Source organism: Trachurus trachurus (assembly GCF_905171665.1).
Source record: "Trachurus trachurus genome assembly, chromosome: 8".
NCBI classification, from domain to species: Eukaryota; Metazoa; Chordata; class Actinopteri; order Carangiformes; family Carangidae; genus Trachurus; species Trachurus trachurus.
The window spans coordinates 11,283,898-11,428,076 of record NC_139905.1 but is presented as its reverse complement, the minus strand read 5'-3'; the positions used below and the strand labels follow the sequence as shown (position 1 = coordinate 11,428,076).

The following is a 144,179-nucleotide window of genomic DNA, read 5'->3' as shown; positions in this document are numbered from 1 at the left end:
CATGGGGCATGTGAACGTCAGAGCGGCATACAGGACTGTTTAGGCTGTAAAAATGTCCTAAATGATGTCATTTTGAGTAAACATCGAGCAGTATGGAGGAATATTTCACTCTCATATACAGTAAGGATTTCGTTGGAAATTTCAGTCTTTGGTGAACTATTCCTTTAACTACGAACCCCCCTCCCGGGTCTCCAGATGCACTTTGAGGAATAAAAAACTATTTGTCAGTAATGACTGAATTTCATTTTTTGGTGAACTATTCCTTTTAATCGTGGACCGAAAATGAACAAAAGGAGAATTTGCTACTGTTCAAATCAGACAAAAATGCAATACTTGGAAGCTCCCAATTGAAAACACAGCCATGTCCAGAAAAGCAATTATCCTGAAGTTACTGTGACAGGCTCTCAGGACAGTGCACAACTCAGACGCTCATTTAATAAGCCTGAGCCTTATAACCAGACCACAGTTCTTTAGTCAGTTAGCCCAACTTTGCATGGCATTTGCATACTGTAGTATTTTTTTTTCCATGTGTGTTCAGCCTTAATGTATTGTTCACTTTTGTGTCATTATAATTAAATCAGAAGTTAGCTGCTGTTTTAATTATTTTTGCGATAGTGTGTGTGTGTGTGTGTTCAGCTTTGCAGGAGCTCTGATAACAGTTTTTGAGCAACTCCTTTGAGAAATGTCACCATGAAGCATGGTGACATTTTTGTTTCTACAGCAGAGCTTTTTGTGTGTAGTGTTACCAAGGACTTGTGACCATCATGGCTCTGCTTGCTGCTTACTGTGATAACACACAGGCAATGAGAGGAGCCCCTTTTTTTCCTCATAATCCACTGTGTAACTGTTTTGTTGTTAAATTACTCCAGAGACTGGACAAACACAGCATGGAATGGATACTTTGATTCAGGTCTCTCCCTGGGCCTGCCTATGAGGCTGCATATTGTTTAATAGGCTGGGCCCCTTATTAGTGGTTGTAATGACAAACATTTGTTGTCCAGTGGGAGGTAAAGGCCGTTCTCTAAATCTACCAGCCCCTGACCCTGCAGAAGTGCTTCACATTGTGATTAATGGCTTTGAAGTTCCCAATTTGATCGGGTTTGCCTGAAATCCTCCAACTCATTAAACTGCTTTATTAGTGATACTCTGTTTGCACAATATACCTTGATTAATTACAAGTGACAGACATTAAACACTGGCTAGTTCCCAGATGATTGGGTGAGTGTGAATGTTATGGATACATGAATGAACTACTGGACAGTTTGATAATAACCTATAGTTGGTGTGCAGAATAAACTTTTTTAATTAAATTTTTGTCCAAGGCTATAACATGAAGAATTGGTGTTTGATGTCACATACTGTAGGTCTACATTTCATAAAGGTATTAGATTTGCTTCCTCCGTATGTTTGTTCATTGTTTTGAATGGGATTTTGCATTTTGCATGTATTGCTGTGTTGCATTACAATTTTGTGTTTGCTCTGCAAACATTTACAGAGAACTTGTAGAGAGCTGGCAATATGCAGCATTCAGTTTTAAGTTCAAACCAGACTGAAATGACAGTAATAAATTCTGAGTTCATTGATTGTTCACAAAGAGATGATTCAAAGCTGACCTTTACTTGTTCTGATGGTCTGCATCCCTGATGAACCCTCGCTGATCTTTAGAAGTTTAAGTTGTTCAATAAGACACACTGTCTGGAGCCGAGTAGTCTGCACTTTCACTGCATTTGTTCAGCTGAGCCTTACACCATCAAAGACACATTATATAATGGAAGTAATGTAGCAATCTGCAGCTGTATGTTTTTTCCACATACTGTACAGAGGATGCATCTCAGTTTAAAGCGTTGCACCAAAAAGATTCACAGAGACAAATCTTTGTTAAATTGTTTGTCACTAAGATTTTTGTTGATACATAGAATTTGTGTTTGGGATGAGCTCTCTGGAAAAAGTTTACTTTTTGTTTTTGATCCGTCAGCCATGATATGTACAGAAGCTAAAGTCTCCTCTCTGAAGTCAGCCGTTGTTTGACAAACTTTCATCACCATTAGTCATATGCCTAAACTCTTTGTATAGCTAATATTGCACCGTGAACAAATTGCATTGTGTTTGTTGAGCTCTTAATGTTTTCTCCAACAGTAAACCCAAAATAAAAGTCAAATTTAACTTAAAGCCCCTACAAGGAACTTTCGGTTTGTGTTGATTTTGGCAGTCCCAGTGGACAAAAGCAGTAGCGTTTTGCTGGAATGCAGCGCGTGCAGTCTCCGATTTGAGTAGGCTACCGTAAAATCGTTTCGTCCGTGGTCCGACCCAACCGCTGCCTCCCGGTTTCACTATTTAGAAATAGCTTATCTTCACACCGATGGGCTCTTTTGCTGTTGCAGGTCACATAAACATCAGCAGAAACTAGAGACTTTTGCATATCCAGTTAAAAGTTCCTTGTAGGGGCTTAAAATCTAACTGGAGCCGTGCCACTTAGACTTCCTAAAGTGATGAGATGGTCCGGCCTGAGATGGTCAACAGGGTTTGCAGACTTTTAGACAGCTATAGATAGATAGATAGATAGATAGATAGATAGATAGATAGATAGATAGATAGATAGATAGATAGATAGATAGATAGATAGATAGATAGATAGATAGATAGATAGATAGAACTCAATTGACAAGTAAACATCATTTTAGGCTAATGTTGGCTGGATGTAGCAATGACAGCAATGGACTTGTAAATAGATCCTTAAACCAACATCTGCTTAACATAGTGATTTTAAACATACTGCAGCTTAAGAACTGGATATGTTGTTGTTTTTTAGTGCCCAGACACAAGGCCAGCCATATAAACATCTGACTGCCTGACTGTCTGACTGATCAAGTTACATCATAGGTCTGCCTATATGAAGTTACACCATTGGTTGGCCAGACAAAAGTTGTTTTTCCCAGTGGCTGATGTATTTTCAAAATTGCTGCAACTTTTCAAACTGCTTTAGAGACTTTTCTTTTTAAAAGAAAGAAAGTACCCAAGAACAAATAAAGTAACTTAGATGACAAACTATTTTTACTTCCTATAGAGAGTCACTGTCGGTGCCCTGTGGAGAGAGGCATACCTCACCCTGTGTGTCTACTCTGTTCAGAGAGCAGCAGCAGTTTGTTCACCCAGACAGGCTGTGCACTGTGTAACAAAGATATCCTGTTGCCTCTAACTTTTGTTCAAATTGATAGTTTAGCATGTTAATACAGTCGTCGTATTTCGTTGGTGTGCTTGGTGTTTTTCTCAGATAAAGCTGTGGTTGTAAAATCTAACCCTATTACAGCTGTGCAGAGCAGCAGCTTGGAAAATGAGATCTGGTTAACATTTCATCTTAATTGTCACTATTCTACTTTGCTCCCTGTCTGACACCAGAAAAGAAAAGCATGTAATAAATAAGCTCAGCTTTACTGTGAATTCAGCTCTCTTAAAATACTGTAGGAGGAGAGGTAGAGTCAGATAAAGGGCTGAAACTGGCTGACACTAGGTGGAATTCAAATTCGATGAGATGAGATCAGATGATATCAGTTATTCTCAGCGGCTTCTCAACAGATTCCAACTATTATTATGGAACTACCGCCTCGATTCCATATGCAGTGCAGCTATGGACTAGGTTTTGTATTGTATTGTTTTCATTAGATTTCCTCCAGACGAGTGTGAGCTCAGTGAACCCTTTAGGGTATGAAGTGGTCATCTGACTGGCTGAGTCCACAAAATATGGAAAACATTCATCTTTTTATAACAGCAACGAGAGTGCCCCTTGAGAAGTAAAAGGTTGTTTAATAGAACAACCAAGACACTGACAATTATTAAGTTGCCTGCAAACGTCAATGAAATTGTTACATTGATTAGTTTTCAGCGTTAGATGCTTTGCTAATTATCTGCTCCAGGGGTCGACGCACTTCAAAATATTGCACCCTTTAATTACCAGTGTTAATTTTCTGCACATATTCCTGTTGGGCCTTGCTCTTGATTGGCCAGACTACAGTATAACAGTCTAATTGTTGTCCTGCACCGACTCTTCCGATGTAGAAACTGCAGCACACGGGCTTCTCCCAGTGGAAATGCATACTGCAGAAGAGAATGGTGTATCTGGGTTTAATGGGGAGTCCTTGGCACTTTCAAATAAAGACATCCATGTTTGTGGCTTATTCCCCCATAATGATATAGCAGCATCCGGGGGGAACTAAAGTGTGAACCCTAGACCTACTGCTTCCACCGCACCAACAGAGATAAATCGTTCTGCAAGATAGCCAGCAGGCTCGTTCAGGGTCACTACAATATGCAGACCAGCTTTCAGCACAGTGTGGCTCATTAATGACTGGCAATGACTGTTCCCACTGTTGACCCTGACTACCTGTAGATAAGTGTTGCAGAAGGATGCTCATTTAGTTGTTTTTTTCCCCCTCCTCTTCTCTCACAGCATGGGTGATAGAGCTAATGTAAAACATGTAATCAAATTATTACAGAGGAGAACTGCTAGAATAGTAAAAAGCATATGCAACATTGACAAGGTGATTATTTTATTTCTATTCTCCCTCCAGGCATGCAGCTTGAAATCAATGCTGTTAGTTGATGATATTTTTTTGTGTTGTGTTGTTAAGTAACCCAGATCCAGCATCCTCCAATTGTTTTTTCACCTGACTGGCTGAAAAAAAAAACAACACCAAAAAAAACAGCATATTTAATAATGAAGCTGTGTGGCGTAGATTGTGTGAAGAGATTTCTAAGCCTGTTTAGTTCCAGTACTTGCTTCCTCTGTTTCCATGTCGGACATTATCCTCAGTAGATTATGTTAAGATAGTAATAACACAAATTCTCCCCGTTGTGAAGGAGCCCGAATCAAAGACTTCGCCAGGAGAGAACATCATGTGCATACCCATTAGTGGCTGCTCACACACCCCATTTTCTTTCACTTCCTGTGATGTTCGCTCGGATGGAGCTGGTCCTCACTGGTGCTGTTTTTTAAGCCTTTTGTAGTGCAAGAAATGCTCTTTATCTGAGAGAAGAGATGCACTGAAATACAGAAAGTGATAGATGAGGGTTAATAATGCAACTACTATTAATAGCAAGTATGCAGACCCCTATTTCTATTTAGTTAAAGACGTTAATTTGCTGGAATATGGAGAATAAAATACCATACAAACCAGCGATGATAATAAATTAAAGAGATAGATGTCAATGTTTAATTCAGACTTTCCTTTAAAAAAAAAAAATAAGTTGCCCATAAATTACAAAGTGGGATTGTGCAATTACAGCATCAAATCCAATGCTGAAGCATCTAGAACAAATTAGCTTTCAGCCATGTTCTCTTATTTAACCAGGAACAGGTCTCATTTACAGTATTGAGCAGATTGTCCACACCTGAGTTAATTTTCCCAGAGTGATTAAAATGTCACAGCCAAGTGCGTAATGCATCCTGACTCAATGTTTCAGCAAGAATTGCGTGAAAGACTGTAAATTACCCCAAAGAATTTAGTGTTGACAGCGAGTGAGAAGGCGGTAATCAATCAGGACAGTCACTCAAATGTCAGTTAATCAGTGTGTGTGTGTGTGTGGGAGAGCAAGATGTTCGCATTAAAGTGTATTTTGCACTCTTTTACTTTTCTACTTTTTGCACACTTAGAGATGCTCATGTTCCAGCAACATCAAGTGAGTACCCTCCGAGCGATTCCATTAGAATTACAATCATGTAGATTTTCTAATTGCAAGTAATTATTACAAGGCAAAAACTGAACAAGCTTTTAGTGAACGCACCCCAGAATCTGCTGCGGTAAAGACCCACACAACTTTATCTATTGGTTTCAGATGCTGTGCACAGTGCTGATAGTTTCTTGGGGGCACGAGAGAAAAAGAAAATTCCCTGAAAAGTCCATTTCTGACGGTTGGTTCAGACACCTGCCTCAGGTATCACACGCTCCTCTCCTGGCCCGGTTCCTGCTATCTCAGTAACGAACAGATACATAAATGAGGCTGCAGCTGTTTGAGCAAGCAAAAGGAAAATATGTGTTGAAAATGAGAAATCTCTGCTCATCACTTGCAGTCTTTTTGTCATACCGCTTTAAAAAGGCACATATGGCCATTAACAGTTAATGTGTATCCATTAAAATCAATTTTGTGATAACCAGACATATGAATGTGCATTGTTTGTATCCCTCCCGGTGTTCCTCATTAACATCACTTCAAGACGGCCAACTTGGAACTCATATTGGTCCAGGCTGCTCCCACTGACATGAAAGCATCCCGTATAAATGGCACTGATTTCAATAAAAATAAAGGCTGGCATGCTTTGATCATTGGATCGCACCTTGTCCTCCTCGGCCACAGGAACGGCTCATCAGACAATCCTTTGAATAGACAACTGACAACGACAGGTGAAACATCACACACCCGGCGCTCGGACCACATGGCTGCTCTGGCTATCAATTTAATGAGTCACTGAGCAAGATTAGAGTCATAGTTTAGGTGACGTGCAGCAGACGCTTCTGTTAATATTCTGTTTTCGTATAACCTTGCGTGATACAGATAATGAAGATGCAATTAATTCATCACATAATTGATAGCAACAGGTTCTCAAAAGCCTTTCAGGACTTATTGATCCATCAATGACAATTATTTTTGAATGAGTGCAGATTTTTTTTAAACTCCATTTTAAAGTGCCTTCAGGGCGTGACCGAGGTTCAAAGGAGTTGGGCTCAGCCTCTTCATTATTCAGAGGAGTAACATGCAACAATTGTTCATCTTGTTTTCCACATGGTTTTGTTCATTGTTTGCGATTTAATTGGCACTCTAGGTAATGATTATCCCACACAGGTCTTTGTACTTATAGCTAATATTAATAAATCTTTTTGATTCTGCATTCTGATTGGTAGTAAGGTGGTACTGTATGAAGTGGTAACCATGTGAGTAACCAAGTCTTCTTTGTGTTTTAACCCTTATGGACGTGTTTAGGAAAACTGGATACAACATTTAAAGATGGAACCACATTTATTCCTCTAAAAGTCGCTCACAAAGCACATACTTCATAAAAGCCTCTGCAGGCTTTCACACTCTTCACTGGTTTTTGGCCTGAAGGGAATTCTCACCAGAGTCCCAAAGTCAGTATTAGGGTTAGGAATCGGATAAAATAATTCAATCACTGGGCTCTCTAGACTTTCTGAATCTTTCCGGTAAAAGATTAACTTCTGAAAGTCAGTTCAGGGAGTTTGTGACACTGAAAATGTTATTTACTATATGACAGCTGCTCTTTTTTTCCAGTCATTGCATATGGGAAAATAGTTTATAGGACTGTGGATCATTTAAGTTACAATACCCCGTCTGGCCTCCGCAATAAAGTCACTTCAGGGCAGCTTGGTAAAGGCTCTTTAATGGGTGTCAGACCAGCTCCAGGTGTGATCCAGATGTAGGCTACCACCTTGTGAAAGTGTGTTATTTCCATTCCCAGGTTCAGATCCTGATCACAACAATAATAAATCAGTGTAAATAAGGTCTAATCTCTGCACAGACTGTGATGATGCGTCCAAACTTTAGCCTCTAACGACAACAGCAGAACAGATGACCAACGGATGAAAATAAATCAAAGCAGCAGAGCGTGTATTGTTGTTCTTTGTGTTATAACATTAATAAGCCCTCTTTGCACTTTGATAATAATTGATCCCAAAGATGCCACTGGCCTCTCGGCTTCAAATGCATCAGAGTTTTTACGCTTATATTTCCTCCTTGCCTAGCTCAGCCCCTTCAGTGTTGTATAGCTTCAGTGTAATGGTCATGTTATTTATCCAGGGCTGAGACTCCCTGGGAGTAAACAAACATAACAGCTGTAGAAATCAATAACTCAAGGTAAGTTAGCTCATGTTGCAACCTCTTGTGATGGACAGGCTCACTTGGAGTTGTGTGGTTGGTAGCCAACGAAAAACAACCTGCGTGAGGAGGAACATCTCGGTGTGAAATCTCTGTTTAATTTAACATCATTATTTTTCATCATACTTTGGTGTGTGAGTGTAAACATTCTGTCGACAGATCTGAGCTGTGTATACTTATATGGTCGACCCCAGACAGCTGTATTTTTTTTTTCTTTTCAATATTTTAAGCGCAGCCACATCTCTGACCTTTCACTGTATGTGTTCACATTGTCTGCGCAGTTTTGAACCAGCAACACACAGGATATTCTCCTCACCTACACAATCGTCATCTCCAAGGATGATGAAAATGTACAGAGTTGACAAGGCAGATAACGAAGACAGTTTCCTCAGCAAACACCCGAAGATCTGTTTTAGATTCTGCACCTCCTGGAAAAAGGCTGCAAGTTTTTTTAATGTGTAGCAAAAGCTGTTTGAAAAGGTGCTGTTCTCATAAAAGATTGATAGTTGCCTAGTGGCCCTGAGGCACCCAAGCCAACAACTCAGGATTCATAAATAAAGCTAAATGGATCAATATTTCCAGGACTTTAGAGGTAACCTATGGTTACCCCTACTTTGAGAGAGAAAGCTTGGAGAAAGGTTAGGTTTTAATCGAAGGCTTCCCACCATAATAATAAAGAAAGTGTGGCATTTAATCATCAGAGCTGTGTGGTAACAGCCGAGGTCCACGAACTGAGCCATATGCTGCGATACAGAGAAACTCAGACTCTACTGTATATCTTCCCTATTCATTGTACAATTTAGGAATTATTCACCCTCCAACCTGCAGAAAGCTGTAGCATCAGCAGCAGCGCTCTAACGCTCTGCTATTAGGGAACTTTTCACTCCTCACTCTTCTATTTAAAGGAAGCAGGAAACAAAGTATGGGTGTTCTAAGAATTGTGTAATTCATTGTCTCAGCAGTCAACAGCAGATGCCTCTTAATCAACTTTTATTGAACCAAAGTGTCAAAGCGGAATGACGCATTACACCGGGAAGGGAAAAAACTCACGACAAATATGACAAATGGAAACATTTGCCTGTAGTTTGTGAAGCCATCGTCTTGGCAGCATGATGATGATAATTATGATGCATGTTTGTGTTGTACAAGCTGTTCTGTCACCAATGAATCTCTTACAAATACATTTACATTGTGTTTATCCAAGCTGGTACTATTGTTTCAGTTATTTCATTATGGTTTGCCTTCTTAAGCTTTTGAAATGTTATAAAACTGTGTTTTTTAGGTAATTATTGTTTTTTGCTGATGTAACAGATCTGAGAGCTCATTCTCATGCTGAATATAACTTACTAGACCTATAATTCCTTAATGTTTGTAAATTTAATTTACAGTAATGACACATATAAGCCATGTTTCTGTGTTTTTTACTCCCCTCTTAATTATTGTGGTGCTGGTATGACCCTAAAAAATGTAATATAAAGTCCAACAATCCAATTTACATTACATTAGCAGCTATCTGATTGCATGTTGAGGCTGAGGTTTAATTGAATTCAGAGTATTTTGTAGAATATTACTGTATAGTAAAAGTTCCCACTCACTTCTACATTGCTATCCTCCATGAGGCACTAAAGTCATGAGGAAAAGCTACGGGACAGGGAAATAACAGCTCTTGCTGACTCATCCATCTGTCTTTTATTCTTTTGTTTCTCTCCCAAGGGGACTAATGCCACGAACACTAGACAGCCAGATCACATTAGAGAAGACTCCCAGCTACTTTGTCACCAGAGAGGCACCGAGACGCATCTCCAGCATGTCTCACGGGACCAAGCTGATTGTTGTGGTGCGCAACCCGGTCACAAGAGCCATCTCTGACTACACACAGACTCTTTCCAAGAAACCCGACATCCCCACGTTTGAAGAGCTGGCCTTTAAGAACAGAAGTTTTGGTGCTGTCGACACTTCCTGGAACGCCATTCGGATCGGGATGTACATTCTGCACCTGGAGAACTGGCTGCAGTACTTTCGCTTGTCACAGATGCACTTTGTGAGCGGCGAGCGGCTGATCACTGACCCGGCGGGCGAGATGGGCCGCGTGCAGGACTTTTTAGGCCTGAAACGAATAATCACGGACAAGCACTTCTACTTTAATCGAACCAAAGGCTTCCCCTGTCTGAAGAAGCCGGAGAGCAGCAGCCAGCCACGCTGCCTTGGCAAATCCAAGGGGAGGACTCACGTACAGATCGACCAGGAGGTCATAGAGCAACTGCGGGAGTTTTATAGGCCATTTAATATCAAATTCTATGAAACTGTGGGACAAGACTTTAAGTGGGATTGAGGGTGCCATACAGAAACAGTGCTGCTTTTAAGAATGGCTACCTCGAGAGACATGCTGAAATATTAATGAGGGTATCTTCAACAAAATGACAAGTTTATTGAAGTATGTATAAATTCATAAACTAAGAATATATTTAAAAAAGAAACATACAACTTAGGACATCAAAGTATAGTCATAAATGGTGTGACGACATGATGCAGTGTTCTGATAAGTGCCATTTCTTAAAAAAGATGAAGTATAGACAAAGCTGCTTTTTCTTTACTGCATACAGGAAGTGACAGATTAATTCATCAGTAAGCAGCCAGAATTAATCCATTAACCACAAACCACCAACTCCAGGCTGACATTTATGACACTGCTTGAATATTCATCACTCAACTTGCTTATTTATTCCTCATTTCAGCTCAAAATTAAACCACTGGTCTACAGTTGCAATGAGCTCCCGACATGATGTTGCAGCAAAATGTGAAATGAATAAATAAAATCATCCTGTCGGTTATTCTGCACTGATATCTGTTGACCAAAGCTCACAGGCAACAGTGGGAAATTTATCGAATAAATGTACTGTAACTGAAGAAGAAATAAAAAAATAACGACTCTATTGAGAGACACTGTAACAATGGTAAAAAATTAACCGTTTGTTAAACTCTACTTCAGCTTTTTCTGTGTTAGTGTTTTTTGTTTGTGATCATCGAAATAAATGGAAAAAGTATTAAATTCAAGGATTAAGTTGAGATATTTTCTGCTTTTCTTACTTTTGCAAATGTCTAGCATTTAGTAATGTTGTCTGAGAACAGAATACAATCAGATGCTCCCTGCTGTTATGAGTTTTGCATCACAAACACTTGCATCTGATCAAACCTGATGCCTGATGCTCTGTGTCATCCAAGGCCGTACACATACACATAGGTATACAGGTTTCATGTGTTAGAGAAATTCATATAAATCCGGACATTCACTAAATCTCACAGAATATACGACAAAGTTTGTATTGAACCTCTTGAAAGTGAAAATGTTCGTTATCAAATGCTGCCATGCATGTCATTGATCTCATTAACTTTTAAGATTCCTCTTTTAACGGATTTCTTCATGCTCTTCCTCTGAATGGGTCTCAGTACTAAGCAGAAAGATTAACCTCCTGAATTTGCGCCCTCAAGCCAGTCAGAGTTGTCATTAATAATTTCCTCTGAAAACCCCCAAAATCCTTCAGACAGAGGAGAACTGCAAAAAAAACAGATGCATGAATTGAAATAAAATTTTTAAAAAGAATACAAATCATGATGCCACAGGAATATGAACACAGATCACTGATGACCTTTTGGGTCCTGATGCAGTTTTAGATGTGTTTTTTTTGTTAGACGCTGCTTTGTGATTTGTATTTATTTATTTATTTATTGGCTAATCCATTTGTTTGCAGCATGAAAAATTCAATGACAGATTTAGTCTGGAGGCGGAGGAACAGTGTGAATGTCCCAACAATAATTAGACACATGCTCCGTGAATTCAACCAGGCACATTTAAAGGAACTGACAAACTTCATTTGAAGAGTGTCCATTAAAGCTGAAAGAAGGTTTAATGGGCCCTGAAATCTGTGCTTCACATGATGCTCTTGTTCAAATGTGTTGCAAACACAAATTTGCCAGTGAAGTGGTGTGCATAATTGTCATCTTTTCCAAGTAAACACGTCTTATCGGTTTTTGATCCTTCACGGTGATGAGGCAGTGCAAGTGAACACTTTATCCAGGGAATGCAGAGACAAATCCTGAACTTATTCATGTTATTAATTGTTCTGAAAGATTATTTGATGAGAATATGTGATCATATGCTAATTATGAAACTGTATACAGAATATAAAAGCTCTGTGACCTCTTCCATAGGCGTTTCCTTTTGCATTGTGTAATCCCCCTCTGCAGGGTTTTGAATTGTGCAGCCCCGTCTGGTCACACTTCCACTAATGTGCAAATGTGACAATGTGACCTTCCATATTAAGGAAATTAGATATTCACTTGCTTTCCACCGGTGCTCCTCCAGTACATGTCCAATGGCCAACAGCAGTATTTAAACTGTCATTTGTGATAGTCTGCATTAATTTTTGATTAACCTGCCAATGCCGTCTGCAGCTGCCCGCTACTTAGAGAGCCGTCAGCAGACATGCCAGTTTAGCAATAAGCTCAACTTTATCTCAGCTCAGTTAATTACAACTTTTCCCCCAGAATGCTTAGAGCCTGACGACACGGCACCGAGAGAAGCCTCCCACCACCGCTGTCACTCCGTAACATCCAATCAATGCTTTGATGTGTTATCCGTCCTGCATCTGACGACCTTCTGTGTACCTCCTGTTGAAGAACATTAGGGCAAATGTTTTATTTTGAGGCTCCTGACAGAACACGTTGAAAAGAAAATGGCAGCTTTCAAAGTTCTGCACATCTTTTTTCCTCGAATGCTCGTGCTCATTAATGTTTTATGCTTTGCAGTATCGAAGGTAACCTACATCTGCAGTGTGGCACATGCAGTTGTTGGAATGAAAAACACACTGTTCAATGATACATATAATGTAATTTACACGTTATTATGAAGGAACAAAGTATTCGTTGGGTAACTAAAAGCTGCCTGACTGACCATTCTAACCTTCAGAGTAAATACCAAAGAAGCGGTTGGAAATGTCATGAACTTTCAAAGACTCTGAGGTAAAATACACCTCAGCCTCTCATTAGTCAGACAGTAAACAATAAAATCTATTGACAAAAAAAAAATCCATTTATTTTCATTTTCATTGAATTAAAAGCAGCATTCAAATTTGCATTTTGCAGTCACCTCTAGTGGACTCCAGTGCTGTAGAGGTCTTTCATAACGCCTGCCTTGAAAAGCTATTGAAATTCTACGGAGGCGCCAACCCTGACGCTTCACACACTTTACAAGCTCGTGTCTGTAATCTCTGTATTGTGAGACATCTGAAAGAAAAACAGCTGCGAATGTGCTGTGTCCCAGAAAGCACAGTAGCTATAGACGATCAAATATATCAATAACAAACAAAAGAAAAAATCTCAAGAGCTCTAAAGGAAAAAGAAATCTTTTAATATTTATCTGCTTGGTTTATGTGTTGTACCAAGTTTGTTGCTATTTGTTTTCTGATGTCAATTGAAACTTCCAGATGTAATGAGGGCAGATCTCAAGCTTCTCTCTATATGCAGTTTCACCAGGGAGACTTTTTTCCCCATTTCCACAGTGTTAAAGTATTTACATCGAGACATCTCCTTGTCCCCCCCTAATGAGCCAAAGCCATGTAGGATAATGAGGATGTTCCTTTTCTCCAATGGACAATGAGAGGAGCAGACTTGTCCTTAGATGATTTGAAACTTGGCAGCCAGAAACCCCTCCAGAGGAAATCTCATTAAATACTAAAATGGCATGCGAGCTAACCTCTACCTGCATCAATGCACCTTTTGAATATGTCATTCGGGTTTTTCCAGGAACATGTTCTATCACTGGAACATGTTCTATCACCGGGTATCGCACCCCAAGCTGCTCCTCTAAATTAAAAGATGTACAAAAATGAAAATTGATTTATTCGTCTGTAGATGCATGTTGGTATTTTCTCGTGCTTATGTCTCTGCTGCACTGCTTTCATGCTTGATGTAATATACCTGATGATTTCTGTGCCATACTAATGAAAAGTTTCCCATTAAAGGAACTATGCATTCTCCTGGAAAAGAAAAAAAAGATCACAGCCACACACCTGCAGCTACTGTACTGTATGTGCGTGCACACACACCACTAACCAATGTGAAAACCTTTCCCCTCACCTCATTTCCTCTGGTCTGTTGAACATGTGCTGCTTGCCTTTCCTTCAGAAAGGTCAAGTGCAGAACAGGTCTCCAGGCACACAGTCAACTAATTAAGCAGTAGTGCTGGAAGATGCATACCAGCTCCTGGGATACCGCAGCAGTCGGTAGCCACCCTCAGGGGTAACAGACATATTGTTTCACATGCAAGCCAGGTAAGGATTTGCATTACGCATTGTTCTTGTGCAAATGGGCAATAAAAGAACTCTACATTGTGCTTAGAGAGAAGGTATGGTAAAATAAAAAAAAAAAGAAATAGAGGTAATAAAGGTACCCCAAGATCAAACCAAATTGTTAATATGTTCTTCTACATGTGCAATGCATCAAGATGTTTTTAGAATAGGCTATGTGTGTGTTTGTTTGTCAGATATCAAGTTGCGAAGGATGCTTTCTGAATCTCTGTTTTGTGTTTTTATTTGCATGTGTTTTCTTAAGTTGCGGTGCATTGAGCCACTGAAAGTATCTCATTAAAGCAAATGTTCCATGGTAAGAACTGAAATACCACTCACTGTTGAACAGGCTCAGGTCAAGGAAGGTGGCAGGTAGACTCGGTAGACTTTGTGGCTTCTCAGAGGTGAATTTTAGGTGAGTTAACAGCACTCTCAATTTCATATGCAAATCAAGCTAAATGACCCAACAACAAAACCAAACAACAAAATAAACCAAGGATAAATTAAACAGCATGACTTCACCATCTGATTATTTGGAAAGATCAATTAAAACCTAATGGGTTTTAGCCTGTGCTGTACCAAAACAAAGCGAGATGTCCTGAAGAGTAGCCTACCATTAACAGAGGGAAATCGGCCAACAATCTGAGACTCCTTCAGGATTACATTCACATTATTTAATGGCTTTTCTCAGAGTAAATAGCCCAAACCCAAATCCCCTGGAATACAAAATCCTACAAAAATACTTTTGCATCGAAAAAAAAAAAAAAAAAAAACCCTCCTCATGGTTTCTTCCGATGATGTCACCATGACATCATCTAGAAACCAGGAAATGCTGGACAGCTCCCCATACATCCATGTGGCCCCCTCTGAAACAGCAGCTCTGCAAGGTGGATCAGAACAAAAGAAAAGAAAATGGCGGAAGCTCCCAGTGTCTCAGTTCACTGCTTGTCTTATCTGCTTGTCAAATCTCGCGCGATTTGCATTGACACCCAGTTCACGGCTCCGCAAATCGTGCAAGATTCCGGCAGAGCAACACTGGGAGCTTCCGCTACAAACACTCTTAAAATATAGACTTATTTAATTTTTTTCTGAACAATTTCTCATGTTGGGGCTTCAATACAAGAGCTACATTACAGACGAGGACTATGGAGGTATTTGGATGTTTTTTGGTGTGTCTTTTTGGACGAAGAAAAGTGAGCTCCATTCGCTACCGTCATATGGACATGCAGTGCTGCATGGAGCCCCGCTGTAACTCCGAGAAGGCACGGAGGACTCTAAAACTTCTCCCAACCCTTACTGTGCGTTCACACCAAAAGCGACCGGAGCGACCAGCTGCCATTCATTTTCAATGTACACTGGCGACGAGGAGCGACGAGGAGCGACCGGCGGCGGGAGCGATGCGACGCGAGCGATGAAAGTTGGGAGAGATTGAACTTTATGCAAATGAGCAGCGGCGCGACCGCGGCGACAGCCAATAGCGGAATGGGATTCTCACAGCCGGAGAAATTGAGAGAGCCTGAATGGACACATCTGCAGCACAGCTTGAAAGTCCCGCCCCTTTGGTCGCTTGGTGCAAGGGCCTGCTAGAGCTGGCAAGCAACGCGATAGGAGCGGCCAGGGCGACTACAGGCGATTTAATCGCTTTCCATGTGAACGCACAGTAAGTCGACATGAGGGTGAGTAGATAATGAGTGAAATTTCAATTTTGAGTGAACTATCCCTTTAAACAGCTGCTAATGCTAACCTTGGCGGTAAATCTGCAAATTAACTAAATAATTGCTGCTAACAACATACAAACTTCTCTCTGCTGCAGCTGTATGATCGATTCACCTGCTGAACAACATTATATTGTAGAGCTGTTTTGTTGGGGAAAAACTAAAATGAAACTGTTAGAGGGATGATAACATACAAACTGCTGTGGTGGCTGCGGTTAAGCAAGTCATACAACTGCTCAGTGTTGGCTGAGGACTGCACTCTCCCCGCTGCCTTCCATTTAAATGTGGGATCACAGAGGAAGTCATTTCAGTGTAGGCTACAGGACGGCACCCAGGGGACCCCCCAGAGGAGAAGAGGGGGTACGTGGTGATAACAGACACCCTCTCCAGGACGCCTGATAAATGGAGTCAGTCTTGAGTCTGTAACTTAGATAATTAAGTCCTTATTCAACTGAGGGAATGTGCCCGGCAGTGTGTTCAGAGGAGCAGAACACAATAAGGAGCCCTGCCAAATGACCACCACTTACACAAACTTTCACACAAACCCCAGAGCCCGCTGGCCTCCACTATAAACAGCTCGCCATTACAGATCCCGAAGCTTTTAAAATCCCAGCAGGTGGTGAAAATGAATTGTACTACACTCTAAACAACACTGAGAGTTCACTTAGCTACTAATGGGTGAAAAAGGAAAAGTAAGCAAGTAATGTGAGTGCAATTACTGCTAGTCAGTGAGCTGCCAGCCACTGTCAGCTCCACATATGTCTTGTTTATTCCATACATTTTAATGACACAGGAGATGCACATCTCTAAAATGACACAACTAATGTCAGTTACTGTATTTTGACTTTCCACAAGATGCTGTCTTCACTTTATACTAATGGACTATGAAATAATATAAAGCAATATCTTATTGTATAATCCTGACCACTTAAGGTACGTGTGCAATGGCGGGTATGATAGAATTGCAAATGGTTCGCATAGATAGAGTCTTTAAGCCTGCATAGTCCATGGTATGTCTAAGAATGGTGCCTCTGTTTGCATTTTGATTGATACTGCACATCTGTGTTGCTTATTCAGATGTAATTATGAATGTAAGGTTGAGATTTATGCTGGCATCTCTAATGAAATGGAACCATAAAGCTGATTGTTTCCAGAGTGTGAATGAAAATGCCATCACTGCCGTATCCATGAATGTGGGACGTGCATTGCTGATATAATGCCTCATTGATCCTTAAAGAGTAGGTATTGTGAAAAAGAAGGGGGAAAAAATCATCAATAAATGTACGTCTCTGTAATTAAGGAACTAATGCCCTTACTGTGGAGAACATGAGACTACATTCAGAGCAAATGCAAAGCCACTGAGATTGCTTCTGTCTGCATGGGATAGATTCTCAGAGCGAAATTATCATAGATTGTAGCGCAGCCTGTCGCAATCACACTTGCCCTGGTTTAGTGTAATGTGACTTATCAAAGCGATTCCATAGTGTCATTACTTTCATGCTTTCAGAGAAAATGGGCTCATTCAGTCAGTATCAGTCCGACTCCATCTCTTATCTTACTGTCTTTGCTTTCAGCAGCCCTCAACCCCCAAATATTTGAAGATATCTGCCGCTCACTCCAGTCGATTTCTCTGCGCTGACTCCACTTACCCATATTTTTTACCACCTGGGTGTGCATGTCAGTAGATGAGTGTAGCACCTGCGAGGGTTAACAGCTCAACAGGATCAGAAACGAGGTTTGAAGGAGCAGTGGATTTATCAAAGCGTAGGCAATAATACACTATACAGATCAGAAGGTAAGTTAAATGTCTATAAAGAACAGTTAGTGGTTGAGAAAATATACATTTCCACCAGAATGCAGCCATTTACACAGTCATATCAACCATAAAAATATAACATTTCTTTGGGTGAAAAAATGTCATTCCATTAAATTGACTTAAAGTTATTTAGTTAAAAAAAAAAAAAAACCTTTTCAGTTAAGGAGCCTTTAAGGTTGCTGTTAACACTTGAGCTTGAATCTTTCCACTTTATGAGTATAGTCATTTTTTCAATCTGTCAAAAAGCTTTTTTTTTTGTTTGTTTGTTTTCTTTACCATAACCGGAAAACAAATAATGTGGCTACTTGCAGCAAATAACCCACTTACAGATTACACTTGATTCTATTACTGTTTTACTCTTTGTTACGTATTATTAGGTAAATGGTTGGATAATACAGTGGCTTAGGTAAAGATAGAGTACAACTATTAATATCATGGTTTTCAGTGTTTTTATATGTTTAAATGATTTTTAGTCACATGGGTCACATTCATAAAAGAGGATCTACCTGTACACAATAAAGTTGTCTATCATTTTGAACAAGGACATCTTTGTAATTCATTTTTGGAAAACACCTTCGTATCTGTCCATACAATAACACACTAAATCCATTAGTCACTCAGCTTAGCTTTTAGCCTAGCAGAAAGTTTTAAAACAGCTGGGCTAACAGCAACACTGTGAGTGTGAAATGTCATAATATTAATATATTATCTATTTTGAACTCCTATAGTCACATACTGTGAACTTAAAAAAAATACTGCAAGCTGAATTTGTATTTTACCTCTGACTGACCCTGGCTGACTGTTTCCCCCTATTTCCAGTAATTCTGCTAAGCTAAGCAAAAGCCACCAGTAGCTTCCTATCTAACAAACAGATAGGAGAGTGGTATCAAACCTATTATCTTTTGAGGAAGTGCAGTCCACAAAATGAACTATTCATGTAAGAAACAACACACTCAAACTGTGGAAGTTTAACTAGAAGAGACAAAATAGTAGGCTAGATAAAGGTTAGTTATATGACAGAGTGATTTCAGTAATAAATAGCCCCAAATTTAATAAAGAAAAGTTCAGAGGAGAAAATGAATCAATACTCAGCACAGAAGAGTTTTTAATTTAGATTTGAAAGTGGCTGAAATTGAAGTAGGGACTTGTTTAAGATCATCAGGAACTCTGTTATAATGTACTGTAGCCAAGAGAAGGAACTTGCAGTGTGATGCAACACTAAATGAAATTTTTCGCTGTCAACATGAAACTTCTTGGACGCTTGCGAAGACGCAGAGCTGGATTAATCCAGTTTCAGCAAAATCAAATGTCTTTTCTCTCAGAGGATTATTAGCACCCCAGAGTTAGAATAGGTGATCTGTCATCACAGACACTTGGCTCATTTTGGCATCTTTCAAAATAATGTGCTAGGAGGAGAGAGGAAAAGTGAAAAGGCCTGCTAATGCACCTTTAAAACAACAGTCTAGCAGCCTGTCATCCTCCAGATAAATTAGAGGAAAATCACCCACTGAACATTTACCACAGATTGTAGCAAGTATTCTTCTGCTGGAAGTACAGTAATTTACATCTGAACGACTTCTCACGCTGCTTCCACATCGGAGAGAGGGGATAAAAAAAGAAGAAGAAGAAGCACAAGATGTAACAAGACTCGTCTCCTCTGTCAGCCTGTAAAAATGGGAACAGCTTAATGGCTTGTGGTTGGCAGAGACACTCCAAAGTTATATGAAGGCAACAAAAGAATCAATCTGAAATGCATGACAAGTTGCACAACATGGCTTGAAAATGTAAGAGGATTATTAATGTTTACTGACATAACTGGGACTTACAGTCAGCTCCACTGGAATTGTCAGCCTTTGTGTCTCACAGCATCAAAGTTGTTTGACGACTGAATTATTAAAACAGGTCTATCAACAATATTCAGTCCCAACTAGTGCATTAAACACAGCGGCCCAATGCATACTAAGAGAGCATGTTACATGTATGGAGTTGGTGTGATTCGGCGATGACGTGACTCTGAGATCGGAGGTTAGAGTGTGTGACTGATGATTAATTCAAGGTTATATTCAGTTACAGTGAGTTGCAGACAGGGCCGTTGCTAGGAATTCTGGGCCCCCTTAAAGAATACTAAAGTGGGCCCCTACCCCCTAACTTTTCAATTTTTTTTTCTTAGACTTCGTATGTACTGTATGTATTATCATTTTTTATTTAGCCTACTTTGTTTTGATGCTAATGCAGCATTACTATGAGTATTAGTCAGGGTCTTATGCAGAATAAATCAGTCATACAAAGATTAGACTACTGGGGTTTTTTATGGGCCCCACTGGGCACTGGGCCCCTAGAATTATCATCACCTTTCTCCCCTATACAACGGCCCTGGTTGCAGAGGCCGTTTCCGAACTCCTCAGAGAGTAAACAGCCTTTGCCCTGCATTTTCCCAGGCGTCTGTGAAAGTGATTGTTACACTGCAGTGTCAAATTCCCACTGTCGAACGATGGCCTTTACTACGCAGTGTCAGGAACAAGAATGTGCGATTCCTGTGCGCTGCTAATTTTTTTTGTTTTGTGTTTTTTCTTCTTCCTGTTTCTCAATGTCATGCTGGTGCTTTGACACAGATCGAGATTGTTGCTTGACTTTTAAGTGAACGCCTTTTTCATTTAGACACGCCGACGCTTCCACGCTTCTTCAAGGTGCTGAGGCTGAAGGTTTCCAAATGTGTTTTTCTCTCACTCACAATAAATGACTTGTGAGCTGCATCCGCCAGCGAGGATACAAACAGAGGAACGTTCTGACGGCACTTTAAGAATTCAAGGACATCACAGGACTTTTTGCACGATTTAGGTCATTGAAGTACAAATCATATAATCATTATTACTGTCAGCTATTTTTCGACAATTTTACGAGTTGAGCCTAAAGGTTCGTGGTTTCGTCAAAGCCTTGTGTATCAATGCAGTAGTGCACATCTGGAGTTGGAATTCCAATTCAAGAATGAAGCAGCAATGGTTGAACACATTTTCAATATATGACAAATAAGAAGGAAACAGTAAGGTAGGAAATGTTGTGAATTTCACTGTGTGATTTTGACACCGTCTTGCATTATGTAGGTTGACCAGCCCAGGATCTATAGGATTTTCATCCATTTTTGATGAAGTTTTGTCCAGAGGGTCAAGCCAAGAAAACTCCCGGCTCCCGCTTTTCTGTTTTTTTTGGTTTGTTTGTTTGCTTGTTTCCTTTTACAGATTTTTTTTACAGATTTGAAAAAGCAAGAAATGCAATAGGCATGCTTTTTCTGGCCATTCTCTTTAAACTAAACTTGGTATCTCTACCCTTATTTAGTGCAGGAGTGTATTGTCAATTAAGAAAGTGTATGAAGTGTATGAACTGTATGTTGAAGTGTTCATTTAACCTTAGAGTGTAGGAAAGTGAATTAGCAATGACAGTGAACATGATAAAAGTGTAATTTTATGTATCAGGGGTTGTTCTTAATTGTTCAATATCACAGTGGTGGTTAAAGGGTTGTGATACTTACATGGTTTTAACAACAACATGCTCATTTCTATCACTTTAAACATTACATTTTAATTTTAGGCATTTGTCTAAGGGTCATGCCCACCGCCCTCAAGTGTAAAGCACAATAAGGTTCAGCGATCACCAAAATTACAAGTTATTAAGAACAGCAAAAGTTAAGTTCATTGCCCAAGCATAACTATGTTACAACAAATTGTTAATTATGGAAGTTGACACAAGAAATTAGATTCAAGCACAGCGATGAAGTAGAGATAAAAATGTTTTCTCCTTTACCCCAAGCGAAGAACGCATTAGTGCACATAACAGGGAATGATGTGGGTGAACAGATATGATTCATGGAGGCCAAGTAAAATACAGTGTTGCCCGAGCTGCTTGTTAAATGTTCTGAAAATGGATAGTGGCCTTTCAGAAATCCCAGGATGCTGTCATGCATTCTTGCACCGAGGAGAGTTGAGACCCTTTGCCAAAGACTCCCAAGACAAAACGATATGTCAGAACCGTGGCCCCTCATGGTTTATCATGTAAAGGTCACACATATTGCTGCATGCGGGGCCTGATGAGCATCCGAAGAGAGAGAGAGAGAGAGAGAGCCCGCATGAAGTCGACAGGAACTGCAGTGTAACACGGAGCCTCAGTTTATAGATTATTACAAAACACACTCAGTCCTCAGATACTTCAAACTCACGCTGCTCATTTTGAGAAAAAGCTGCTGTGTATGTCATTTTCCCATTTGGTGACCTTGAGTTGGCCCTTGCGAACTGAGCCGCAGATAACATGGTTTAAAACTCAGCATCATGAGCCGTTACAAACTGAAATGCTGACACTGTCATTCTGCAGCTCACGTAGAATGTGAAAAGGGCGACTTCAGAGGCATCCCACGAGACAAGGAGTTGCTTGAAAGGATAGCTTGGAGAAAAAAAAATACAAAAACTATACTTTACACATAGCTACGCGGAGGGCTACAATATCTGATCATGCTGACAGTTTGGGTGTGTGAGGCGTTCGCTGTCACCTCTACACAACAGAGGAAACAGCAGCTGGTTTGTGACATTCAAAGCACCCCCCAAAAAATGTCTGTATTTCTGGAAAGACATGAGGCATGATTATGGAAAGCTACCGAATGATGTTAACATGACTGTTAATGATGACACTGACATATTTCCAAACATCACAGCAACACTATGTGACAGCAGAGAGAGCAGTGTAGTAAAATCTAAATCTTAATCAATTAGCAAAAAAAAAAAAAAATTGAACAAAAAAACAAACATCTGAATGACAGGAACAAGGCAAATGTGCAAATTGCTTGTCTAACTCCATCAGCATCACCATGTTATATATAGTGCCACTGGGAATAAATGTATCACACATCCAGCGTGTACCAGACAGGGCAGACTGCAGGAACAAACATATGGTGGTGCATGAGGATGGACTCGTTGCATCTGGAACAGATGTGGAAAAAAACTGGAAACAGAAACCAAATGTTATTTTTATTATCACCTGCACAATGATATGGTTCCTGCATACGAGAGTGTGCAATACATCCCTCGTCTTATGGTAAGTATATTAGAGTATATTAGAGCATGATAATGCACTGCAGGGGTTATGAAATGTCACTGAATCAGCAATGTTTGAAATCAGGAGCCTTCAGCAGAACTGCCTTAAACTTCAAAGGGAATCAGCGCGGCACTGTAGTTTTTGATCATTGGAGACAATTGATCTTTAGTGTTCAAAGACTATTTATGCTCCAGGCTTCCCTAAGAAGCATTTCAAACAACCTGCCACGAAGTATGTGATTGTAATATCAATGCCAAGAACGAACGACGCAAATAACTCGAAACTGTACGGTACAGTATCTGCTGGGATTCGTCTATTTTCCTACAATTACTGAGCTCTTTCCTGTACAGTAAGCTGCCAGTCCCAGACAGCACCAAGATTAGGATCGGCTACATGAATGGCAGGTACAGTTAGTGCTGTAATGCTCTAAAGGTGACAGCTTTATTTGTATGTATAGGCTTACGGGCCTGCGACACAGATACTCATGCATTCAGAATAAAATGGGGCTTTAGGGGGGAGCTCACACTGATCCCTGCTTTAGGAGACCGGTGTTTGAGATCGACAAAACCAAGATTTGTGCAGTGATATAACGAGTTAGTGTAAAAATTAGAGCTGTAAATTGATGCCTCCTTTACCCACTGCCACACACTGTTTCTACTTGTTAAAATGGTTGTTTGTTTGCTGGAGAGAGAGAGAGAGAGAGAGAGTTTTGAGACATCTCTGAACAATCAGAGCAAGGCACCTCCATGCTGTACGTGGCACAGCCCTCGTTTCTCCACAGCTCTCAGCAACAGTGACAGCATCGTGTGTATTTACTTGAACAACAGAGAGAGGGTTCATCCTGTAAATAACTGTCACACCTAACTGTGTGTGTGAGTTATTCCACTGTAGAGTGTGAGAGAAGATTTCAAGGGAAGTATATTTATCTTAACTCTAAAACACTGTGTTGATGTACTGTTTGATTTTTATAGCATTTGCAGCAGTTTTACTCAGTGATATATTATAATCCCGGTAACATTATATTCACACGTGTATATTTTAAAGCAGCACACTTCTTATTCATATTTCATTCATATTTCCAGAGGAGAACAGTAGTTCCTACATAGAGGTCACAGAGGTCAGGTCAGCCAGGAGAGACCCTCCTTGTGTTCTGTTTGGCCCCGGGTTTCGATTTAGCTGGCCGGATCTGCAGAATCTTGTTTCCGCCTCATGTGCAGAGTGTGTGGCCAACCTGCAGACAGTTTTATCATTGCTGTTCAACATGTTCAGAGGGAGAAAAAGGAGGGTGGGGGGTGGGGAGGGGGTGGACAGCCTGGAGGAGTCTAACCAGACAGCCTGTGCACCAAACCCTCGCTCCAGTTGGTGTGAATGAAAATATCTCAAGTCGAATGCGGGTGTCTGAACCAAACCTGCTTCGACACTGGGTTGAATGATGTATAAAAACTGTAGACAATATGGTGTTGGATTTTGGATACCCGCACGCAGAGTAAAGCATGTATACGTCATGAACACAAAGACAGAGAAACACATAGGTTTTTAGAATAAATATGTTGAGGATGCAGATCAAGTGAAAATGGCGTTAATCTGAATATACTAATTGAATATTTATGTGTCACACACACATTGGCCTGGAGAAACAATCAGGAGGCTCTGGCAGCTCTCTCACTGTACACCAGTCACACACAAGCTGCTCATTTGCACCCGCTTCACACATCTGATTGCACAAGTGGTGTGACTTGCAGCAGGCATGATGCATTTATGTGTTAGGATTTTTTATTTTTTATTTTTTTTAACCAGTGTATCCTCACCAGAATCATTGGTACCCTTCCTGCAGGAGGATGAGGATGGGCTGCAGATGGTGAGGAATCCAGAGTGATGCTCGGAGGGCCACTTTGCAATGCGCGGTGTGGCCCCACTTGGGTCGAGGAGCACAGAAAGTGGCCGTGATACTGACTGATGCCTAGCCTCCAGCCTCCATACGGGGTGTGCTGTGTTGAATTTTTTTTTTTTTTAAGCTGTAACCAGTAGAGGAGTGAAATTATTTTTTTACTCTGACTGAACACCTGTTGATTCTACATAGAAAAAGGGAAAAAAAACACTGATTGGGAATATGAATGTGGAGGAAAAGCATCAGCCACCTACCATGACCTTGTGAAAAGAAACTGTGAGTTACAGGCAGCTTATCGTTAGTGGGAATTCAACATCCAAACTCAATTTTAATACAAGAAAGATAAGTCTAAAGTCTGGTTTTCCACCAGCAAAGAAGAAATCAGCAAGTATTGGTATTAATGATGTACAGTATAGTTCCTCATTGCAGCCAATATCCCTACTTTTCTAACAACGTTCATCCTTATTTGAATTTGCCGTTTCTGGAGGCTAATGGTCATGATTGAGCTTAATCGACCAGCAAAACGAGCAACACTGAAGCATTTTCTAGCTTCATCATTGCATCTTATTCAAGTGAGATTTTAAACTCTCCAATTAACCTCCCACTCATTCAGCCTTTTGCAAATTACTATAGAGCAAATGGGCCTTGGCACTGTTTTATCTTAATTAGTGGAGATATTCACTATACATATAAGCTGGAGCCAAATACTAAAGATAGAAGGTTGTGATAAAGCAATTTATGCAATAAGCAATTGTTGATAAGATACTACACTAAAATGCAGTAAAAACAACAAAAAACAAACCCTTTTTAATATTTAGAAAATACATGTACAACATATAGCTTATACACATGAGCATTTGTTAACAACTTCCAACTACTTCTAGGGGGACACTTGTTTGAAAGCTTAATTTATTACCAAATAGTTAACCACAGCTCTATTGATTGTATTCGGCCACTAATGTTATGAGACACTTTAAAATGGCAATTTCTGTTTATAACTGCACTTTAGTGTGATATAAATATTTAAATACTGCTTACGGTAAGCTTTTTTGTACATTTGGTTATTGCCACGTAGCCTATAGCATTGACAGCTGTTTACCCACCAGTCTAGGAGAACTTCTCAGCTGAATGAGATGCAGTGATGAAGCCAAAAAAGTTCAGTGCTTGTTTTGTTGCTTAATCAAGATGAGTCATGACCATTATCCGGCAGAAACTGCAAATTCAAATGAAGATTAATGTTACTAGAAAATTAGGCATAAAGCTTTGAAGCAAATGTTTATCATCAATGTTTCTTTGTCACCTGTCATTTGATATCAAAGCAGCAATATCATACAGAACAGACATGTTCCACTTTTCTTTTTTCTTTTTTTTTTATTTAGCACAAACAATATCATATAAATAAACAACATGAACAATCAACATTACTGGGATGTGCAAAGGGGAGGTATGAAACCCAAGAGGGCTTATATGAAAACCTCACCCAACATATTCAAAGATCAAATTTGGTACGGTTTAAAAACAAATAACATAGGAAAAATAATTGAACAATAATGAAAAATAAGTAGAAAAGTAAGAGATTAAACAGTAAAATATAAGGAAATAAGGAAAAAAAAAACATACATAAATGAATAATACAAAACAAAAATAATGAATAAGCTCATAAGGAAGGAGTAAGGAGTAAGAGAGAAAGAGAGAGAGAGAGACAAAAGAAAAACATGACAATAATTGTCTTATAAGATACTATGATATGATACATATACAGAATATGAAGATGTAAAAGATGTACAAAAGTATTTAGTGATAGTTTCATTTAAAGGAGCATTATCGCAAATACAGCAGTAATAGCATAAAATAAGCTGACATATGCAAAAGATGGGTCGGGGGGAGCCATAAGTAAATTTACAAAAAAAATCGCCAACAGTATAGTGTCCGTGGGGCAAATGCAGCATTTGTCTTTGTTATGATCCAAGCCGGCCCGGCGCTTGCTGCGTTAAAATGCACTCGGAACTCGCAAATCCAACCTCCGAACCGGACAAATATGCAACAGTAAGTAATGTAGCAGTGTTAGGGTGCTCACAGTCACTGAATCGCTGGTAGAACACTTTGTCTCCACGTCCCTGTGTCTTTCTTCAGCTGTCCTCTCAGCGTTATTAAGGAGGAGGACGTTGCAGAACTGTTGTTGTCGTTGTTGTGGTTGTGCGCGACGTAGAGCTGCCGCTTCCACTAGCGAGTTTTCTTTTTCCCGCAATTGCACGTTCATTCGGCCTGGTGAGGGAGGAGGAGGGGGGAGGGAGAAGGAGGGGGGGCGGGGGGGACTAAACGAGGCTGCTCTCTCTCTCTGACAGCTGCCCACTTGTTTATATCTGATAAGCTCCGCCTGGCTCCATCTAGTGGCCGAATTTTGCGATAATACTCCTTTAAGTTATGTTTTCTGTACAAATTAAGTCCTAAATAAATTATTAGTGAAACAAATCTAAAACTAAAGTCGACAGCATCAGCAACACAGCAGTGGCTAAGTTTTACCCAAATTACTTGATAAGTGGTCAAATGTAATCAGCACGAGTGTGTGAAAACAAAATGATGAAGCTGTGTTTAAGAATTCAAATATCTACAGTAGCTACGTGTAAATGAATCTCACTGAGTCACACATCACTTGTTCTCCTGTGTTTCACGGGGCTCGGGGTCACGAAAACATCACACACTGCAAGTCATGAGTCGTCATTGAAACCAGAGAAAGTGAAATAGTTTGACTGCTGCTTCACTCACACGTCTGCAGGCACTTAACACTAATCTGTGGTGGTGAAAATATTGCAGTCACACCGCTAATATCATTATTACAATTCTGATGAATGTTTTGCTTTGTTATCCACTTATAGCAATTATTACTGATTAACCTGCACAGTTGTAGGCAGTGTGAGTGGTTTGACAATACCTTGCTATCTGAAATTAAAGGGCTGCCTCAGAAACAAGACGCAAATATTTACTATTGTGTAATTTTGTTAATGCTTAGCAGGCAACAGAGTTGAACCCTGATTGTAATTTCTCCTTTTTAAGGATGGGAAGAGTGGGATAGGGAGGGGATGGAGTGGAGTGGAGTGGGGTGGGGTGGAGGGGGTTAGAGGCAATGAGAAAACGCTTCTTTGTTCTGAGGGACGTCTCGCTCTAGTGTTGCGTTAAAGAATAGCAACAGTCTGGTAAATAACATGTCAAAGTGACAACGTTTTGTTGGCAGGACGTGGAGCGGAGGCGGACGGGCCAATGCCCCCAGAAACACTGGAGCGCATCCTCACCTCCATCAGCTCTGTCGGGTTGAAGCTGAAAACAAAACACGGACGCATGAAACTGAGACAAACAACCAATCGAATATGAAGTATTTCAGGTAGACTTAGGTTCCCTGTTCATTGATTTCGCATCAAGAGCTCATGTCTCATTTTAATGGGATTAGAGCAGATTTCTTCAAATTGATGCATTCAAGAGCATGCGGCACCGCCATGCTTGTGCAGTTTATTGGTATAAAGCAACTTGTTTGATGTTCAAATCTGTCTCCAGTCAAACGCAGCAGGACTGACTAATTGCTGACTTGAGTGTTTGCATGATTGACTACAGCCCGCTCATTGCTGTAGCTGCTAATTGATAGATTCACCATCATTACCTATTAATGATGGTGATGATGAAATGTCATTTTTTTTGGGACATGAGGTCAACCCAACACATCAGCCAACTGTGCCATAAAAAAACGTGTGCAATTTCAAAGTAAAAGACTTATGAGAATATTTCAAATCACATCTGCTGTTCACTGCTGCTCCGTTCTGCTCATTACACCAGCTCTCACTGAACCATGAGAGACAAGCTTAGACAAAGACACAGCCTCCACATTTTAGACAATAATAAACCAGTGTATCAGTCGGCTGTAAAACTTTCCTGATGGTACAGCAACCTCGCTCTAGCTTGACCGAAAGAAAGATTTACAGCAGCTCCTAATTCACTGCGCAGTCTCATCCAAACTGGCTGCTGCTCTCCTTATTTATTATTGAGCATGATGTTGTGCATCACTTTAATAAACTCACAGCTCCATATTTGTGTTTTTTTCCTTCTGTTGCTTACTACAAACCACTCAGAGGGCAAATCACTGCCCACAAAAAAAAAAAAAAAAAATCAGTTCACATCTACTGGGCCAAAACAGTCTGCAGAAGAGCAGGTGTTTTACTTTGAAATGACATAAATACTCCTTAAGCTGTGTTTGCAGAATGGAGAGAAGATCAATAACAATCAAGACTCTGATTAGATGAACAGGCCTGTCTTGTTCAGATTGCCTTACATCAGAGGCCTGTGTGTTACCAGCGTTAGGCCAAATAAAAGCAGACATGTTTACTCTTAGTTAGTACTTACGGAGGATTTTCTCCACACTCACAGGGGATATTCTGTTTTGTTTTGTTTTTCACTGTTTGCTGAGTCGTCTTTGGTGTTGGAGTGTAGAGTTTTTTTTTTAATCTGTCACATACCAGGAGGAAATGTGTGGGTAAAACTGTAGATATCTCAAATGTTCTCCTGTCCTTTGTACAGCAGCAGGGGTGTGAGGATCTGTTCATCCATAGCTGCTGAGAGAAGGAATACTCTCTGACATCCGACGACTTAAAAGATGGTGGCAGATCATCCGAGAGCTGCAGATGAGAGACGAAAGGAGGGGGTGGGGGGTAGAGAGGGAGGATAGACAGACAGATAGAGAAAGAGCGGAGGTGAGAAGTTAATATCCCCCATATGATACATCCTGCATATCATCCAAGTGAAATAATAGCAGGCTCATCAATGCAAATATGCACAATTACTGCAAGTGTCGAACTACTTGATATTTTAAACATGTCACAGGGATTTTCAACATAAACCTGGGACTGTGGTTGAAGTCTGCGAGCAACCAGCCGCTGTCTTGTGAAGGGATCAGTCTAATAATCTTTGTAATATTAAAAACGCATTCATTATTCTGCGTGGCGAAGCAGGAGTCTGAAATGAGCTCACTTACAGAGCAACTGATTCCCAATTCAAATAAAAAAGAGGCCCCTGCAGTCTTTCCTAATGTATGAAAACAGTTTTGAAAACTGCTCAGTGATTCCAGTGTGTTTACCGTCCTGTCCGCATTAGCATTCCTGTGCACTCCTCCGAGCCGTGGGTTATTGAAATACCTGACGGAAGATCCTACAGCACATTGTGTTTTTAACAGATTTAAATAAATGAATAAAACGCTGCAATTAAACATAAACACCGGTTCAATTTCAGCCCCTGAGCTGTGAGAGCCATATTTCATGCTACACTTCTCCATTTGGCTCCTGTGTGAATGGATAATTGATAGCATGTGCGGCCATATTGTTCTCAGCAGCACGCGGTGACCTCCCCGCGTGCGTTGTTTCATCTCGCTAACCGCGTTTATTTTTCAAATGCATCCAGCTGTCGACTTAGATATTTACAGTATGGTGAAACATTAAAATCCATAATCAGAAGACAACATCTGATTAATTAAAAATGACACAAGCATCTGCTTTTCTAATAAATAATCCGTGCGGATACAAACCTGATTATGGAAGCCAACATGGCAGAAGCATTTGAAAGTGCTGTTATTTGTTCCTTTGTTGTGGTGATAATCATAAAAGAGTGAGCGCACACCTCTGTTTCAAATATATATTCCCTGCTTTCTTTGGGGAAACAATATAATAAGAGCAGTGGTGATTTATGACACAATAAACTACACTGAAAAGACTAAATAAGGGTTTCAAATCATGGTCTATGGAGTTAGATAGCTTGAGAACAGTCAGCAAGCATAATATGTTAAATTAACTTATTACCACTTTTGCATACACCAAGATCCCAAAAGACACCGTAAATCATTCCTAAAGCCTCTTCAGTTTTCCTTGATGATAATCGATTGTGTTAAATTCCCTCTTTTCTTCTTTATTAAAAGACCAGAGCACAGGTCTAACCTGACAGCAGACCAATCTCTGAAGCCTCCATATTATACCCTCCCCTGCCACTTCCTGCCACTAAATTAAGATTAATTACAGAACAGGCCAATATGCTGAAATGGGGAAATACAGTATATGCTCCCTGGAACAGGGCTCTATAGATGCTCTGTCACAGTTAGTAGAACAGCTTTTAGATTGCACTCACATATCTTTATGCTGAGCACAGCAGGTGTGGGGCTGAGCATCTTACTGTATTCTGTAGGCTTGATAATACCTGGCAGAGAGGTTTTAGGATTATGATGACAATGATTAAAGCCACTTTTATTACATGTCAGGAGCGGTTGAATTGCTTTTATCTCTACTAATCAGTGGTTGCACACAGCGAGACAATGCACCACATTCCTTGAGTGCGACATGATGTACGTCTCTAGTCCATCAGCCTCCATAAACTCCTGAGCTTTAAGAATTCTATTGTGTAAGTTTTGTAAATCAATATATCATTATTTGCTCTGAAAACATTTACCACTCATCAGTTACGTGAGCTTGTAGAAGAAGTACACTTTCCAACACGTTGCAAAAACAATTTCACAGCAGATGTCAAAGGACCTGAGCCTGTGGGACAGTCGAGATCTAAGCAAAGTCTTGTGAGTGATGTCACACACAACTTAAGGCTCCACTCATAGTTAAATGTAAACAGCTATGGCCACAATAAGAGCAAACTCCAAGAATCACAGTATATCCTTTTCTTCTCCTTAAAGCCCCTGTACAGACTTTTCATTTAGTGTTGATTTTGGCGGCCCCTGTGGACGAAAGCGGCGGTATGAAGACTGCATTTCCCACTGTCATAAAGACGTTTGTCTGGCCAGCGCGTGTAGATTTATTTTGGAAACGTCGGAAAGAAGACGGGACTTGCTTTTTTTTAGCAGCGTAATGTATCTATTCGTATCGTTTCGTCAGTGGTCCGACCCGACCATTCCTTCCAGAGGTATAGAATTAGACTCCTTAGAAATAGCGTATCTTCACACTGATGGGCTCATTTGCTGTTGTAGGTAACAGAGACACATCGGCAGAAACCAGAGACTTTTGCGTATCCAGTTAAAAGCTCTGTACAGGGGCTTTAACAGTGGTTGCAACCTGGGATGGACTGGGACAAAAAAATAAATCAATCAATCAACCTTGGCATTTTGGGCCCAGATCGGCCTGCCACTGTGCCACGCTACTGGTCTAGCACCAACTACAATTACACCATCCTCACATCCTTTATCATGCATACATTTTTTTATTGGTTAGTACCTACAGTATCCATCTCACCTGGCTCATTAGCTTTGCAGACTCCAGCGTCACCAGTTCAGCTTACCTAGTGATTGACTGACAGCTCATGACTGGATAAGTATTGTACAAAAAACAATGGGATGTGCCAATGGGCCGCTCAGCCAATGCGGGGCTGGCAGGACAACAACAAATTATACCTGTATATGAATCAGAATGTTGATCGTTACCAATTTAGGCCAGTTTACCTTTGGTTTTACCACCGTTGTACACAAGTTGAACCAGTCCTCCACCTTTATTCATTCAACTTGCTCTGGTGTCTCTATCCGCTCAGTAGTGCAGTGAAGCCAGGTAAATCCACACACTGTGTCTGCAGTGTTTAACCAGGTCTCTGCAAGACACATGGGGCCTCACTCACAATGTACAAGCTGGATCCACCTCCAGTTCATCACACTTGTTAGCCAGGGAGCTGACATTTCCTATGTGGATCAATGGTAGAAAGGGCTGATATCTCTGTCTTCTAGTCTTTAGCTTAGCCTGGGGTCTGCACCCACCGTACATCCTCTTCAGCTCCACCGAAAGGTTTAACTCCATATCTAGTACATTATAAAGTAAGACGATCCTCCCTTGCAACTCCACCATCACATGTCCCAATTTTCAATTACGGTAAAATGAGAATAATAAAATGGCAAAGGTGAAAGTAATAAAACTTGAAAGTTTTAGAGTAATGCATAAATATATTTTATTGGATAATTGGGTTATTATTTCTTTCAAAAGTTAGCCTGAACTGGACAGAATTCATTAGAAGTTCTCCTGTAATTGTATACCGTAGCACAACAGATGAAGAACAACAACACTAATTGTTCATCAAATTCAACAAAATATTTTGGATATTATTCCGTCAGTCTCTGTCATTCTGTTCATCATAGGCAATAAAATTGATAAATGTTGCCTATTCAAAGTAGGTAGAAAAAAGTAGGCCTATGTATATGCAATATGAAACTCAATGTTCTTTGATAGATATGACTAAATACATTAGCAACATGAGAAAAGTATTGAAACATTTTTTTTCAATTAATGGTTGGGGTTATTATTCCATTCAAATTACACATTGTGGATTTTATGTCATGTCAGAGTCAGAGTCAGAATCCTTTATTAATCCCAAAAGGGCAATTCATTTTCTCCAGTAAGCCCATAATAAATAGAGATATAATAAAAGACAACAACAATAAATACAGCAACTATCATGTCAGAGTATGTGAGAGGTAAGTATAGTACTTAATTGGGTGCAGTTAGTCCACTATTTCTGTGATCTTTGTCAGGGTTGTTCTGTCTGTGTTGCATTTGCTTCCCCCAAAGAAACATTAAAGCCCATGGAAGCAGAACTTCACTTCAAGATTTTGAGATAACTCTTGCAAATCTTGCATCACATTACAAAGAAGGATTTGCTGCATATGTTTGTGATTTTTTTTTTGAGTCGACTTTAGACATTTAGCTCTTTTACGCATTCTGTTTAATTCACACTGACACATCTAGAGAGTTATCTTGCTACTCTGCCACAAAGTTGTACTTTTTGTCCACAAGCAAAGTTTCATTGTTATCACCACAGAATCACATAGTACCAGCACTGAGACCTGCATACTTTAAGAGTGTGCTCTCATAGCTGCACACACACTCTCACCACCAGCTGCCAAATGCACATACTTCTTTAAAATTATAATACTGTATCAGCATCAAAGGCCCCTACACATAGAGGAAAAGTTAAGACCACCTCAATCATACAATCTCCTGCTGTGAAAATCACCAGAGGACAATTAATATCGAGAGAGCCAAGGAGCAGCAGGAGAGGGAGTAGCAACTATCAAGTTATGTAATGTAAGGACTTCATTGTTCAACAGACAGCCCTGTGTGTTGTCCTTCAAAGTCTGTGAAGTATCACGTCCTGAATTGTTTCCCATCCTCTCACCAAGGTTGGACGTGTGATGGCAGCTGGTGGCTGCAACATGTTTCTGATCTGTTTCACACATGCAGGAATCTGACACAATTTTAATGTATTCAGTTGTGAAGGCCCCACACACACTGGCAAAAAAAATCTGTCATTGAGAAATGAAATAAGTATTGTGTTCCTTTACAAAGCAGCGAATCCAAGATATTATAAATGGGATCAAACAGAGCACATCTGTGCTGTGCAGTTCATGCTCTAAAAAGTGATTTGGGAATTTTTTGAGGTAGTCGCAGTTGTAATGAATTATCTTTCACATGAACATAATACATAATATATACAATTCTGGTTGTTTTGATTTGGGTCCCAATATAACGTATTGGATTCCCCTTTGTCTTGACGAAGACAGATTTTTTGTTGTTGTTGTTTAATAACCACAAAGGGGACCATATCCTGATAGCTGAGATATTGTCCCCCCTCTATTAATTATGATATGAGTCATTTAATTACTTGGACAATAAAGAAGGGATCTGGACCACAATGGCTGCTGTCAACATCGTCAATTCAGTAACCCTAACCCTAATGTTCAAGCAGTAAGCTAAATGTCTCCATAGCACTGTAGTAGGTGGAGGTGTTTGTCACAATAACAATAATGGACATACTGTAGAAGGGACCAGGACCACAATGACTGCTCTCAACACGGCCACGTAACCGTAACCCTAGTCCCATATCACTAACCCTATCTCGTAACCCTAATTATCAAGTGGGGAGCCAAATGTGGTGGCTGGAAGTGTTACATTTATGCAGTAATATTACGCCATGGACATAGACAGGACCTGGAGTACAATGGTTGCTTTCAACATGGCCTTGTTGTAAAGGTGACTGATCAGGCTTTCCAACAACATAAAATACACCAATTGGTATTATTAAAGGGGACACTCACCATGCCGTTAACACTCCCAACTGTCTACCAACATCCCACTGCCTGTGAATTTAAATTTATATTCACATACATAATATTTATGATGTATATGAAAATGAATGAAATTTGAAATGAAAACTCTGCATCAAAGTATGAGTGAAACAAACCCTCGGTGGAAAATATCTTAATTTGGAAGTAAAACCAGTAGTTCAAGATTTCAATCTATATGACACACCTTTTTTAATTATATAATAATACCTATAACACCTATAGTGTCTATATCAGTGGGCCTAAGGTTAGAGTTCATGAAGTACTGTTGAGATCCTCAATAAACAAAAGTGAGCTGAAGAGAGAGCTCATTTAGAGGCATCTCAGAATGAATTTTAGGCAAAATTACATAAAGTAGGATAAGTGCTCTGCTGCTCCAGTTGCTCAAAGAAGCGCTTGAACAATTTACTGCCATCACTGAAATTTTAAAGACACTGACGGACGAGTTAGCAGTCAGAATAACAGCTATGACAAAGCACTTAGACCATGGAGGTCAGAGCCTCATTATCTCCCCCACAAGTATTCCTTTTTTATACATTCACTTATTTGAGAGGAACACATAGACCCGGTTACTTTAAAATAAAATTGTACCTGTAGCCGAGCATGCATCCTCTCAAGACAGAACAGCATCACCCACCTGCAGCAACCTATCAGCTGAGTCCATGATTTGCTGTGCTGAAATATGTTGAAACCATTCGTTCCTGCTCACTGGTGACCTCTGAATTTCAGATTATAGGAACTATTATAGGTAAGATTTACAACAGGTATTATAAATTAAGCATTGCTGTGAATCTCCTGGCAGATCATGGTGTTACTTGGCTTCTTCATTCACATCTCTCCCTACGACTGACGATAAATATTTTTCCCCCCTTCACCATCAATACTTCAAGGACTCAACAACAGGCACCGTCAATGTTACAAATGTGACCAATACTGATGGTGCGCACACTAATCAGCAACGACGACCCCACCCTGACCCCACTGCTCCAGCATTAATGGCAGATGTTGAGTAGAATTGGGAAGAATGGCTCCCTGTGTCAGCAGCAGATATAAGTATCAATCATCTGATAATAAACGATGCATTCGAGGGAAAGTGAAAGGGTGCTGCCTCTGTGTAAGACCTGATAACTCTCTCCAAACATATCTCGTCCTTCAGCAGAATGTTAGAGTGAACCTGTTTCAGAGACAAAAAAAAAAAATTGAAAAAGTGATTAAATTTCCTGCTTTTACCCACAGAGAGAAGTAACACTCAGAAAGATATAACATACGGCAAGGTCATTGCATTCACATTGCAAAGCGTGGCTCCTCGGGTTCGCTCGCTTGTTGTTGCTTTCCCTCCGAGGTCCCTAGGAAGAAATATGAAGTCTGAAACATGAAGGGGAAGGAGAGGGATTGGTCAGAGAACTATCAATAAGGTGGACTGTAATCTATTACAATGACGTTCCCAAGGATCAAAAGCAATGAGCTGCTGACTGTTTAATAAACTGCAAGCTTACACTGCAGTTTTGTCTTAACTATGATTCATTACTGTCACTGGATCTTCTATGAAAATAAAAGAGGCGTCTGAGGAGACTGCTGGATTCCAGCCACACCAAATTGCTGTAAATTGCCTCTGCATTACATGTAAAGACTTTTTTCTGGAGTTTCATTTTGGTCTGTTTTCCTTTCCCTCTTCCTTTTATTTTACCACCAATTAAAAATGCATGAAAATACGAGTTTTAAGATCCCCATGAGTTGCTGCTGGGTTTTCAAGTGTACATACTCAAGGCACAGTTTGATATTTTATTCATTAATGTGTTTCCTTACATCATAATTATGGAGGTGGACTAAAACAGTTTGCCTCAAAGTCAGAGCTGACATTTCTTCCTTCTCAGAGGAACTAACTGCCGCCTTCTCCAGCTCTTGAGGGCTTCATCCCTCCTCTAAATGAACTCTTTAGGACACTCTGGCTCTGTGGAGAAGATAAAAGCTGTCATATTGAGGTCAGAAATCTGTAGAATGAGAGGTAATACATTACTTATCACTGGGGATGAAAATTTCCCACATCTTAAATTAAAAAGAAAGAAAGAAAGAAAGAAAACTCCGATACGAAATTCTGTTTCATGTCATGCACTGAGAAGCTGAAAATGTTTGTTTTAAACAGAACCATGTATTACTTGATTATGCATTTTCATCTCAGATCTGTGTCTCAAAAATTTCTAGTTATTACAAAGGTGAAGTTAGTACAGTTTTTATTATTTATTTATTTTTTTGCATTTTTAAATCCCAGACTGAATTAAAAAGCAAAGGGCGTGCTTATCAGTGAAGTGAGGCTGTTTGGAAGGCCAGCCAGGGACTGGTGGGAATTGGAGGAGAAAGCCGGCTACACAACACACACACACAGCAGCAGCAGCAGCAGCAGCAGTGGGGCTTGGTTTGGGGTGCTGCGCTGGTTAAAGCCAACGCTTGGCTGACTCATTACAGCGCTGTGAGTACACTCATTAGTCAGTTTCTGTCTCTACTGAAAACAGCTTAAAAGTACCTTTTTTAAATAGTCACCAAAAATGTATTGTGTACTGAAGTGCTCATATCATTCATCAGAGTATAGAACGATCTATAATTCATTCTGCTGGCTTCATTGTTATTCTCATTGGTGAAGAGGAGAGTCTGGGGAATGTGATGGGGTCTCTTCTTACTGTTAATTAGAGTGGGAGGATGGTGAGGGTGGCTTCTTTTTTTTTTTAACTTGTCATGACCATGGCACAAGGCCATTAGGTGATACCTCTGAAATTAAATCTGCAGCTCATTTTTCATTTTTAAAAACTGTCTTTCACTGGAGATATGGTTCAGTGATTCAATGGTTAAAGAAAAGAAAAGGAGAAAAAAAAAGGCACCAAGGTAGCGGTCAGTGGTTCAACTCTTTAAGTTCCCACTGCTCCAACATGGATTCATCGTTGTGTTTATTTCAGGGGTTTCAAGGACACATGGAAATCTCATAACAGCATAAATGAGCACGTCACTGTGTCCATGCACCTGCACTTGTGCATATAACACAGTTACGTATTTCTCCATCAGCCACTATGCTCCTCTTCAAATCCATGGTGCAACAGGAAAATAATGATCAACACTCTTCAGGCTTCATTAAGGTACCAGCTCGCTCCCCTTCTGCACTCGGGGTCATGTTTATGATGTAAATAATGTGAGTGAAGACACAGCATCTACATTAAGAGCACGGATGATTCGAAGGAACTCACTGCTCATATTTAAAACGTATCACATATGCGCCCTCACAGGCAACAAACAACAGCTGAGCTCTTGACATGAGACATTAAAAATGTTCATTTCGCTTTTTTAAATGCATTAACTTCAGATAATGATAATGATAAAAAACAAAACATTTATGTGGCTCTTTAGTGCCTCAGCAGGCTCGGCCATCATCCGCTGTCGGATCCTGCTTTTCACTCTCTAAGAGGAGGAAACAGAAATAAAACCACATGATCAAGTGTTACTTTTAGAAATGTGACAGGTAATAAAGAATCCCAGACCAAGCTTAACAAACACATTAGGCCATTTCCCTGTAAGCCCAAGGACATATTAGTGCAGTTGGAGAATATTCATCCATAAATAAATAATGGTGAAACAGCTTATGGGGGCATCTGGCTTTATATTCGTATTAGCTGCTGCGCTCATGAAACCATGTATCATGACAAGGAGGATTCATGAGCGAACGAGTTTCTTTAAAATATGGCTCCTTCAAGTCTTTTGTTCCCGTAGAGCAGCATCACATAAAGAGTCAGGCGGCGTTTCTCCTCCTTTCACCCGTTAATCCCATAATTCAGTGCAAAAATGTAGATATACTGTACAGTAAAACAGACATTGGTCAGGGTATATGAAAACCTCACTGGAATATTCAAAGGGTTCAATCTGGTGTCAAATATACAGCTTGTGAACCTGTGAACCATGTTACACTCCACAGGCCAATGTGTGTGCGTGTGTGTGTGTGTGTGTGTTATACCTTAACAGTCACGGTCAGAGGTGGTTTAGTGAGTCCAGGACGCATATTGGCTTTTCCAGAGTGTGGCAGAGCTGGTGGGTCCATTATCCTCATTTACGGTCCACTGGGTCCATTTCCAGATTTGTGTTGCCTCCTTAATCCTGCAATGGAACTTGTTGCTTTCAAATGTGACAGTTTTATTCCATGATGCCATCCTCGCTCATGCAATGTTAAAATGCCAACTCCCTTCTCTGTCTCGACTTGTTCTGCTGCTCTTTGTCCAACCATGTGGAGTGCTGATGTCTCCATGTTCAACTGGTTTGTTATGATGTTTTCAATACTTCCAAATTGACTGTGCTGCTATTTGACATTGATACACACACACACATATATATATATATATATATATATATATGTGTGTATCAATATATATATATATATATATATATATATATATATGTGTGTATATATATATATGTATCCAGGATCACATACCTTATATACCACACATGACTATATAGGCGCAATTGGACATCCATGTGCACGGTTATTTATCTGTTTTACTTATGTCGTCCATTTCATCATTATTTTCATCATCATTATTGAACCCTTTCTTTTCTATTTTCATGTTATTGTCATTTTTTTGTCTAAGCACTTTGTTATTTGTGTTTTTATTGACTGCTCCACTACATGAGCCCTTTAAATTGCCCCCAAAAGACACTGAACTGAACTGAACTGAACTGAACTGGGCTGAATTGAATTTTCCAAAAAGCTCTGAACTGCAGAGTAGATTTTGTTATTGAGATCTCCTACATTTTTTCCCCTCTGTACCTGAATATCAAGGAAAACAAACAAGGACCCTGTTGTGAAGAAGCAGTTCACAACAATAATCTCCATATTTCGAGAATGTATATGCATGGGTACGGTACATGTATGCAAATGAAGCTTCACTGACGAGTTCAGCCATGTTTTATCCCACTTGGATTGGGAACATGGCCGCACATAGAAACACATGTCATCAGAGTAATTGTAAGCACTGTCAGTATAAGCTTGCTGAACAGTACAAAGGGCCATTACACCTGTCGAAAGCCAGTCATATGACATTATAGCAGAAGAATTCAACATCTAATCCACATTGTGCCTTTTCATACTGATCCACACTGTTGAAACATTGACATCCAACTATTATTTTGTTCTCTGCACCTTTGTCATTCTCATCATCATCTTTTCTGAATGCAACCTTGAAGGGCAATTTGAATGGCAGCAGACATCAGTCATACAAATAACAAGTCATAGGCAGTAGACAAAGAACATATAGGATATTATATCAGCACATCAGGTGACCAAGTAAGTGCACATTGTTCAACACATGGCAGCTGGTCAGCTTACAACAGTGGTAAATCTACTAAAACATTTTATAATAGCTTTCCTTCCCAGCAAAGCAGGTGCATAATTGGTAACTAAACAAATAGATATAAAAAATAAATCTATACACATAAATAGCAGCAACAACACTGCCTCTCCACAGCATTTATAGCCTGGATGGAGATAGGTAGCTAGTAGCTACTCATGAAAACATATCTATTTTTGGTGGCTTTAAAGGCACGGATAGGCGGAGGCCAGAGGGAGCATCTTGTACTCTTGGCTGAGAGGATGAGGGTCATTCATGCAGCTGTACTTCGCTTTCTTAAGCACCTGTTTATTAGAAAATGTCATACAGGCCACTGAATTTCACCCTAGCTATTTTGGTTTGGAAGCATTTTGTCAGCGTTTGTCAAGCATTAAAGACACTGTCATATTGATATTTATATATTCATGTTCTGATATGTGCTAATGATTAAATATTTATCATGCTATTGTTTCAGTGTTTGTATCAATTTGCAGCAAGAAGCTTCTTGGAGGAAGAATTCAAAATCACGTGGATCTGCATCAGTCACAAGAAATCTAGATTCAGTGTTAAGCATCTGACTCCCACCTTCCCTCAAGCCCCATCCCACACACACACACACACACTGAACTGGAGCATGGCCCTTCCTGACAAAAATATCAACTTAAAATCACCATTGTGACTCTGAGCAAATAATTTCTTTTTTCATAAATGTGTTATTTTCGTAAGAGAAGAGAAATCAGTGGACCACCGTAACCACATTGTGATTGGATGTCCACGTGTGTGCGCATCTATATTAAAATCAACTCCCCGTTCGGATGGCTCTGATCAAAATCAGGATGAGTGACGATTTCTCTCAGCGCTAATCTTGGCGTATTTGCTTTGTCTGAAAACACTAGATAGAGAAGGGAAGGAAATGACGGGAGGGAATAATAAAAAGTCAATAAAGAAAACAAAGAACCAAAAAGGACAAAAAAGATCCAGGCTCCCATTTTCTCTGAGATTTTACTCGTCTTGAGCCTTTGATGGGTCCCCAGGTGCAGAGATCTAAGTCTGCAGGTACTGAGTAGCATTCAGCAGCACTGATGACAGGAGGGTGCATGGCCTTCAGCCAAAGACCACACACTCATACTGCGCACATAGCGTAGTATACACACACACACACTTCTCAGAGGGATACACCACATCTGTATAGCTGCCCCACCTCCAACCCCACTCCACTGGTGCCGTGGATCACTGCTCATGTTGCCCAACACTGTTCCGCCTGGGAAAGATCTCAACTATCAATCTCCAAACTGTCAGCCACGGTGACCCCGCCGGACCCCCGCACCGGTCCTGCAGTAGAAATCAAACAGCCCGTCCCTCTCTGTAGTGAAAGTCTGCTGCTGTCTTGTCCTGCTTTGAACGTTATACCCTGTGAAGGTTGATTGAATGGTCTCGGATAACCAAAAAAAAAAAAAAAAAAAAGGAGCAATAGAAAACCAGGGCTAACAAACAGGCAGTGTGAAAGTGTGAAAGTGGATGTGAGATGACGCTCAGCAGCAGCTATAGCAGAAAGCAAGAAGCTAATTGGCTGCTACAAGGAGCAACATGACAAATTAATGCTGATAGTGTGGCAGTAGATTTTTACATCAGATTTGGGATTGGTACATAATTTCCCATTTGAAGTGGACATGAAAAAACAACTCAATCTCACAAGAGCATCAACAATTGCTCTGCAGCAGGAGGAGAGTCGTCTCGTCTGGAAAAGAATTTAACACGGACACGACCTGCCTTTCTTTTCTCTTTATAGATTTAAAATTACTTAGACTTTAAGAGGCAGCGTCATTGTTCACAGCTGCCATTATTCTTCTTTTATATGTGAGACCTCAGTAACTGCAAGGCCTGGACACTTTATAATCTGTTGTTACAGACAGGTTCATGTTGGTGACCTTTAGCTGTGCCAGCACACATGCATATTATGCTTAGGGTCTCACACCTCTCTGCTGGTACCTCTCTGTCTCTGTCTTCCCCCGGTTCTTCCCTTGAATTCCAACCTGCTTCTCTTGCCTTCTAAAATCAATTATTATTGATTTTTCTGCACTCTCCGGGGTGGAGTCAAAAGAGGGGACAAAGGAGATAAAACCACGGGCGAATTGCTAAAGTAACTCCACTGTACCGTAGGGGGACTGATATTATGGTGTGAAAGGAGTAAGATGCTGTTTTGACTCCATTTTAAAGCTCTGGAGGACACGAGTAAATGGCATCCTATGCTTACCGAGAAATTTCTGAAGGTCCATGATGGGGTGGAGTGTCTGTCCTCCTAGGTCACGGCAGAAACCAACCTGCTGATGCAAATCAAACGGACATTTAAAGAGAGTGGACCTGAACTACTCAGAGTGGAGTCTCGCATAGGCTATGAATTGTGGTTCTTATTCTATAGCTGCTGGTTATGCACCTACATCATTAACTCAAGTGTTAAGAGTGAACAGTAAAAGGCTGAAAGCTGTTGTTAATGGCCTCTAAGGTCATTTTTATTGCAATTCATCCTCGAGTAATAAAACGCCGAGATGAGTGATCAACTACTTGATCAGGAGAGTATTTATGACTTTCTGATTAACATTGGTGGAAAGTGAATAAGGGCATTTACTAAAGGACTTTAGTACAACTTTGAGGTACTCATATATTGAAGTATTTCCATTTTGTGCCACTCTGCACTTGTACTTCACTACATACAAGCAGGGAATGCAGAGATCTGACAAATTATAATACCTTTCTATACACAAAAACTTGTGAAACTACTTTAAATGTGACGTATACAGTAACCCTCTGAGGTCTAAGAGCGTTTTCTCAATTTCTACATCTACACATTTCCTGTGTTAACCTTTTAAAGGACATTTGCATATAATACAAAACTTGAGTGTTTCTTGTCACACAGAGTGGTCTCGACTCTTTGTTTTCTGGCACCTTTTTGTCATAGAGCTATAGAGCTCTGTGCAAATAGATCATCCGACCGCCCATGCTGAAAAATTGAAGGCTGGTTTTTGAAATGATGCAAATATCTTATAAAAAACATACATTTGCTGATGCAACAGAATTGTTTTGGTGCTTGAAATAGGCTTACCAACATATAACAGTACATAAATACTTTCATTTACAGCATTTATGTATCGTAAATGCTGTAACCACGTTTTAGAGATAATGAGTCATAATGAAGATTTTAACAACAGTATACTATATATTAAAGTATATTTCTTTTATATGATTAAAAGTGGCCTGACCTCAAGTGAGTTGGAGCATCAACAATAATGAATCGTGTAACATTATGTGCATGTGAGTATAAAGCTTCTTTTTTTAAATACTGGATTTCGAAGCAGAATGTCAAATCAAATCATTAACAGTTGTTGAATCGATAGTGACTCAAAGCTGTTGGAGACGGTCCAAAGAATCACTGTTGTTCCCGACCGCTTCAAAGAAATGCATCTCTCTAATTTGTTACAAGGTATCGACTGAAGATGAAAATGTCTCATAATCCAGTCACAGGAACATCATTTGTAAAAATCTGTTGCTCACTGATACACAAATAATTTGACACCTGATAAACAAGTCATTTTTAAAACCATGCGAAGTGGACTGAAAACTGAACTCAAGACACGCAGGCATCTCTACTGCACCTTGTGTTGTGAGACCAGGAAGAGACTGAAATAATAACCCTGCCCAGAAATTTAGAGCCGCTCATGTAATGCACAGCCTTGAGGTCTCGGATAATACACAGTCTCTGCAGCAGCGAGACAATAAGCAGCAGATTTGTGTGCTCATACTCTCGGTTTGCCCAACACCGACCGGCTCCAAACAGGATAAAAGAGGGATCTTGAGAGTATTACGGCAAAAATGCCTTCAAATATGTCTCATGCTGCTACAAGACGACTCGTGACAGCAGTGAGAATATTGATGCTTTTATGGAGACAGACTAGACTGGTGGATTGGTACGGATCTGAAAACTGAGCCCACTGTTGAGTGCCTAATACACATTATTGACACAAGGTGAGATCAACAGGCTTTTCTGACACTAATCAATCTGAGAACTCTGCAACTTTAATGGTTTTCTTCCACTGCTGCATCAGTGAGTCTCTGTACACCACTACTGCGTATCGCCTGGAGTCGTGCTGAGGCCGATGTGTTAGAGAAAAGCTCCCTCTAGTGTAGGAACAGGTACAACTCAACACTGCACAGATCAGTCAGAATTTTTAATCTGAGTTTTCATTTTGTACTTGCATGGGTAAACCAACAAAGTATATACACATTTGTCTTTTAAGAGAAATAATAATTAAAAAAAAACATTAAAAGTGCATATATGATAACAAAAGACAAATAAATTAACATAGAAGACATAAATGAAACTAAGAAAATAAAAATTACAAAAAACAGGCAAATGTTGGAACAGAGGCCATAATGTAAAATAACCTAAGCATTTAAAGAAAAAAAAAAGGCCAGTACAGACAATGCAAAATGTCAATAATAACCTCATGAATCTGGTACAACAAGGATCATACTAAAGAAAACTATTCACAAGAGATTGCAACATACTGTATTTTACAAATTGTTTTAAGAATGATACATTTAAAAAAAAATAGCATAAGTAAAATAATAAATGGTCAAAGTAGAGGTGTGCTACGGATCTAGCACTGTAGTGTTCATGTTAGCCAACAATAAAAAATAATAATACCATAAAAGAAGTCATGACATTCATTCATTACACAGCTCTTGAGATTCTGTATCATCCAGATACAAACTTGTTTTGCTTAAGGCTACTGAGAAGTTTCAGTATCATCATCCAGTTCGTAGTGTTTACATGTTACAAATGTCCTTGAAAGCCTCATTTACCTGCCTTTGAATAAAACTATTTCAGCTATTTAAAACTCAAACAATTGGAAGTATTGTGAGTCTTGTAATATTAAAACGACACCACTGTGTAGCTGCAGATCTACAGTATCTGAAGAATATGGCGTCAAATGTGTTCGGTGTGTTCAGGTTCAGTGGTTAATTACAACTTCAATTCAGTGGTAAAGTATTCACTCAAATACGTTGCATATAAAAATCATTAATTAATGGTCTGACCTTGTAAAAGTGGAACTTTTGTTTGTGACTCTAACCAACAACGAGTAAACAAAAACTACTGTGTCACAACAGTAACTCAATGCAGAATTCTCTAATCTTAATTAAGTTCTGCGGAGAAGCCTGTATGCATTTTAACAACTAGAGTGATTAATGTTTTACACCCACTTCACCAGTCAGGGAAAGAAAAAAAAGAAAAAAGAAAATGAGAAGTGCCGCTTTAAAGTTGCTGTTTGTTTACTGATAAACGGCTCTGAATAAAAAAATAATAAAAATCACATCATGATTGAAACGATTGATGTGGCATAAAAGCTACAAAAAGTGTTAACTAATTCATATTTGCATGTCATTATTCATTACATATTGTAATATAAAACTATAAATTCACTATTTTTCTTTATTGCATTTAGCTATATATCTATATATATATATTTATTTGAGTTGCCTTTATATTGGAGACTGACCACATCTTTGATGCAGCTAAGAACATTTTAACAGGGGTTCACAAACTGTTATCACTGAAGTGAGTTAATGGAAGGCCTTTTCACAACACATACATACTTACATGAGGCTATTTGAGTAACCACATAAAGATTATCGTATCCATAGTGTTGTCTCTGCTGGTGTACAACAGTAAATATTAAACATCTTGTCAAAAACAAAGAAGACATTAACCTACCAGACTGGTAGGAGCACCCAGAGAGCACAGATCAGCAGAAAGAAACTTTAAAATCATGAGAACAAATACTTTACATTAAATGGTTGAATGCTAAAAGTAATTATGGCATTAAAAAGATTTTCATATAGGCAAGATTTTCATGTTTAATCTTGTTTTGTTTTTAACCAGAGAAGATGAAATACTTACAATTTCTAAATATCAAAAATGGTGTGCAAATTAAGCGATGGAATATACCAGCCATGCTCTGCTTTCTACTGTACACGGCTGCAGACTGTTGCATAGTTAATGAATACATGCATTAGCGTTGTCATGCAATACTGCATTCCTTACTCATTCTTAATTTTGTACATAGACAGTACATTAACAAATAAGAAAAAAACTGCAGTGAGGAAAGAGGTGTAGAAATGTTTTCTGAATGGTTGTTGTCGTTTTTTGACATCTTCTTTCAACAAGTACGTATTTGGATTTATTGAGGAGGAAACTAATCGTATGGAGAACAGTACTGACTATTTGAGCTCTCAAAAGTCAGCTCTGTTGCATTTCTTTTATTTATTTATTTTTTGGTCATTCAAGGCTCAGCTTCCATTGTCTAATTGATGAACACTTAACAATGAGATGATTGTTGGGTTAGTGCTCTACCACTAGCATGTTGGTCAAGGCAAAATAAAATCCTGAACTTGTTTTTTTTTTTAATCCTTATTAATGGAAGCTACTGATTAATTAAAAGGTTTAATGTTTTTTTTAATCATTATATGATGGCAGGTCGCTACAATTAAAGAATGAAGGCTGTACAACACCAATAACTATCTTACCATCTACTCTTATATTCTGTAAAATTCAAAACAAATTATAAATATAGGCAATGTGGTGGTTATAATCAAATTTGTTATGGATGCTGCAGCTTTCAGATCTTAGTTCTGTACATGAGAAAGCCTCAAAAGGTTTGGTTGGATACGATCTCATATCAAATTATGTCCCGTATTTATATAAGCAATTTATAGTATTGTATTTGACTGATCCTTGTTTACGAGGCCCCAAAAGACTATATAAAAAAGTCAAAAGTGAAGGGGCATCACATTCTAATGCACTGGGTTCTGGCTACATGAATGGATTAAAAATCCACCGACAAACTGCAACTCTAGTGTAATGATACAATCCAGCTCTACAATACACACAAGCCACGACAATAATTACAGACTTTAAAACAGGCAAACGAGACGGTGAAAGCCAAAAATGACATAAAATTGTCCTGCTTTGACCCAAAGTGCCGCGCACAGGTTCCTGATAGATCACAAGTTTTAAGTAGAAAAGAGCAGCTACAGGAAAACCACCATTATTCAAACAATAAGTACGTTACTTCTATGGTCTATTGAGGTTTGAGCATAACAGTCACCGCACATTTTCTAATCCCTTAATTTAGAGAGACTGGCTGCTAATGAAGTGATGAGTTTAGAGCAGGTCACTTTTCCACAACTGCATATTATCACCTCGAGAACACCACACAGTGCACAGTGATAAAAAAATGTCCTGAGGATACTCAAGTGTAGCATTCAACTTGATACCCATCTGAATTTTGCACGCAGCCAAACCTGCTCAAACCTCACACAGGCCATTGAAATAACAGGCTTAAATCTTTAACTCTAGTGGTGTTTCCTCTGAAACCATCTGAGAACCAATGTAAACCTGGTAGATGCTACAGAGAAACAGTGGAGACAAATACTGTCATCTGTAATTCAACAATTATGTTACTGCTTAAAGTAAAAACTGCTCGCTAACCGTCGGCTTTTTAATGACAAATCCACATTCATTCATTGGAAACATACATTATTGCTGGTATCTAATGTATGAATATTGCAGCTGGGCTGATTCTGTAATGGTAAAGCCGTTTAAATTGAGACCAATCATGCATCATGACAGCTGAAGTGACACTAACCCGCCTCTGCTTCGATCATTACACTGCAAAACTAACAATGCCATGCAGCGCCTGACAGGTGAGAGAAATCTGCCTGCTCATCCAGATGTGGACGACTGCTCAGAGACGGTAGAAATGTCTCCGTATGATGAATTAAATGGCTCATTATCGATATTCTGCGTCTGCGCGATGAAGGAAAAAATGGCTAAATATTGTCCTCCCTGTTGAGGTACCACAGGTAAGAGCCAACAGGTTTCTAGGTCACTGAAGTCTGTGTGGTCACAGTTCTGAACGTCAGCATCTGAAAACATGTCTGTTTAAGAAACGTCAGTGCCAGAGGAGCAGTGGTCTGTTACAGCACCAGGTGTAGTGAAGGGGCGACTCCTTTAAATGACCCCTGAAACGTCGTCGAGATGAATGTACCCTTTTACCATTTCAAGTCTAAGGCCTGTTGACACTACTTTACGATATGTCTTTATAAGTCATGTACAGACGGCGTATTAAAAATGAGATAATTACATTAAGTTAGAGAGAGTGTGTGTATGACAGGGTAAAAGAAAACTACTTTATCTATACAAAGTGCAAACAACACAACATTCCTACTCAGTGATGCATACAGTAGTAGACTACTATGTTGCCAAAGGCAATTATTTGTTTCCATGTACAGCATTGGAAGGCGCTTTTTAAGATAATTTTCATCTTGCTCATGGAAAGAAAAACAAAAAGGGTTATATACTATATACTATATGTCAACATCTGTACAGACACATCTATATATATATATTTATATATACTTAGAATTTAAAGGGTTTCATTCCAAAACACCATCTCTTTGAGGAAAAAAAGTTGTCAGCTTCAATAAGAATTTTAATAAAATACATTTCTATCGAAAAAGAGACTAGTATTAAACAAAAATAAAGTTTTGTTTCAGTTTCCGTACCGATCCTGATTCTTCCTCATCCTCATCCTCATCCTTTTCTGTTTTGGTCCAGGGCCTCCAAACTATTCTTTTCATGTTTACAATTAAGACTCTTTTTGCTACTTCTGCTCCCAGATACCAGATACTCTCAAGACATGTATGTGACAAGTACACAAAATCTACTAAAGCCTTCTCCATAGCTTTAGACAAACAACACTCATGCTACCCATATTGATCAATGGCATGAGGTGTATGGAGAAGGTGTGTGTGTGTGACAAACAACTGTCACTTTGATCGGTTTAACTCAATCAATCAATCAATGAAAACCACTATGAATGCTTAGCCACAGCTATTTGGGAATGAAACTCTTTTGTATGTGTGCGTATGTGTGTGTGAGCAAATCATCTCCGTTTCAGTATTTGTCCAGAGACCATCGTTAATGCTGTGGTTCTGTGTTCTCACAGTTGTTGGGTTTCAAATGCATATAGAGCAGCCGTGAGGCCAAAGCATCAACAACCAGCTCATCCTCATCTCAAATCTGAAATCTCTGAATCAATATTAGTTTAAAATGTTACTCTGCAAGGCAAACGACGCATTGTTGATGCATAAGGGGTGAAAATGTTTCTTATCTCCCTTGTTTTTTTTATGTATAAGCTGCTGCATTTTAAATCAGTTTTTTTTTCTTTCAAAGATCTAACAAGTCTCTTGTCTGAATGAAAAGATAATTGGATCTCAAGACTCCAGTGGGGAATTCTGTCAGCTGTCTTACAGGCCTCAAGTACTCGCAATCAAACAGGCTGTGCTCTACAGCTGAATGCATATAGCATGCTTATGTTATGTACCCTCCATACCAGGCACAAGTTTGGCACCCAAATATGCAAATGAACTACAGTATTTTACTTATTTTATCCAATAAAGATGAATGAAAAACCTCAAAGCTGGCTGCTAATGTTCAAAACCCAAAGCCGCATACAGCTGTAGTGTACAAAACCATAACATTAACAGAAATGTCTCTTTACAAATACTCATGGTGCTCACCGAAACTTAGGCACAAAGAAAATAGCTGCAATATGTAAGTTCAATATAACTACTATGGATATATCATTGAGGCCTCTGTGTTGTACGTGCAGGAGATTGCATGCTTGACGACAGCTTTCGGGAAGATGCCATCCTTTCGAGAGGCTTCTTCCCGTTTGCGGGAGACTTGAGACTTACTTCAGAAGTGGAAGACTTGGACTTTCCTACGTTCAACAGAGTGCGGCTGAGAGAGCTGGGGGGCTTGGAAGACTCCTTTGTCTCTGACTTTTTCTCCTTGTCTCCTTGAGTCTCGTTAGACGTCTGCGAGGAGGAGGCGGCGTCTCCGGCGATCTCCTTGGCTTGTCCGTTTTGCTTGCATGTCCTCTCTGAGGCCTTTTTGGCAAGCAAGGTGCTTTTCCCTAAGTCAGCCGACCGGCGGCTTTCCCTTTGCCGGAGCGCGCTCTTGAAGAAGGACAACCCCTTTTCCTCGGATTTGCTGCCGCGCTGCAGGTCTCTGGTGGACACGCTGGGTGAGCGCAGGCTAGTGACGGAAGAGCTGCTGCTGGAGCTCCTCACCGATCTCCTTTCAAGCCGGTTAGTCTCCCCGCTCTTGGAGAGCGAGGAGCGGCCGACCAAGCTGCCTCGGAGACTGTCCACCAGGGGGCTTGTGTGCATAGAATCTCTGCTGTAGCTCCTTTCCACCAGACGTTTGCGAGTGCTCGTGGTGCCTTTCTCTGTGACACTGGAGCTCTTCTTTGAAGTTGGCGAGGGAGAAGCCGAGGACTGAGGCGTGGAGCGGACACAGGGCCTGTGTTGTGGCGTCGCCTCTAGAGGCTGAGCTGCTTCCTTCGTCTTGGAGGGAGTCCCACTGGGCGTTGAGGTGCTTTTCTTGGCATTTACACTCTTTTCTTTAGTATTGCTCGCCTTCTTGCCTTTCACAGGTGTACTGGAAGACGTCTCAGGAGTGGAGGTCTTGTAAGTTGAGCACAAACGCTTCTTGGAAGTTTTCTCTTGCTCCACTTTGCTGGAAGTCTTTGTGGAGCCTGTGCTTTCTGCCTTTGAGCCAAATCCTCCAATGCTGCTCTTACGCTTCTGTTCCTTAGAGGGAGTTGCTTGGGCAGGTAATATGTTTTGGTCTATAGCTGTGATCTGGTTGTTGTTTTCAGTTGGCTCAGTTTTGGCGCTCTTCTTCTCCACTGGAGTGGGAGCCCTGCAGTACATCATGTCTAGGAATCTCTTATTGTCATGGTCACTGATGTTACTCTCCATCATAGACAAGGGAGTCCTGCTGCCAAAGTAGCGTTCATGTCTACTGTAGCTGCCGAAGCAGGACGTGGAAACCTTGTCGTCACAGGCTTCTCCTATCCTCTCTAGAGGAGGGGAGCATCGAGAGTCGAGGGAGAAACGCGACGGCGAGTTGGATCTCATGTGCAGCTTTGCAGAGAGAGACCAAGACGGCTTCATCCCGCTGTCGCTGAGGGCTAAAGGACTGGCGATGGACGACCTGGAGGACAAGCTCTGACGCTGAATGCTCCTCACAAAAGGGCGGACGGAGAATCCTCCTAAAAAACAGAAGAAAAATAATAATAATTTTCAATTCTCAACTGAACTTAAAATGACTCCACTCTGGAGAGGTAAACCTACAACTACACTGAAAGAAACATGTACTCTCTTTAGATATGTGTTAGCAATACTGGTGCATTGTGTTCTAAACCCTCACTCACTAAAAGAGCTTAAAGGGATAGTTCAACATTATGGCAAATTGGCCCATTGCCATAATCCCTATAGTTTTAGGAGTAGGTTCGTTACTCATCAAATATGAAATCCAACAACTCCAGCACGCTCTCGTGGACAAGTTGTGACCTGCACATTCACCATGCTATGAGATAATAACAGAACGTTACGAGACTGAGACTATAGGGATAATGGCAGTGGGCCAATTTGCCAAAGTGTTGAACTATCCCTTTAAAGGACATTGACCACTGAATGTTTTCAATTTGTGCTAAAAGATGGTTGAACACCTTTTGATCACTCCAAATGTGTAAATAAACATATAGTTCAAAAATGTAAGGAACAGCACTCCAAGTTTAAAGATTTATTTATAACAAGGACTACTTGTCTTATTAGCACAAGCTGTGAAAACTGATGATACAAAGAAAAAATGCATTACATAATTCATATGTTATTATCCATACTGAGATCTGTGATCAAGCCACAGTTTAAATTTGCAGACCAGCTCTTTTGGGACCGCGCTAACTCTGTACTCTGGAGGCTTTTATGAAACCTGCATTTATATTAACCACAAACAGCAGCCAGGGCCAACATCTGTATTAATGTGGATTCACTAGGAATTCGGGGCTCCCCACTCTGCTGAGCATGTTTGTCTGGTTTGTCCCAGTCAGATGGGACTAACAGTTTGTCCTGGTGCCGTCTACCCCGTCCTAGAAATAATGGTTCAGTGTTGATCTATTTCAAAATGTGTGCAGGGTGGGGGTGGGGGCTTCCTGATTTCTAATAACTCTGCAAGGCCTTACTGACATATTTAGATTCCAAAATAAATATTGATAGTGGACGCAGTATTACATTCTTGGTACAAAAGTTTGTGTTGTTCATTTTTACTCTGTTTCTAACATGATGTTGCATTTTAAAAAGTTCAGGATCAACTGCTTTGAACTCTAAACTTCAAAGTATGCGTCATGTTACAGCAGGAGTTCATGTGTGTATAATGTAAACACACCTGTAACATCAAAAATATTTCCAAGAAGACAAATATCAGCATGTCTCACCATCATCCTCACTGCGTTCGGCTGGGAACTCGACCGACTCGGCCAGTGAAGCCAGAGAGGTTCGCCTGGACGAGGCTCCGGAGGCCAGACTAGCAGGCCTGCTGCCTGGCAACCTGTTGATCCAGTGGTCACACAGGGATGAACTGGTGGAACCTGTGTAAAACAGCAAAACGGTGATGAAAACTTTTCTTATTTACCTCAAATGATATAATCAAGTTAATGCATTCATATTAAAACAGAAACTGCTCAGAGGCAGAATAAGAATTATTATGTGTGGTACATCTGTGGCTGTGTTTGTACAAATACTGAAAGATTACACTTTTGGCGCTTTTCCACTACACATTCACGGCTCGGCACGGCACGGCTCGGTTTAGCTGCTTTTCCATTACAGCTGAGTTCTTCATAGTTCCTCTACAGCGGGGGCAGGGTCGACATATCACAGTGGTAGCCGCCGCGTCATCTCTCTCTCTGTTTTTGATCCTCTCATCAGCTCCAAACTGAACTCGTCTGCACCTCGATTACGGACCACAATGCAGTTTTCCACACAGCGGTCATTTAACTCGTGTGAAAGAATAACAACAGTCTCAGCACAGATCAGTGGGCGCTTTTGTTGGTGTGTTTTAAAATTTAGCGGGTTTGATTCTTGTGTCAGAAGTCGCAGCAGTGATGACGCTCTGGCCAATCAGTGGAAGGCAGTACAAAGCAAAGTACAGGTACCAGGTACTAGTGGAAAAGCAAAAAAAACGAGTAGAGCCGTGCCGCGCCACTGGAAAATCGCCATTAGTATTCACACCAGTCTTGATGACAATGTCAATGGAAAAAGAGGAAAGACAGACAGACAGAAAGACAGAAGGAAAGAAGAACTGACCAGCAACAGAGCTGTTGGCCGACCAGGAGGGGATAGCAGTCCTCCTCTGGTAGAAGAGTATGTAGGCCGTCTGCTGACACACGTCGTCATCTGCTACTGGTGAAACCTCGCTGTCATCGAAGCAGTACCACTGGCCATCGATGGAGTTCTTGCAGTACGCTGGAAGCACACGGCAACAAGACAAAACTTGTGTTAAAAATAGACGCTGAGGCCGAGATTATTCCTGATAACCTTCAAGCTCTTCGTGTTACCAGTGTAGTGTCCTCCGTGCATATTCCCGTGGTGGTTGCACACGGCGTACAGGTCGTACAGGTAGTCGTCGGGGTTCCTTCCCAGGCCGTAGGGTCTTCTCCACGGCGACCAGTGAGAGGGTAAACTCCAGCTGCTCTGACTTCTTTTGACCACATGAGGTGCCATGTCCATGCCCATCAACGGGAACCTCACCATGTTCTGCATCTTCACCCTCCGATCCCCCTCCTGGATGACAGACACAAGACACATTTAGTTTATGAAAAGAAAGCTTAAGGATGCTCTTGATAACACGAGAGTGCCTTTCACTTTGAATTTCCACTTAAACAGTGTCCAGATGAGCTGAAGTACCTGTCTGAACCTCTTGAGATGCAGTATTAGTACATCCGGCAGCGTCCAGAGGCTGAGCTTAATGCGGCCCTGCTGCAGCTGCTTGCAGTGGGGACAGCGCCAGGCATCGTCTGGGGCCAGCTGAAACACACACACACACACACACACAGAGCCCAAGCAGCGGCCATCAGGATCGAGCTCTAACCACACTGCTTATAAAACAGGCCTCACACAGGATGAGGCCCTGAGTTTTCCGCTCACTCCTCTATTCTCCTCCAGAACATTCGCAGGCGAGTTAAAACCACAACATATACGCAAGTCTGTGCTCAGAATTTCTGCTTTGCTCCAAACATAGCATTAGGGCTCGAACACGCAGTGAAGCCACAGCGAGCGAATAGGATTCCTGAACTTCAGCAGAAGAATAATAAACCTGCTGGGATGGAGGCTGCAGCTTCAAAATATACTCATCACTGACATGTACCCAAGCAAATCTAGAGATTTATTTTCTCATGTCAAACTACTGACCCTGCAAGTAATCCCACCGTCTGAGTCTTACCTGCTCTTCCTTTGTGTAGAGCTGGAAGCACTGTGCGAGCGTGCAGGCCTGCGGCTGATGGTGATGTTCTCTGTGCAGATACACGCTCTCGGCATCGGGGATGTACTCCTCCTCAGTGTGTCCAAACAGACTGTGGGAGCGCGAAGCACAGTCATACATTCATTCAACGGCTGTCATGAGATGATCACAGCATCTGCTATGAGACTTTGGTCAGTTTCCTGTCTCAAAATATCTAAAAAGCTGAGGAGGTTACATAATTTATTGTCTCTGCACAAAAGATACTTATAATTATAATACTGTGAAACTGTGGAGTTTGCAGCAGCACTAAAAAAAGGCTTTAAACGGCATCACAAACATCAATTACATAAAAGGTGTGACAGAATTACATTTTAGACAAGAGCCAAAATAAAAAAACTCAAGTAAACATTAACAAACGTCATCAACCCATGACTGCTGGTGTTATTGTGACTTTACTCTCACTTGGAAAGGCGTGTATGTGTGTTAACCACACAACACAGTAATTAGTGTAAGTGAGGAAATAAGAGCAGACATGTCGTTGGTGAGACTCCAGGCTCTGTGTGAGAACAACTGCTTCAAATTAAGCACATTTGCTTGTGGATTAATGACGTTTATTTTTCAAAAGGGAAACAGAGTGAAGGATGATGGGTAGGGAGAAATAGTTAAGAGTTGTTTACACTCAAAGGCTCAAATGAGCCCTTTTGAGTTTGACGTGTTGCTAGATTTTCTTCCCAGAATTTTCTTCCCCTCAAACACCCCACACTGCAAAAAATGTCACCGTCAATTTGCCTGAAGTGTGGCCACACCTTCGACTGTAAAGCCTAGGCCTTAACTGACAGATGAGAGTGAAGTCATGTGTGAGCAAGCTTATTTCTGGGAATTTAAGTTGTCGCCTTCTAAGCAAATAAGCAGCCTCATTAAGTTGAGAAACAGATTTAAATATTTAGTGACATGAATAACCAATTAAGGATCGAAACTTGGCACAATGTTTGGCATTTACTGCTGACACTTTGGTTCAATAAATCATTCTGTTGATAGTTTTGCCTGGCACACAACATTGTGAGGTTAAAGCATAATGCTTCATAATGTTAAAGGGACAGTTTTGGCTTATTTCGTGTGGGGCTGTGTGAGGCAGTCATCCATAGCCAGTGTATTAGCTGCAGTAGATTCACATCAGTGCGCTGCCAGTTACAAGAGGCAGCCTGGAGAGTCAGCACACTAGCAGAGCGATGTGCTGATGTGCACAGGACCAGCAGGAACAATATGTTTTAGACAAAACAATCCAATATACGTTTAAACATACAATTCATTTTGAATATTTCGATGTTTATCTTCATGTCAAAACAGCCCCTCTCTTTGCTTCTGTGAAAATATTTGGTTTTCTGAAAGTATTCCACATAAAGAGTATGTTTCAATAGACTGATTTTTTTTTCTGTTGGCCCCATGGACAGTAGCACATTGCATTGTTAGTGTACTTTTGCTCCTGGCCGCCTCTCGTTACTGACAGCGCTCTGATCCAAATCTATTGCTGACTATGCACGACTACCTCACACCCCCCCACCTCGAATAACCTGAACAATCCTTTTTAGTGTTCAGAACTGAGGCTGGGGCCAGTCACTTCAATTGTGCTTTTGAAAATAATTGCTTACACAGCCGAGCTTGTTACCTGCTAATGAATGGCCTTCAATTAAAAAAAGAAAAAATCACAGTAAATTACTCATTCAATGTCATGTCTACAAGGCAAGTTATTAAAATGAGTGGTTTAATCCGTTCTTCCAAATTAACACAGTGGACGTCTGCTAAATTAACAACTCTGACAGACACAGTCGAGCTTTTCGAGATGCACTGCAGTATACTGTGCCCAGTACGTGTTTACAGCGAGCAAATGTAAACATCTGGTTTCCTTTCATTCTATGCAGAACAAACATACTGCAGATAAAACAAAACACAGCACACGAGTAAAGCAAATATTCATCTTTTGCACTCACTAGTCCTTGGTCTCTTTGTCCCACTCTACAACTATCTTCACATGCGGCGGTCCCCCTTGTCCACAGGACTTGTACGCCCTGTGATGGAAACAAATTAAGTAATTTAGGCAGGTTTCTTTTACAAAATAAGGTTTCTATACCACATGCAATCGCCTTGCAGCACTTTATAGAGGCTTTGTTAATCCATTATGAGCATAAAAATGAAATTATCTTGTTCTTTACAACCTACACGTGTATAAACATGTCATATCTATAAGAGGCAACGACATACTCTGTGACATTTTCGCTGTCATGAAGGCACCTAATGATCACTCACAGTAATGAACTTTGATTTCACTTTGATCCACACACACCTGTATGGACCGGTGATGTTGTGACTTGTTTAATCGTGTAGTTCAAGTCAAACATGCTAAACTGGCATTTTAACAAACAGTCACGAGTCCTGTCAGGACATGTCGTCCAAACAGGTCCATGAGACCAAGTGGCACTAATGTCACGCGTGTGAAAAGAGAAGCTTAAAGGCCTAGATGGAAATAACCCTGATCTCACCCCAGCAGCAAATAGCATGCCTGTCTTTACTTTTGTTTTTGATATATTCACACAGTGTTTACTGAACTCCAGCTTCTGCATTATGACCTTTCACTAACATTAATGCTGAGAAAGCTATGAGAACACACACAGACATAAAAAACAGTCAAGCATAGGTGATCCACCCTTCTAAAAATGATGAGTTTTGCTAAAAATGACTGTGCTAGTGCTACTACAGTACAGTTTCACACAATGTGCAAGGTCTGCTTTTCTTTGGCTGCACCCTTCTGGATGAGACGTCTTGTTGGCTCTGACTGAACATGCTCTGGAGGAAGCAATAAAGATCAAGATGGAAACTAAAGGGGTGTGTACTTGTCGAGCAATATTCAAATTATAATGACTGAATAAAATGGACTTTGTTTTAAAAGTCAGCAGATATTTACAAGGTGTAAATAACCAGAGATTTGAGAAAGCAAAAGGCCATATCATAGAACCTATCATTCAAAATGAACCGCAGTATAAAGTTTTAGTCACACACTCAGTCCTGATTTAGCAATAAGCGTGTGTTTATATAACATGACATCTAACCTTTCCACAGTGGGGTGACACAGTGGTCGCTCATCTTGGGGAAGGAGGTAGGTTATACCGACGACGCCAACCACCCGAAGACTGAAAGGTCCCACCTACACATAAAGACAGCACTTTAAATACTTCTGTGAAACCAGTACATCAGTGCAGTGTTGTAAGAGAAACAAAACAAATTTCACTCTTTTTCTATGCTAAAAATATTCACATCCGGTCTGCTCAATTTTTAAAACACCTCATACAATCAGCTGCATTAAATATGATTCACTGTGGAGAATAGGCTGACTGCGTGTTCGTCTCCCTACCTGAATGTAGACCCCAGGTCTTAAAAGATGACGCATTTTCTCCAGGATCTCTTTTTGTAAAGCATCCCAGGTCACAGTGCGCTCCATGTACAGTACAAAAGGAAGGCCGAACCTGAAACAACATAATTCAGTTCTATAAGCAGACATCAAATTTCTCTGGTGGGTTTTATATTCATGCCTATTATTTTATTCCTGGATTATGAAACCAATGGTTTGGCAACAAAAAGAAAGAAACTATTCTGATTGTAGTACCTCTTTCCTTGGTGGCCGGTACAGGCTCTGTTGCACACCAAAAGGATCATTTTTTCCGGTCCCAGGTTTTTATTGGGTGATGCAGTCACAGGGGTCATGGCTCCCTGCATGAACGAAGGAGTCCTGCTGATCTCTGATCCATACTTCAAGTTGTTATGATTCAGGTTTGCCAGAAGACTCCCTTTGATTTGACAGAATAGACAAATTCTAGATAAGTTGAGGTCTATTCATTTAATCTGAATAAAATAATAATATTTGCAAAATGTAGTATGTCTTGCCTCTTTTTGTGCGTATATTTTCCAGTTTGAAGGTCTCTGGTGTCTCAAAGGCAAAGATCGAGTCGCTCTCTTGAATGATGTCGAGGTCGTCGTCGTCATCACAGAATGAGCGGTGGAAACCATCGTAGTACATTTCAGTCAAGACAAACTGAAAGAGGAGAAAATAAGAATGAGTTTAAAAATATATATAAACACCATGTGAGGTGTCCAGTTGCTTTCCATGTTTTCACAATGTTATTCCAAAACAAACACAGTCGCCTTGTTATCAGCGCTCATCCCCGCTTGGCTGTCATTTACATCTATCTGGCTTCGTGGCATTTTCACCCTGCCATTTTTCATCAGTGTTAACACTCACTTGTTGTAGCCTTGAGGGGGAAAAAAATGTGTTTATAAACCTGTTACTGAACCGCACACTGAGCTCGCTCTATAAAAAAAAACCTGCATGGCTTTATGAGGAGCTACTGCTCTGAGGCACAACCTGCTTTAGGAACACTGAGCTAACATTGTGTGACAGTAATATAGTCTCACTGTGGCAGACCCTGAGCTGATAAGTGACAGGAATAGCACCTGGTCCATTGGGATCTTGGTCTCACGTGACACAGCATCTCTGAGGCGATAGACGGTGCTGTTGAGAGGAACAGCGACTCCGATCCTCATACAGTGAGAGTACTTGCCCTGGTACACCACTGTCACATACAGGGGCCTGGCAGGAAGAAGAAGAGGACAGAACATTAAACATTCAAACAGCTCTGTCGTTCAGTAAGCAGGCACGGTTTTACTTTGTCACACTATGATCGTGAGAACTAAAACACAACAGCAGAAAGAAGATGATTTTGTAGCATTTCCTTCCTCTTTATTTCCTGCACTGCAGAAAACGCCTAAAAATGAGCACACTCTTGTTTTGTTTTGAAACTCTGAAGCGCATAGCCCCTCCCATGTCTCCTTGCTGCTCCTCCTGCTCCCTCAACAACCCCCTCAAACCAGGTTACATTCCTCCCTCTGCAGCCACACACACACACACACACAGAGAGGTATTTGATTCAGGTCCTTGAGAACTTGTCAGCACTCATACGCACACACACTCACAAATCAGTGAAAAAGGTGTCGCCCCCCCCCCTTTGAAGAAACTTCTGTCTGCTGTGTTCTGTGGAAAAAGCGACAGAACAAACATACTGCACATTTTTTTTCTGAAAGCCATGACACGGCTCAGGTGTGCACTCACCGTGTGTGTGGTAGTGGGATGGGTAAAGAGATACAGAGGAAGGGATCAAACGTATTGCTCTGCTTTTGGCAATGTGGGCAGGTGAGAGACGACCTGTTTGGAAACAAGTAAATCTCTTAATTTGGCAAAGAGATGATACAGACGTAACAGATCTACTATTCTACCAGACACATGGCCTACCTGTACTGAGCCTGGAACAGTTCTTGTACAAACGACCCAGCGGAGAGGGGAGGAGAAGGCCCTTCGAGGCTTTGTTCATCTTCTTCAATGGGGGGCTGAGCAAACACCAAGTTTTATGACTCATTAATAATACCTGGTTCACAAGCTACTGAGAGTTTCTCACATGCTGCATTGTTATTGATCAGTCCTGGGGAATCAAGAGGAAACAAGACGAGGCAAGCCCAGCTGAACTGAGCTGTGTGAGCAGCCTTTTTGTAGGATCAACTGAGTGACTATTTTTTAGTTAAAAGTTATACAATGTCAAGTAAATGCACAATAAAAAGAAATGGAATAAGTATTTTCAGCTTTCCAAGGAGTTCACGGCTGAGTGATGAGCAAACACTCACCTTTATAGGGGGTCTGGCAATGGGGTTGGGGACGTTGAGGTCCTCGTGCACTCGGTCCAGGAGCCACAGCAGAAACTCTTGAGCGTCGTGCTGAGCGTTCCCTTTAAACTGCGTGGCGTTTTTAGACACAGCGTTCTGCAAACGGACAAATACAAAAGCTTTTAATCTTGTTGTGCTGCTATGCAATGACAAATAAATCAATTCTGATCCTCTGATTCTGACTTACTCTTATGTGATCTGTGATTGTGATGAACTAATATTGAACACAATGTTTTATGCATTACTACTTTATGTTTCTCTGCTGTAAAGAACCAAAGGCAAAATCAACTCATCCTGTATCTTAAGTATCACAAACAAAATGTACAATAAACTTCACCCTGCTATATATATATTATGATTTGTTACACTGATTTATTCTTTTATTGACACGAAAAAGATAACTGAGGTCAGATTTAGTCTTGTTGTGATGGTATCTTGCCTGCTGTCACTCTCACCTTGAAGTCTCTGCTGTGCTGCGGGGTGTACTCAAACGTCCATAAAGCCCGGACAAGTCCGGACAGTTGCTCCGTAACTTCTCCCTTGGCCAGTGGACCCTTCCTCTGCAGCAGCACGCCATTTGTCTTGGGTTTGTCCTCATCCGTCTCCTCGCCTTTGTAGTGCTCCAGCACCAGGTACTCGGCGAAGAGTTCAGTGTTGCTGAGGCACTGCAGAATCGCATTCATGAAGCAGGTATTCCCGTGGTTTTTGAGCCCCGACACTCCGGGAACTCTCTCCCCGGACAGGAAACCCCCCAGGTCCCCATCATCCATGGGCACATCTTTACTCCCAGATTTAAACGTGGAAAATCCTCCATCATCCTTGTCGTCTTCTGTCTGTACCTCGGATCCGAAGTGGGATAAGGCTGTCAGTGTCCTCAGGACTCTGCTCATAAAACTGCCCACGGAGCGCACCGAGCCTCGCCTGAACAGCTTCTTGCTGAAGCTCGACTTCTTGTCCTTGGTTGCGGCTTTGCAAGACATGGTGTCCCCCTCTCTCCTCCTTATTTTTTAGCGCACAAGTTAGGCAGATGTGTTGTTGTGATGAGCCAGAGCCACCTCGGCGGCTGCTAGTATCTGCTGCTCCATCTCTGAATATCCACACAGCAATAACGAGTTAACGACCATGCTAACCTTAGCCAGTGATAACATTTTCATTGAGGTTTCTCTTCTCCTTGGATAAAGCGTGCAGCTGCAACGCCACTTGTCAATTAACGTTAGCAGCAGTATCGTGCACTAACAACCTTTGCCTTCAAATACTGTCCGAGGCCAGTTACCGTAGTTACCTAATGAGTTGAGAAGCGTAACATGAACATTGCTCAGGTCAGCTGTTTGCGTGTCTGCAACTTCCTCCACAGTTACCTTGTTTTCCCCGTTGTTGTTGTTGTTTTTTTTACTCACTGCCCCGCAGCAAATGAATCAACGTCGGTTAGGCTACGAACGAAAACAACTGTGTCGGTGCTAATGCAGCTAACTTAACGGTAGCGGCGCTAGCTACAATAACAAGAGCCACGGGAGCAGCGGCGGCGGTCCCTCTCGGCCACAACGTCCAAATGCGACGGAAACCCGCAGTCCGCCATGGTTCGTAGGGTGATAAAAAGCCGAAGTGGAGAATGGGTCCGAAATTCAATAAACCTCACATTTTTCCACGTTATTTTGGAGGCACAGTCGGGGCTCTGCCACTAAACAGCAGAATCTTCTTCTCCCTCTTCTTCGTGTTTCTGTTGTCAGCTGCTCTGCGAGTTTGTAGCCACATCCCCGCCCCCTGCCGGACTGAAGGAGAACAGCAGTCTGGCTGCACAAAAACTTTTTTCTTTGATATTGTTTGTGATATTAAATATAATATTATTAAATATAATAATACTAATATAATATGATAATATAATACATGTTTTTTTTTACTTATTCACTCCTTCCTGTGTCATGTTCTTAACACAGTTAGGTATACAGTATTTAGCCTATCTCAAATGAATTTAAGTCAAAAGCAACTGGACTTGGTTATTTGTCTAGGAAGACGTTTCACCTCTCATCCAAGAGGCTTCATCAGTTCATGCTCGCATCTGACCAAGCTGGGACTAGATAGTTGGACCAAATTCCTTTGAGATACTATGACCTGGACAAATGAGAATATGCACAGGTAGTATTAAGCCTACACTGGCATTTTTATGGAGTAGTATTTATTTTTCAGATTTTGAACCACGATCAGTGAGCTTTATTTCTGTCCATGTCTTTGTCCTGTGTTGTTTAAGTGTCTTTTTGTTTAGTCTTTTTTTAAATAGTGATGTCCTCCTACTGCAAAACAAATCTGCCTGTGGGTATTAATAAAGTTACCTGACCTGACCTGACCTGACCTGACCGAAAAGTAGTAAGCTAATGTTCTCTTAAGCTTACCTTTCGGGTAACTGTGGTGCCTTTAAACAATAGTAGGTGAACAAGTAAGAACAAGATCGTTCTTTCAAAGAAATTGCAATATCTCTAACAAATACAGGCTTGGATATTTCTTCTGGTATTTTCAGCCAGGCTGGCCTCACAGCTATCAGAAGCAGAGGCCTATTGTTGATTTGAGTTTTGGCAACAGTTTTTACAGTGAAAACTGTATTGCATTGAATTATCTTTACCTGAACCTTTAAAATAGATGCTTATTGTTGTTGTAGGCTTATAAGTTGTTGTACCTATACTGCTGAAGGTTTTTTTTTTTGTTTTTGTTTTTTGTGGATGCTTTGAGGATCTTTTAAGCACAAGTTAGCACATGTTTGAAAGGTGACTGCATGATGGATGTGTGAAGCTGCTCTTTGTCAGTTCACTCTTCTGCCTGAGGGAGGCACAAAAAGCACAGGGAATTTAAAAAAAAGGAGCAGTTGTACAGGATGTCCCCATAGGTACAAAGACCTGTTTAATTATTTGAGTGCCTCCTGTCAGGAAGTGTCATGTATTCACTGTATGTTTTTATGTGTGGGTATGGTCACACTGCCATGTCGTGTCCATACAGTATGTATGTAAATGTATCTTAATTGAGGGCATGGCGATAAAGTAAATTACTACACTTCTTAATCTGTATGTCCACATGTCTGCACAGTTGAATATGGGACATAAAGTAATCAGAATAATGCTGTCTTGATGGCAGACTGTACGATTAACTAAAGTAGTCTTGAGCGCGGGAGAGTATTTTAATCAATATGAATCATCCAAGTTTCCTTTTAGCAGTGAAGTGTGTGGAGAAGAGGAAATACACCCACAAATATCACAAGGACACATGGTTTTAATGACGCCAAAAGAAGCTAATTTGAAAAATAAATTGAGTTTGCACTTATGGAACATTATATTGACACTAAGATTAAAATATTATATGTGGTGACAGGCAGTTAGTATTCCTCACCCTGCAATTACAGAATTTTTTCATACAGAATAAGACATGATGAAGTACAGCTCACAATCTACAAGTAGTTCAGATAGGCTATTACATTTTCAGTGTTCCTGCATGTGGCCAGCTCATATTGGTTTTCTACCGGCATGACTATCTTTTTCAATATCACAGCCAAAACTCTGTAACCTGAGACTCAGCATGTAAATAAAGAAAGCATTGGTAATATTTCTACTTGTTGGAATCACTTTATTTATCTCCAACATGTAAAAAATATTACATTTTCATATAAATTTGCACCATTGTATTATTGCCCAACTGAAGAGAGTGTGAGCGCAATGGAAAAATATTCCGATTGTTGAGTGGTGGCTGTTGGATGTTGTCAGCTGCTGGTTGCTGCCCTCTGATAGGGAACTTGATATCCTGTAATGTTAATTGTGTTAGATGTGCAACAGATAAAGTAAAAGAATAACGCTTTATTCATGAAGTACATGCATCAGCATCACTGTGACCAGTAACTGCACAGAATTGGACAGCCACATTTGTTTTTGCACTGCTGTAACTGTAGCTGTAAGTGTAGATATTAGTAAAGACGTCCAACAAAAAACACAGAGGCAACAAACTGCTCACTGCTGGGTGGGTCGCTGTGAGTGCATCTTAAACTTCTGACGTTTAGTCAGCCCCTCCTTATTGAGGCTTTAAGAACAGCTCCTTACAAGCAGAACAAAGCAGGTCAAATTTGCGGGGGTGTATTTTTGAACCTGTCAACGCTGCTGTTTACAAGTATGGTGCAGATTCGACAACATGCCGATGAATGCAACATTTAAAGGGGCTATTCAGGAAGCAGTGGCATTGTATAGTGTGGCTTAGACCCAATGAGTAATGCACTGAACAAGAAAGCAATTAAAACAAAGACAGAATTTTGTATATTGTATACCTCTGTTGTCTTCTGTGCTGTCAAACTAACATCTCAGACCAACTTGTCCCATTGGAAAATGCAGCAGGAAGACAAATGGTGACAGTAAGACACTTGTTAACTATATTGAACAGCTCAAAAAATAGACTCAGAGGTAAAAGAATGCATGTACTTGGGATTTCATTCTTCATATGATTGAATTACAAATAATAAACACTGATAAATTAAAGTAATAGTGCAAGATACCTGCAGTATCTGCCAGTCAGGAGAGGCAGCAGGGAACATTTTGCACCAGCAGAGCGATGTGCTATGTGCACAGGGGCCAGCTGAAAGAAAAAAAAAAACTTTAAAAAGACGCCCACTGAAACAATCCAATGCATGACTACCTCACACAACCCCTTTGTCAAATAACCTGAACTGTCCCTTTAATATTGAATATCTGTCATCTGCAATACATTCACCACAACTGCTCCATCATCTCTCATCATGGGACTTCTATCAGCTTCAGCGCCGCTCTTGAAAGACAGGTTTGATATGGTTATAACCAAATCCTTCACTTGTTATTTGCCATCGACACTTCAAGCAGTTGGAGCCAGCTGGGGAAGTTCTCTAATGATGTGTCCATGGAAACAAGGCAAAGGGGTCACATGTCTTATCACTCAACATAGGAAAAGCCTTCTGCTTGATTTTGCTGAGATCTTACAATGATGTCAAAACATATCAAAATCAGACAGGTCGACTTTTTTCCTGTTGATTTTTTGTTTTGTTTTGTTTTTTCCTCCTCATTAGTAGGCTACATTAGAGAAGGCCTCTGATGTAATTCTCCAGACTGCAGCTTTCGATTCCTTGTCAGATTGCTTTTGTGTCATCCCCTCGTTCACAGCTCAGGAGGCTCTTTCAATCAGTCGCAAGAGAAAAATCCTCCTCTTGACATTCATTGGTGAGAAAACACCTAACAACAAAGTCAAAATATAAACAACCAAGGCTCTTAGCATTGGAAATGATCCAATCACAGCCCACCTAAGGATCAAGTATTAATTACTATTGGCTTTGAACTGAAAGGCAGTGTAGGTGGGATTAATCCTGAATGCTGGACTCTTTTATGATCCTCAATAGCATACCTATGTGTTTACCCAATGTAAAGTAGGCTACAGCTGAAGTGTTGTGCTGTTGTTTCTGACCTTCACAGGAATGCAAAGAGGCACAAAATGTCTTTTCAATGTTTTGAGCAAGCTGATGTTTGCAGCAGGGACTTTACACCACCATTATTTCCACAAACAGATCAGATCTGAATTGGTGTGATCTTGATATTATAAATGAAATTTCACCTGCGGGGTAACTGATTTGAATTGTTCTGCAGTGTATAATGAATGCTTCGGAGTTGGCTCTTATGTAAATTGCTGTATGCAAACAGTGATAAGGAAACTCCCTAATAACAGGATGCTGATGAGCTTCCACTTCATTGGTGCTGATGAACCGCTCCATCCGTGTGTTATCAGCCCTCTGCTGTGAGATGGTTGCAGCTCCTGCTATAATGGCCATGTGTGAAATCATTTCTGTGCTTAGACAGAGACACCTTTCCCCCTGCAAGCGTATAATTAATGTCCCTGTGCCTATTTAAAGCGGTTGTGCACATGCCCTTCCTCTGATGTGTCCTAATGTGCAAACAGATGAGTGAGAAAGGGCCTGACGTATCCTATAATGCAGGGCTTCAAAGAAATGTGTATCATCTGCCAACGATCTGCTAAACCTTATTTGCATGTGGTGTAAATATTAGTGCAACACTGTCAATCAGCAGAGCAGACAGAACATAGAATTTAGAGGATGCCAGGAGTCAATAAACAAAAAAATTAGGGTACATTTCTATTTCTATATTGTTTCTTATATTAATCAGGGGGGAATTAAGGGTCAGATTAAATATTGCATATCTCACTGTCTAAACGAGAAGGACTTAGAAAGTCCAGCTGCCCCTGCATCAACCCTCTTTAGGTGGCACAGTCAGAACGCCGTTTGAGCTAATTAAGCAAAGTACATGAACCAATTGTCTGCCTAACAGCTGGATCTTCCCCCTCCCACCCCCCGTTGACGATGAGAGGATTTTTCTCGGCGAAGTCCCTCAGCAACAGTCAAATGATGCCTTCAGGTGCACACCGTAAACTCCAACTTTTGATTTCCTTCAACTGCTTTTGGTCCAAATAATCATCAAATATACATGAGCAAGCCAAACTCAAGATAAGACAAATAGTGATAGTATAACATGTATATAAAAAGATGTAGGCCTACATAGGCCTACGTAAATAATATGACAAAGAGAAATTATGAGGTAGCCTAAGCAATTAGACTACCACTGAAAATAAAGCATGCAGCCACTGACTCACCCCCATGCACTTTATAAGAAATGCATATTTATTAATTTATTTTTTTAATTTACACATTTGACAAAGTAAAAGTTAAGCCACTGAACAAATATGCACTCCAAAAAGTAACTGAGAAGTGCATGTTTTATATTCATTTTTAAAATTTCACTTTATAATATTCAACACTCACATTTGCATGATCTCTCTTGACAATAGGCTAGCCTACTATATTCTATTTAAATTAAGCTAGCCTACATTCTGTGAAATTAGGCAATGGTTGCAGGTGATGACAAGTGGATTTCAGGGACAAAGAGATATGGCTTTATATAGCCAATCAATTATCCACACTGCTCAGTCCTTCTACGTCACACCTTTTCTTTCTAATGATCGCAATTTTTTTCTCCGGTTCCATCTTTTTCACACCACCCACCCACGGGCTACACCTTTTTTTTCCGGGCCGTGCGGTCAACTCGTAATTGCGATATTTCCCACGGTGGTCGAGGGCTGTGAAGTACCCGCTTCACTTCCTCTCTGCCCATATTTGGCTGAGCATCGGTGGCGCGTGTGCCCAAGGAAAAGCATTTCGAAGGACTAAAATGAGCTTTTGTCTGTCGTGTGGCACAAGAAAAACACACAAACGTTGTTTCCACAGAAGTTGACTGCGCCACGTTTCCAACAAAGAAAAAAAAAAGAGAGAGAAAGAGAGAGAGAGAGAGAGATTCCTGCTTCAGCGACCGAGGCTGTGATCCACAGGAACTCTGACACACGCAGCAGCAAAAACATTTCACACTGGGAAACTGTCAGCAGACACAGGTGAGCTGGGATTCTTCATCATTTAACACCGTAGAGAGGAGAAAAAAAATACTGTAGTTTATGATAATGAAAACAAATAACATGCAAGAGCTGTTCTGACTCATTGCCTGTCTATTGAGGCTATTTAATTGACACCTGTTGATCAGAATTCGGAAATAGTTAGAAATTATCAGTTTTTTCTTCTCCCTGGTGGAGTTTAAAGTTGTGTTGAGACGCAGGTAGTCAATGCATGACTGGATATATGATTGACATGTGATGGCTCTGGTGAGGGTTTAATCAGAGCTGTTGGACTTTTTTTGAGAGAATAACATAAATGGTGCAACATGTAGCCTAAGCTGTCTGTCCATATGACAAGTTCTTCTTTAGTGTTCATCATAAACAGCTTTTAAATATGATATTAGGATGTTTAAGTTGTGTCTGAGTGAAACCACATGCAGGCTGGCACACATTCTGGAAATCCATATCAGAGGAATGTCACAGAGGATTTACTAAAACTCTGACAGGAGGAGGTTGCTTCATTGTTTTTATTTATCATATTTTCATAGTTTGTTTATACATTTCTATTTTTTTTGAATGCTCTCGTGTCATATAACCAATTATTACGCATGTTTCAAGGGCTAGCAACGCCCCACGCCCATCAAGAATCAAAACACACACACACAGATGCAGCACAGTAGCATCACATCAGATCAGATAGAGACAGAGCATGAAGTTGGCTCTCATGATCTGCTGTTTTACTTATGAGCCTGGTTACAACTCTCTGAAACATTTAGAGCCACTGCTGTGAGACCCTGTGTCTTAGTGAGATTACCTAAATAAAGGTTAAATAATAATTAAAACAATCTAATCTGCATGTTTGTTAGATTTTTTGGATAAGTTGCATTTCAAATTGGATAGATGGTCGGGTAGGTCTCTTGATCCTGATGTGATTGTAACCTCTGGAGCAGCTGACACAAAACAAGTGATGCGTTTCATACTATAGAAATCAATCTTGTGCAGCTGAGATGCTTGTGGTGCTTTCTCTCTCTTTTTTTCTTTCTCTCTCTCTCTCTCTCTCTCACACACACACACACACACACACACACACACACACACACACACACACACACACACACACACACATCTCAGCTAGAACCCCCCCCCCCCCCCCCTCCAACAACAGATTAAAAAGATAATAAAAAGGATTTAGTTTCATTATTCAACAAGACATGACAACTGTAGTCTAATAGAGGAGATGCTGTGGTTGTTGTGTTCACAGTTTTAAATTGTGCAGCTCAGTGTGGCTCCTCTTTTCAGTAGAGTCTCCACTTTAGACCGATCATTATGAATCCACATGTCATTAATCAATCTTTATATACATGCAGCAGATCAGGGGTCAGTTGACAAAAATCTGTCTAAAGATTTCCTCTTCTCCTCCAGAAAGGCATCATGATGAAAAGGTTATGGTAATGCTTCACAAATCTTGTGTTGAGTTGTTCTAGTTCAAAGTACGCCATTTAATTATGGCATGTGTACGAGCGGTTGTATGACTTCAGAGCGTCTCTCGTATTGTAGCACAGTGTCTTATTCAGATTGATGTTGTTGCGTAAACTACGGAGGTGGCGTTATTGCTTCTGCATAAAGACTCAATGGATGTCTATTTTTGACAGTAGTGTTGCAGCTGGAGTGAATGTTTTCCGAGCGACAAAGGATGTATTATCCGCGCTATAATGAGAAAGGATTTGTGCCATTGTTTAAGTTTTATATTTTTGTGCTTGGCTGTCAGTGATTTCCGCCGCCTGGCTGCGCCGCAGACGCCCCTACACACAAAAGCTCGCAAACCCGTCAATTCCTGGGATTTTCTCTGGCAATCAATTTCCAAGCCAAAGTGCCTGTCATGTGCCTTGACAACACAAACCCCGCCGGGAGCTTTTGGGAGCTGACGACCAAGATGCACCGTGCTTTTCTTTGCTTGGATTAGAGCTGCCGTCTTATCTTCAGGTGCATAAAGTATAGGTCACACACACACAGCGACGTCTCCACCTTTTCACATCCAATCCACTGGAAAGCCTGTTAAAGATTTCGCTACAGAAGTGGCAGCGGCGTGATCCATTTAGCCCGTTTGCCTCTAAGGGGCCAGTCACATAACGGCGTTGATGGCCTCTGATGAGCCTCTTGGCTCTTGGTCTTTAAAGGCTGTGGTTCGTATCATCAGTGACACCCCAGAATAATCCACTTTGAGTTATGATTTGAGCGTGTATGTCCTCGGGCTGACGTGGTTAAATTAAGTCCAGGTGGACGGTGGATGCGGAGGTCAGGGTGTGCGGTTGATCCAATTACATAAACTGTCAGTGTCATCATTAAAGGTTAATATTTCCCTTTCATTTTGGAGACTCGGGAGGAATGCGGTGAATTAAATGCATTCCGCCAATTACACTGATGGTAAGACAAGGAAACATGGAAAATCATCATCTCTTCAGCCCTCCTCCTCTCCTTCTCCTCCTCCTCCTCCCTGTCCCTCCCTCGCTCTCTCCCTCCGTCCCGGCCCCTTTGAAACAAGCAACAACACTCGAGCGGATGAAGCTTTCACGCTCAGACAGACACCTGGAGAAGAGCTCAGCAATGAGAAAAAAGACTAATGACTCAGAAAGGTGTGTTACTGAGGACCACACACAAACGCTAATCTGGAGTGGGCTTGAAGCTGCTAATGAGCGGCGGCTGCAGAACACAGTGTAAAACCCTGTTGCTTCATTGATCGGCTACAGTATCTGTGGCTGTGTATACTTTTAGAGACAGGAGGGCAAAACAGGAAAGGAATGGGAAGTATAGGAGCAATAGTTCACACTGACACAAACTGAGATGATGTATAGATGGAGAATCATTTTCATATTCACCTGGATTACAGCTGTTTTTTTGTTGTTTTTTTATAGATGGTGTCGGACACAGTTGTGAAAGCGGGTAAAGGGTTCATGTTGACCTGTAGTGAGGGTTGTACTCCTCCACTCTGAACTGTGTGTATATGTAATGCTCCCCCCTGTTTGGCTGCGTTAAGGTGAACATATTATAACATCGAGGGTCTCTTTTTTTCAGCCTTTGTAGAATTCCATTTACCTGTATTTACCAGCTCCTTTTCCTCTGCTGTTACCATAGAGACACTCCATCCCTATCAGCAAGGCGCCTTTGGCTGCCGGGCTCATTGGCTCTCACAGGAGAGAGACGCTGGTGTGGTGAGCAAGTGTTTCCCTGGCACGACTTCGGCAACCAATGTAGCGAAAAAGGCATTTGCTTGGCTTTGACAATGTTTCCTTGGCAGCCGGCGCCACACCGGCGGTGGCACGTCGACCCGCTTTGTCACCGCGGGTTTGACGGCCGAGACGGAGTGAAATCCAGCTGGGAGACAACCACTCCTGTAATTGAAATGAGTTCACCTGGGAGACAGCTGCTCTGCGGTGTCTGTTAGCTGTCAACATGTTCGTAACCTACCAGGCTGCCGGTATAGTGGATATGATGTGATGCCTTAGCAGTTTTCTTTTTTCCTCTTCTTTTATTTGTTTTTTTTCCCCCTCGGTGTCACCATAGTTTGAAGTTGAAAAAGAGTTTCCCTTGTTTTAAGCCTTTGGGTTTTTCAGAGGCACGGCCGTTTAAAGATGTCATGAAGGGAGCACTGACCCTGTAACGCAAAGTCGCCCAGCAGAACACCAAATGAACAAACTCACCTCGCAAAACTGTGACCTTTGATGTTCCGTGACAAAGTGTACATCGATGCAGTTTTGTCTCAGCAAACAACCTGAAAACCTGTTGAATTTGGACTTTAGATACATACACTTTAAGAAGGGATGTGGAATGAAACTGAGTAAAGGTGACTCAAATCACTACTTAAATGGTAGTGCTTTAATGATCTTGGCCTTGGCTAATAACAGTTATAATAATAGTTATAATGATGATGAGAAATTGCCTCACTAAAACAAGACATATAGAATGACTCACTGGTTATAGAGTAACAAAAGACGGAAATTACAAAAGCATTATACTGTGTTATGTTATATGGGCTGTGTATGAGAAAATACAATTCATGGTGTTTGGCAAAAAGTCACCCACCCACCCGGCCACCACCCGTCTCGGTGAGTAATGCAAGCCTACTCTACCAACAGACCATATAAACATATCTAACATGAAAATATTTTGATTCTTGAATAAAGCACAGCAACGTGAGGAAGCCGCCAGTTGATTTTACATGTAAAAGCTGGAACAAACTGTATAAAGGACTTCAAAATGTGTTATATTAATAAGCAATTTTCATAAAGCTAAGAGATGTTCTGATGCAGGAAACTCATAAATCAAGTCTGAGGACAAATCTGACCCTTTTAGCAGCAGGTGAAAACAGTCTCTCTCTCTCTGCAGTTTACCCCCCTGCTGCTTTTTTTTATGTCTGTGCATAAATCCAAGTATCTAAACTTAGCCATTATACCTTCATGTTTATGACAGATTTCCCTGTGTAGGTCCAATGGAGATTGACAGCAGAGAGTGTCAACAACTCAGTCTCAAAGAGCCGAAGCTCTCTCAAGCCTGAGAGTGACAGTCGAAAAGCATACAAGTCTGCATCCATGCAGATAAACAGAAGGCTGCAAGAGGGATATGAAACTATTCCAATTCAACACCAGTTCACTTTTATTTATATGACAGTCCTAAGATAAGTTATCTCAGGGTATTTTTCATATACACGGTGCTCTTTACACTGTTATTTATAGAGACACAACATTTCCCCGTGAGCAACAGAGGTAAGAAAAAACTTCCTCTGAACCAGCGGAAACCTTGAGCTGAGAGACAGTTCCACTACATCATGTCAACTTTTCTATAAATCTGACTCTGCAGTTTGAAACTTTTCTGATTAGTGGTGCCTTTAGTGTTGGCTGGTAAAAAAGTAACTCTGTATAAAATGTGTCTTTCTTCTGATTAGTTTCAGGGAAGATATAATTGACAGCATTCTTAGTCTAATGTCAATTTCGTTTGGCAGCATATGAGGCGAGCCCACACTTTGGTGATGATGACTTCTAGCTGCAGACCAAACAAGAGAGGCTTATAAGGTCACTGATGATAAAAACGTGTTCATAAGACCAGAGGAGGCATAAGAAGAACACATCCTGCTGATGTCTGTGCTTCATTTTTTAACATTATCAACATGCTGAGACCGAGAGAGAGAGAGAGACTGTGTTCCAAAGAAATATCCAACAGCCTGTTTTCTTTAACTTGCTCCAGTTGGACACGCTGCTGTGACAGCTTTAATGGCTCTGGATCTGAACAAGCACTGATTTGGATAAATAAACCCTAAGTAGTTTTCATGTACCCAAATCCATCCTTCTCCTTTTTTTTCCCCAGCTCCTTTTTATTTAAGATTTCTCTTACATCATCAGTGGGTCCGGCAGAGTGGCACAGTGTACAATCACCGGAGTACAAACCGTGGTTCCTTGATCCGAGATAAATGGAAGGTGGTTTGTAAAAAGAGACGGAAGCAGCCCACAGGGAACATTTGCAGAGATGGAAAAAAAAAATCAGCCATTGTAATAAAAATCACTGAGGCCTTTTGAATAAATACGTTTTATTTTTATCCAAGAGAGCACACATGTTGAAAAAACACAGCTTGGTGAGTAACACTCCACGGTCAATTAAATCAAAAGCTAAAACAGTCATGGGTTTGAAGAGGGGAGCAGCCCATTAAAGCTTTCCACTCTGTCTTCTGTTATGACAATGACTTTAAATGTCTTCAGCTGACAGGGAAATGTGTCAGTATTACAGCATCTCTTCAAAATGGGAGTTACCGGAGGAGTTTTTTTTACTCGTTGCTGCAGTTTCCAAAGATAAAAGCAGTATCATTTTGATGTTACTGACTAACTTCAACTAATTATCCTTTTGATTAGGGGGACATTACAGTGATGGATCCACCATCATTTGTTCCCTAGCTTACATGCTGCACAGAAATAATTGGCACTTTTTTTAATAATCTAATGATGCACCCTTCAGTTACAGCACGGGACGGTTTTCATCATTGCTTTGTTTAGATTCTCTAGTGTTTTGCTGTTGTTACAAGATTAAGTAGAGTTTTTATTTTTGTATGAATCCCTCTGTTATGACACATGAGCCTGTCAGGTGGACTGTTTGATTTGATGCGTTCTGCGTTGTCACGCTGAACCATCACAGATTCAGACTCATTATGCAGCCAATGCAGCGTCATTTTTCCCCCAGCTGTAGACTTTGAACCACTTTGCCCTTAATGTTCCTGAATAATGACAGAGCAGCTGTGAGTTCTGGGTTGATTCTCTGCAAACCTCTCTTTAATGTACATCATTAATGAGCGAAAATGTGTGGACTGGAGCATCTTCTGGGTTGTTGCAGACGTTGTAGGATAGATAATGGCCACTTCACCCTCAGGGTAGAGAGACACGGCTTCGGAGCATAGGTCAGAGATGTTAATGGAAATATGATCAATACATGTGGATGTATGAGGCCCTCTACTCTGGTGTTAATATGAGGAGGTAGGTAGGGTCACGACCTGGGTCGAATTAGACATGAGTATAGAGAATGAAGGTTGAATGACATTCTTTTGAGGTTGTCCGTCCTTACATCCCCCCATTCTCATGGACACAACATATCCGTAGCGTCTTGACAGTTAACCTGGACTCACGGGGAAACCAATAAGATTTTGAAAATCAAAGGTCAAAGTTGTGGTGACCTCACAAAATATGGGTTTGGCTTCGCAAACATGATGCCTTGAGGGACTTTCTTCAAATTTGGTACAAATGTTTACCATGACTCAATGACTTACATTTTGATAAGTCATGAATGCAAGTGAGTCTCAGTTCAGCCTAGTACATGGATATTTGTAGACTGAATGAAATCTGAATGCACATCCACCAGCTTTGATTTGGAATGGGAAAGTGACATCTGTCATCTGTTATCACTGTCATTTTTGGGAAACACAAGAAATCGCCATCGTGTGAGGTAGAAATAGAAATCGCAACAGTTTCCACACTGGGGGCGTGTTGGAAATGACACTTTGATGATATCTGACAGGGAAGGAGTATCGACACTCGAGTCTAAATGAGTAAAGTGTGGATACTCCAAGTGGATAACAGATGTCAGCCTCCTGGATCGATAACATACTGTCTTTTGGCTCAGACGGTGAGGCAACTCGTACCGTGAGTTCCTGGCTTGTTCTCCGAGCTGGAGAGATCGACTGCACGCTGCTGCTCTCAGTTCAATTGGCCGGGAGCACAGGATGACAGACGCCAATATGTTTCATTTTTCTGGATTCCATTCGGTGCAAGCACTGTGTTTCAAAACGGGAAAACCTTCAAAAGCATCGTTTGGAAAAAACTAAATGAACGTCGCCTGTAAAATCAGCTCAGAGTCTGTTTCCACAAGCAGACGTAGCTAATTGTCCTCGGTTACAGTAAAGTTTGCTAATAACAGTGACTATTGTGTCTTTTACTGGGTGAATAGTGGGAACAAGCTCCCAGCCCACGGTTCATCGCTTCTTTTTCCACCCAGATGTACAGACGCCGGCTGTCAACTCTTGAAAGGAGTGTTTGACTGTCTGAGTCTGTCTGACTGTCCTCCGAAACAACTTCTCCGTCAATCAAATCCTCCCTCTTGTGTCCTTGTCAGTCTTTTTTTTTTTTTTTTTTGACTGCTCTGTCTCGTCCCTCCTTCGCTGTCGACACACAAAGACTCTCAGTCATGCAGGTTTTCACGAGAAGTTAAAATGCAGAAAACTGGACCAGAAGGGACAAAGGTGGTTGGATTGGATTGATCTGACAATAAGCTGCTCCACTCTTCTGCATGGTTATGGTTGCTAGGCAGACAGACGTGTGAGCATCCTTGAGTGTTTTGCTGCAGCAACTAGTCATTTAGGCGGTTAATGACCTTACTGTTGGATTTTCATTTTTACTGGTAATGAATAGTGACATTATTACACTGAAGACCATTACAGCCACAGCACCTTGACATGTTATGTTGCACTTTCAAAACCGATTCAGTTAATAAATGTATTGTAGAGTTAAGTGACTGACTTCACTATTGAAGCATAGATGTCCAGGCTTCTGCTGAGATTAAAAGGATTAACTACAAATAAAGGCTGACCTTTATAGGGGCATTACAGAAAAATAAATAATCACATGGCTCTTTAATTGTTCACATTGAATACAGTGTATTCCCATTGACCATTTTTACTAATGGGATACTTGGGCCTCTGTGGCTATCGAGCTGTGGTTATGGTTAACGGGCGGAAAGGAGCTGATTTGATGCTGCTGCTTGTAGTAAATAGTAAAGTTTCCTGCATTTGCATTTTTTCTCTACCCTTTTTCTTCATCCTTTTTTGCGAAAATGCAGTTTCATGAACTATCTTTGGGTTTTTTCATTCTCCGGCTCCTCTTCTGCGGGGGGAAGTACTGACAGAGCACAATATTGTTATGAGGTCATACTGTATAATTCAGTTTCACTTTAAAGACACCATGAAGCCAAAATGAGAGCTCACTTCATGGGCGAGTGGCTCGGAGAAAGGCGTCCTCGATCTCGACAAATCGCTTAGCAACACGGTGCCAATCTCTCGGAGGTCGTCAGATGGGCTCAATTTTCTAAATTCGTATTTCACAGTCACGCTAAGCAAAGTGTACCTTCCCCCTGCAAATGCTCAGATAATACTCTGTTAAACCGTACCAAAGTGAAAAGCCGACGTATGTGAAAATCTGCAAGACAGTAATGATTGGATGTCATTTTCTGAAATCTAATACCTGTATTTCAATATATCTTTTAGTTGCTGATATGAACATGTATGATTTATTATTTCACACATTGACTGATGGATTTTTGGTTCTTTTACAAGCAAAGATTTGCAGATGTACGCTTGTTTGCCTTTTAGCATTTGGATGATGCCCTCATGCCAATCGACTAGTGCAGTGGCCTCTTCTCCACTTCCGTGTGTGTTCTTGTGTAGCATCTTTAACATCAGTTGTTTGCGTAGTGATGTCGATACCTCCCTCAGTTGCTTCAGTGCAGCTCCTCTCCAGGTTCTTTAATGTTTCATCAGTTGAAACAGATGATTTGTGTCCAGCCAACCCCACGATTAAAAGCCAGGAACCACATTTAACTTCCACTGTGAGGAACTCAGCTTCTCTTTGTCTCTGTGCCACTAAATGATCCTAATTATTCAGTGAAACATTACAGCTTTGCAATTAATGTCAGTTACAACTTTACTGTTTGCACTCAGAGATTGAAAGTGTATATTACTTAATTAAGAGTTAATAAAAAGTATAATTTTATATCATGATGTTACTTTTCTTGCACAAGATGATACCGAATCTTTTACCAAATGAGCTCTTGCTCTGCAATTCTTTCCCACATACCACCTATATAGACTTTTGCATATCTTAATGTTCTCTGTTTTCAAATAACCTGAGCTGTTTTTTCCCACATATTCTGGGCATAGCTGTAGGATTCGTATATATAGAATGTCTTCTTTTTTTTACCCTGCAGAGGTTCCAGGTCTGTGATTAAAACACTTGGGAAACATTTCTAAACATAGCTCCTACTTTGCTCTATATTTTTCTTTCCATGTAATTGCAGTTTTTTTATGAAGTGGCTATTAGGCTGCTCTTTTAGCCCTCAGTGCATCTTGATTTGCATGTTCTTTTTTTTTTCTTCTTTTTTTTTACAAAGCCTGTCCCCAAAAGAATAAAGGTCAGGTGACTGTGAACCTACCGGACTAAAAAAGGTGGGAGATAAATTGCACACCCCGTAGCATAAGTGAGATGTAGACAGAAATAGAACAAACCTTCTGCCGAGGAAGAGTATAATTATGTTAAAAGAGCAAGAGGAGGAGGGGAGTGATTAGGCAGCTGATTAGAGCGAAAGAAATCCCCCCAACAACTGTATTTCTACTTTCATAAACACAATCCACACAGCTGATATTAGATGTATTTTGACTCACAATCCTAGAATAGAGCTTTTTTTCCAATCAGCCTCTGGCAGCTGAGTCTTGATTGTTTGCTCTTTTTTGTGTTTTTTCCCCCCCCCCAACAGTGAAACGCCATGACGACGCTGCTGGACCTGAAGAGTAGTGTGCTGCGGCAGGTGCAGAGGAGCCAGTCGCTGAGGAGCCGCAGGGAGCCGGCGCCGCCCACCGCCAGCAGCCCCCTCACACACTGTCCTGAACCGTTACCTCGCAGGTGAGTCCGTGGTTTATTGTTTATCACAGGATCCTCGTCAGTCCTTACAATGCAGCTCAGGAGGGCGTCCAGGAGCACATTCACACACAGGTAACTGGTCTAACTGCTTTCCACGAGTCTTTCAGAAGAAGGTGCCTCATGCTGTTTCCTTTTAAACAGGAACTATGCAAGATTTTGACCTTAACTATGCAACATTTTTACCTTAATTAAACGGCTTTGCAGTAATTGTGATGGTTAAATAAATGACTTGTAACCTGTTATGAGGGAGACGGAGGCTCTCTGCCTTCCACCTAGCATCTCTGGGTTGAAAACTAACCTTGCAAGTTCAGTGCCTCCGCCCCGCCCCCGGTGTCCTAGATCTCCTTTCGGTGGCACCACGACACAAACGCGCCCCATGACCCCTAATCTCTTCTTTATGACAGTTAAGACTACACAAATATACACATTGTAACGCATATATGATAAATAACGTTACCCACCATTCCATAGATTACTTTCTCGCCGGCATTGTTGAAAACAAATGCACATGGCCGGGAGGAGGGTTAGCAAAACAACGGAAAAGCAACCGGACTTGCATAGTTCCCCTTTAATATAAATAATTTTTCTGAGATTTCCATCCTTTCATCCATTAGCTTTGCCCGACAGACAACCTCACACACTCATATAACACCTATGGACAATTTACCTAACCAACTAACCTCAATCAACCTAATAGTCCATGTATTTGGACTATCAGGGAGGACGCTGGAAAGAACCCACACAGTCTCAGGAAGAGCAATGACACCCAAAAATGCTCCCAGGCCCAGGGATCCAATGAAGATCCCTTTTTACTGTGACATGACAATGCCCTCCCTTTACTGAGGTTTTATGTCTGTAAATACTCAGCTCGAACCCATTAGATATAAGGTCATGATGTACTTTCTGCTTTTACTTTTAGATAACCCTCGGAGACGAGACATGAATTAAAGCTGCGCTCGAGTTTGAGGAAAAAGCAGGAGGGATGCTGTTTATCAATGTGTAACTGTTTGTGGAAACATAGTGTCTGGCTACAGTTAATATTTATTTGAGTGTTGCCATTTAGGACAAGTAATGGCTTTGATAATGAGGGGCTGTTTACAGGAAATTAAATCACAGTCAGTGCACCTCAGAAAAATAATGACAGCCTTTAAAAAAGAAAAAAGGAAGCACATGCCCACAAGCAATAATTCTTGCCTGTTATTCATTTATATCCACTGGCCGTCCCGCTGAAGCCACAGGTCATCATTTCTTTTCGACCAAGTGTTTTTAATGTGGTTGGCATTTATTCCACAGTTGTGACTTGCTGGGTGGAGGCCAAGCGCAAGCTGCCCCAAACCCCCCCACCCCCGACACCCCGAAGGACACATCAACCTCACTATTACATGCACAGTCAGGCTCTGAAGGGAACACAAATGCTGCTTTCTTGTATATCAGTTTACACCACATGGTTTCATGTCCACGTGTCGCCTTGAACATACGAGCGCACCGCGGAACAGCACGCCGCTGTTTGAACGATAGAGACAACTTCATGCATCACACATCAGAAGCGCTAATCGCCTTACACATGTTTATGGACGTGTTTCTGTCTCGGACTGTGGAAACACACATCAAAGTTATGTGTACAGGGGATTAGATGAGTCTGTGCACATCAAAAATACAGCAACACGCATTCTAGTAACTCGCACACAAAGCAAAACACACATGTACAGCAGGAGGAACCAAAGAAACGTATGGTACTCTCAGGAAACCTAACTTGTACGATTTAGAAACATTAATGAACCCAATTTTTCTGGTACATTGAACTGAAACACCTGGAAAATTTCAAGAAAACTGATGTATTTAGATTAGATGATATGTAATTAATGTTATTTTAAATAAATAAACCCACAAGCTCTTAATATGACCTCACATGACTTTCTCCTTTGCTCCTGTTTTAATTAATATTATAGCCAGAGATAGCCCATCAATAAAACTGTAACAATTGGTTGTAATCACAGAAACAGATGGCCACCCACAGACTGTGAGGCTCAGAGCGGGCTGCTTCACCACTGCCGTCTAGGCAGAGCCCACTAAACTGTTTATACAAAACTGTGCATGTGTGGAGCGTAGAGTTCGCTGCATGCCAGCTTGTAGCAAACATAAGGTCACCCACCTGTCACTCAAACTGACCACACCCTCTCTCATGCCAGGACTATCAGTCTTAATTAAAATAAAATGGGCGAGTTATATATACAGGTTTACTGGTGTACAGTTGTCATGGTGAAGGACATTAGCTTTTTTTTTTGCACCTGGCTGTAAACAAGTTTATTTGTAGTTGGACATTTTAACTCTTTCGCGACCACTGACGAGTAAACTCGTCACAGCCTGCCGAACGTTCACGACCATTGACGAGTTAACTCGTCAAAACCGTTTTTTTTACAGATTACGATAATAGACACTCTGAGGTACCCTGTGTGTGAATATGGTAGTCCTCTGATATGTAAAACTGTTTTAAACTACAATCGAAACATAATGTTTTTTATAAACTGTGTGATCTTGGTTTTGTTTGAGTAATCGGTCTCCACTCTCCTTGAATGCTGCTCTGGGGACAGCGTGCAGCACTGTGCGGCTGTCGGCTACAGTGTTGCGACTTTCTCGCTGATTCTGGCGACTTTCCAAACCCTCTTGGCGACTTTTTTTTTTGACAAAAGCGACCGACGACAAATCTGGCGACTTTTTCCGGTGCTGGAGACTCGGATCTGAAAGCACGTTATCACTGCTGTTTTCACCGTGCAGCGAGCGCTGTGCAGCGGGTGCTGTGACTGGCCGCCCCTGCCCCAGAGCACCCACCGGCGGCCAGTCACACAGCAGTGTCACGGAGCTGCTGCGCTGCAGCCAGAGACCCACACCGCTGCACTCCACGCTGCCACACCCCCCACATTTGCCTACAAATATATTTATTTAGCCGTAGAAATGATTTGGGAGACATGCCACACTGCAGAGTACCGGTAAAATGAGCCGATTGCCACTTGACACAAAAGTGCATTTTTCTCTGAAACTAGCTCCGTTTTTGGAGAAACCCAGCTCTCTTCTTCTACTTCGTACTCATGAACGAAACGGCGGAAAAACTCGCCGTTTTTTCGAGGAGCACGTTGGAAAGTCACTCTTCAACCACGTGAAAACCGTTTGTTTCTAGGTGATGTACAGAGTTCGGTTCGACGTGAGAAAAAGGTAAACAAATAGCCAAAAACATGTGGTCCGGAGCGGATGTGCTGAGGAATTAGTGTGGTCGCGAAAGAGTTAACATGGGGACGGACTCACCTTTGGAGCTGCCATCTAGTGGCCGGTGTAGGAACTGCAGTTTTTAGCGCTTGTTGGGTTGGGAATGGTTTTTTTTATAGGATTTTCTGACATTTTATTTAACAATAACGAACATTTTGAAAATAGTTGTTTGTTGTAGCCCTGCATTTGGCAAACTTTCATCTTCCAAACGGGCCGTGCACAGTCAAATGATCTCAGCTGGGCATGTAAAGATGTCTGCCTCTTAGATAGATTGTGTCAATACTAATTCTTCTGACTGCATAATGTAAATGAAATGAATGTTAACAGTTCTGGTTTACTCTAGATTTTACTTTCAGACATAAGACATAACTCACAATGGCATATTGACATAAGACATATAGAAGAAAAAAAAACAATAAAGCTACATTTCTTAATCTAAATGTTCAGTTCTTTCACCACACTTGACTGATCTGCTCTCTGTTTATCTTTTATGTTTCGTTATATGTTCATGTAAGTCTTTGTACACATGCAGTGTACTGTATGTTTGGCTTGTATTTGTATTAATTTGCATAAGCTAAATGACCTTTATGTATGTATGTTTGTATCTAATGTATTTGTGTATATGTACTGTACAAAATGTGTCATAAGTACTGTATGTTATTAGTCTCTGTTATTGTCTGTTACACGTTAAGTTTTCTTCTATAATGTTGTGTAATGTCTTGATTTGTGTCTCGTGTCACCCTCTCTCTGCTCTTGGAGAATAAACACAACTCAACACATTTTCTACCTCGGTCTGAATCTTGCCTGATACTTCCCAACATTTACAGCATTTTATTTTTTGTTGAAGGTTTTGTAGGGGACGCAGGTAAAATAAATCACATGTTGTTGTTTTTTCTGGCTTGTTTTGAAGCTTCATCTGAAGCCAAAAGTAATAGTATGAACCTGAGGTTTCTATAGCAACCTAAACACAGGCCGCTGCCACAACGTGAACTTGTACTTGTAATGACAACCATGTCTATTTTTAACATGGAAGATAACCTCAGATGCTGTGTTGAACACTGATCATTCTTGGATTTGGAAGATCAACGTTAGACTACAGAGAGCCTCTAGGGACATTTTTCATCTATCTATCTATATTTATTTAACGCGTGTTATTAACACTGTCTCGGTATGATTTATTGATTTATCATTTTAATTGTATTTTTTGATGCCGTTGCTCCAGCAGGACCCCGTTTGTGTTCTTCATTAAAGCGTGATTTGAACTGTCAGTATCTCACCTTTTTCTCATTTCCCATGCCAGCTCCCTGGTGCTGCAGCCCTCACACTGAGTCTCAGTCGTGCACACACCCTGAGCGCTCATCATTAGAGGCAGGCTGTTGATCTTTGTTATCCGTTCAGACTGCTGCTCGCCCGCCTGCACTCTCACTTTAATTGAGAATTTGCAAATGAGGCCGTGTAGATTCGGGCTCTGTTCGGCCCACTGTTGTTGACCCAGTATTGCAGTCGGCTGTCAGAGCCGAGCTCCCTGAGCACAGACCGGCACACTGGAGGTGAACTTTTGAACTCGTTTGAGCGAATTATGCTTTTACCTCGATGTGAGTGGGGTGTTAAGTCTGTGGAAATTCACAGACACTGTCAGGGAGAAGCTTCACCAGATCCATAGAGATTTATATGCAGATGAATGTTTTGGTTTGTTATTGTCTGGTTATTCCACTTGCATCTTTATCAACAACGGTGAACTTCTATCTCACGCTTCACTTCACTGGGCTTTGAGTCGTGAGCTTGCTGCAGTGCCATTAATGGATTTGACTCCTCACTGTCGCTGTGGCGAAGCTCTAATTTTTTAATTAATGCAGGGAAACGCAATCAATTTAGAATGACATTAAACGGAAACCCCAAATGCACATGCAGTTACAGTCATTAGTGGTATTAATATTATGAATTTCAATGAGGCTGATGTTATTCCATAACAAACCTACTGAAAAAAAAGCAAAAAAAACAACGTCTGTGTGCATGTCTTTAGTAGTTTCTTGATATAGCTCCCTTCTCTGTTGCCAAAGGCCTTTTTCAGTGGCGGATTTACTGAGTTTTGATACTTAGCGCCAGCCAAGAAGTGTAAGTTGTACAAAACGACTCCTTCCCACAACTACAGCTTTAATTACCTACAAGCACTGATTAGACTTATCTAATATCTGTATGATAATACTATATAGTTGATCATAGTTTAAAAGCACTTTTCCTCAAGATTTAGAATAAATGACTTGAACTGTGTAGAAAAAATGTACACTGTTTAATAGCTGCCATAAACAGATTGTAATACTGAAGGAACTCATTACATCTTTCACAAGTGTGCTGGCTCACTGACATGTTTTCTTCCTCAGCTTTAAGTGAGCAGACATATGGGCATTCAAACGTCTATCTATAGGATCAAGTCATTGTTGATCGTTGGATTTGGATAGGATTTGTTGACAGTGAGGTAAATATAGAACATCAACAGCTTCATACATTGGGAGAATAGAAAAAGACATGTTAAGACATGTAACCCTGAGGGAGCAATATCCCATATACTGGCTTAACTTTCACTATATGACACTATGCTGTGAGATACAAGGTTTTTTTTATTTTATTTTTTTATCTTCACAACATGTCAGCTAAAGCACTGTGTTATTATGGTGTATATAACTAAATAAAAGGAGAAGGACATTTTTTTCTATCTTGAAGAACTGTGTATAGGAGATTTGCATCAGAATTTCCTGTTCACCCATTTTTTTTTTTTTTACGATGGGGTTAAATCCTCAGTCAGACACTGACCTGCGCAGCGAGGCAGTATATCAGCTGTGATACCCAGTTGCGAGGCACCCATGAGGGGCCACGGGTTGGGAATAATTTCACATCAGGCCCACTGTTCAGCGTGTCAGTGTTTCTAGCTGAGAGAGAGAGAGACTGCTGTTCCTTTCACAGGTTATTGAATGGAGAGATTGTATCTGAGCTATTGCGATCATATCTCCACGCTGAAGCCTTTTCACCTGAAGTGTTCTGCTGCTTAATCAAATGTGTAATTATAGTAAAACAAACTATCCCGTGTGTGGTATTGAAAAGGAGGAAGCACATGGGACGAGGAGGAGGAGGAGGGGGATGGGGGGTCTTGTCATGGACACCCTTGGTTATGATAGGGAGCTGCAGGATGCTGTCATGCACCGACAACCGTGATGAATCCGATTTTAAAAAACATTTTATTAGAAAGCATACAGACGTCACATTGTCTTTCATGCTGTACATGACAGTGACGTATGCACTATTAATTATGCACTGCCATATTATATTGAAGTTTGAAGCGAGGGGCCACTGTCACCTTCCCACTCCCAGTTAGTCATGTTTACACACATATTTAGTCGGAGGGAAGAAGAAGTTCACAGTGTTCGTGTTTTTTTATTTATGTTTTCCCTCTGATTTACTCTGCAGACAGGAAAACGTAATTGGGGTGTTTGAATGAATTCAGAAAATGAATTAGAATAAAATGACAGTGGGAAAAAAAAAGGGGGCTGTTTCCTAGCAACGTCAAATCAGTTTGTTATTCTGGTGGCGTGTACGTGCATGTGTGTGTGCAAGGAAGGGAGAGAGAGAGAAAGGTTAAAATACATCAGCATCATTTCTTTTTTTAGGTGTATCAAATCAATACTAAACAGGATCTCCATCATTTGGGTTTCATTTCTGCTTTTAAACTCGTCGCCTCAAAGCTGGAAAACTACAGTAAAAATCCCAGACTGTCTGGACAAAATCCTCAAGCTGCTTGACTGACAGAAGCTGGGACAGATTTGTAGATGGACGAATGCCCTGGATGATTGAAGATGGATGTGGAGAGAACTGAGAGTCTCTTGATGCAAAGTATTACAGTCAAACAGAGCTTATTTGTTGTATATGTGCGCAAATGGGGGGGGAAATAACAGCCTCCAATCTCTTTCTCAGTGGAACAGGCTTTGTTTGTGGTCTCAAGAAACACAGACCAAGTTGATTCAGATGAAAATAACAACTCAGTTTTTGTTTTGTTTATAGCGTCGTTCAGCAAAGTCGACAAACACACCAGCTAGTCTGAAAAACGAAGGCCTGCATGGAAAATAGCTTAAAAAATGTCCAAAAGCGACAGGTTTCAGTTTGGCTTGAACAAACAAGTTGTCAGAATGATGGGTAAGTTGTGACAAGCACAATGAATCAGTGAGTAATGACGGATGATGATATGCTGGAACTCAAAAAAATCAAAAACTTAGTTTTTTAAAATGAAACCCAGGCACCTTTTTCATAAAAAATTTAAAACATCAGGCTTTTGACGGCAGTGAAACCTGGCCATCTCTCCCAGCATGGCTGCCATTAGTCTTCATCAATACCTCGGGGGTTTGCCATCCGCTCCCCCACCGTGGTGAGAGCCAGTGGGTGCCGGGATGGGCTGCCACACGCCTGCTGTCATGCGACGACGCTAATGAAGGAGCGTGAAAGGCCTCTGCGGACAGCTCCTCTGCATAATGTCATGTGAATGGCTGAGGGATGGGAGGGTGGAGACAGAAGCCCTGGGTTGGGGGGTTGGGGGGGGGTTGGAATGGTGGGAATGCATTGCATGGCGGTGGACGGCGGCGGCGCCCAGGTTCTGTCACGGCTCACGTCAGAGCTGCTGTCTGCCTGCCCCAGTGATTTCCATACAGGCCGGGAGGAAGATGCCCAGTGAGAGATTTGGGAGGTGAGGGTGTAGGTGAAGGTGGTGGAGGTGGAAGTGGAGGTGGAGGGGGGGAATTCCCAAGGTTTTCAGACAGCTATACTCGCTCCCTGAATGTGCCCGTATCACCATGACAACAGGGGCCAGCGGGAGTCCAGGGGATTCACTCACACCTGGAGGAGGAAACAGAAAACATCATTTGCATTTTAGCACACAGCTCCTCCGCTCATCATCATCATCATAGAGCAGATTAAGTTGCTTCATGCAGAGTGCAGACACGTCGCATCACTGAGAGCTTTTTGCTTTTCTGTCAGAGCACGAGACGATAAGACGATAAAGAGCTGGATGGACTGCAGGTGATGGAGTCCAGTAGTTCATCATGAAACGGAAACAGATCGTCTATATTGACAGACGCTTCCTCCGAAGTGTCTGTAAACAGGTTGTGGTGTGAACCCACCAGTGTCACCGGATCCCACTGTGTTTTTAATAACCATCCAGAAATACTCTGATGAATACGGCATGCATTTCACCTCACTTTTATTTATTTATTTTACATTTTTTTCTTGTAAATTAACATCTCCAAGTGTTTCATCTCTATTTTTAGAGATGAATTGTCAATCAGCTCCCTCTTCCTTGGCAGGATTTCCGAAGAGAGCGTGGAGTTCTTTGAACGTATGAATGCCATCCTCCAGAAGCAGGAGAACATGCAGCGGGCCGCCCAGGCTGAGGTAACCCTCACCCTCACCCCCCTATCACCCCCCTTACCCTAAATTCAACCTTTGCCATCTGTTACATAATGTAGCGAGCATGGGCCTCGGCGCTGTCACTCAGCACCGTCTGTAGACAGAAGGACCAGGTTGAGTCGGGGGCTCAGATGACTGGAAGCTCAGCTGTGACGAGCTGCTGTCGGGGGGCTGTGTTCCTCTCCTCCTGCTGCCCACTGCTAACAAGGCAGTGATGCTTTTTGAACATGTTTGCTGAGAGAGAGGTGGGCGACTTCTATTTCCCAATGCATATCAGCAAAGTTCAAAAAAATTATATATATATATATATATAATGGATGGTGTCCATCAAAAACATAAGGACCGTCTACACCACATGTCAGGAAACAGAAACAGATTGAAGTTCAAAGTTCAAGATAAAAGCTGAACTTATATTTGTAGATGTGTGAATTTTTCTTCTTTTTTTTCAGCCAGTGCATCAGATTGAGATTATAACAACAAAAGCTATAATAGAGGCAGAAAACAGTGATTCTCTCTCTGGTGTGTGGCTCCAAATTAAAAATGCAGTGTTTAATTAGAGTCCTTTGTATGGTACCTGGCTCTGAGAGCTCAACACACTGCCACAAAAAACACACATGCTGTGCATTCTCACAACACAACCAACAAGCAGTATTTGCAGCCAGGTTGTGTATTTGATCGTGTTGTGAGTATCTGCAGCAGTTGTGTTGTCAAGTATACTGTATGTTGCGATACATGTTTTGGCGAAATTTTGCCATAATCCCTAAAGTCTTAGGAGTAGGTTCGTTACCTTTAATTGTCGGTGCAAGCGGTTTTTAGAACCGCGAGCTGCTCAGAGCTACGCTACAGAGGCTAATGGGATTTCTTGGTTTCCCTCATCAAACTCATCAAATACACAATCCAACAACTCCAAAACGCTCTCGTGGACAAGTTGTGACCTGCACATTCACCACGGATCGTTACGAGACAGAGTTGTTTTTTGAGGCAAACCAAGAAGTCCCATTAGCCTCCATAGCGTAGCTCTGAGCAGCTCACAGCTCTGCTCCGCCGTTCTAAAAATATCTTCCAACGACAATTAAAGGTAACGAACCTACTGATAGGGATTATGGCAATGGGCCAATTTGCCAAAATGTTGAACTATCCCCTTAAGTATTTATGACATATTTTTTTCCCTACACAGTGAACACTGAACACTTCTTCCACCACTGGCAGGCAGACTAATATAACAATGACATACAAGGCTTTACACATGTACTAATGGTTAGTGAGTATGTTAGTAGATGTTTCATAAAGTACTTGATTAACAGGCAGTACCTGAACCATTAGTACATGTGTATATGTAAAGTTAGTTTGTTAATCATTATTTTCACTTTTATAAATGAGCTAATATGTTTAAATATGTGTTATAACTTTTATAAATTACATATTAATTAGTATTAATGTCGGAAGAATGCCCGATAAATGATGAATAATGCTTGTTATGAAATCAGTGGAGATGCAACCTCCTCCTAGTGCTGACTCAGGATCAGCTGTCAGTAATACTGTGCCGTGCTATGACCTCAGCTTTTTCCTCCTTCCATTTCTCTGTGCAACCAGCCCTGCAGAGAGTCTGGGTTTTTGTCGTGGCTGAACTGGTTTTGTCCCCTCACAGTGCCAACGAGGAGCCAGCACAGTGCCGCCGCCCCAAGAGCATGTGGACCAGGCCTTTATCCCCGACAGAATCAGCAGGACAGAGGTGCGTCGGCTCAGCTTGTCTGTTTTCATCGTGTGTCAGCGGGGGATTCAATTTTGAAAGTCACAACAACAGAACGCAGTTGTGTGTGTTTTTTTTATTTATTATTTATTTATTTGTTTATTTATTTATTTCTTGATCCGTGCTTTTTGAAGTGCAGTGGAGCGGAAAGCATGAAGTCAAAGGAACACCAGCTTTTATTTTTGAAAGGTTGTTATTAAGTGGAGTGTGTTTTCATGTAGCTGGACCTGCTGTACGAGGAAGCTGTGTACACGGTGGTCAACCGGGTGGGAGTGGCAACGCCGGAGCAAGTCAAAACTGAAGAGGAGCTGTTTGCCTTCCTGCTCAAGGTATTCATCCATCCTTCCTTCCTTCCTTCCTTCCTTCCTTCCTTCCTTCCTTCCTTCCTTCCTTCCTTCCTTCCTTCCTTCCTTCCTTCCTTCCTTCCTTCCTTCCATCCATTCATCCATCCATCCATCCGTGCAATGGTATGTTTGTATTGTTTGTTAAGTGGATGTACTGTATGTGTTTTTACTGGTGGCAAAGTAGTTTCCCCTTGGGGATCAATAAAGTTTTCTATCTATCTATCTATCTATCTATCTATCTATCTATCTATCTATCTATCTATCTATCTATCTATCTATCTATCTATCTATCCATCTATCCATCTATCCATCTATCCATCTATCCATCCTTCCTTCCTTCCTTCCTTCCTTCCTTCCTTCCTTCCTTCCATCCATCCATCCATCCATCCATCCATCCATCCATCCTTCCTTCCTTCCTTCCTTCCTTCCTTCCTTCCTTCCTTCCTTCCTTCCTTCCTTCCTTCCTTCCTTCCTTCCTTCCTTCCTTCCTCCCTTCCTTCCTTCCTTCCTTCTTTCCTCCCTTCCTTCCTCCCTTCCATCCATCCATCCACCCTTCCTTCCTTCCTTCCTTCCTTCCTCCCTTCCATCCATCCATCCATCCATCCATCCTTCCTTCCGTCCATCCATCCACCCTTCCTTCCTTCCATCCATCCATCCATCCACCCTTCCTTCCTTCCATTCCATCCATCCATCCATCCTTCTGTCCGTCCATCCATCCATCCATCCATCCATCCATCCATCCATCCATCCATCCATCCATCCTTCCATCCGTCCGTCTGTCCGTCCGTCCATCCATCCTTCCTTCCTCCCTCCCTCCCTCCCTCCCATCCATCCTTCCATCCATCCATCCACCCATCCTTCCTTCCTTCCTTCGAACCATCCATTCATATCCATCCATCCTTCCTTCCTCCCTCCCTTCCATCCATCCATCCATCCATCCATCCATCCATCCATCCATCCTTCCTTCCTTCCTTCCTTCCTTCCTTCCATCCTTCCTTCCTTGATTCCATCCATCCTTCCGTCCTTCCGTCCGTCCGTCCATCCATCCATCCATCCTTCCATCCATCCATCCAGCCATCCTTCCTTTCTTCCTTCCTTCCTTCCTTCCATCCATCCTTCCTTCCTTCATCCATCCATCCATCCATCCATCCATCCATCCATCCATCCATCCATCCTTCCATCCATCCATCCATCCATCCATCCATCCATCCATCCATCCATCCATCCATCCATCCATCCATCCTTCCTTCCTTCCTTCCTTCCTTCCTTCCTTCCTTCCTTCCTTCCTTCCATCCATCCATCCATCCATCCAACCTTCCTTCCTTCCTTCCATCCATCCATTCTTCCTTCCTTCCTTCCTTCCTTCCTTCCTTCCTTCCATCCATCCATCCATCCATCCATCCATCCATCCATTCTTCCTTCCTTCCTTCCATCCATCCATCCATCCATTCTTCCTTCCTTCCTTCCTTCCTTCCTTCCTTCCTTCCTTCCTTCCTTCCTTCCTTCCTTCCTTCCTTCCTTCCTTCCATCCATCCATCCATCCATCCATCCATCCATCCATCCATCCATCCATCCATCCATCCATCCATCCAACCTTCCTTCCTTCCTTCCATCCATCCATCCATTCTTCCTTCCTTCCTTCCTTCCTTCCTTCCTTCCTTCCTTCCTTCCTTCCTTCCATCCATCCATCCAACCTTCCTTCCTTCCTTCCTTCCTTCCATCCCTCCACAATCATCACTCATCAGCCTGTTTCCTGAGCTCTATTAAATCTCTGTCACCAACGCTGATGATCCTCGAGCCTCTCGCTGTTATTTGTTGTGCAGGCTGTAAAAATCTGAGCAGATGCTCGCGGCTCAAACCTGATCAAACATCAAAGCCCAGTCACACTGTGTGCTGATATTCAGCTGTGATATTACATTCATTCAGATGATGTCATGCCAGCGATTGTTAGCCTCTCTTATCCCTGGAGTGGGAGTCTCAGGTGCCGTCGGGGGCCTCTGAGCACAACCAAGGATCTCATAAAGGGATTTAAGTGATGCTTTTTTGTACTTGTGTGTGACAACACTGGGAGCTGCACTTTTTTTTATCTTTCTAGTTCTTACTTTGATAGAAAAAGAAGAAAGCAGAGGGTTTCCATGATGTTAATAAAGGTTACTGTTGCATGAAAAGCTTTCCTCATGTGCGGCTCTGTCTCTCCAAGGTGTTTGATATGGGCGAAGAGGAACATGACATCATTCTACAAAAAGTTCAGGAATCCAAGGTAAGTCACAGTGTTCAAAACTCACACATTATTGAGGAAATCGGGGTTTAAAGTCTGCATTGATGTGCCTAACCTATAGTTACAGAAGCCATTATATAGTTACATATAGAAGATTTAGTTCCTATTTTTATAGAACAGAGCGAAAACTCCTTGATATAGAATCAATTATTCTGAGTGGAAGCTGAACACCGACATAGTTTCTGTGCATTTTTCATGCTGTTTCACTCTGTACAATAGGCCACTGTGTAAAGTACTGAGAGTGAATACCAGAGAGGTGAGCAGAGGTGAGAGAGAGAATGAGAAACCTGTGAATACGCTGTTGTTGCCGATGCTTCTTATGTTAGAGAGCGAGAGAGAGCTCTTGACTTTGTTGCGTTACTGTGCGTAGTGAATGAGGACGACACAAAGCCTCACAATGACAGTGTAACAGCACTCTCAGGCCCCCTCGGACGTTTGACTGTGTCGACGGCGTAGCAGCGATAAAGGGAAATGTCATGTCGGTGTCGGGGACGCTGCAGCTGATGGGTTGATTGGCTTTTGGCACTTTGTTGATGTTTGTGCTTGGAAAAGGTTCACAATACATCGGAAAAAAGTAGTTTTGATTAGGAAATAGTACAGTTAACTCTTCAAATCCTGTATTAGTTTCTATTAATCTTTGAATTTAAGTTGAAATGTGACAGAAGTTAACACAGATTGATAGATAAACAGGACTCAGGCAAACTTTTTATAGATTATAATGGAAACCAGCTGGTTGAGTTACAAAAACTTACATTTCGATTTTAAAAACACTGCAACACAGTATTATTCATATTATTATGTAGTGATCTTTGATAATAAGTCTGATACATCTACAGCCTGTGACTCAAGGTGAAACCTCAGAGTCATTATTCTTCATAACATGCACAATAAGCTGCTGCGGTTTGTGTTTCTGTGCTTCATCTGGTATTTTTTTTATTCTCATGGTCACAGTCTGAACAGTGCCGTGGTAACAAGGTGAACTCATGGTGTGAAGAGCCACAGTGGGAGTGCGCCGATGTCCTCGGAGAGTTCTGATGTAACATATCTAAAAATCTGAAAGCCTCGTTTTGAAGGACTTTGTGTCTTTTACTTGACTGTCAGGGACATTTCAGATCTCACTTTAAGAGCCGTTTCAGAGCTGTTTGCTTGAAATATTGTGACCACATGGAAAATATTTGACCATGTAAATGTTTTTTGGGTTTTTTTGTCTCTGCTGGTACATCGACTTTTTCTGCATTGTGACTCACAAAGCCGGTCTGATGACTGATGGAGCACAGAGGGATAGATTTTTTTTACATTCTCACTACACAATGCATGCTATTTTCTTAAATAGAGTCACAAGAGACACTTGGTATGGACATGTATTGTAATATATTCAGTGAATGGCAGTGATTTGTTGCACAGCACTACAGCCTCTAAACAGGCTGTAAATTTCTTTGTTTCCTTCACAGCGAGCCAGTTTTTCCTTGAGAGTTTCTGTTATGAAAGCAAAGAATCTAATGGCCAAGGATGCAAATGGTGAGATATTACTTTTTCTTTTTTTCTTTTTGGTAATGGGAAACAAAATAGCCCTGTGAATTACACCTCGCCCAGCTGGAATATGGATTTGAAGTGTTTTAAATGGCGTTTACTCATTCGAGTGATTCACCTCCACAAAAATCAGTTTCCTGGGTTGTGATTGTGTGTCAAATTACTGCGTTTTATTTCACACACATGAACAACAATGTTTCATTGCTTTGGCAGAAACATTCAGGTTTAGAACGATTTTATTCTAAAATGGGAAGGTGTTTTAAATCTGTATTTAACCTTGATCTAGCTAAGGCGTATCACTGAAGTGAATATCTCATACACAAACCTTTTCATCTCTCTGTGTGTGCAAGGCATGGATGTAGTAAGTTGTTATTTATCAGATGGTAATAAGCCTCTATATAATATGGCTCACCACGCATTCAACACATCAGTGATACAACAATACCTGATAATGATTAATGAGCTTTTTTAATTTCCCTTTCACCGCAACCGGTCGCAATCGCAACAATTACACTGATGAGCGCTGATTTTAACTCTCATGGATCCCTTCATCTTGCTGGAGACATGAGCAGCTTCAACCTCCATCTCTGTGTCGCCCACAGGGTACAGTGACCCCTACTGCATGCTGGGAATCCTGGTGGGACAGAGCCCCCGGGAGATGGAGGAGAAGAAGGAGAGAAAGTTCAGCTTCAGGAAGAGGAAGGAGAAGCTGGAGAAACGCTCCAGCACCAAGGAGGTGTTGCCTGCCAGGTGCATCCAGGTGACCGAGGTCAAGCCCGAGACTCTGAACCCGGTGTGGGACGAGCACTTTGTGTTGTGAGTTTGAACCTTTTTGGGGACACGGTGACGTGTGTCAGGGGAGGGATCCACAGTTTGACAGCAGATTACTATCTTCTCTCATTATGGATTTAATTTGGTTGCTTGTTTGTTTTCTCACAGTGAAATCGATGATGTGCACAACGACCTCCTACATCTGGACATATGGTGAGATTAGTGAATAGCTGGAATTGTCAGAGGAACAATAATCTTTGTTTTCTAATGTTATTGATAATACATCAGGTTGAACTTGCAGTAATGTTTTTTCTTGATGGGTAACACAATATTCAGAATGTATTTCAGACAAACCAAAAAAGATTAAGCTGTGTCTTCTTATTTCACAGTCATAAGTAGTTTCCAAAAGTTTGTTCAATTATTTTTCCTACCATAATGTTAATTTCCATGCAAAGAGGAGATTTGTTTTTCGAAGTGGATGAAAAAAATGTTGATTTCAGTTTTTAGTGAAGTCGACAATCCAACAGTTTTGTTTATTAGGTCCTTCTGCAGATGAAGTAGCCGTTCAATCTTCATTAATTCGGCAATAAGCTGAAAAATGTTCCCTTTTGGCTTTGGAGCAGATTTGAGTCACAGTCTAGTTGGGGAGTCATTACCCCAGAAGAAGTTATTTCTCAGCTCTGTTAATTGCTGTGGAAAGATAATGAAATGAGATGTTCTCACAGGGAATGAGATGCAGTAACATCTCTTCTCTTCAGGGATCACGACGATGACGTGTCTGTGGCTGAGGCCTGCAAAAAGCTCAATGAAGTCAGTGGGCTTCGGGGGATGGGCAGGTAAAGCAAACAACATGGTGTAATCCTCAATTACCACCAGTGCAATACAATTGAATGATATTAGTGTCTTCTTAACATCTCTTGTGGGAAAAGCAGATGATTTATTTGGCAGCTTTATTAGTTTTTTATTTCATTAGTGCAATTGGTTGACATGTTCTAATTTAGTGCACAATTACGTAAGTTGATAGTGAATGAATTGACCTAGTTAGCATTGTGGCAGTGAATAGATGAATCATCCAACTTGTTGTGTCAAGGGGTAATTTCCATCTAAATGAAGGCAGAAGTTGCACTTCACCAACGAAGACGCCTGGTTTCTCTGCATTTTGTTGAAAAAGACTGAATCCATCCTGCTTGTTAATTAAGAGATCACTTACTTTTATCCTTTCACCTTAAAGACAGAGACTGACATACAGGAAAGCTCAGTGCCAATAAAGCTGTGCAGTGTGCACGCACACACACACACACACATACACAGTTCAGTCGGATCACGGAGAGACTATTAAATGGCAGACGTGTCTAATGAAAACCTGAAAATGTCGATCAAACCCAAAGGACAAAAGGATCATGATCCAGTGGTGGAAAATGTGCTATTTCTATTTTATAGAAAGAAAGAAAAAACCCTCATTAGAAATGAAACTCTACTCTGTTATTAAGTCACTGTTAAAAGCATCAGCTAAATGCCTAAAAATGAACTGTTAGATGTAACTCTCCCATATGCAGAGGTAACATGTGCATATTTATTGGATTTAGAATATTTATGAAATATATGAACATAACATATGTAATGCAAGAAAAATATCTTTCATAAAATATATTTAAAATGTAATAAAAAAAACTCTTGTAACTCTTATATCAACTTGTATTTTAAGCCAATGCAAATAAGCATGTTGTATGCTTATTTTCTGAACATGTTATGTAAATAGTAATAAAATAAATATCAACCACATGTTTATATTGTACATATACACTGATTCAGAGCCTCTCACTGTTATATATATATGTCGGTACCATATGTGCATGAGGTAAATGAGAAATTTATAAGGAAAACATACTGTATCTATCATTGATATATTAGATATATTACATTTTTATGGTCACAACATCTTATACCAGATACAAACTCATTATTTAGATATTTTATAATACATGCACATATACAAAGTTTGCGTATATCATTTCATATTTCATGTCATTTCAAACTTCTATCACATACAGTATATGTATTTAAATATGTGAAAGTAATGATGACTGTATCCTGTATATGGCAGCATCACTACTTCATGTGGGAACATACTATATGTTGTCTATTACTGAACAGAACTCAACCTGTAACAAGGAAGATTGCAGGAAAGATTTTCAACTTGTACTTTGTGCGTCACTCTCTCCCGTCAGGTATTTCAAGCAGATTGCGAAGTCAGTGCGATCCAACGGATCTGCTTCATCAGGCTCCTCCGAGGAGAACGCTGATGACTTCCTCGGATGCATCAACATCCCTCTGAATGTGAGTGTTCAAAGGGGAAAATGTTCAAAACAAAACGTCTATCTCCAGTCAAAGGTGCCAAGCTGTTGCGACAAATGAAACACAAGCACAGGTAGACTGAGTCATTTCCCCAGAGGTAGAGACAGTCATCAGGCTGCTTTCCACCCAACAGGAGATCCCCGTCGCCGGATACGACACCTGGTTCAAGCTGGAGCCTCGATCCAGTGCGTCCAAAGTTCAGGGAGAGTGTCACCTGATACTGAAGCTCTTCACCAACCAGGTGTGTGCAACAGTGGTTCACTGGACTTCTTTAGAGTAGATGGTTAAGAATTTAATTTTAATTAACATTTTCATGTTTTTTTTTCCTCTAGAGGGATGCAACTTTGTCCAGGAGGGACTCAAATGTCTCCATCCACAAGAAACTGCTGAGTCAGATTGTGGAGTATGAGCACGCTCATGTTAAAGTGAGTCCCCCACAGATTATTCATCTTCACAATTAAGATATTTATGTGCGATTCTTGTGATTATCATTTAATCCTTTAATCCTCTTAATGCAACTAAAACTAAATTGTAAACTTCTTGATTTATATCCTCAGTAGCCATTGCTGTACTGAGCTAGCTCCTTTGTTGCACCAGAGTCTGTTTTGTGTTGCAGTCAGAGAAGCTTCACTCTGAGTATGACTCAAGTGTTTGAAGGACAGAGAAATCATTTCATATTTCAGCAGCAACACAGACGCCAGGCTTTGTGGGTAAAGTCATATAGGTTTAGAAATAACAGTATGTTCTGATACGACCCCTGTAAACAATTTTGTTGATCATAGGTTTACACAGTAGATACGTACTGCAGTTTAGAGTAATCATCCACAACATTAAATCGGGTAAAGTGGTTTTATTGTTTTGGCTGATTGGTTTATATCTTTTTTCAAGGGTTCATTTTAAAACATAAGTAATCCAATGTGAAATTTAATTTGCAGTTTCAGTTATTTTCCACAGATTTACAGCTTGATTCTGTCATAAAACAAAAAAAAAACAATGCAACACAACACTCGAACCACTCAGGTGTTTCATAATGTTGTCATGGCTGATTGGACGAGCAGCTTCCTCCGTCTAAGTGGGATTGTAATTCTTCCACTTGTAACTGTAGAGAGAGCCGTACAACTGGAACGGGCAGGTTAGTCCTCCAGCGTGGACGGTGCTAACTCACCATGCTGTGCAAACCGATCTCTCACCTCTGCAACAAGCCATTATGTGAGTACTAATGTGGGAGTGAAAAATGGATCAAATCAAACGTGAAAGCTTTAGGCGTCAGGTAAAAAGGTGTGTGTTATTTTTGTTGGTTTGTTTTGTTCTGACACAGTCGCTGGCAGTGCTACAGCAGCCACCATCGGATCCAGCGGATGTGCTACTCCCTGCTGCTGCGCCTCCTGAGGACCATCGATGCAGAGTGGGACCCTCCGGCTGTGAGGGGAGACCTGGTAAGTTCTCCGCCGTTTTCCCCCCACACCCACCCACCCACCCCAAGTAGGGAAAGAAACGTTTTTTCATCATCTGGAAACAGTCACCTCATTAGCTCAGCTCCTCCCTGACATTCATCAAGGTTTTTGGTTCAGCCAAAAATGTCTCACAGCCCAGTGTACTTGAAGCTATAACCGAGGGCCCTTCCTGTGTCCAGGAGAGGCAGCTGTCAGACAGCTTCAGGCTGTACACAGAGCACTGCCTGTGCCTGATGAAGAACATGCGTCAGGTTTTCCCCTGCACCAGCGCCGCCGCCATTACACGCTACGAGCTCATGCTGAGGTAAAGTTCACACTGCCATCGCATCACGTCACGCTCGACCTCTGACCCCAACAAACACAGAGAGACTTACAACCAGTCGCTCCCACTCTGTGGAGGAAGCAGCGTCGGGCTCTTCACTCTAACAGCAGAATCTTAATCATTCCTCATTACTCATATCAAAAGATAATAAACATCTCTGTTGGCTACAGATTTGGCTGAAACGTAGGAGTTATTGTCCAACATACTGTGCTCATAAGCAACAACATACTGTACATATTTTTACCATTTAGCACCTAATATTCTCTGTTATACTATTCTTCCATTCCTCCAATAAAACGTACTAAATCCTGAAATTGAGGCCGAAAGTCTGTCAGGATATCACCAAATTCATATACATTCATCCTTTAGAGGACATGAATATCCCCAGTGAATTTCATGGAAATCCATGCATCTCTTTTCTGGACACATTGTCGACAACAATGCGTCGGCCAAGGGACTTTTTTTTTTAAACCAGGAAGCTCAGGTGTCCATGAAATCATGATAAACTGTCTGTGGAAAAATTTGATGTGACCATTTGGTTGGTATTTGTAGAGATATCCGGCTCTGGATCAAAGGCTTTAACTGAACCAAAGTTGTTCCATTTAAAAAATGCAGTGAAAAGCAGCATATTTGTGAGTCTGTTTCACACCAATGCCCACCAGTGAAAAAACAGCTAATTATTAAAAGTCCATGTTGCGGTGTCACACTAATTTGGAGGCTGCTTTTCTTTTTTTTTCATAGAAACTTCCCCCATAAAGAAATCTGGCTCTGGCCAGTGATTAACACCTCGAGGGAGATTTTTTACATTTCTCACACACACACACACACACACACACACAGTGACTCACCTAACAGTTAAAGTTACATCTCTCTGGCTCTGCATAGATAGTCCAGGATCCTGCGTACAATTAAAGTGGACAGAATGTAAAGAACCGTATGTGAATGTGAGAGCTGCATTTATCGTGTTGTAACTGGTTCTCTTCCTGTGTGTGCACACCAGGGGGATTGGCTACATGCAAAACATGCGGGCGTTTAAGACTGTATGTCCTCTTCGAAATGAACTGCATTTGGACATCACAACTGCTGTCAAGGTAACAATGAAAGGACAATTAAAAAGTGCTTTTATTTTTACAGTAAGTACAGTTAATTAAAGGTGTCCTGTTGAGCTGCAGATCCCTGTATACTTAGCATAGCATAAAATCAACACACACCCACACGCACACACATGTACATTGGTCTGATATGACACAGAGTCTCTGTATGGAGAGCAGCTGTTGTTTTTTTAAAAATAGCAAAGAACCGAGAAAAGAGGAAACACACACAAACACACACTGTTTTACATGTTGCACTAAAGAAGCACATGTTAATTTCAAACGGAGACAAAAGTACAATTATTTTTATAGATAAAACTATTAAGGTAACACTTTATAATAAGTACACATTATTAGTTAAGCATTAATAAATACTGAATTCTTCATTTATAACGCTTGAATACTCATTAGTATGTAGTTAATAAATACAGTTAGTGCTTATCAATGATGAGTAAAACATTTTTAAGTGTGTTTATAAACTGCATACTAATGATTATTCATGTGTTATAAATGATGAATAACTAATGCTTAATAGTGTGTACTTATCATAAAGAGTTACCACTATTAATTTGGTACCATTTGGTTCTTTAAAACTCAACATATACAAAAAGCCTGGGTGCTCCTATTTTTCTTAGAGTCGTGATTTCCATATGCATTTTATTTTTTTATTTATAAAACCCATATTGGGGAGCAGCCACAGTATATTACTCCCATGTTAGTTCATATTACACTGGGTCTAAATGTCCCATTGAAGAGCTGCTGTTGGCTTCTTTGCACCATCTACTTGAAAGCTTTAACATGTTGTTGGTTGTTGATCATTTTAAATCCATTATCTCTGACCTCCTCTCTTCTAATTGATTTTGTTACATTATTTTTTAATTGTATTTATATTTGTGATTGTTCTTTATATCTTCTATGTTTATTATCTAGTGTCTGCTTGTTGTTATTGTAAATGAGGACATGTACTCGTAGTCCCTGAGGATGCATGCATACAGTACACAATTAACCCTTTCACTCTCTTTAATCTGTGTAATTATTCCAACAGAAAGGATCAGCAGAGTGGTATGAGAGCTTAATTGCACAATACAAACCAGAGGAGGGGGTGAGTTTATACTAATAAGTCCCACTGATAAAAAAAAAACATCACCTCAGCGCCTTGATGATGGAGGGATGATCGTGATGAATCTCATTGTGTATGGACACTGTAGAGTCTGGAGGAGCAGCTGAAGAAGCTGGTGCAGGTGGTGGATGCTGTGTGTGCAGACGTGCAGACGGGCCAGAACATCTACAACAAACTCTTCTACAGGTGAAAATCAATAGTGCAACACATGCGCCGCATCTTAAAGAGGAAATGATCGCAAAACAGTGTAGAAAGGTTCTGCCACCTGCCACAGACACATTGATCTGCACTGATTCTACTTCATCCTTTGTGTTCGTTCTGACAGTGCGGTGAAAGTTGATTTCTTCAGCATATCCTACAGGCAGCTGGAGAAGCAGGTATGTCATTAAAAGCCTCCTTAAGGGGGTGTTACAAAGTCTTCTTTGAGCCTTGCTGTGTTTTTGTCGCTAACTCTGACACTCTCTGAGCCGAATCCCTGCGTCCTTCAGGTAGCTGATGATGTGAACGTGGCGATGGAGCGGGTGTGCGGGACTCTGGAGCAGGAGAGCTCCAGGCTGACTCAGACAATGGGAGAGACCATCTTTGAGCTCTTCATGTCCTTGAAAATCCTCAAAGGCTTTCGAGAGTTTCTCCCACTCAAGTTGGTTATAAGTCCTATTCACATGGCAGCGTCACAAGTGTCTGACTGCTGGATGTTTGTTTGAAATGTCAGCAAGGAGATGAGAATTTCAAGCTTTTCCTTCATTTTTTTTTCATTGTGCATCAAATGTGCTCTCTTCTAACAGGGATGCCAAAATGTTGGCTTTGACGGGCTTTCATAACTGGTTCAAGTCCTCCATTCATAAGTGGCTGCAGATCGTTCACGACAGGTCATGTGACCGGATCCGTAAAGCAGTGGAGACGGACAAGGTGAGAGGTGTCTGCCTTTGAGACGGTGTTAGTGAAAGTGAAAATAATGGAGGTCGGTTATTTTGAAGGCAGGTTTGGAATTATATTTATCATTTTTATCTATTTTTACACATTTGAAAATATGTTATAGAAAGAATAAAACAGCCTCTGTAGATGTGTTTAAACCTACTGTAACTATAACCTATGATTATATATAATAACTGTTAGGGGTGGGAGAAAAAAACGATTCACATAAATATCGCGATCGATTATTTTTATTTTTTATTTTTATTTGAATTTTTTTTAAATATTGTGCAATGTGCATTTGTTAGCCTTTTTTACATACGGAGAGTACAGGTTTTGAAAAGGGTTTAAGTTCACTTTATAATGGAGTATGTTAATTTATAGGCTCCTACAGTATTTGTGTGCAGATAAATGCAGACTAAAAATCGAGAGAATCGGCAATATCGCAATTTAAATCGAATCGCCATCCGAAAAATCGTAGAAGAATCGAATCGGGAGAAAAGCATATCGTCCCAGCCCTAATAACTGTACTGTGAAATTATATGATATGATAAAAAATGATTTGTATACACTCATACATTGTCTTTCTAGTTGATTTTGATTGATTTTTGCTTATAATTGTTAGTTTTATCCAGTTTTATCCATAGTAGTATTAGGAGGGATCAAATACTTGTAAAAAGCGCAGTAGATTTTTACTTCCATGTCACAGTCTTAAGTAACATGTTGCCTGTTTGCTTCGTGTGTGTCGTGAGCAGCTGGAGCCGCTGCATCAGGCCAAACACAGCTCCTCGGCGGTGGAAGTGACAACGTGCTTCAGCCAGGTACGCGAGATCTGGCTCCAGCTGGCCTGGCCAGACTCTGCGGGGGCCTTCATCTTTGTCACCCGTTTGACGGACGTGAGTGCCACTTTCAGCAACAACACTTACTCACGCACATCCTCCTGCATTTCCTGCATACTGCAAACACACGAACACGATTCACAAATAATTTGGATTAATGGGAGATGTCAGTGCCATTTGACACCAAGAATTTTATTATTATTATTACGGTATTATTATAACCTTTATTTAACCAGGTTTGTCCCTCTTTCGCAAGAGAGACCTGACCAAGAATGGCAGCACATAAAGTTTCACTTTCAAGTTGTCATATTAATCATAGACGGAAAAAGCAAGAAACAAATAGAATACAAATAACAATTGAATTTTTCAAGATTAGTTCAAATAATTTACAAGATTAGTCTAAAAATTAAACATTTGCACTCCTGATGCCTGGATGTAATGGAATTTACCAAGAATTTTCCCTGTGATCGTAGAATTTCTGCAGCGAGGCCGTGTGCTACTCGGAGATGATAACGCGCAAGATTGAGAGGAACCAGCTGGGCCGAGACCACAAGAGCTTCACAGTGCAGGTAACGCCTGCAGCAAGGCAGGACCGGGGGAGGGCGTGCAGTGACGTGGGAGGTAAATGTCAGCAAGTGTTCTCCCTGGCAACACAAAGGGCTCAACGGGAGAGAAGATAATGTTTACAATCCTAAAAAAAGCTGCTGCCTCTAGTCACACCCCGTCCCTCCACCTCTCTGTAGCCCTGCTTCTTCTCCTTGTTTGTTTCTCCACCTCCACCCTCTGTTTCTCCTCTTGGGGTTCCTCCTCGCCTTCCTGCTATAGCTCTGCATCGCCCTGAACAACACAGAGCACGTACGTGTTTTCCTGAGTCGCTTGCCGCACGACTTGGACTGGCAAGGCGTGGAGCGGGCCATGGAGGAGTCGTGCGGGGCGGAGGGGAGGGAGCAGGTCTACAAGGCTCTCAACGGGCAGCTCTTCAACATGGACCTGGACCTGCAGAGGGAAGCTAAACGTCTCATCGGCCTGCTCACAGACAAGGTGAACACCTGCAGTCTAGCTGCAGCTGAGCAAATGATGCCTTCAGGGACATATGTACTGTACAGTTTTTAACATTACACATTCAGATTCAGATTCAGGCAACTTTATTTATCCCTGAGGGGCAATTCGGTTCAGCAGACTCAGACAAAAGGAAGAAGAGGGAGACAAACAAATCCATCAATCAGTACTGTATGTGGCACAGACTCTCACAGCACATCAATAAATAAATAACACAGTGATACACGGCACAGTAAATAAATAGCAACAGTAATCACAATAAATATAAAGTGCTTCTTCATTTCACATACTACCATCAAGGTTTAACAACCTGATGGCAGAGGGAATGAAGGATTTCGCCCGACGATTGGTCCTGACATCACTGAATGCAAGACTATTTATGTTTTTTCTCCGACCCACAGCCATATGTTCAATTTTATTAAATATAAGACTCTGCATTAAAGGGCATTTCCAGTCGTAATCAATGTTTTCCTCAGATATCAGGTCACCTATGATCAGTTCATTTCATATCATCCGTACTCCCAACTGCAGCGTGTGGACGTTTATATTCATTTTTGTTCAAGAATCTATCATTTTTTCAATTTTCATTTATGGGCTCCGGACTAATTAAAAAAAATGTTCTGTGGTTGCAAGTAACTTCCTTTTGACCATCATTTAAATTTAAAAATTCGCTTTACAATTAAATTAAATCAAAATTCGTACTTGCAGCGGCTTCCGCATTGTTCCTTTCTGGGTCATTTAAATGATCCACACATGATCCACAAGCTGCAGTTGGGAGTATGGATGGTATGAAATGAACTGAACATTGATTACGACAGGAAATGCCCTTTAATAATAATAATAAAACACTCAAGACGCTGATGAATTTCTATGATGCACCTAATTTGGTGATAGTAGCTTTCAGTCATATATTGCCCAGATCTTTTTTTTTATATTCCATTGTAATACTCTGTATCTGTGCCTACTGTTGTTACTATGTGCACATGTGTGAGAGAGTCTGTCTGTGCTGTGCAGATGCTGCCTGAACTGAAGAGATACATCCAGCACATCAGCCTCTCCCCAGACTCCATTAACAACGACGACGTAAGCTGTTCTCTGCAGCAGTAACACTTTGTAACAGAGGCGTTTGCAGCTGGAGCAACATGTGTAAGAGTGTGTTAATGTGACATCCTTCCAGGCTGTGGCGCCTCTCATGAAGTACTTACAGGAGACCATGGTCATCCTCACTGAGAACCTGGTAAAGGAGAACCTGACAAGGTAATAGCTTTTGCTTCCAGCTCCTCACAGTTGATGTCACTTCATTTATTTTTTATTTTTTTGGCTTAATAGAGACAGTGCACTTTAATTAACGTAACGGTTTTTAATTATAATTTTGACACATTCTTAATAAGTGCTCATTTCCACCTGGGGAGCCTGTGCAGCTCATGATAAACGCTCAGCGCAAAATCATTCAGTCGTGAAGAAACAAAAAATGTACACACACATCATTACATATGTGAATCAAACTGGAAATAGAAGTGGAAATTTCTGATTCTTCCAATGACGACATAAAAAAATCCACTTAAATGTATCTGTATATGTAAATTACTTGATAAGCCAGTTGCATTCGCTTTAAACGCTGCATCATCAACAGTATTAGATTGGAGGAAAGACAATGTACTCAAGAGTCGCTTTTGTTTGACTCCACCACTCATCAATCAATCCATCAATTCAATCAATCCCTCTCATTGTTTGCTCTTCTTCGTGCATTTGAAAGTGTTTGGATGAAAAGTGTGACAGCTCAGCAAAAAAGACAAAAAAAAACAATGAGTATGAATGGGAACTCCGTAATAATGATAACACCCCGTAGACAAGTTATCATTATTCAGCTATTATCTGTGAAAACATACACGAGGCTGAGTGAGGGTGCAGGGGTGTAATTGGACGTGCTGGTAAACACAAATGTGTGGGTGTCTCATTGTGTCTGCTGCCTTGTAGAGCTCTCCAAAGCATGTGGGAGCTTCTGCTGCGGATGATCCTGGACTCGGTCACGGAAAACAGAGGCGTTCAGGTGGAGTTTTACAACCGCTTCCAGTACACAGTGGAGGTCAGCGCTGGGTGAATCTTTATCTACAATACTCTTTTTGTTGCCGTTTGCCATCTCCAGCTTTGACAAATGTCCTTCTGTAAAAAAAAAAAAAAGACAACATGTGTCATCTCTGTAAAGATTATCACCGCCGACGTTATCGTCAGCCTTTAATTAGCTCTGTATGCTTGCTGTCGTGCAATCATTAGCATATATCAGATATTTATAAAGTCACTAGGTGGGGGTTCGGTGCCAAAGTGAGGCCGCTCATGAATGGTAATGTGGGAGCTGCTGTATATTCCATTGCCAATTTAACCAGCTGGGAGAAGACGTGACAGATTTGCATGAGAAGTCGTGGCATGGGCTTTTGGAGTTTGGCAGACAGGTCGCATGCTGTTTGTGTGAACAACATGTCTGTCTCCTATGCAGAGACTTTATTTCCGTCAAATACAGTGGTTGTTTGTTTTTGTGCTTGAATGCTTTAGACCGTGCTGCAGTTCTTCCATGTGAGGGGTGAGGGTCTTTCCCTGGAAGACATGAAGAGTGGAGACTACAAGGTAGGAACCTCATGCAATCTATCAGCCTTCATGAGTGGGTGAAAGGTCAGATTGATGTCCTCCTACCCACTGTGTCGTTTATCTCTCCCCCCCCTTTCCTGGCTGTTTTCGCGCTGCTTCAGGCCCTGGATGAGGAGCTCAAGCTGAATAAGTGTTCCTCCTTTGAGCTGATTGAACAGTACTATCTGGAGAAGATTTCCCATCAGGTGCGTTTCAACCTACCGCGCTGTTGACCTCGTTTCAGCCCTCGAGTGGACAGAGATGTATTGATTAGGACAGCCAGCTCAACACTCTGTCTTCTGTTGTTTCACCCCTGATTGGAAAATCTGTCTTGGACCCTTGAAAAAGCAGGATGCTTTCACTTGATGTAGCATATGGATGGATAAAAAAAAAAAAAAAAAGCTTACCTATACTTGATGTTGCAGAAAACACTCAAACATACCCGTTTTGGTCGAATCAGTGTGAAGTGCTACTACGACGCTCCGGAGCAGAGGCTGACGGTGGAGATTCTGCACGCTGCAGACATTATTGCACTGGATGCCAATGGTAAAACAGTGATAAAAGCTTGAGTCAAATGCAGGTTGATCTTTCTGAAGTTGGGATAATCAGTCACTTCTCTGGTCTTCCTCAGGTCTCAGCGACCCATTTGTCATAGTGGAGCTCTGTCCTCATCACCTCTTCCCTATGGCCAAGAGTCAACGCACACAAGTGAAGCTGAAGACGCTGCACCCGGTGTTTGATGAGCTCTTCTACTTGTGAGTGGGGATTTCTCCTGCCTTCCTCTTCCTGGTTTAGTCCATACAAACTAAGCTGGACTTATTCTTCCTCTTCCTGTGTCTCTTGCAGCCACGTCAGTCCTGAGCAGTACAGACACAGGTTTGCCTGTTTGACCTTCACTGTGATGGACTACGACTGGCTTTCCACCAACGACTTCGCCGGTGAAGCCGTGGCTCCTCTCAGCGACTTCTGCTGGCCGGGGAGACCGAACGCCTCAGCGGCCGGCAAGAGTGTCCAACCAATCATTCTGCACCTGTCTCGCAGTAAACCCAGTGGTACATATACCTCCAGGCTTTATCAGTTTTTCCTCTTCTTCTTTTTTTCTTTTTTTTTCCAGAAATGTAATATTGGCTTCTTTGGAGACCAGAGGCTGAAGGCCTGGGTTTCCAATTACTTTTCCAATACAACATGAAAAGCCATTCAATGTAGAGATATTTGTGTCAGGTGTGAGAACAACTCTCATCTGTTTGCTCTCCCCTCCAGAGAAGCCAATCATGAGGATGCTGGACGCTCGCATCGGAGACAAGGAGGCTCAGGAGTTTGTCCGCAGGCTGAAGGAGATTGAGAAGTCGATGGAGGAGGAGTAAGAAGCTGTCAGCGCTGCCTGTATCGGTGTTTTCTGACTACGTCTTGCAACATGTGCTTTTGTACTGGTACGATGTTTACAATATTTGATTTTTTTTTTTTTTCCAATGTTAATGATTGTTCAGTAATTATACCAAAATGAAAAGAAAAAAAAGGAAAACTGTGCAATTCATCGCTGTTTTCCATCTGGGAAATGAACATCCTGTCACTGTGCAACCCTATGCTGTCTCAGTTAAACTATATTTTAGAATTGAATGGATAGTTGATCCTAAATGTTACTAGTCTATATTTTTTGTAATGAGGTAATGTTATCTTTGTCGTATGATCTTTGATATGATAGATTTATCACTTCAGAACTATTTTGTGCAAGTAGCTTACATATCCACTAGCATCCAGTTCAAAATCTAAATCTATACCTCAGATATGTTCATTATAGTTGCAGGGGGAGTCAAACAGGTATCGAGACTTTTCACATTCCTCACAGACATTGCAAAGATAAAAACTATTTTAGGATGCAAAGTCATGAGCTCACATTGACTTGCCAAATCGTATCGTCGCCCACCAACAAACAGCCAGGAATAAAAACGCAAGGAAATCATAGATGAGCAACACATAGCTTCAGGGCATTGCACTTTCTGAGACTTGGTGTTTTAAGGCCAGTCAGAGCGATCAGCAGCAGGGAGGCCTAACACTCCCCTGGGGCACAGCTTGGGTTCATTGGACTCTTCAGATTGCTCTCCACAAAGCTCATGATGGGTCAGTGAAGAGGCCAAAGGCGGTGCTGTGTTAGTGGTGGGGAGGACCAATTCCTTTAACTCAGTTCCTTCTCTCTGCGTGACGCCACCGAGTCAACACCTCTGCAGAAATGTGTGTGACGGCTCTCGTTTGTCCTACTTCAATTCAGCCTTAAATGATGTCAACAATTAATTAATGTGCAACAGAGGTGAAAAATAATATAATGACTTTAATTAGGCATCATGGAAATATATATAATATAATATATATGAGATTTATTTGTTTTTCTGTGTCATTTTCAATAAGAATGATAACAAATTCATCAAATGATTTCAACAAATACAGTAGCAGTCAAATGACTACATATCATCATTTTGTCAACATGCTTACTAAAGTATGCCAACAACAGCCCAACTAAAGAGGCTGAACAGATTTGAATTTGAGATATTTTTTTATGGTTGCAGATGGATTTATTTATGAAGTTCAAATTAACAGTCAATTTGTGAAATGACTAATTTTGTTCCCAGCTTCTGCTCTGCTGCTAACGGGAACTATAAACAGGATCATTCATATTTTAATGGTTATGAGGTTACGCCAGGAGACACTGATGCCAGATAATTGAAAGGGGGAAAATACACCATGACATCCCCAAAGATAACACAGTGTGTGGCACTGTGGCTCACGTCCAGATGGTGGAGCTTCAAAAAACATTTATTCGGAGGAACCCGGCTAATTGCAGCTAATGAGCTCATGTAGTGTTCAGAAAGTTCTGGAAACAGCCATCCAGCATGGCACAGCCTTTGTTAATACGGCTTTCAATCGATGCAGGCTCATCACAGTCCAAATTTTTAGATGAGGTCTCAGTGTGGGGTTGAATCTCTTGAGTGAAAGAGAAAGGAAAGGCATAATGAACATTTGGAGTGGCACAATTATTCTTAAAGCCACAGCTCTCATTGGCCTTGCAGACCAGTTTTCCGAAGCTATGTCTGTTACAGGTTAGGATTTTAAAACTCTGAAATGACTTACTCCTTCACTCCTACTTACCTATTATCAAGGGAATTCAGTGTACAGGACTACAGTGAGCTCATTGGTAAAAATGAAAAAGACGTTCACACTCGAGGTGCGTTCCATTACAACTCGGAAGTCAAGATTTTCCAGGTTCTCAGAAATTCGGAGGAACGATTTCACTGTGTATCAGCCACTTATCCTTGTTTTGTGACCGTACCCACCCTTATTGTGCAATTTCCTCTACACATGTTGTCATGTAGCTTTCACACACAAACTCTGTGTGTTGTTATCGTTTAGCTATCAATGCTAACAATAACAATAGCTAACAAAAGGGTTGCTTTTCTGACTTGGAAGGAAAATGGAACAACCCATTTCAGTGTGAGCGCAATGCATGATGGTATGATTTATTTATTGCAGCTGTGCACTCATTTCCACAATACATTGTGGTGTAATAGAAGTCCTCTATATTGTAAAAATAATTCTCACTATACCTTCAGACTGCAGTACAAAACAGTAAACAGAAAATTCCCAGGAGTGCATATAGGGAGGAGTGAGTGATTTCAGACAAATTTAACATTTTGAATCTCTGGACTAACGAGCTGAATTTGAATCACCTGTGTCAGACCTCCTGAGCTGCACACAGGCCTCAGTAACGAGGTTAATATCAAACACCTGCCTTAGCTGTTAGAGAATAAAAACCCTGTATTTCCTTGTGCTGCATTCACTGACCATTAACCTGATGCGCTGCACAGGAGGTTTGATTTAAGTTCCAGTCTTTAGCCCCTGGAGGAGCTTTAATCTTCTTTCAGGGAATCGGTTCAGTTAATAGACACCATTAAAAGCAGGATTATTTCAGGCCATGTCCGTGAGAGTCAGAAGCCTGGTTTCAAAGTCACAGAAATCTTAAAGTCCAAACTGACCCTGACTGTTGAAAATGTAGCCTAAAGTTTACAACTGGTAAACTACCCAACATACAAATCACATTTACGTGATGTTTCTACCAACATTCACCAAACACACAGACACAGACAGATAGTCAGGTCTATGGGAGTGTCAATGGGTGTTTCCAGTTTAAATATTGAAGTTTTATTTTGAAAAGACACCTTACGAAGAAAACAAGAGAATCACAAAAAAATATTTAGTAATGCATTTGTAGAGATTATAAAACCACTGTAGCAAGTACTTAAAAAAAAAAAAAACTTAGCACCAAAATCTTCACACCGACAGCATTTTGATAGTGATGTATCTTTACCGTAGCTGCTTGTGTAGTGCTTTGTCGTTAATACCCTGTGGAGTTGTGAGGATGAAGCACGCAAAAAACCATATATGCCTGGAGAGTGTGCTGCATTACAGGGATTGTTCAGGTGTTCGAGAAGCCTGCCTTACCTAAACTGGAGCGAAGGAGGAATCCTCTTAGTCCATCTGAACAGCCTTTATGTTTAGTATTGTTTTTAAAGATATTGAAGGCACTATTTGTTTGTTAGTAGTGTTATTGAAAAAGCATCCTCCATCTGTTACCTCATAAGTTACCATATGTAGTGTGATACATATATATAAAAATAATAATTATCATCTTAATTTTTAGTGTTAAGGGTTTTTTTAAAATACCAGATATTCTGACCAGATGTTTACAAAGGAAAAATGCAACCACACTTTGAGTGTTAACAATCATTATACAGACAAATAAAGTGAATATTATATAATAAAATCTACAAAAGGTCGCAATATGAAGTTAACTTTCATCTTTCTAACAGTGTGGGGGGTTAGATAATGTTTAACAGGGATACTTTTCAATGTCTTAGCAGATCCTGTATGTGAGGAAAACACACTCGCCCATTGCAAACACTTGTCTGTGTTCAGTCACAGTATTGTAGATGTCCATATGTTGCCCATAGACAGGCAATCTGGTCAGTATCAGTTCAGTAGATTCATTTATTTTTGTGATTTTTCAAAATTAAAAGTATTTCAGTCTTCAAATGTTCAGTGAGTTGTATTATCACAGTATCTGGAATATCTTTAGTATCTTAAAAAGGCCATAATGGGGGGAAATAAAATAGGTCAGAGGTCAAAGGTCTCATTTTATGTAGTTTGGGAAACATGGGAAAAGACATCAGACTGTGAATGAACAGAATAAATCATCTGAACTTAGATACATGAATGTCTGTGCTGACATGGACATGTTTTATTGATATAGGAGTGTTGTATAACTGAGTATTTGGTTAGTGGTCTGCCGGCCAAATTTAAAGGCAACAGCTGGTGAAACGCATCTTCAAGAGGCAAAACACCTTCGATTTGTTATTGTACAAGTGAATATTTGTCCTTAAATTGTAAACGCCTGTGTTGCTGTTTATTGGATTATAACTTTGAGAGATGTCTATGACCTTGAATAAAGACTGTATGTAAATTTGAACTTGATACCTTCTTCAGTTTCACTGAATGGACAACAGAAACGATAAACCACATCTGCAGAGGTATGTAATATAAAGAAATGGCGGAGGTTGACACTGACCTGTTTGCCCACACTTTATCTTCCCTGCAGTGTCATCATCCTCACGATCAATCGCCCCTCAGTCCTCTCTCTCCGTCTTTCCTCGACCTTTAATATCTCCCCTACCCTCTGCGGCAGCTACCTGGCGATCAAACACATCCTTGTAACACCACAGCAACCCTGGAGGAAAACCATACACAAACATTGCCAAACAAGAGTGTCCAGTGCGAGATCAGAGGACTCACCTTGACACAATCGCTTTACTGTCCAGGTTCCTCAAAGAGTTTCTTTGATGGAAGATTAGACAAGGATTTCTCATAGCTTGAGGACATGGAGGATCTCTTGAGTGCTTGCACTCTACTCTGTGCTAGTCGATACATTTTAAATTACAAGTCCAGTGATGACTGAAGGGTGTTGAATTGTGTGCTGGCTCAGGTGTGGAGAGGACCTTGTCATCTAATGCGGACATCATGCCCCCTAGTCAGCGCCTGCACACACTACATCCATCGATGCACCTGACAGCTAACTATACATTAATGTCTCTGTGCAGCTGGGAGCCTCTTATATGGGCTAATAATACTCTCACTGGTTCCCTCTCATCTGTCCTGTAAAACACAAGCATCAGATGAAATCCATGTGTGTGTTTGTGTGTGTGAAGAGGCTCAACAGACAATTTTCAAAAGGGATTTCGTATTTTAACCACTAGATGTCCTCGTGATTTTACAAATCCCTCCCTAAGCTTTCTGAGTTTTGCCAGTGTAGGTCTGTGTATGTGGTCCTCTCACTAGCACAGAGCAGGAAATCACAGCTCTGTCACCTTCAGATTCTCTTCCTAAGCTCATGGTCATCCTCCTCCTCCATCATAGGTGTCATTGTGGTGAGGTGACCTTCCGTTGTTGACATGGTGCTCTAATGAAAACACACACATTTCAGTTACAGTTATTGCACCTTTTTAGACCAATAAATAATACGTTTGTTCCCATGCCATAAAGATAATCCATCATATATGGCTGAAAACAGGCATATATATGACTTACAAGTCTACACTTTGAGTTTTTGGTTTACAATATAGTGAAAAAGGTGCATAGATCCTTTATTCAAAAATACCATTAACATTCTACTATAGCACCTTATACATTACATTACAGTATAATAACCACCATTGAGCACTTGGTAAGAATTATCATCAAACATATACTGAACTACACAATATACTACCTCCTATTGGTTGGCTAGCATTGAATATCATATTATTGGTGATGTAGCCTGGTGATGCTAATTGTTAGTTCTGATAGTAATAATAATATTAATAATTAAGATTATTAAGATTAAGATTCCTTTATTTGTCCCACAGTGGGGAAATTTACATTTGTGCAGCAGCAAATAGCAACAGTAAAAAAGAGAAACAGAATAAGGCAAGAAGAAGATTATAAACAACAATAAGTTTTTTTTTTTTTTAAATGAACTGTAGCATAGCCATAAGTGACTGTAAGGTGGAAATACTCTATGAAAGTGCCTTAAATTTGTGCAGTGTGCAGTAGTTGGGCAAATAAAAAGTGGTGAATCTGTAGGTGGTTTAGCAGAGTGAGAGGGTACAGTGAGCTTTCCTTATCAGGTGTTCTCTCCAGCTCTGGCAGCGGGGGTCAGGGAGGGAGGTGGGCGCCTTCAGCTGGTGTTGATCCGCAGGAATGTTTGGCAGCGTCTCTGCATTGCTGCTGCTCCCTCGCTGGCTCTGGCAGATGCATTTAACAGCGCTGTGATCCGGCGGTGTCTTATCTCCCCTCAAACAACCCTAATCCTCCACACAGAAATGTTACACCGCACGGCCCGTCCCCTCCCACTGAAACAGCCCCCACGCAGACACTCCTTCAACTTTTTTCTTTTCTTTTTTTTTTTCTATGTAAGATTTTAGATTACACACCTGCAGATTCCCTGACGTGGCGCTGCTTTGGCTTTCTAGTGAAGACTGACACCACATTTCATTCATGACACATCACCCTATACTTTTCCAAGAAATAGAAGGGGTGGGGGGAGGTCATTAATTAAATCCAACCAAGACATTGCACGTATATACATACATGTGCATTAAGTTATATTATATGTCTTCAAAGAACTATGAGGGACTGGAATGGATGAATGCATCTGAAGCACGTCCAAAGAAATGTCCTTCTTTATGACTGGGACTGAAATATGATTCAATTTGACGTGGCACATTATAAACGTCTGCTGCTGCCAAGGCCGGAGAATCCTTCCAGCATAAAGGAAGGTATACCTCCTCTCGGGCTAAGGAGATAAACACCTGTTGTCTGCAGGTGCATCCCCAGCTTGTGGCGTCAGCATAATTAGCCACATCTGAAGCTTCATGGCCCTTTCCTCCCCCAGCAAATATGATGGGGGGCCACAGGGTGAAGAGAGGCCAACACAGCAAGTCCTTTGTGGTTTCAGGGGCCTCTGTTGGAGCGAGCAGAGATAATACTGGACGGCTTGCCCCTGAGGAATGCAAATGTGCCTGGACTCCGCTGAGCCTTTTAGCAAAACCCATCACAGGAATCATCCCTTCAGCTTCACACAGTCAGTGTGGCAACTGATCTCAGACTGCGTGGTCCAAAACCCCGGCGTCGTCCACCATTGCAGACACACACGGGCTTCCATGCATGTTGGGATTAGTCCTTCAACGAACGCAAACTCAAATCAGTGAGTGCTCCAGGGCTTTCCTGCAGACTTCGCTAACTCTACCCACAATTCATAGCGTGGTTAGAGTATTAAAAGGAATGACACGGGAACCCCAGACCCCCGTTGGAAAGATTTAGCACGAGCAAGTTCAGACCTGCACGTCCTTAGCTCAGAAGCGATCGTTGCACATACAAGTGCTTGTTCTTCCAACATTAACAGTTTCCAAATGTTTTCATAAGATTTGAGCCAACAACAACACGGTTGTGATAACATACTTAGTCTGAACAACAAACGTACATATTTTACTGCACATAAAGTATCGGGCTCACCACAGAAATGTCATCCGCTCTGATCACTACAAAGTGCTGTCAAAAGCATCACACAGTCCTGTCTGTCTGGTGGAGTCTGGTCCTCATGCGTGTGCAATATGTCGTGCTTGCTGGTGGTGTCTGCGGGTTCAGAGCTTAGTTCAAAGGCTGACAAATGACAACCACTGAGGCAAATATGAAAGATTTATGTTATGCAGTGACATGGAGTCAGTTCTTCAAATGCCCTGTGGACCCTGAAACCGGGGGAAATGTCTATAAAAACTCCTCTGACCCATATTTTGATGTCAACAATGAATGAAATGAATGAGTCTGCGGCCTGGGTTCGAATCCAGACTCCTTTTGCCGCATTACATCTCTCTCCCCCCTCATTTCCTGCCATTCTCTACTGTCTGTCTTTAATGAAAAGCAGATATGTGGGGAACATAAAAAAAACAATGGATTGAATGTCTCTATATAATGTAAAATGACTCACTAGTATGACCTTGCTTCACGCTGCACATATTAAGTTTGGGGATGTTGCTTGTTGCCGTACAATCCGATGCAAATGGGAATTTTTGCACTTCCTCTTTGTAATTCGATGGATGGATGAATGGATGGACGGATGGATGGATGAATGGACGGATGGACGGTTGGATGGACGGACGGACGGGTGGACGGTTGGATGGAAGGATGGATGGATGGACGGTTGGATGGATGGATGGATGGATTGTTACCACACAATCCGATGCAAATTTTTGCGCATAAACAAAAACCTATCCTCTTTCTAATTCGATGGATGGATGGATGGATGGATGGATGGATGGATGGATGGATGGATGGATGGATGGATGGATGTTCCTTTCATATCCAAACCAATTAAGTACAGTCCTTCCCTCCCAGCATTTCCTCCATCTTCATGTCCACGCTGTGGCTCCAATGTCTTCAGGGTGTGTGCACAGTAACTGCACTGTGAGCTATGAAGACTTCTATATAAGTACTTGTGACAGTTGTACAAAGCAGAGGATGTACTGTACAGTGAAATATAGTATATGCCCCAGCAAATGAAGAACAATAAGAGCTTTATAGACATATGATAACCCAAGAGATTGTCACATGAATAGCATCTGATCTCCTCCTGAACTGTATGTCCAACAACAGCCCAGAGGAAGTTCTTCACTTCCTTTAGAAACCATTTTGGAGAAATTGTTTATGAATGTACTCTCTTGCTGATTGACAAAGGCTGAGACATCAAAGAGGGAACGGTTCTACAAAAACAAACCTTGAAAAGTAGGGACAAGAGCAAAAAAAAAAGGGAGGCTACACACCCAACAACGCCATGGTTTGATGTCAGAGAAGGATGTTCATTTTTGGGGCTTAAATGAAAACAGAACCATTTTCCTTCCTCACAGAGAGTTTCTGTGAAGAAGTCATTATCGTGGCACGCATGAATCCTCTGTTTATCCACTCCGTTGGGCAAGCACACCCACTGTGGTTCCCTTGGTTGGTATCAAACACGCACATCCACTACTGGTTATTTCTGCTGCAGCACAAACAGCTTCTATATTTCCTCAGCTCTATGTTCTCACTCACTCGTTGCCTTTATTTAGTGATGATGACACTGAATGAACCCTCAGAGTTTATTCTCCCTTTGTAGTTTGGGTTCTTTGAGGGTTCTCACTCATCCAGGTCATTGCTGTCTGAGGAAGTTGAATCTAGGTCAACTGGACTTGCTTGTAGATCCTTGAAGAAGAAGAAAGCAATTCAGCTCTGGCTTCATAGTTTCTTCGTAATGTGTTAAATGTGCTAAAGGCGACGCTGCTTGTTCCTAACTTTTTACAACACATGGGGCCAACACAATCATGTGGCTCATGGTGAGAGTCTACTTTACATGCAATGCTTTCTGAGGCTGCAGATTTCCTTGGGCAAAACAGGAGGTTGTCACTTAAATTTAATGTGCAGCAGGCAACGCTTGGTCCAGAGAGAAGCTGTGAAAATCTAAATAGCTTTCCATAAAAGAGTGAGATTAAGACAGAGGAATTTGGCATGAGAATGTGCATAACTATGTGCGTTCAGTCTGTGGAACATGAAGCTGCAAGAAACTCAAATCTACTATAATTGGTTATTTGAATGCGATGCACATGATCATAAAGTTAAGTTCACAATAAGGTGATTTTAAGTTTAAATGCTTCAAAGAATGTATATGTTAATCTATCTGAACTACAAATAGTTGAAGTGAAATAATACCAAGCACTACAGTACTTTGACATTATTTAATCCTGTGCGTTGTGTTCATGCTCACTGTGTGCTTTGGCACTGTGAGAACAAAATGGCAAACTTTGAGAAAAACTGTCCTTTGGGCTCATGCCAGTAACCTGTCCTTGATATAACAGTTCAAACAGAATACTTTTCCCTCAACACTGTCTATTACTGTGACACACATTTAGTGCAACCACACAAGCAAATGTGAGCCTTCTCTGATGTTGCGTTGGCACATGTTGACTCGAGTGATAGATGTAATAAAAGTTTTTTTTTCACCCCCCCCCCCTGAAGGAAACACTCAAAGTGTGTCCTCTCTAATTACACCCAGGGTATGAGGGCCTGAAGGTCACAAAAGGTGAGAATTGTTGCAGAAGGGAAAGACTTGTATCCACTTCTAGTCAAAGCATGCTCGCTATTGCATCCGTGATGGGGGTGGCATTAAAGATGACATTTTAGCCGGAGCTGTTTTGTCCTCTTGTTATTTATTCTGCGTTGCTGCTGCCCTTTTCAAAGGCAGAGAAATAGTGCAGCCAAAGTCTGGATTCTTCAAAGTATAGAAGCCGTGCCACCCAAAGTCAGTATTAATTGAATCTGAAGGACCACCACCCTAGCATTTATCTCTGAATGGCCAGCGTATTCTTCTTTCTTGGTGCTGCAAAGGCTAATATCCTCTGGTGTGAAGCCCCTTTTTTTATTCCCTGACTGATTGTGGTCAGAGTAATCTTTAGTTCATTTCCTATTACAGCTCTCCACAAGCGGGGCGTCCGAGGGTCAAGTGGTCAGTCGCAAAGCCAAAGTGTTCACAGCTTTGTCTTTGAAGTCTTTGATAATCACTAACCAACAAAGACGACTGTATCCATGGCCACCAGTGGTGAAAGGGGGAGAATGTGGCCAGTTGCTGCTGATAAAAATCTCCATGGTTCATTTCAAGGTCAACAAACCTTTCACACTTCCCAAACTTTCTTGGACAAGAGACACATTCTGCCGCAGTCCTCCCCTGTTATGATTCAGACAGGAAACACTGGCCCTGAAACAGACGTTTGCAATGTGCTTCCTCTCTTGCTCATTTGTTGTGTTCCTATTGGCGGGGGGGGGGAAGTATTTCATAACATGTATGTAAGAGTCTTGTTGTATTTCAGCACAAACTATTTCGTGGCCTTGGAGGATTTCCAGTCAGTTCACATGAAGGATCCTATGCGCCCTTTTATTCCATGCATTAATGGGATGGTTGAGTGAATTTGAAATTCACCCACCATCAAACACAATTCCTCTCTCCTCTTTCTACTTCTCTTTGTGTGTTGCATTGTTCTCTGTCCATGGTTGCATCACACAAAGTGGCTCTGCAATAATTTGACTTATTCCTCTTTCTTCCTTGGAAACAGTTAGAGAGGGTTTCATGAACAAACTAATCAGGCTGACTCCTCCCCCGCTGGGGTGCCCCTGCAAAGGTTTGCTTTCCCAGCCTATACTTCTTATCCATATCCATTCTCTTGTTCAAATGTCTTGAGGGAGTCTGCACAGTACGTGCCATGAGCTGAGAGGAGCTCTATAGAAGTAGTTATGACAGTTGTACAAATTAGATTATGTACAGCAAAAACATAATATGCCTCTGCGAATGAAGAACAATAAGCTCTTTATGGACATACGATAACTAAAGGAGATTATCACATGACTGGCATCTGATTTCCATTCGATCTTTATGTCCAACAACAGCCCAGAGGAACTTCCGTTCAAAATTATTGTTAGCTCTCAACGGGTCAATAGTTCAATGTCAAAGATAGTTAATTTGGGGATTTAAAGGAGCAATATCTACATTTCTGGTAATGCTACATACCCAACATTAGCATCAACAGTCAACGATGTTAACTTATAAAAAAAAAAATAATAACAATGTCAATATCAAACCTCATTCCTCAAATAGAGAGCAACACCAATGTAAGTCTTGTTTTTTTATCACTTTCTTTTGCTGACATCAGCATGCTAACCAGCTAGCCCCAATCTGAACTTTCTGATACCGATGCACTGTGTCTACGCAGTAGGAGAACGCAGCAGAGCAACAAGCCTGCCAGCAGAAACTAAACATGGCACCAGCTTTGAATGCAGAGTAAAAATGACGGATTCACAGTCACAACTTCCACAATAAAAACCAAAGGTTACCTGGCTGTCCAACAAAAACTCAGGCTCATATCTTGGCAGAGCTTTCTCTGCATCGGTCAAACGATGACACGGTGTTTACTTTAGTTTTGTCGCGTCTCCTCTTTCTCTCTGTCTTTTCAAGCCCCTCTACATAGTTTTTCAACCTTAAAACAATGTTTCGAAACTCATTGAAGTGGTAGAAAAATGGCTAATAGCCTGAATGATGCTGCCGCTGCAGCCTGAACAGGGTCAGTGAAACTGCTGCACACCACAGCTCTGCTGAGCTCCAGAGCCCGAGTCCCCCTGCTCCTCTCACCCAGACACCAGCGAGCTGGGCCAACATTGACCAATAGGAGCCATGCAGACCTATTGGTCATTTTCTTGGCAAGCCTGCAGCCACAAGAGAGAATTTATTTTTTCATGCCTTTTGCTCTTCACATTGTGTAGGTCGTACTATAGGGCCATCATCTAAAGGACGTTAATAACAGTGATCGATCTTTCAAATCGTAGACCATAGCTTCTACTCTCTTGGCAAGTGACCATCACCACAAGAAACCATTTCAGCAGTAGATATAACATACATCCTACATATATACACCCCCTTTAAATAAAAACAGAGCCAAATCTTTCCTCACAGAGAGCTCTCTAAGAAGTCTTTATTGTTGCAGGGCATGGCCACATGAATCCTCTGTTTATCCACTCAGTTCAGCAAGCACACCCACTGTGGTTCCCTTGGTTGGTCCCAAACACAGTTCACAAGAAGGATCCGTTGCCCCCCTTTCATTTCATGCATTTATTGGATGGTTGGGTACGGGAATGTGCAGAGGATGCAGTTAAACATGAGTCAAGCAAGCAAAGGAAACTTGACATTTCTTCAGAATGGACTCACACTGGATAACACAGTGCACTTTATTCATGTTTACTGGATAAATGTGAGAACGTGCTGAGAAGATGAAAATGCCATACAGTCTCTGCAGTCAAAGTTCACAGGGTGGGAGGTAGAGCCATATGGAGCGCTCTCTGTCTCTCTCCTAGCTGGACCCTCACAGGGAGGCTGTGGGAATGGACTGAAGGAGTCCTCCCAAAGGGGAATGAGAGTGAGAAACACAAATCCAAAGAAAGCCTCTGTGGTCACATGGCCTGTGGGTACAGTATGTGAGTCCCAGGATCAGTGTATAATGTTGGCCTCGCTCTCAGGCCCCCAGACCTCCACATAAGACACATTGACTGTTTCCTCGGACTAAGCCTGTGTCCAGCTACAACACTGCTGTGCACAGCGCACACTGGAAGTGCAGTGGAGTTGGTGGTGGTGGTGGTGGTGGTGGTGGTGTGGGACGGGGGTCGAGAGGGGTGGGGGCACTGGCACTTTCAAGTTTGTGTTTTTTCAGGACAGGAGCAGCTGTTAAAATGTTGTCCTACCCATTCTGTCCGGACACACAGTGTTTCACAACTGGCTCAGCTGTCCCATGTTTTGTTTCACTGTCGCCTGTGATCTTGACTCCCACTCCGAGAGCCCATTTACCCTTCTAGAAATGAACATGACACATTATCAGAGCGGGTGTGAACTGACTCTGCATACAGCTCTACCTCACCACTGACAACCTATTTAGATCTCACTGAGCTCGGGAGACAAGAAGACTGTAATATACTGCACTTATACCTGCATATCTAGCATATAAACATTGTTAAGCATCGACCAACCCGTATTTAACATTTTTTCTTGTTCATTTTGCATTACAATGGTCCCTAACTAAAATATACAATTGATACTTTATGAGCCAAGAGAAAATTGAGGCCCATCAAAGAAGTCCTTTATATAGTTCTGTTGTTTCCAGCATATTCCCTCAGCTATGCAATCTACTATGTATAAACACACATCCTCAGCTAAACATATATAACCACTCAACCGTTTCAATATAGTAGCAATCTAAAATAGAAATGAAAACTCCATCTTTGCTATTCTACATTTCTCCATGGTGGTGTATCTCGGACCCAAGCGTGTCCATAGATAACGTAGAACAGATGCCTCTGCAGGGACAGACAAACACATTTTAGATGACATTTTACTACAAGGCAAACCATATGGCCCCACCCTGCCAAAATCCTCTACACCTAGTCAGGCTTTAGCCCAAAATCCCACATTCAGCCTCTTTAGTCTCCTCAAAGCATGATGGATGTTGTCGTATAGTCCCCGGGACCACCATGGCAGCTGCCAACACTCACAGTCTGCTCTCATCAGCTCCCACACAGCTAGTAAACTCTGTGGCCATTGTGGGTTAGCGCTGCAGTGTGTTTTTGTATCATGTGGGCATCATGTGGTGAGCTTTTCAAAAGAACCTGCCATCCTGTATTCCAGCCGAACAGTAGCTCAGTGTGCCCCCACCCCCCTCTGCTCAGGGTCCGGGAGCTAATGCTCGGTAATTCGAGGGTAGCTACAGTCAGTCTGGATGAAAAGAAAAGGGGGAATATTGTAAGGCAGTGTGCCAGTTCACAGTGACAAAGTGACGTCTCACTCCTGTGTTTGTCCTCGCTGCAGACGTTGATGAAGATGTTTCACTGCAGAGGAGGTTCAACATCAGCTGCCCCCAGATTCACCCAAAATTTGCTAACATGCAAACAAATTGGTCAACAGAGCAGAAATTCCTACCCACAATCAAATAAATCACTTAAATTACATATCTTACTAATCACTTGCAGTTTTCTGTCCGTGAAGTCAACAGAAACACTGTTGATCAGTCGTCACTCGCTTTTGCAGTCAATGAAGCTTCGCCTGAATCCAACCACAGAGCAGCGTGGAAGTGCTTTTCTCCCTGAGGTACATGTTATTAAAACTGGCCTTTTGACAAGCATGCATGAAATGAGTGCACGTACAGTAAGTGCGAGAACCGCCCCTCTGGTTCTAATCAGTGTTGTGTTGCTTGTTTGGGACCATCTGCTGAGGACACGGCCCGAGCAGAGTGAAACTAAATCCAGATGCCTTGCTATTTGGCAACTCCAGCAGCGCTGTCTCCCAGAGAGCGACTCCCACTAACAACATGGCTGATTCTCGTGATGGCTGGCAGCAGAGCGGGCTATCTATCGTCTTGGAAGCTTACTGAAACGATCTGACAGCAAACACGATTCCCGTTTGGTGAGAAAATAGTGCACTTTAAAAATAGTGTCAGTGAGTAAACATCTGAACACCTAAGGCTTAACTGTGCTATAACTTTAGATAAACTTCAGGAATTCATTCATGCTTTAATATTTTGGCGTTTCAGGTTTCACAACCCAGATAAACGGTAAAGAAAATATAGCCCCCATCTATTGCTCCACTTTGCTTCAGTGGTAACACACAATGTGATGTGTATTGAAGAATGGTGTTGACCAATCACAGTTTGCATGCATATCGCCCAAACTCAGATAATCAGTGCGTGAACCGACAGACTGTACTTTATCAGATCAAGTGCATTCACCCACCCACACTCACACACACACACACACAGCCCAGTCAGCCTAGACACACTCACGCACCCACACACACACACAGCCTTCCTTTCCAGGCTCCAATCCTAGAAACACCCTTTGGTTGTTACACAACAGCAAAATCCTGCAGTTTGCCCCAGAATGCACTGCTCTCTTTGAAGTGAGTAGTGATGGGTTCATTGGATCTGCGGAAGAGCCCCCTGCTGTGAAACCATGTTGCATGTCTGTTCATCCATCTCTCCATTTATATCCATCCATACCCAACCTGTCTCTCCTTACATTTTACATTTGTTTTCATAACAGGAATAATGAATTTAATTGAGGCCCACATTTAACTACTTAATACGTTTTCTGGATTTCTGCACAGATGAATAGATCTCAGCTCAAAGCCTCAAAACCTCCAGTCTATTTAGTTAGACTTAAATATGCCACAGTATCACTAAGTACACGATAAATGAATAAACCTTTTTGCAAAGGTGAACCAGCTCTTTTAGTTTGTATTTGCATCACAGATAGTTTGTAAAATAATCTGTATCATAAATATCTGCCTGTGTAGTGCAGTGGCTGAATTACAGTGCAGGGGGCGCAGTTAAAAGAGCCATACATCAAACTCTGTATCCAGCCAAAAGCAGTAAACAAGCCATTAGACATAATGAAGTATTATTTATGGTAGGTCTAATTCTGGAAAAAAAAAAAAAAAAAAAAACAAAGCCAACTTAATGACATCAGATATTAATGGGATGGAAACACTTTTCATGACAATTTAATCCATCAGCCAAAGCCCCATAGAGCAAGCAAATAAACAGGAATAGTTTAAAGCCATTTGTTTAAAACAACAACAAAAGTGTGACTTTTAGTTTGAAGAGTAAAGGAAAAGTTGGGTCTAACTTACAGAAATCAGCAGCTAGGACTCAAATGAGGAAGCTGAGAGAGTTTTTTTTGTCTGCAAGCAGTTCCTGTAGACACCACAAAGAGATAAACCAGCAGCTTATTTGTTATTTTTAAGTATCTATGCTGTAAATCGATGAGTATTGAGAGGCAACAGGCTGAACAACATCTATTTAGTTGTGGGAAAGCACCAGTGATTAATTCAGATCTATTACAATGCAAATCTTTTTTTCTCTGTTATAGTTTTTCATGCTTCGAATTAAATGTATCTGCGTCTAATGGTGAAACACAGCTACGTGCCCAGAGGGGTTTAAACATAATGATATCCTTGATTCCTGTGTGCTCCAGTGGAGGGAATTAACCCTTTAAAGCTCCACCTGAATCCTAACTGCAGCTGTCAAAGTTAATGTGATAACGCGTCAACACCAAATCCTCTTAATGTCAGTGTTTTTGTTGTTGCATGATTAAGGCATGTTCTGTTATATTAGCCTTTGGCCCCACTCATAGTTTGACCAGTTGCTGGTTTTACAGTGAAACCTGCAGATTTTCAGCATTTGTTAGTGTGCTAGAAGCAGAGCATGTATATTTGTCTATTATTAAATACTTTCCCTTAAGGTGCCACTGAACAACAACAAAAAAGATTAACGAGGATAAACACCTAAAATTGAATTGTGTGTTGTGTGTATACACAATAAACATAATTACAAAGCAGACAAAAAAAAACTGGCACAAAGAAAAACTTTACTTTGTGTATGTTTCTTTAATATGCAGAGGCGGTGGCTGACTCTGCTATCTCTGTGCCATTGAAGCTAGCTGGGTGGCCTATTATGTGCAGTAAATGTAGGCTCTAATCGCATCATCTTTCTGTGTGATCCTGTTAGGTACAAGTGACTAAAGGCTTCCACAGGTTCATCTAATAAACAACATGCATCATGCTCCGCCACAGGAATAGAGGCCACAGAAAAAAAAAGAAGAAAAAAAACAGAGGTCAGATAAAAGCTACTTTGTGTGCAGCAGCAGAGGAATGCTCAGAGAAGTCCATGCCATGATTTACTCTTATCTGAGTGAAAGCGCAGGGAGGCGCGTGTTTTCATTCAGGCTCACTCTTAGACGAGCTTGTTTAAGCCTGAAGTCTGGTTCTCCTGTGCAGCTGCTGCAGAGCGACTTGAGTTCAAGATGTCATCCGGACAATCCCAGGAGTTTAGGGAACTTTGTGGTGGTGGTGAGGGGTTTTTTCAAGCAGTCAATCTGTCTTTGTGTTACTGGACAGAGCTGAGGCATGTTCTTTGTTTGCACTGCAGTCATGTGTTTTTGGGTGTGAAGGAAATGTGGCTGATGTAAGGAAAACTGTGTAATGACACCCTTGTGGTTCACTGATCCTACCCAAGGTCCTCCATGTGTTGGCTATAAACATAGAGTCCCACCTCTGCATGACCTCACTATGCTCACACACAACACATCCCTCTACCACCTTAACTACATAAATAGTGTGCGCATGAGGAACATCAGGACAATGGATTACGCTCCGACAATGTCTTGATTCCAGCTCTCTGTGTGGGGAAGCGGAGGCGGGCATGTCCAACAGTGTCGTCTGCTAAAGTCTGCATGTCTCTAGAAAATCCTGTGCGGTGAATGTAGACCTCCCATAAAACAAGGCTTCCAGACGAGGGCGGCCACCTCAGCCCTACCTCCACACAAACCTCCCACAATGCGTTAAAAAAGGCCAATAAACGGGTGGTGCTATAGCAGGCAAAGAGTGGGGGAACGTTCAGGGAGTAGAGAGAGGATGGTGATATATGACAGACGAGAGGAGGCGTGATTTATCATCCCATTATGTCTGTTTAATGTTGGATGTGATATTGCATGTTTTCTCATTCGGGAGCAGGACATAGAAAAGTCAGACATTTGAGATGTTTATAAATAGGAGAGTTAGAGCCTGCACAGCTGATAAGAGGAAGGCCTCAAACAAAGCAGCAAACAGCAGAACAATAGAGAGTAGGAGGGCTTATGGAGAGGAAGGGGGCCCAGAGAGGGGCAGCTGAAAGGCCCACAGTGTAGCAGAACACAGAGAGAGAGGCACAGAGCACCATGCTGACAGCACGGCTCTGAAAACAGCGCAGCAAAATGTGTTTTGCCATCATCTTTCACCAGTTTCAACCAATCAGCTGATCTGTTTGGCATTCAGAGACAAACCTTCCCCTGTCAAATAAAAAAGAAAAAGATACACATAAATACTTATAATACGGCAAGGTTAATGCCGTCTACAGTAGAATAATAAATAAAAATCAACTTCAGGATATGTCAACCTTGTAAACCAGTGCTTCTATAACTGGATCCAGCCAGAATTTCATCTTGTATCAAGAGGCTCTTATATTTGTGCTCCCAGTCAGGGTCTGGGAACTCATTTTGTTGAATGAAAGTCTCATAATAAGTAAGCTCCAGCCAATTTTGAGTATCCTCCCAACAGGGCCTGTCAATGCAGCCTTTTCTTCCCCAAATTGTATGAAATACAAGCTCCGCTTTTGTCCATCATTCGTTTAAGTGAAAAATCCAAAGTCAACGCAGATGTCAAGTGCATTAGAGGAGCTTTTTGTTAGTTTTGTCTTTGCTGTGTAGTGAACATTAGCATTAACAGTTGCTTAGTGATCAGTCGTACACTGAGATTTGGTCGGTCAGTGCGTTTACATGCCCAGCTCAGTTGAACTATGCTCATAGCTTGAGTTGGATGTCTAGTCGGAATTCTGTCCTTATTCCAGTTTACAACGGGGACAATTAAATAATTGATGGACAAGTCCGCCTCCTCAACATACTTAGGTGGTGATATGCGTAATTTCAGTGGGTTAATACAGACCCCTTTTTGGTTGACCTATTCTGTCACCTAGCAAACAACTGAGAGTACTACCAACCAACCCAAACAGACGTGCTGGTCCAGGTCACGTTCCTGATGAAAAATGACTCGGTTCGGGTGTCAGGCCTTTTCCCTTTTGTTGCTGGTTGTACTGTGTGTTGTTTATTGTGAAATGTACTGAATTGGCGCTGATGCATCAGGCCAGGTGCATTTCTTGAGGGGTTCAAGCTGGGTTCTATGCCACCGTCGCTACTGTTGTGAAGCAGTCTCAGTCAGATTAAGGCGTATAAAAAATACGTTTCCAATCGCATTATCTGGGCATTTTAGTTGGATCTGGAGAAATCTGGTCTTAGTGGGACTAACGCATTTACATGCACTTTAGTTGTCCAGTTATAGACAGATCAAGTCCATAATTCAGGTTTTTCAAGTAAACATACAGATTTTTGTGTTGATCAAACGGATGGTCAAAATATGCTCTCTAAGCAATGCTACTTCTTCAAGGAAACTTGAACACTTCAGTGACGAAAATAGCAAGATAGGCTTGCGGGTCAGGTATGTGATTAGCTAACTTTTGTAGAAAAAAAGAAGGGAGAGAGATCACAACACCAGAGAGAGCTCCTGGAAAGCAGGAATTAAGGTTGATGCAATGTTTATTTTGAACTGGTAATTAAACAGCTGTTCATGTTAATGTTAGCTATGTAACAATAGGAAGCTGTACATAGAAAGCTAAGCTAGGTTAAGCCTTTTAAGGACAGCATGTTTTTCATGACAGCTGTTTGATGTTTTTCATTTAACAAGCTGACAAGTGTGTCCTGCTTTTAATGAACAGTCAGTTTTGGTTCTAGTCCATTCATTCGTGGCCTTCAGCTCTGCTCAGTGTCCCATGTGCACTCGCTGCATCTTCAAAAGATCTAGCTATGCAACTGAGACATGGCACTTTACTTGCGCTTTGATTTGGCATGTGACTTGTTCCAAAGAAAACAAACAAATAATAGCAGCCCCCTGGCATTGCCACAATAAAGTGATGAGCTGCATGATTCCCCCCTCAGGTTTTGTCACAAGTTTCCGATGTACAGATGGAAGAACAAACAAACAAATACATAAAAACTGGTCCAGAACACTTGTCAGATCTCTCGCGGTCCCTAATCATCAGGGACGTAACAAAGTGATACGGATGCAGTTTTTATTTTTTAAGACTGGATTTGAGCATGTACCAAAAACAACACAGTTAGAGCCATTTGTCATCTGGTGTTGTTTGCATTTTGACACCGGATCTGTTCAACAATAGCAAAATATTTGTTACCACACACAAAAAAGAAAAAGTGACAGGTATGAATAATGACAATAGCCCACAACATCAATGCCCTTTTCCTCCCCAGCTAGGGTGTCTAACTTTGTGCAGACCTCCATCATTGTGGCTGGAGGCGTAACCAAAGATTTCCCCGTGGCCCAGATGTTGATTTAGTAGCACATCTAACTATGCCAGAAAGGCTGATATTGTTTTCCTTCTTTTTTCATCCTCATGCGACTCAGAGCAGCATTGTGTACTCGTGATTAATCTTGCTGGAACCTTTTGAGCAGAAACCCACCTAGTCTCCAATGAGTACACTATGATTGTTATTGTTCATATCATTTCACAACTGTCTTCCTCCCTCAATATAAGCTATGACTATATAAGTCAAACATCTTTCCTCAGAGTGCAGCTCCTTAGTTGGCAGAAAGTAAATTCAGAAAAACACAGAAAAAAATCCAATACATTATCGAACACTCAGAAACCTGTCACTGTTGTGAGTCACATGCTGGAACAGGTGGCACAACCAGCGACACATCTTGCACATCAAGCAGATGTTTTAATTGATGTATTCTTTGTGGACTAATGCAGCCTTTTATCTTCCCACTGCCCAGAGAGATTTCATGTGGCCAGTCGACCATATAATTTGCATCAGAGCGAGATCAATGGTCTAGTTTCATATTCTCTGAGCTCTGCAGTAATACATAGGGTAATCCCAGGGAGAGAGATGGTTCTCTTTGAAGCTGGTTATATAAAAAAGGCCCTCTCTGCTGTATGTTGTCTGGGTAGAAAGAGCTTGGTGATCTTTGAAAGGCGGTTTAAGAAAATCCAGAATAAAAAAAAGCAGCTCCATCCTCGCTAACTGCGCAATTAGGTGTTCTGTTATATAACCTTTATTTAAAGGCAAATGATGGGTAAGTGCAATAATTTGATATAATATAATGTGACATATTACGTTGCATTGATACCATGGCAACTAGACAAGATAGGTCTGAACGAAAACCATCAGTTTGTTCGTTTTTTAAAGGAAATATTAGCATTGACAACTGTCCTTTAGAAAGTTAGCAAATTCAGCATCAAACGTCCTCCCTTTGCTTATCACCAGTTGTCCCCAGAGCTGAAAAGCAACATCAGTGTTAACCATTAGCTCACAGGTTTATGCCATATATAAACAAATGATTGCCTTAATCCGACTATAACTGGACAACGGAAGTGCATATATACGCGTTAGTCCGACTAATATCGGAGTTTTATCGGAGACACCCGGATAATGCAATTGGAAATTGATTTTCTTCTGCATGTATACACCTTAATTGGACTGAAACTGGACAATGCATGTGCACATAGTTCACAACAGTAAAGATGACACAAAAAAGTGTAGCACAAAAGCCAACTTGAATCTGGCAAAGAAAATGGAAAAAAAAAAAAAAAGTGGCATCAGCGCCAAATTTTCCCCATTGCATGTAAACTGGGACAAGGACAGAAGTCCAACCAGACGCTCAAATCGAGCTATGAGCATAGGTCGATTTAGATGTGCATGTAAACTGACTGTAGCCACCAATCTCCAATGAAGACATGGTGCACCTCCTCTTGTCTTGTAAAAATGGCTGACGCTGAGAAAACTTACAAGTAGCCCCTACGTTTCATATGTCACAGTTGCACAAGTGCTGAACTGACACTGGTAGTAGTAGTAGTAGTAGTAGTAGTGGGTTTTTCATCTGTCAGGTTTTATGCCTATAAGTGCTGACAGAGGTTAATAAAGGGAAAGAGGCACGTAAATATACAATTTCAGTGCTCATTTGTGCACACCTGCCAACGCAGTGGAGGTCTCTTTGATGTATTTTATATTACACAGTATATTTTCCCAACGAAGAGAATATGACTTGAGCTGTTGCCGTATAAACACATTGAAGCCAACATATACGTCATGTGACTGTAAAACATGTGGTCCTATTCTGCGGCTTTATTTTCTACAAATGGCTGGTTGATGTTAGATCCCCCCGCTGGCTGCCATTCGGTACACCACAAGTTTGTTGAAAGATAAATCTCTTGGCCGACGGTGGTGAAGCTACAACATAAGCCATAACCACAACAAGAAGGTAAAGGGTATTCTTTGATTACAATGCATGTGGTCCTCCTCGTCTGCAATATGCACAACAATGCAGAGAATGTCGGCTTTTAGATATATCCACGCTCGGTGATTATAGGGGAGGAGTCCGCTGTGCTTAAACAAAAACTGACATCAGCAGGTGTCAGAAACGTTTTGTCACAGTAGCTAAAAGAGACGGGATCACTTAACTTTTTACTTACTCTCTAATCTCTCACATGGGAAACACGTCTGGGAACTCTTAACTGCAGCTTTGATAAAAGTCAAAGGGTAAAGTAGTTTTGAACTGTTAGGAAAATGTCTGTATGGAAATATGAAGCCAGTGCCAGTTAGCTTAGCTTAGCACAAAGACTGGAAAAAGAGGTTAACAGGTATCGTGTTTCCTATAATTTGTAGTTTTTTCACTTTGGTTTTGGTGTTTATCAATGTGTCTTATAAGTTTTGTAGGTGGAATTTGTTTTATTTTTTTGCTTTACTTTTTACTTTTTAAACTAAGCTAACAGCATTAAGACATGAGTGGTGTAACTTTCCAATATATTTTCCACAAACCTTTTAAACGGCATGCCTTTACATACACCTACAGTCTTTTTTTAGCGTGTACATAAATATTTGTTATCCATTACCATGAAAGGCCCCCATCAGAGTAGTCTAGGCAGGAGACGAGCCTTATCAGTCGCAGTGTTATCTGATGAAGGGGCCCCATCTCCTCTGGCTTTGTAAAAGGGAAGAAAGAGGAGGGTTGTGGGGGGTGAAGGGAGTAAAACGAGAAAGGTGGGGGGTGTTCTGCTCCATTAAGAGCTGCAGCAGGAGGAGGTATACATATATCCACCGTGAAGGTGCCACCAACCGTCCCGTACCTTTAAGTCTCCTCTCCTTTGATCAGAAAGTAGAACACAGGGAGGGAGGGCTTTAAATGTTTCAACACACTCCGACACACACAGGTCAGTGACCAGGAGATGCGTCAAGGATCGATTGTGTTACAGCATATGACACACAGACCTGGATATGTGCTGCATGACTATGAAGGTGGAAGTTGGAGACGGGTTTTGTTCCAAGAGGTTTTTAAAAGACTGATGTGAAGCAGAGAGGTCTTTGGTTCCTGGAAGAAAAGAATAGATCAAGACTAGATAGTGTATCCCAGAGCGATGGCTTTCCTACCTCTGTGTTTTCTCATCTCTGCATCGCTAGAACTCAAAAGGACCTTTTGACGTCAGGATTCCCCAGACGCTCACTCTGATTCCTGAGTGTTACTAAATCACCCCAAAGGTCATGCACATCAGTCAAGCAGAAGATATATGTCCAGTTTATTGCCCATAAAGATCATTAGCATTTCCTCTCCTGCTGTCTTCCCTTCTCTTGTACAAACATCCACACCAATTCAATTCTCCACACTCGGAGAGCTTGAACAGCTCAAACAGCCTCAAAGACAAACTCCATGTGCAGACCCAGCATTATAAACACCATAGTCCAGACCTCTTCTTTTCTTCCCCCTTGATTCAAAGATCTCCTGACACTTCTTCGCCTTCTTTTTGCTTCTCCAATTATTCCCCACACAGTTCCTGTCTGTCTCTAGTTCACTTATTCTAAAAATGGCTTCAGAGGCAACAGGCCTGAGCTCCCCTCAGGCAATGCACATGCACAACAAACACTACAGATTTGAAACCATGCCTGTCTCTGTCACAGAGGATTCTTCTTAGACAAACCAAATGTATGCATGTTAAATAACAAAAACTCTGCTTTATCTTTTCAAAGCTATAATTTAAACCATGTAATTTGGTATTGTGTCACTCAAATACTATCCGAGATTTAACATAAAATACAGACATAACCTATACAGTAGCATATCGCATTTTAACAGCAGATGATACACTTGCAATTAAAAAACACATCTGTATTAATCTAAATATTCACTTAACATGCACATTGTGCAAGTATACAGATTTTTATTCTGTCGCTATTTTCCACTGTGTATCAGAGCCTCCTTTTTCAGATACAATGCAGGTTTATCAGAATCCATTAAAAGTAATGAGCATGTTCTGTGTAGGCTCCTTATCCTCCCATTAATAGGCTTATGATGAGATGACAGCAATATTCTCTATGCTCTGAAAAACATCAGCTGACTGGAGGCTGGTTGCTGCGCTGGCTGTCGGCCAGGAGCTCTTCTTTATGTTTCCACCTTTCCAGACTTAACAAGTCCATTCTGCAGATAGAACAACATACAGTATATAGGAGAGACAGTTTATTGTGAAATGTACAGTATAGCACTGCACAAAATGAAATACTGTACAAGCACACACATACACTCTCTCTCTCACACACACACACACACACACACACACACACACACACACACACACACACACACACACACACACACACACACACACACACACACACACACACACACACACACACACACACACACACACACAGGCAGTTGTTGTAGTGGATGGTAGACCACAGGGTGTAGGCAGACAGCCAGTGAGTCAAAATGAGGCCCAAAGTAACCACTCTGAAATGAATGCTTTAGAGGACAGCCAAAACCACAACATCAAACACACAGACACACACAGAGAGTGAGAGGAAAGAGACACTGAATCCAAACAGTTGTTAGCAATGTTGTGTGTATGTGTGCGTGAATGTGTGTGTGTGTGTGTGTGCGTGCGTGTGTGTGTGTACTAAGACCTTCTAGAAAAGAAAAGAGAAAAAAAAGCTTTGGGAGGACAGCAATTTCTCCTGACCGCTCCACTCTGCGATTTATTGTGAAAGTCTTTTAGGAAAAGTGTTTTGAGAGAAAAGGGTGAAGAAAACAACACGGCCCATAGCAAAAAACAAAAATCTGGGTCAACAAAGGGAAGGGATCAGACATGTTTCTGCTGGATTTTTATTGTTATTTCCTATCTGATCATTGCGCTTGCCTTAGTCTCATGATAAATAGTGATTGAAATCAAAGATACAGGAGCACTATGTTGATTAGCGCTGCTTCATGTTTCCTAAACTTAATTATCTTTTTGTAAAGTCGCCATATTTGGTCACGTTTAAAAGTCAAGGTCAGATCAAGTCTCCACAAAATCTACAAAAAATATTTCCATTTCACATACCACAAATGTGAGAACATTGTTTTATCTACAAAAATGAAAAACCTCCTCACCTTTTTTCTATGATGACATGACTTATTTGTATAATGCTGCTTTCCAACACTTATAAATCTAGTGATGAATGCACTCTCCAGGGCAATATCTATCTAGTATTTATCCTTTTTTATTTAATCATTTTGTAAATGCTGGTATGTCGAGACATTACTTTCCATGAGACATTCATCATCTGACATTTTCCACCAACTCTTTGTCGGTGGGGATTGTTTTCTGTAAATAGAAACTGTCACCAGTTTAACAGTGGCTGCTATGGGGACTTGAAATATGACCACACAGCCAGTGAAAGGACATAAACACAACTTGGCAGCATCACCTGCACAGAGGCAATTGTCTGCACCAGTGGGGGTACCAGCTTGTGAAAAAGCACTCTCTCAGGCCCAAACAAGGATTTCTTTTTGTATGAGTGGATTTTTTTTATTCACAGCCACAAATTACACTGACCCATTGTTCAGCAAATATACCTTTCATTAATGATATAATGAAGTAAAGCAGGGATTGAATGTGTTTTATGAAATGTTTGTGAGACTGTGTAAATCCCAAACAATTGCAGCCACTGAAAGAAAAAAAAATGCAACACTTTTAGCTGATGTGGTGTCTGTCTGAGCACTTCTCTCTCACAGCCCTTCAGGGAGACTCATGTTTCTTTGAAAGCTTTCATGCCGTTCCAGAAATTTCAGAGTTCCTGCTGTCTGCAGTCCGAGAGCTCCCTGAACTGTGAGGTCAGTGGGAGGGAAAGGTGGTTCGGGGCTGGAGCCGGAGCCAGAGACAGGCCAGAGGCCAGCGCATTATGAAACACACAAACACACAGCTGTGTGTGGACAGCCTCCCACTGTTCTTGCCGATCCACCACAACAACCTACTAATCCCCTTTAGATCTGCTCATCAGGGCCAGACAGTGCCCATCCAGTGGCGCTGCCGCATCTGGTAGAACCAAACAGCGGAATAATCTTGGCTTACGGCCACTGCAGAATGGAGCAGGGGGCCCATGAGGTGGGAGTAATGGGGGGCCCTCGCTGAATCCCCTGCTGCCCAACCGCTTTTCTCTGTCCCTCTCAGAAAAACAATGAAAAAAAGGAAAGATGTCATGAGGACTTTTTTTTTTTTTTTCAAATGTGAAAATACAACAACAGGGCTGTTGTACAATAAAAGTGTTTAAACTCCTCAATAAATTCTTAACTAGATTAGGTGCAAGAGGATTTGCATGAACTCCCCAGACTCAGCAGCCCTAATAAAAGCAAACAGCTGAGAAGGACTATAGAGTTTAATGTGACTTTACCCACATGCACTATGCAGTGTGACTGTGTTTATAAGTAGGCCTTCATGAAATCATTGTATTGCCATTGTGTCGTTCAGTGGATGTGCTTTATGAAAGTATTCTTAACGCATATAATCTGTTTGATTTGAAAGTGTTTTTCTTCCTGCCAGTTGATTAAATAAAAGTCACTAATACAGTTCTGTAAATGAGCCTATGTGACACAGAGATGTTTAGTTTCCCATAACCAGCCCCAAAACATGGAAACGTGGCAGTGAAGAGCACAACACTCCAAATAATGATAATGACAAAGCTTATGAGTGCATCTAGGTGATCCACCACATCGAGGTTATCATCAATTTGCCAGTGAGAGGCAGAGCGCATGATTTGGAGGCTAAATCACTCACATTCCTAATGGAGGTCACCATCAGTGTCCTGGATCGTGTTTACACTTAAAGCTTCGTGCTTCCAGCTGACCTGATTTGGACGGCTATTCTGTGACAAAAGGCAACAAATAAATTTCCCTTGAGAGACAAAGAAAATCCGAGGAGCGTGCCATAAACCTACTGTTTAAGCATCAGGGTGAGGTGGATGTTATTGAAAAGGATACATTACAAGTTTGACCCGAGGTCAGCGCTCATTCTTTCGTCAGGGACAGGCTAATAACAGAACGGTGGGTGGAAACCTTTCTGCATGTTTTTTTTTTCCTCCCTGCACTTGAACACAACCTCACTGAGTCTGCATCCCCCTTTTTAAACGCACCCACTACCAAAATATTACCTGTCCCCTTCACTTACCCCAGGAATGTTACTCAGCTACTCAGGCCTCTCTGCCGCTATGCGCTGCAGCGTAGCATTGGATCTGCATGTCGCCGGGTCACTCCTGATTTACGCAACAGTAAGACTTGAGTTATGCTGTGTTAGTGGGGAGGCTCACACACCGAGTTAGTAAGTAACATTTTCAAAGTAGCCTATGTTTGTTCACACAGTACTTTTTGGTAAACATCTCCAGCTCTTCCCGTCCATCTGGTGAAGTGTCCTTGGGCAAAACGCCTAAATTGTCGCCTCTGCCACTCAGTCTCAGGTTACCACCGTCTTTGTCCAAAATCACGTAAAATATTAATAATTTGTGTGAAAATTTGTCATAGTTGCCATGTGTAGTCTTGATTAATGGCTAAAAAGTTGTTGACCTTTGACCTTTGACCTTTGACCATGAAAGCTAATAAGTTTGGGCATTTATGTAAAATTTGAAAGCCTTCACTGGAGTAGTTCTGGAGATATTGCTTTCACATAGCTAAAACATTTTAATTCATCCATGAAACCTAATGAATATTTGAGTCCTCCAAAGCATTTCCATGATATCGTGTCCACAGAAATGGGACATACATGGACGGACAACTGTTGACTGTTGAGGCGCAGTCATAAAAACACTAAATGCCAGTTTACTTCCAAGAAATCAAAAACAACTCATTTGTAATGGAGGTAGAGGTCAGAGGTGATAGGAAACAAACTTTGTGATAGAAGTGGAGGTTGCTGGTTTATCATAATTAAGCTCCAGGACACTCATCTGTCATCATCAGTGTCATATCATTAAAAACTATATGAAAGTGCAGATTGACATCTGCACAGCAGTAATTACAGAAATATTTTAATGGTTCTGGGAGATTTACTATATGAACCAGATGGAATGAATGGGGCCCATAATGGAGCCCTGAGGCACACCACAGGGAGGAGGAGCGTTATTAAACAATTTCTGCAATTAGATGTTTAGTTGCAATTACTCCACTCTACATGCCTCGGGCTAATATATTCAATTTTTACTTCATCATAATGTTTGTGTATGTGTGTGTGTGTGTGTGTGTGTACGCGCGCACACCGTCCAAAGTACTTAACAAGTTCGTATGAATTATAGCAATGGCATTAGTTTTGGAAGTTTCCCAAAAACGATCCTTTATAGTTCTCTTTCAACACCAGTTTGACTGTGAGGAGCTACTCCGTTTCAGCAGATGTGCTCTTTGCCATCCTCTGCCAAGTAATACTGCTCATTTCAGCACAAACAAAGAGAAGGACTATTAGCCAGAACAAAAAAACAAAACAAAAAAAACACACACCACTGCTCATGACTTTATTTGGCTTGCAAAGCCCAAAGGTTAATGAATCATTGGGGGAAATGGTAGGCGACAGACAGATGGGAGGGGAATATCAAAATTCATCATCAAAAAATCTTTCCAAAGCATCATTTGTCCCAGCAGGAAAACACACACAGGCACAAGCTTAGGCTTACGTAGTGTTATATTAATCCAGGCGCCACTGCTATTCTACCCTTGTTCTGCAGCAACACCATCATTCATATACTCTCATCTACTTAGTCCACCTTTCAAACAATTTAATAACTGTTATCTATTTATGTTCACATTTATATTACAACACTGGATGACACACACACATACTTGCTCCCCTGCCAGGCCTGGTGACAAACACATCTTGCCACATGGGAAGCCTTTAACCAGGAAGGCGTCTGACAGGATGACAGACCTCAGTGTGGTGCCAAAACAAAAACAAGCTGCAGGGCTTGCACTGATGTTTATATTATGAACTTGTTATCTATTATCACGAGAGCTCGCTGTGGCTCAGCTCTGCTCTCCAGCCCTCACACGATTCTGTGAGCTCATAGCGTAGGTGTGTGTGCGATCGCATTATATATTGTTATTAGGTGGCTTTCTTTGATTAGAATATTAACGAAGCGGTGAACGATTTCATTACACTTCTTTGGAAATGTTTTGATAACGAGGAGCTCTTCCGCCCTCATCCATCTACCTCCTCCCTGCCAATCGAAAAAGAGGGGACATCCCAGCCACTGGACGCTGGTGCCTGCATGGGCTGCAACACACTATAATCTCCACCACAGACTTAATGAGCTTAATGTGCACTCCCAGGCCTCTGAGCTTAAAGGCATGTGCACCACTGTTCCCCCCTATGTGTATGTGTTTGTGCATGTTACATCTCCATAGAAAAAAAACACACACTTGCACAGAGGTGTGTCTTTTCTGACATCATCTGCCACGGTCAGATGGAATATTTCAGAATTTCCGTATGCCCGCAGACACTTTGGTTTAATCATTATCATTAGACTCACATTACGTGTTTGTGACCATCTGGTGCCAAAGTGACTGTGCAAACAGCTGACACGCATCCGGGGCTGACTGAGGCCAAGCACAGACTTTCATTTGTAAACAAGCCATATGTCGCCCGTGCACCCTAAAGTCTTTAGGGTGAAAGTAAATGCAGACCGGAGCTTTACAGCGATGCCGCGGCTTCCAAAAATAGGAACAGATTTCAGAGCTTGATTGGGGATAAACTGTGATTTAGTCCTCAGACCCACAGTCCACTCGGCCCCTGACACTTCACTCACTTTCTCCCCTGGCTGCTGCAGCTTTAATCACCTCACACACACACACATTCACATGCAAATCAGCCTTGATCAAATATTTCCCTCCTGTTAAAACATGCCATAAAGAATTAAAATGATCACATAGAGAAATGTATCACCTGTAAACAGAAAGCTTTTAGAAGATATATCAAAGCACATAAAAGCTACCTGAACACGTATCCAGACTCATGGTGATATTATCTTTGATTCATATAACGTGTCACCAGAGAGGAGGCTGCTTCCGGCACAACAGATAACAAGCTTGCACATGTTATACAAGATGAAGGAAACGCTCAGCTATGCATAAGCATATAGCTGCAGCATTAATCGGACTAATGTTGTGGAACTCTGAAGATTGTATGTGAGGGATTATTGCATTAACACCCAGCCTTCGCACACAAGTGACTCACTCTGACACTGAAGAGTTTGTGTTTATTTCTAATCATCTTCATTTTTGTTCTCTAATGAAACAAAATAGTTTCATCTCAGAAAAATGTAATCTCTTATCTTTTAATGTAGCTCCATGACAAAAACAAGATACATCTTAGGTACAGTGTTGTTGGTTTTTCCAAGGGTGTAATACTGGAATTGCCTATTTAAAAAAATCCATTACAGGCAGAGTGACTCACATTATGCATAAATGAGCAGTTTCTAGTCTAAGTTCTGAATAGTGATGGATTTAAAACGTCTTATCGGCTAAGTAAACACCGTCAACAATGAAATTACAGGAGCAGTTTTAATCTCCCTCTCCGGGGTGATGCTTCCACGGGGAGCAGAGACCTGAGTGCTCTGTTCCGCTGCCGCGCCTCAATTAGCCGAGGAGCAGAGATAAAAGACAGAGATCAAGGCAGGCTGCCCAGGAACAAGGAAAATCTTCACTTTATGGCGACTCAAAGGAGACACTTCGTTTGCTCTGCAGTGATTTTCCATCTGGTCATCAAACTGCTATTTGCTGCTATTTTGTCGTCTGACTCGCCTCCTCTGTCTCTCTGGCCTTTATCTTGCATTAAAAGCTACAATGCTGTGTAGTTAAAGCTGAACTAGTCTAACTGTTAAAGCTCTTATGGTGTGCTGATCATACTCAGATCTGGAGTTTTCTGTATTTTCTCAGATTATCAATCACTGACTAAATGCATTGCGAGTGCACTGTACAGGATCTATCTTCTCTCTCCTTTGCTGGAGACACTATTCTTTAACCATGGCTTTCTTCTGATGGAGCAGCAGTGTAGAACTTGACATTTAAGACTCACTCCAGACTCACTCCCTCTTGCATAAGTGATGGCTATAGCACATGCAAAAGGAAAGAGAAACGTCTCTTTAGATTCAATGATAGCTGCCTGCAGCCGAGGAGGAGTCTCACTCTGTTAGCTGATAGGTACCTCCGGTCTGGTCCGATCTAAGATCAGTGAAATATTTTTTTTTTTCCTTGAATTATTCCATTGCTTCCTTCAAAGTGACTTATGTACCTCTCTCCTACGCATTCACAGAGAAAGCCCCAGTGCGCTCGCTGAGCCATTTTGTTTTGAAACTGTGCATTCCAGCAATCTTTCAGTACTGTTTTTCATTTTTATTGCTGGCCTAGAACAAATCCATTACTTGCATGGAGAGCTAAAGTGGCACAGAGACAATTCTTCAGAGTTTAATGAAAAATGTGTCTCTAGTTTTTTTTTTATTGTTGTTGTTTTTTTTAACACTGTGGAACATTCAGGGTTTCCCTCCAGGGCTTTGTTGCCCTGTTCCTCCTTCACCATCAGGTGCTGAGCAGGAAATTAAGAGACGGATCTGTACACAGCAAAGCACTGATTAAGACCTGATGTTACTATGCTGCATGTGCGCTGCTTATCTCTGGCGCGTGGATAAAGCTTAGCGATGATCACATAAGGTTTTTATTGGTTGCCACTGACAACTGCAATAAAACTGAACGTGACATTTACTTGTTATCTCTATATGACGTATTGGCAACCTATAAAGCTGTGGGAGTACTGTAAGGATTATATATTGCTGTGACACCCCGAAATTATTGTGATTCAGTGGGGTTGTTAAAATGCAATATGATCACAGACTGCAACAAAAAAAGGAAGAAACTAGAAAATGAATATGAGTATTTGGTCGTAAAACACTGCACAGTCACTGGGCCCAGTGGTAAAAAAAAAAAAAAAAAAAAAAACCCACTGGAGTTCTGAACTAACTTGGCTCATTATCTCGTATGTGAGTGGTTCATGGTGAAATTGGCTGCTGTTCAAACAAGAGGCTTTGAAACATCTGCTGTACCACACACTTCTATATGTCAGGATTATGATATGTGTCATAAACTATGAAGAATTTACATCGTAAGCCATAATCTTCTTAGCAAACTTCAGCTGCTTTATTAAAGACTCCATTTCGCAGAACAACACAAAGGCATTTCATCATTCTAATACACCATATTTATTGCAGCACTTCCACCTACGACACATATTATACCTTTGCACAGCTGATGTACATGAGCACAAACTCAGCTCCACACTGAGGCTATTCTCTCCTGGACTCATTTGTATGTCACCATGCAAAATGCAAAACTAGTGACTTGCAGAAAGATAAAGTGTGTTTGTGTTTTTCCATGTGTTTTCAAATGTGTTTCCTGCAGCGCTCCCTGCTGTGGTTTGAAATACGGCTTCAGTTAGGTTATGATCAGCAGGCATTCAGACCGAACAGGCCTGTGTTAAAACAAGAGTTCTGCTTTGCTGGGGGGGTGTTGTTTCAGGTTCTGGTGAGATAATAAAATACAGCCCAAGGTTGGCAGGGCCCAGCGGGAGTAAGACAGACATCAATGCGCTGCACTCTGGGACATAAACTCTTTGTCTCTCACCTTATCAGTTGGGCTATAAAGTGGAAATATAGCATCCATACACGTACATTCATTTCACTGTCTACTGCTGAGTTGCCTAACATTTGATATTGTTTTTGGTCAGTGTATAATAAAGTTACATTTGCATAAAGAAAACATTTTTGTCCGTTATTAGACACTTGAAAAATATCCCTTTGTGGTACATTTTGAACAAATAGAAAATGTGAGATTAATTTGCAACTTATCATGATTAACTATACACACATATTTGTATTGATTGATAGCCCTACTGGAAAAAAAGGGATAATGTGAGTACAAAAAAAAAACTAACATGGATATATCATAACATGAATTTGTTTCAATATGTTGTCACTTTAATGTTAGGTACCACAGACACTCCATATATAAGTTTTGGTTGTTAGTAAGTACCAATAAACCTACTGGGTGAAGCATATCATACAATACAATACAATACGATATGATACAATATGATATATACATGATGCTATGATATGATATGATATGATATGATATGATACCACATGATATACTATATGATATGACTCACTCAGCACTGTTATGTTGAATTGCTGCACAAGAGTTTACTGGGGAACATCCATTTCTAAAGAAGGCAAGGTTTGACTTGGGTGTGTACCAATTAACCTGGGCGGTTAATTACGATACAATAATACAATACAATATTATATATGATATGATATGATATGATATGATATGATATGATATGATATGGTGTGATATGATATGAGATATGATATGATATGATGTGATATGATATATGATATGATGTGATATGATATGATGTATGATATGACGTATGATATGATATGATATATGATATGATATGATATGATATATGATATGATGTGATATGATATGATATATGATATGATGTGATATGATATGATATATGATATGATATGATATGATATGATATGATATGATATGATATGATATGATATGATATGATATGATATGATATATGACTCACTCAGCACTGTTATGTTGAATTGCTCCAAGAGTTTACTGGAACATCCATTGCTAAAGAAGGCAGGGTTTGACTTTGAGAGTGTGTTTGAGTGTGAGTGTGTGAGAGAGAGTTTGTGTGTGTTCTGGTGCTCTCCCCCCCTCGGTCCCCACCTCCCTGCCCTCCGTCCAATCAGAGCACAGAACCGGCCATTCGGGCCTCGCGACCGTGAAGCGGCGGCGGCAGCAGAGAGCGAGGAGAGGAGAGGAGAGGAGACGGTGGGGGAGGGTCACGTGTGTACACAGTCCAGGCTCAGCAGCAGCACTGACTGACTCCAGCAGTAGTAAAGTCTGCTACGGACGGCCCCCTTTTCAGAGCGAGCGAGCCTCGTCCGGAAAGTTTGATAGATGAAGAGCGAGAGAAGCGAAATGCGGTGGTGAAACGGCGCTTTTTTTTCACACTTTGTTAGAGGCGTTGAGGAGCGCGCACTTTTCTTATTACTAAGGATGATGTGTGTTCATCAGATGAAGCGAGTGAGAAATGCCAGTGGAAATGCTACATCCAGACCCAATGCCTCCGTAGGTTTGTCACCGAGCCAAAGCTATACGTTTCTGGTGAGTAGCTCTTGTATTTTCTTTTTTTTTCTTTTTCTTTTTTTTACTCTTTCTATCCACAGGAGCGAGTTTTTCTCCCCTTTTTTGCCTTGAATCCTCATCATGCTCGCAGGGGTTTGAAAAGTGAATTGGCATGAAGATCTGGTCCACGCGCGGAGTGAGCGGCTCCAGTTGCGCCAACAATAGATGGAGGAGTGGAGGAGTATGGTAAAGCCGTGACAGATATCCACGCTTTGATGTGCGCAGTCAAGTGTGATGGAGAGAGCCGGTGTCCGCACTAACAACTATAACAACAACAACAAAAGCTGCACTCTCAGAGAACCACGCTTTTGTGTGGTTTTTAATTTGGGAAACAACACCTGAAGATGTTTCTCACGGGATCAGTTTTCTGCAGGTCTGGGATCAGTTTAATCAAAGAGAGAGAGAGAGAAAAAAAAAACATCTCATGGAAACAATAATATAAAGTAGGTGCAGGCTGCTGTGTACATGAATAATTACCCATTTCATCCTCCACTGAAACCCACAACTAATGGCATGTCACAGTGAGTCTGTTTATTTAACCATATGTAATGTTTACTAGTTGGCTGTGAGATGAGTGCAGCCTGATTTACTGCATTAGTAAACTTCCAGCCCATCAATAAGTCATTAGTAACTGCTTTTTTTTTAATTTTTTTTTTTTTTTACTTACAGTCTTGTTATATGAATCATTCATGAACTATAAGCTCAAGTCATAATATTAGAGTCTTATTCTCCAGAACACATGAATATACTCACCTGCTTTATTCTCTTATCTTTGTTTTGAATAATGAAGCTGAATATTTTCTATCTAATGCTACTAAAGATGCAGCTAACATGGTGCCTATACCATATATATATATAGAGAGAGAGAGAGTTATTAGACATTAACCAGAAAAGCTGAGCGTGTGCTATTCAAGTGATTGGATGAGCCTTCTTACCACTGACTCAGTTAAAGGCTACTTGCACTTGCTGTTGTCAACTTCATCCATGTGACCACAGGGGACAAGGGTGTGTGTGCTTAATGACAGTAAGCCTGCTTTGTGCTGACCATTGAACTCTGACTGCGTCGATGCCCGTGACAGTTCGACATGTTGCCGGAACAGAGGCTGAGGAGGCTGAGAGAGAGAGAGAGGCGAGAGCTCTGCCAGAGTCTTGTTACACTAGAACTTGATATGAGGAAATAGTGTTTTTCCCTCTGTTGTGCAGCAGCAGCAGCAGCAGCCGAGTTAAATCATCACCATTTGTGCAACTTTTGTTTTTCTTTCTGTTTTTTTTTTGTGTTTTTTTCCTTTTTGGTTGACAGATTTGCAACAAAAGCTGGAGATTGCGTGGAATCTATTCAAAAACAAGCACACACACACACACACACCAAAAAAAGCCAGGCGCTCTATCTCAATCCCATTGGGACAATTTGTAGGAAACGTTGTGAATTATTTAAAACTTTTATGCACTGAAAAGGGAATTTCTGCAGCAAAGTATTTTAATAACCTCTGAGAGCTTAGTCATTTTTAATTTGCAAAATGTTACGCAGCATTAGCATACACCTGAAGCCCGATCCCTCATTAATGCTCTCAGATAATGGGCTGCTTTCCAAGAATAATGGGCAGATGAGAAGATCACTGAAACCAGGAGAGATTTAGAGTCCTCTTTAAATGAATCATTTCCATACTAACGGCCTCTCGTGCTGGAAGGAGTTTGGTAGCTTTTGTGTGTGTCCTACTCTTCATGAATTCATGAATTCTGCCCAATCAACCGTCTCCCTGTCACATTTCACCTCTGATGGTCGGTCGTGTGTAAACGTTGAGTTATAGTAATCCTATTTTCTTTCCGTAGTACCTCTCTGTCTGTCTGCCGCTCGGCTGCTGCATGCAGACATGAGCAGCGAATCATGTGACATCACTCAGTACTTTCTGAGAACGGCCTGTAAATTCCAGTAAGGATATATGAGGGGTGTGGGCCCAGTATGTCACACTACTCCCATCAGCTCGTGAGATCTGGCTTCAAAACACTAAGACGTCAAGCACGTGGGCGTCACTCTTACGAGATCACGGTTGGTGGGGCTGAAGCACCCTCTGCCTCCCACCCCTCACCCTCCCTTTCCCTTTCCCCTTAGCCTTTCCTCCCTCCACTCCCTCCCTCCCTCCCTCCCTCTGGGAATATTTAACTTAACAACTTTTGACGTGAAGTGGTGCAAAAAGTTCAGATGGGGCTTAACCTCGTCTGCGGCTGCAGTGAAAGTCACGGGCCAGGAGAACACAACAGATTCCTCCTCCTCCTCCTCCTCCTCCTCCTGCTGCTGTTGTTGACGAGAGTCTTTACTCACTTAGCTGTGGAGTTTAACGTATGGCGCTTTAATATGAAGCATCCAGCGAGAGGAGGAAACGCAGCCATCATCCTCCTGCAGGTTTTTTTTATGCATATGTTTCATGACTGCAAAAGATATGTGGTGATGTTGTATAAACACATCTTTTCTTATGGTTATTATGGGCATCTACATAATAAATGATGAGTAAGAGGAGTGGGAAATATGACAAAAAACAATCCAACAAGAGAAGAATAATATCATTTATTTGACCCCTCCTATTACTATTACATTCACTAAGTATGAGTAGCTGCTACAGCTCCAAATACTAATAAATTGCATCATCGCTAAATAGTTATAGATTAGAATTTGCCTAAGTGACTAATAAAGTGAATGAGCTCTGACAGAAAATGACTATTATACCTGACAAATGATTTTTAAAAAAAAACTAATTTCTGTGCTTCGACTGTATCAGACAGTCGCTGTCACAACAACTGCACACGTCTTGGACTTTCACTCCAACACATTGACAGAATTTCACAAATGAAATAGTCCCCATTACCTTGAATGAAAACAGAGCCTGGCTCATAATGCACTGCAGCGTGTGTGTATGTGTGTGTAAGTGTGTGTGTGTGGCGCCTCTAGAGTAAGTCAGGAGTAGACGTTTTCTTTCACCTCCCCTGTTTTTCCCTCAGCTGAGTGGAAAACTAGAGATTTCATTATCACGGGCTGCTGGCGAAATGTGCAGAGCTGAAGCGCAGTGACTTTCACAACAGCAGAGCAGACGCTGCCCAGAGTGGAGTGATGCAG

General features: G+C 41.2%; 4 protein-coding genes across 4 annotated transcripts in view; 3 read left to right on the top strand and 1 right to left on the bottom strand.

Annotated features, from left to right (window-relative positions):
* hs3st2 (heparan sulfate (glucosamine) 3-O-sulfotransferase 2) overlaps nucleotides 1–10,213 on the top strand; it is a gene marked incomplete at both ends in the record, with an annotated part of 18,923 nt that extends 8,710 nt beyond the window's left edge. Inside the window, one exon of the mRNA XM_083976633.1 lies at nucleotides 9,595–10,213. Within this exon, the coding sequence (XP_083832759.1) occupies nucleotides 9,595–10,213 (619 nt within the window). The remainder of the gene's footprint in view (nucleotides 1–9,594) is intronic.
* Nucleotides 10,214–44,561: 34,348 nt separating this feature from the next.
* usp31 (ubiquitin specific peptidase 31) lies at nucleotides 44,562–62,111 on the bottom strand. The gene is made up of 16 exons (XM_083977916.1): nucleotides 60,862–62,111; nucleotides 60,368–60,502; nucleotides 59,982–60,076; nucleotides 59,802–59,894; nucleotides 59,147–59,282; nucleotides 58,580–58,727; nucleotides 58,302–58,482; nucleotides 58,050–58,161; nucleotides 57,748–57,842; nucleotides 56,632–56,709; nucleotides 54,626–54,755; nucleotides 54,091–54,210; nucleotides 53,742–53,967; nucleotides 53,491–53,649; nucleotides 52,623–52,775; nucleotides 44,562–51,398 (listed from the first exon to the last, which is right to left on the bottom strand). The coding sequence occupies exons 1-16, from the start codon at nucleotides 61,384–61,386 to the stop codon at nucleotides 49,921–49,923; spliced, it is 3,864 nt and encodes a 1,287-aa protein (XP_083834042.1). The 5' UTR covers nucleotides 61,387–62,111; the 3' UTR covers nucleotides 44,562–49,920.
* A 15,800-nt stretch (nucleotides 62,112–77,911) lies between these two features.
* On the top strand, nucleotides 77,912–106,586 carry baiap3 (BAI1 associated protein 3; the record flags this gene model as incomplete). Its single annotated transcript, XM_083976601.1, has 33 exons — nucleotides 77,912–78,048; nucleotides 86,673–86,760; nucleotides 88,424–88,507; nucleotides 88,747–88,854; nucleotides 91,070–91,129; nucleotides 92,599–92,665; nucleotides 93,280–93,493; nucleotides 93,617–93,661; nucleotides 94,207–94,284; nucleotides 95,677–95,785; nucleotides 95,937–96,044; nucleotides 96,136–96,228; nucleotides 96,909–97,012; nucleotides 97,122–97,239; nucleotides 97,437–97,561; nucleotides 98,580–98,670; nucleotides 99,716–99,772; nucleotides 99,879–99,976; nucleotides 100,116–100,167; nucleotides 100,279–100,430; nucleotides 100,576–100,699; nucleotides 101,458–101,598; nucleotides 102,015–102,110; nucleotides 102,367–102,582; nucleotides 103,615–103,683; nucleotides 103,778–103,857; nucleotides 104,578–104,686; nucleotides 105,151–105,222; nucleotides 105,345–105,428; nucleotides 105,648–105,768; nucleotides 105,854–105,977; nucleotides 106,069–106,274; nucleotides 106,483–106,586. The coding sequence occupies 33 exons, from the start codon at nucleotides 77,912–77,914 to the stop codon at nucleotides 106,584–106,586; spliced, it is 3,534 nt and encodes a 1,177-aa protein (XP_083832727.1).
* A 34,141-nt stretch (nucleotides 106,587–140,727) lies between these two features.
* gpr146 (G protein-coupled receptor 146) overlaps nucleotides 140,728–144,179 on the top strand; it is a 12,076-nt gene continuing 8,624 nt past the window's right edge. The window contains exon 1 of the mRNA XM_083977140.1: nucleotides 140,728–141,049. The gene's annotated coding sequence lies outside the window, so the exon portion shown is untranslated. The remainder of the gene's footprint in view (nucleotides 141,050–144,179) is intronic.

Coding starts and splice junctions, on each gene's coding strand:
- usp31 (XM_083977916.1), bottom strand. CDS start 61,386: ATGTCTTGCAAAGCCGCAACCAAGGACAAGAAGTCGAGCTTCAGCAAG. Junction 60,077..60,367: donor TTGCCAGACCCCCTATAAAG/GTGAGTGTTTGC, acceptor GTGTTTGCTCAG/CCCCCCATTGAAGAAGATGA. Junction 52,776..53,490: donor GGCCAACAGCTCTGTTGCTG/GTCAGTTCTTCT, acceptor TGTTTTACACAG/GTTCCACCAGTTCATCCCTG.